Raw genomic sequence first — 126,280 nt, 5'->3', positions numbered from 1 at the left:
TTATTTCAGGTGAAAATATAGTAAGTGCAGTGTCTTAGTTCATGCTACCATTATAAAAAATTTACCATAGACTGGGTGGCTTGGATATAAAATATTTATTCTCACAGTTTTGGAGGCAGTCAGTCCAAAATCAAACTGCCAGCAGACTGAAGTCTGGTGAGAGCCCACTTTCTGGTTTGCAGACTGATACCTTCTCATTGTATCCTCACATGGCACAAAGCAAAGAGAGAGGAAGCAACTCTCTCCTGTCTCTCTTATAAGAGCACTAATTGCATCACAAGGACTCCACCCTCATGACCTAATTACCTCTCAGAGGCTCTGTCTTCAAATACCATCACATTAGGGATGAGGGTTTCAACATATTAATTTGGCAGGTCGGGTACAGGCAAGCTTTCAGTCCATAGCAGGCAGAGAGAGGAAACATTCTCTCCTGACATAAGGCCGAGGTAAGAAGAAATATCAGTTTCTTATTTAGAGGGGTATGAAATCATCCTTGTGGTGGTGAGTTGTTTGACTTCCATTAGTTGAGAAAAAATTAACCAGACAGTAAAAATCCCTCTTCTGTGACCAGAACCAGATCTTCTATACACAGAACCAGAGTTTATCCTATCCCAACCACTGCTACCCCTAACTAAGCCAACCTCTCATGGAACCATTCCAGTTACTGAGATCAAAGTTTTCTTTTTTAAGCCAAGTTCTCTATATAGAGCTATATGGAAGAGGAAGCCACACTAAACTCTGATAAGCAACACTGCAACATTTCTTAAACACGGGGAAAAACAACAACTGGAGTTTGTTTATTCTATGGAAAGAAATTGCAAATCCTGGAAGTGTGCACAGGAAGGGTAGGGGCAACTTACGTACAGGGAGTTATGACTGCCAGAAGTGAGGAAGGAGAGTCAGAAAAGAAGAAATATTTTCATGAGCTACTTGTTTTGTTTCACCCCCAACTGGACGTACACTTCAATACAGTTTCATGCTAACCACCCAGATTTAGCATCAGATCCTAGAGGTTTAGGGCTCGTTGTTCCACAAGACTGTCTTTATAGACACCAGGCACAAGTTAGGTTTCCAGGCTACCCACACTTCTGACCAACTGGCTGCTAATTCAGAGATGCCCATGATAGCCCTCAGGTTCAATAATTCTTTAAAACAACTCATAGAACTCAGGAAAATGCTATATTTAATGACTACCATTTCATTTTAAAGGATACCCATAGGGCAAGCCCTGGATAAATTAATTGAATTTTTAAAAGAAAAAAGAAAGCAACAGGGCAATTCTCAACGAGTCCTGGGGATAAGGAAGATAGATTTCTGTCCAAAGAATCAGCTAGCAGTGCCCATTCCTATCTCCCAGCCTCTTCAAACTGCTGATGCCCTTACACAATAGACTCCCAGATATTTCTCCAGCAAGGATGGGTTTATTCAGCACCAGGAGAGATCTGCACATGGACCAGAGCCTTGTCTAACTCAGTGAAACTAAGCCATGCCATGTGGGGCCACACAAGACAGACGGGTCATGGTAGAGAGGTCTGACAGAATGTGGTCCACTGGAGAAGGCAATGGCAAATGACTTCCGTATTCTTGCCTTGAGAACCACATGAACAGTATGAAAAAGCAAAAATATATGACACTGAAAGATGAACTCCCCAGGTCGGTAGGTGCCCAATATGCTACTGGAAATCAGTGGAGAAATAACTCCAGAAAGAATGAAGGGATGGAGCCAAAGCAAAACAACACCCAGTTGTAATGTGACGGGTGATAGAAGCAATGTTCGATGCTGTAAAGAGCAATAGTGCATAGGAACATGTAATGTTAGGTCCTTGAATCAAAGCAAATTGGAAGTGGTCAAACAGGAGATGACAAGAGTGAACATAGACATTCTAGGAATCAGCCAACTAAGATGGACTGGAATGGGTGAATATAACTCAGACGACCATTATATCTACTATTGTGGGCAGGAACCCCTTAGAAGAAATGGAGTAGCCATCATAGTCAACAAAAGAGTCCAAAATGCAGTTCAGTTCAGTTCAGTTGCTCAGTTGTGTCCGACTCTCTGCGACCCCATGAATCACAGCACGCCAGGCCTCCCTATTCATCACCAACTCTCGGAGTTCACCCGGACTCATGTTTATCGAGTCAGTGATGCCATCCAACCATGTCATCCTCTGTAGTCCCCTTCTCCTCCTGCCCCCAATCCCTCCCAGCATTAGGATCTTTCCCAATGAGTCAACTCTTCACGTGAGGTGGCCAAAGTGTTGTGGTTTCAGCCTCAGCATCAGTCCTTCTAATGAACACCCAGAACTGGTCTCCTTTAGGATGGACTGGTTGGATCTCCTTGCAGTCCAAGAGACTCTCAAGAGTCTTCTCCAACACCACAGTTCAAAAACATCAGTGCTTCGGTGGTCAGCTTTCTTCACAGTCCAATTCTCACATCCATACATGACCACTGGGAAAACTATAGCCTTGACTAGATGGACCTTTGTTGGCCAAGTAATATCTCTGCTTTGCAATATTGCTATCTAGTTTGGTCATAACTTTCCTTCCAAGGAGTAAGCGTCTTTTAATTACATGGCTGCAATCACCATCTGCAGTGATTTTGGAGCCCAGAAAAATAAAGTCTGACACTGTTTCCATTGTTTCCCCATCTATTTGCCATGGGACAACTTGCCATTATCTTAGTTTTCTGAATGTTGAGCTTTAAGCAAACTTTTTCACTCTCCTCTTTCACTCTCATCAAGAGGCTTTTTAGTTCCTCTTCACTTTCTGCCATAGCAGTGGTGTCATCCGCATATCTGAAGTACTTGGATTCAATCTCAAAAACGACAGAATGATCTCTGTTTCCAAGGCAAACCATTCAATATCATGGTAATCCAAGTCTATGCCCCAACCAGTAATGCTGAAGAGCTGAAATTGAACAGTTCTATGAAGACCTACACAGAGAAGGCAATGGCACCCCACTCCAGTACTCTTGCCTGGAAAATCCCATGGTTGGAGGAGCCTGGTAGGCTGCAGTCCATGGGGTCGCACAGAGTCAGACATGACTGAAGCGACTTAGCAGCAGCAGCAGCAGCAGCATGAAGACCTACAAGACCTTCTAGAACTAACACCCAAAAAAGATGTCCTTTTCATTATATGGGACTGGAATGCAAAAGTAGAAAGTCAAGAAACACCTGGAGTAACAGGCAAATTTGGCCTTGGAGTACAGAATGAAGCAGGGCAAAGGCTAATAGAGTTCTTCCAAGAGAATGCACTGGTCATAAAAAACACCCTCTTCCAACAACACAAGAGAAGACTCTACACATGGACATCACCAGATGGTCAACACTGAAATCAGACTGATTATATTCTTTGCAGCCAAAGATGGAGAAGCTCTATACAGTCAGCAAAAACAAGACCAGGAGCTGACTGTGGCTCAGATCATGAACTCCTTATTGCCAAATTCAGACTTAAATTGGAGAAAGTGGAGAAAACCACTAGACCATTCAGGTATGACCTAAATCAAATCCCTTATGACTATACAGTGGAAGAGAGAAATAGATTAAGGGACTAGATCTGTAAGACAGAGTTCCTGATGAACTATGGACAGAGGTTCATGACATTGTACAGGAGACAGGGATCAAGACCATCCCCAAGAAAAAGAAATGCAAAAAAAGCAAAATGTCTGTCTGAGCAGGCCTTACAAATAGCTGTGAAAGAAGGGAAGCAAAAGGCAAAGGAGAAAAGGAAGGATATACCTATCTGAATGCAGAGTTCCAAAGAATTCAAGGAGAGATAAGAAAGCCTTCCTCAGTGATCAACGAAAAGAAATAGAGGAAAACAACAGAATGGGAAAAACTAGAGATCTCTTCAAGAAAATTAGAGATACCAAGGGAACATTTCATGCAAAGATGGGCTCTATAAAGGACAGAAATGGTATGGACCTAACAGAAGCAGAAGATATTAAGAGGAGGTGGCAAGAATACACAGAAGAACTGTACAAAAAAGATCTTCATGACCCAGGTAATCACAATGGTGTGATCACTCACCTAGAGCCAGACATCCTGGAATGTGAAGTCAAGTGGGCCTTATGAAATATCACTATGAACAAAGCTAGTGGAGGTGATGGAATTCCAGTGGAGCTATTTCAAATCCTGAAAGATGATGCTGTGAAAGTGCTGCACTCAATATGCCAGCAAATTTGGAAAACTCTCAGCGGCCACAGGACTGGAAAAGGTCAGTTTTCATTCCAATCCCAAAGAAAGGCAATGCCAAAGAATGCTCAGACTACCACACAATTGGACTCATCTCACACGCTAGTAAAGTAATGCTCAAAATTCTCCAAGCCAGGCTACAGCAATACGTGAACCATGAACTTCCAGATGTTCAAGCTGGTTTTAGAAAAGGCAGAGGAACCAGAGATCAAATTGCTAACATCCGCTGGATCATGGAAAAAGCAAGAGAGTTCCAGAAAAACATCTATTTCTGCTTTATTGACACTGCCAAAGCCTTTGACTGTGTGGATCACAATAAACTGTGGAAAATTCTGAAAGAGATGGGAATACCAGACCACCCGACCTGCCTCTTGAGAAATCTGTATGCAGGTCAGGAAGCAAGTTAGAACTGGACATGGAAAAACAGACTGGTTCCAAATAGGAAAAGGAGTACGTCAAGGCTGTATATTGTCCCCCTACTTATTTAACTTATATGCAGAGTACGTCATGAGAAATGCTGGGCTGAAGGAAGCACAAGCTGGAATCAAGATTGCCTGGAGAAATATCAATAACCTCAGATATTCAGACGACACCCTTATGGCAGAAAGTGAAGAAGAACTAAAGAGCCTCTTGATGAAAGTGAAAGAGGAGAGTGAAAAGTTGGCTTAAAACTCAACATTCAGAAAACGAAGATCATGGCATCCGGTCCCATCACTTCATGGCAAATAGATGGGGAAACAGTGGAAACAGTGTCAGACTATTTTTCTGGGCTCCACAATCACTGCAGATGTTGATTGCAGCCATGAAGTAAAAAACGCTTACTCCTTTTAAGGAAAGTTATGACCAACCTAGATAGCATATTAAAAAGCAGAGACATTACTTTGCCAACAAAAGTCTGTCTAGTCAGAGCTATGATTTTTCTAGTGGTCATTTATGGATATGAGCTGCTGCTGCTGCTAGTCGCTTCAGTTGTGTCCGACTCTGTGCGACCCCATAGACGGCAGCCCACCAGGCTCCCCCATCCCTGGGATTCTCCAGGCAAGAACACTGGAGTGAGTTGCCATTTCTGTCTCCAATGCATGAAAGTGAAACGTGAAAGTGAAGTCGCTTAGTCGTATCTGACTCTTAGGGACCCCGTGAACTGCAGCTTACCAGGCTCCTCCATCCATGGGATTTTCCAGGCAAGAGTACTGGAGTGGAGTGCCATAGTTGAACTATAAAGAAAGCTGAGTGCTGAAGAAGTGATGCTTTTGAGCTGTGATGCTGGAGAAGACTCTTGAGAGTCCCTTGGGCTGTAAGAAGATCCATCCAGTCCATTCTAAAGGAGATCAGTCCTGGGTGTTCACTGGAACGACTGATGTTGAAGCTGAAACTCCAATACTTTGGCCACATAATGTGAAGAGCTGACTCATTGGAAAAGACCCGGTTGCTGGAAAAGATTGAGAGCAGGAGGAGAAGGGGACGACAGAGGATGAGATGGTTGGATGGCATCACCGACTCAATGGACATGGGTTTGGGTGGACTCCGGGAGTTGGTGATGGACAGGGAGGCCTGGCATGTTGTGGTTCATGGTATTGCAAAGAGTCAGACATGACTGAGCGACTGAACTGAACTGAACTGAACTGAGGAGAGATTTGCAAACCAGGCATGCAACCTAGGTGAGACACATGCAAGTCCCCAAAGGGCGAGGAAAGGAGAATGCTTTTATAAAGAGGAAAATGTAGTTGGGAGGGGTGCAGTAAACCAAGAGTCCATGACCTTTCATTGGCTGAGTCCTTGCCAGAAAAGAAGAGGATTCTTTCTTCTTCCAGTTGGGCTCTACTACTGGGATGGGTGTGAGGGCTCCCACTACTCGTCTCCTAATTCTATTTAATTTAGATATCTTGATATCATTTTTCACCGGCTAACCCCCTCTGGCTTCTTGTAGGCCACTGCAAGACTGTGCCTTTGATCCACATGCACTCCTCATGTGTGACATTGTGGTTTTTCTACTATATTAGGTATTTTTGAAAGACTCCATGCTAACATGAGGGTCAGGCTTGTCCACTGTTGAGGTTTGCTCCAGTGTCTAAGTTGTAGAGGAAAGAAATAGCATGTAATTGTGACTCTTCCTCCTCTGCACAAAATATTCTTCTCTTAGATTAATTCAGTTTTTTTCCTTATCTTTTGTCTTTACTTGGCTTATAAATCTTTGCCTTCTAACTAGAAAGCAAAAATATTAATTTCATTAGTATAATAATAATTGCTGTATAATAATAAAAAGAAGGGGGGGGAGAGGAGAATAAGGAGGGATATGGGGAACAGAGAGAAGGAAGGAAAGTTTGTAAAACCACCCAGAAGTTCTTCTGAGTTCCGTTTCCTAATTAATTGTTCCTAGATTTAAGCAGGTGCCTATAAATAAATCAATAGAAAAACTGATGGTTTTAAGTCTTAGTAATCCTTTGTGACTAAAGAAACTTTTTCTTTAAAAAAAATTCAAATATTTTTACATATATTGCATGTGTGCTAAATCACTTCAGTCGTTTCTGAATCTTTGCGACCCCATAGACTGTAGCCCCGCCAAGCTCCTCTGTCCGTGTGATTCTCCAGGCAAGAATACTGGAGTGGATTGTCATGCCCTCTCCCAGGGGATGTTCCATAACCAGGGACTAAACTCTGGTCTCTTACGTGTTCTGCATTGGCACGTGGGCCCCTTTCCACTAGTGCCACCTGGGAAGCCCTTTACATATATTAGAGCAATAGAAAAAGGTCTGAGCCTACTACTAAGGAATTACTGAATTTTTCTAGATCAGGTTAATGGTAAAATAATACATGCTCAAATAGTAATCATAATTGACTGGCACTTTATCAAAAATATGTGGGGCTTATTTTTAAAGCAAAATAGAAATCATAATTATACCTAATGTTTCCATGACTGTATTTTACAGTTTATTATTCATAGCTACTGTGTATTAATGCATCAAATAACTACATAAAAGGGAACTAAAGCTCACATCTGTTTATTCTGATTTGCAATAATGATTTTAAAGAACTCTGGAAAGTCAATGAGTCAATGAATTAGCCTATAGGGAATTTCTCCTGTATAATTCCATATTATATAGGGAAGATTGTCTTCATCTGTTTATTCTCCTGGATGTTAACCTTCCAACAATTAATTACAAATTAATGGTATGTACATGAGCACAAGAGGAAAACGGCAGAACTGGGCAGTTTCCAAACAAGATATCTGACATTGCAATAAATGACAAACTAAAACATTGCCAAGAGTGAAACATTTGAAACTCAAGCAAAGCAAACTTGGTTTAGATCTGCAGCATTTGTATAATTTAAACTTACCTAGGAATTCATTTAAGAGAATTCATTTTCACTTAAGAATCAGTTTAGCTAAAGAGCTTAAACTTAGAAATAGCAGTCTGGACTGCAGTCACGTGTCACTTACTCTTTGATCCTGTGGAGGATCTGTCAAGATGCTAGAAGAGTCAGTTCTTTCATTTACAAAAGAATAAATTCAGTATTTTATTTTGGGGGGCTCCAAAATCACTGCAGATGGTGACTGCAGTCATGAAATTAAAAGATGCTTCCTCCTTGGAAGAAAAGTTATGACAAACCTAGATAGCATACTAAAAAGCAGAGACAGACAGTGGCTAAGATGGTGGAAGAATAGGATGGGGAAACCATTTTCTCCCCCACAAATTCATCGAAAGAACATTTGAACACCGAACAAATTCCATAAAACAACTTCTGAATGCTGGCAGAGGACATCAGGCACCCAAAAAGGCAGCCCATTGTCTTTGAAAGGAGGTAGGACAAAATATAAAAGATAAAAAGAGAGACAAAAAAGGTAGGGATGGAGATCCATCCCGGGAAGGGAGTCTTAAAGACAGAAGTTTCCAAATACCAGGAAACACTCACTCTGGTGGATCTGTGGCGAGCCTTGGAATCCCAGAGGGCAAAATAACCGGGAGGAAAAATAAATAAATAATTAAAACCCGCAGATTACGTGCCTAACAGCAACTCCCAGCGGAGTAGCAGCCCAGACGCTCACATCCCCCACTAGCAAGCCAGGGCTGGATGGGGAGGCAGGTCTGCATTGCCTAGGTAAAGGACTGGGCCTGAATGCCCCAAGGGCAATCTGAGGGAACTAGCTTGACATAGCAACCTAGATTGTGGGATAGCTATCCAGCGAAAAGCCCTAACCTAAGCTGACTCATTGGAAAAGACTCTGATGCTGGGAGGAATTGAGGGCAGGAGGAGAAGGGGACGACAGAGGATGAGATGGCTGGATGGCATCACTGACTCGATGGACATGAGTCTGAGTGAACTCCGGGAGTTGGTGATGGACAGGGAGGCCTGATGTGCTGCGATTCATGGGGTCGCAAAGGGTCGGACACAACTGAGTGACTGAACTGAACTGAACTGAATTAGAGACACCACCACGTGCAACCCCACATCCAAGGAGCGGTGGCTGCGCGGGCACAGGAAGGCCGAGAGGTCAGGAGGGGCAGCGGTGAGGAGATACCCCTCGTCCAAGGTAAGGAGCAGTGGCTGCGCTTTGCTGGAGCAGCCATGAAGAGATACCCCACGTCCAAGGTAAGAGAAACCCAAGTAAGATGGTACGTGTTGCAAGAGGGCATCAGAGGGCAGACACACTGAAACCATAGTCACAGAAAACTAGTCAATCTGATCACATGGACCGCAGCCTTGTCTAACTCAGTGAAACTAAGCCATGCCGAGTGGGGCCACCCAAGATGGGTGGGTCATGGTGGAGAGGTCTGACAGAATGTGGTCCACTGGAGAAAGGAATGGCAAACCACTTCAGTATTCTTGCCTTGAGAACAACATGAACAGCATGAAAAGGCAAAATGATAGGATACTGAAAGAGGAACTCCCCAGATCGGTAAGTGCCCAATATGCTACTGGAGATCAGTGGAGAAATAACTCCAGAAAGAATGAAGGGATGGAGCCAAAGCAAAAACAATACCTAGTTGTGGCTGTGACTGGTGATAGAAGCAAGATCCAATGCTGTAAAGAGCAATATTGCATAGGAACCTGGAATGTTAGGTCCATGAATCAAGGCAAATTGGAAGTGGTCAAACAGGAGATGGAAAGAGTTAACATTGACATTCTAAGAATCAGCAAACTAAAATGGACTGGAATGGGTTAATTTAACTGAGATGACCATTATACCTACTACTGTGGGCAGGAATCCCTTAGAAGAAATGGAGTAGCCATCATGGTCAACAAAAAAGTCCAAAATGCAGTACTTGGATGCAGTCTCAAAAATGACAGAATGATCTTTGTTCGTTTCCAAGGCAAACCATTCAATATCACAGTAATCCAAGACTATGCCCCAACCAGTAACGCTGAAGAAGCTGAAGTTGAATGGTTCTAAGAAGACTTACAAGACCTTCTAGAACTAACACCCAAAAAAGATGTCCTTTTCATTATATGGGACTGGAATGCAAAAGTAGGAAGTCAAGCAACACCTGGAGTAACAGGCAAATTTGGCCCTGGAATGCGGAATGAAGCACGGCAAAGGCTAATAGAGTTGTGCCAAGAGAACGCACTGGTCATAGCAAACACCCTCTTCCAACAACACAAGAGAAGACTCTATACATGGACATCACCAGATGGTCAACACCGAAATCAGATTGATTATATTCTTTGCACCCAAAGATGCAGAAGCTCTATACAGTCAGCAAAAACAAGACCAGGAGCTGACTGTGGCTCAGATAATGAATACCTTATCGCCAAATTCAGACTTAAATTGGAGAAAGTGGAGAAAACCACTAGACCATTCAAGTATGACCCAAATCAAATCCCTTATTATTATACAGTGGACGTGAGAAATAGATTTAAGGGGCTATATCTGATAGAGTGCCTGATGAACTATGGACGGAGGTTCGTGACATTGTACAGGAGACAGGGATCAAGATCATCCCCATGGAAAAGAAATGCAAAAAAGCAAAATGGCTGTCAGGGGAGGCCTTACAAATAGAAAAGAAGAAAAGTGAAAAGCAAAGGAGAAAAGGAAAGATATAAGTATCTGAATGCAGAGTTCCAAAGAGTAGCAAGAAGAGATAAGAAAGCCTTCCTCAGTGATCAATGCAAAGAAATAGAGGAAAACAACAGAATGGGAAAGACTAGAGATCTCTTCAAGAAAACTGGAGATACTGAGGGAACATTTCATGCACAGATGGGCTCGATAAAGGACAGAAATGGTATGGACCTAACAGAAACAGAAGGTATTAAGAAGAGTTGGCAAGAATACACAGAAGAACTGTACAAAAAAGATCTCACAACCAAGATAACCACAATGGTGTGATCACTCACTTAGAGCCAGACACCCTGGAATGTGAAGTCAAGTGGGCCTTAGAAAGCATGACTATGAACAAAGCTAGAGGAGGTGATGGAATTCCAGTTGAGCTATTTCAAATCCTGAAGGATGATGCTGTCAAAGTGCTGCACTCAACATGCCAGCAAATTTGGAAAACTCAGCAGTGGCCACAGGACTGGAAAAGGTCAGTTTTCATTCCAATCCCAAAGAAAGGCAATGCCAAAGAATGATCAAACTAGGGCACAATTGCACTCATCTCACACGCTAGTAAAGTAATGCTCAAAATTCTCCAAGCCAGTATTCAGCAATACGTGAACTGTGAACGTCCAGATGATCAAGATGGTTTTAGAAAAGGCAGAACCAGAGATCAAATTGCCAACATCTGCTGGATCATGGAAAAAGCAAGAGAGTTCCAAAAAACATCTATTTCTGCTTTATTGATATTGCCAAAGCCTTTGATGTGTGGATCACAATAAACTGTGGAAAATTCTGAAAGAGATGGGAATACTAGACCACCTGACCTGCCTCTTGAGAAACCTGTATGCAGGTCAGGAAGCAACAGTTAGAACTGGACATGGAACAACAGACTGGTTCCAAATAGGAAAAGGAGTTTGTCAAGGCTGTATATTGTCACCCTACTTATTTAACTTGTATGCAGAGTACATCATGAGAAACGCTGGACTGGAAGAAACACAAGCTGGAATCAAGACTGCCGGGATAAATATCAATAACCTCAGATATGCAGATGACACCACCCTTATAGCAGAAAGTGAAGAGGAACTCAAAAGCCTCTTGATGAAAGTGAGAGAAGAGTGAAAAAGTTGGCTTAAAGCTCAACATTCAGAAAACAAAGATCATGGCATCTGGTCCCATCACTTCATGGGAAATAGATGGGGAAACAGTAGAAACAATGTCAGACTTTATTTTGGGGGGCTCTGAAATCACTGCAGATGGTGATTTCAGCCATGAAATTAAAAGGCGCTTACTCCTTGGAAGGAAAGTTATGACCAACCTAGACAGCATATTGAAAAGCAGAGACATTACTTTGCCAACAAAGGTCCGTCTAGTCAAGGCTATGGTTTTTCCAGTAGTCATGTATGGATGTGAGAATTGGACTGTGAAGAAAGCTGAGCGCCGAAGAATTGATGCTTTTGAACTGTGGTGTAGGAGAAGACTCTTGAGAGTCCCTTGGACTGCAAGGAGATCCAACCAGTCCATTTTAAAGGAGATCAGTCCTGGATGTTCTTTGGAAATAATGATGCTGAAGCTGAAATTCCAGTACTTTGGCCACCTCATGCGAAGAGTTGACTCAATGGAAAAGAGTGATGCTGGGAGGGATTGGGGGCAGGAGGAGAAGGGGACGACAGAGGATGAGATGGCTGGATGGCATCACTGACTCGATGGACATGAGTTTGAGTGAACTCTGGGAGTTGGTGATGGACAGGGAGGCCTGGCGTGCTGCGATTCATGGGGTCGCAAAGAGTCGGACAGGACTGAGCGACTGAATTGAACTGAACTGAAGACACCACCAGGACCGCTAACAGAACAAAGGGCTGCAGACCGGCGCATCCCCCGCTGGAGACAGGCAAGCGAGGGCAGCCAGAGCCAGAAGGGGGCAATCTTGGCCCCAGAGAGGCATCCTATACCAAACTGCAAGCCGACTTCATTGCTAACCAAGAGTTCTTAGGATTCTAGATGATCGACATATGCCGGGAGGGTCGCAGCCAGAGATCAGCTTCCCACAAGAGAGTCATAGCACACCTGAGAAGGCACACCTGTTGTACTCCCAGAAAACCGAGCGGGTGAGACGGGTGAGGTGATAAGTCGCAGCCTTCAACTGGGGGCGACTGTGCTTGCCAAGCACCTGGTCACCTGAGCTGCTTGGACCTGGGACGGGCACAAAACACAGGCCCAACGAAGTCTGAGCCTTTGTGGAGTACCCAAAAACCTGAACCTGAGCAGCTTAGACCAGGGGAGTGCATACAACCCAGGGCCAGCATCACACAGTTCCCAGCTGAGCAACCTAGAGCCTGAACAGTGTAGACTGGGAAAGCACACACGCTGTGAGCGGGGGCAAACCCAGTGTGGCTGAATCACTGTGAGCACATGCCAGTGTTTGCTGTATTCCTCCCTCTCCACAGCACAACTGAACAAGTGAGCCTAAAAAAAAATGTGACCACCACCATCTCCCTTGTGTCAGGGCAGAAATTAGACACTGAGGAGACTAGCAAACAGAGAAGCTAAAATAAACAGAGGGAACTGCTTTGAAAGTGACAGGTGCAATAGACTAAAACCCTGTAGTTAGCACTGACTACTTAGGAAGGGGCCTATAGACCTTGAGAAGTACAAGCTGGACCAAGGAACTATCTGAAAATGAACTGACCCCACACTGTCCACAACAGCTCCAGAGAAAGCCTTAGATATATTTTTACTATTATCATTTTTTTAATTAAAAATTTTTTTAAAAAAATTTAAGTCCCCTATTACTTCTTTAATTTTCATTTTTTAACCTACTATTACCTTGGGGGGGGGGGAAGACCCTGTTTTTAAAGCAAACTTCATATATATATATATATATATGATAATTTTTGTGACTTTGTTTTAATATTGTATTTTTGAGAATCTAACCTCTACTCTAGGTTTTTAATCTTTGGTTTTTGGTATTTGTTATCAACTTTATATCTTTAAGAACCCAATCTTCAGTACCCATTTTTATTGGGAGCGAGATCACTGGCCTGATTGCTCTCTCCCCCTTTTGACTCTCCTTTGTCTCCACCAGGTCGCCTCTATCTCCCTCCTTCCCCTTTTCTTCTCTGCACAACTCTGTGAATCTCTTTGTGTGTTCCGGGCTGTGGAGAATACTTAGGGAACTGATTACTGGCTGGATCTGTCTCTCTCCTTTTGATTCCCCCTTATATCCTCCTGGCCACCTCTGTCTCCTTCCTCCCTCTTCTCTTCTCTATGTAACACCGTGAACATCTCTGAGGGATCCAGACTGTGGAGAGCACATAGGTAAGTGATTACTGGCTAGCTTGCTCTCTCCCCTTTTGATTCCCACTTTTCTTCTCCTCAGAGAAGGCAATGGCACCCCACTCCAGTACTCTTGCCTGAAAAATCCCATGGACAGAGGAACCTGGTGGGCTGCAGTCCATGGGGCTGCTAAGGGTCAGACACGACTGAGCAACTTCACTTTCACTTTTCACTTTAATGCATTGGAGAAGGAAATGGCAACCTACTCCAGTGTTCTTGCCTGGAGAATCCCAGGGACGGGGGAGCCTGGTGGGCTTCCGTCTATGGGGTCGCACAGAGTCGGACACTACTGAAGTGACTTAGCAATATGATCCAGCAATCCCACTGCTGGGCATACACACTGAGGAAACCAGAAGGAAAAGAGACACGTGTACCCCAATGTTCATCGCAGCACTGTTTATAATAGCCAGGACATGGAAGCAACCTAGATGTCCATCAGCAGACAAATGGGTAAGAAAGCTGTGGTGCATATACACAATGGAGTATTACTCGGCCATTAAAAAGAATACATTTGAATCAGTTCTAATGAGGTGGATGAAACTGGAGCCTATTATACAGAGTGAAGTAAGCCAGAAAGAAGAACACCAATACAGTATACTAACGCATATATATGGAATTTAGAAAGATGGCAACAATAACCCTGTACACGAGACAGCAAAAGAGACACTGATGAATAGAACAGTCTTTTGGACTCTGTGGGAGAGGGAGAGGGTGGGATGATTTAAGAGAATGGCATTGAATCATGTATAATATCATATATGAAACGAGTCTCCAATCCAGGGTCAATGCACAATACTGGACGCTTGGGGCTGGTGCACTGGGACGACCCAGAGGGATGGTATGGGGAGGGAGGAGGGAGGAGGGTTCAGGATGGGGAACACATGTATACCTGTGGCGGATTCATTTTGATATATAGCAAAACCAATACAATATTGTAAAGTTAAAAAATAAGATAGAATATATATTTTTTAAAAAGAAAATACTTGAGGAGAAAATAGTTGAAAACTTACCTAAAATGGGGAAGGAAATAATCACCCAAGTCCAAGAAACCCAGAGAGTCCCAAACAGGATAAACCCAAGGTGAAACACCCCAAGACACATATTAATCAAATTAACAAAGATCACACAAAGAACAAATATTAAAAGCAGCAAGGGAAAAACAAAAAATAATAATACACAAGGGGATTCCCATAAGGATAACAGCTGATCCTTCAATAGAAACTCTTCAGGCCAGAAGGGAATGGCAGGACATCTATAAAGTGATGAAAGAAAATAACCTACAGCCCAGATTACTGTACCCAGCAAGGATCTCATTCAAATATGAAGGAGAAATCAAAAGCTTTACAGACAAGTAAAAGTTGAGAGAATTCAGCACCACCAAACCAGCTCTCCAACAAATGCTAAAGGCTCTTCTCTAGACAGGAAACACAAAAAGGGTTTATAAACTTGAACCCCAAACAATAAAGTAAATGGCAATGGGATCATCAGTCAGTCAGTTCAGTTGCTCAGTTATGTCCGACTCTTTGCGACCCCATGAATTGCAGCACACCAGGCCTCCCTGTCCATCACCATCTCCCAGAGTTCACTCAAACTCACGTCCATTGAGTCGGTGATGCCATCCAGCCATCTCATCCTTTGTCGTCCCCTTTTCCTCCTGCCCCCAATCCCTCCCAGCATCAGAGTCTTTTCCAATGAGTTAACTGTTCGCATGAGGTGGCCAAAGTACTGGAGTTTCGTCCTTATTCCTTCCAAAGAACACCCAGGGCTGATCTCCTTTAGAACGGACTGGTTGGATCTCCTTGCAGTCCAAGGGACTCTCAAGAGTCTTCTCCAACACCACAGTTCAAAAGCATCAATTCTTCGGTGATCAGCTTTCGTCACAGTCCAACTCTCACATCCAAAAATGACCACTGGAAAAACCATAGCCTTGACTAGACGGACCTTTGTTGGTAAAGTAATGTCTCTGCTTTTGAATATGCTATCTAGGTTGGTCATAACTTTCCTTCCAAGAAGTAAGCGTCTTTTAATTTCATGGCTAAAATCACCATCTGCAGTGATTTCGGAGCCCAAAAAAACAAAGTCTGACACTGTTTCTATTGTTTCCCCATCTATTTTCCATGAAGTGATGGGACCAGATTCCATGATCTTCGTTTTCTGAATGTTGAGCTTAAAGCCAAATTTTTCACTCTCCTCTCTCACTTTCATCAAGAGGCTTTTTTAGTTCCTCTTCACTTTCTGCCATAAGGGTGGTGTCATTTGCATATCTGAGGTTATTGATATTTCTCCAGGCAATCTTGATTCCAGTTGGTGCTTCTTCCAGCCCAGCTTTTCTCATGATGTACACTGCATATAAGTTAAATAAGCAGGGGGACAATAGACAGCCTTGACGTACTCCTTTTCCTATTTGGAACCAGTCTGTTGTTCCATGTCCAGTTCTAACTGTTGCTTCCTGACCTGCATATAGGTTTCTCAAGAGGCAGGTCAGATGGTCTGGTATTCCCATGTCTTGAAGAATTTTCCACAGTTTATTGTGATCCACACAGTCAAAGGCTTTGGCATAGTCAATAAAGCAGAAATAGATGTTTTTCTGGAACTCTCTTGCTTTTTCCATGATCCAGCGGATGTTGGCAAGTTGATCTCTGGTTCCTCTGCCTTTTCTAAAACCAGCTTGAACATCTGGAAGTTCACGGTTCACGTATTGCTGAATCCTGGCTTGGAGAATTTTGAGCATTACTTTACTAGCATGTGAGACGAGTGCAATTGTGCAGTAGTTTGAGTATTGTTTGGCATTGCCTTTCTTTGGGATTTGAATGAAAATTACGTTAAATGTAAATGGGTTGAATGCTTCAACCAAAAAATAAATACTGGCTGAATGGATACAAAAACAAGACCCCTATATATGTTGTCTACAAGAGACCCACCTCAAAACAAGGGACACATACAGACTGAAAGTGAAGGGCTGGAAAAAGTTACGCCACGCAAATAGAGACCAAAAGAAAGCAAGAGTAGCAATACTCATATCAGATAAAATAGACTTTAAAACAAAGACTGTGAAAAGAGACAAAGATGGACACTACATGATGATCAAAGGATCAATCCAAGAAGACATAACAATTTTAAATATATATGTACCCAACATAGGAGCACTGCAATATGTAAGACAAATACTAACAAGTATGAACGGGGAAATTGACAATAACACAATAATAGTGGGAGACTTTAATACCCCACTCACACCTATGGATAGATCAACTGAATAGAAAATTAACAAGGAAACACAAACTTTAAATGATACAATAGACCAGTTAGACCTAATTGATATCTATAGGACATTTCACCCCAAAACAATGAATTTCGCCTTTTTCTCAAGTGAACACGGAACCTTCTCCAGCATAGATCACATCCTGGGCCATAAATCTAGCCTTGGTAAATTCAAAAAAGTTGAAATCATTCCAAGCATCTTTTCTGACCACAGTGCAGTAAGACTAGATATCAACTACAGGAGAAAAACAATTAAAAATTCCAACATATGGAAGCTGAACAACATGCTGCTGAATAACCAAGAAATCACAGAAGAAATCAAAAAATAAATTAAAATATGCATAGAAATGACTGAAAATGAAAACACAACAACCCAAAACCTATGGGACACTGTAAAAGCAGTGCTAAGGGGAAGGTTCATGGCAATACAGGCTTACCTCAAGAAACAAGAAAAAAGTCAAATAAATAACCTAACACTACACCTAAAGCAATGAGAAAAGGAAGAAATGAAGAACCCCAGGGTTAGTAGAAGGAAAGAAATCTTTAAAATTAGGGCAGAAATAAATGCAAAAGAAACAAAAGAGACCATAGCAAAAATCAACAAAGCCAAAAGCTGGTTCTTTGAAAGGATAAATAAAATTGACAAACCATTAGCCAGACTCATCAAGAAACAAAGGGATAAAAATGAAATAAACAAAATTAGAAATGAAAATGGAGAGATCACAACAGGCAACACGGAAATACAAAGGATCATAAGAGACTATTATCAGCAACTATATGCCAATAAAATGGACAGCTTGGAAAAAATGGACAAATTCTTAGAAAAGTACAGCTTCCCAAAACTGAACCAGGAAGAAATAGAAAATCTTAATAGACCCATCACAAGCACAGAAATTGAAACTGTAATCAGAAATCTTCCAACAAGCAAAAGCCCAGGACCAGACAGCTTCACAGCTGAAATCTACCAAAAATTTAGAGAAGCACTAACACCTATCCTACTCAAACTCTTCCAGAAAATTGCAGAGGAAGGTAAACCTCCATTCTATGAGGCCACCATCACCCTAATACCAAAACCTGACAAAGATGCCACAAAAAAAGAAAACTACAGGCCAATATCACTGATGAACATAGATGCAAAAATCCGTAACAAAATTCTAGCAAACAGAATCCAACAACATATTAAAAAGATCATACATCATGACTAAGTGGGCTTTATCCCAGGGATGCAAGAATTCTTCAATATCTGCAAAGCAATCAGTGTAATACACCACATCAACAAATTGAAAAATAAAAACCATATGATTATCTCAACAGATGCAGTAAAAGCCTTTGACAAAATTCAACATCCATTTATGATTTAAAAAAAAAAAAAAAAAACCCTCCAGAAAGCAGGAATAGAAGGAACATACCTCAACATAATAAAAGCTATATATGACAAACCCACAGCAAACATTATTCTGAATGGTGGGAAAATTGAAAGCATTTCCCCTAAAGTCAGGAACAAGACCAGGGTGCCCACTTTCACCACTACTATTCAACATAGTTTCGGAAGTTTTGGCCACAGCAATCAGAGCAGAAAAAGAAATAAAAGGAATCCAGATTGGAAAAGAAGTAAAACTCTGTTTGCTGATGACATGATCCTCTACATAGAAAACCCTAAAAGACTCCACCAGAAAACTACTAGAGCTAATCAATGAATATAGTAAAGTTGCAGGATATAAAATCAACACACAGAAATCCCTTGCATTCCTATACACTAACAATGATAAAATAGAAAGAGAAATTAAGGAAACAATTCCATTCACCATTGCAATGAAAAGAATAAAATACTTAGGAATATATCTACCTAAATAAACAAAAGACCTATATACAGAAAACCATAAAACAGTGGTGAAAGAAATCAAAGAGGATACAAATAGATGGAGAAATATACCTTGTTCATGGATCAGATAGATCAATATAGAGAAAATGAGTATACTACCGAAAACAATCTATAGATTCAATGCAATCCCTATCAAGCTACCAACGGTATTTTTCAGAGAACTAGAACAAATAATTTCACAATTTGTATGGAAATACAAAAAACCTCGAATAGCCAGCCAAAGCAATCTTAAGAAAGAAGAATGGAACTGGAGGAATCAACTTGTCTGACTTCAGGCTCTACTACAAAGCCACAGTCATCAAGACAGTATGGTACCGGCATAAAGACAGAAATATAGATCAATGGAACAAAATAGAAAGCCCAGAGATAAATCCACACACCTATGGACACCTTATCTTTGACAAAGGAGGCAAGAATATACAATGGAGAAAAGACAATCTCTTTAACAGTGGTGCTAGGAAAACTGGTCAACCACTTGTAAAAGAAGGAAACTAGATCACTTTCTAACATCATATACAAAAATAAACTCAAAATGGATTAAAGATCTAAACGTAAGACCAGAAACTATAAAACTCCTAGAGGAAAACATAGGAAAAACACACTCTGACATAAACCACAGCAGGATCCTCTATGACCCACATCCCAGAATATTGGAAATAAAAGCAAAAATAAGCCAATGGGACCTAATTAAACTTAAAAGCTTCTGCACAACAAAGGAAACTATAAGCAAGGTGAAAAGACAGCCTTCAGAATGGGACAAAATAATAGCAAATGAAGCAATGGACAAATAATTAATCTCAAAAATATACAAGCAACTCCTACAGCTCAATTCCAGAAAAATAAACGACCCAATCAAAAAATGGGCCAAAGAACTAAATAGACATTTCTCCAAAGAAGACATACAGATGGCTAACAAACACATGAAAAGATGCTCAACATCACTCATTATCAGAGAAATGCAAATCAAAAACCACAATGAGGTACCATCTCATGCCAGTCAGAATGGCTGCGATCCAAAAGTCTACAAGCAATAAATGCTGGAGAGGGTGTGGAGAAAAGGGAACCCTCTTCCACTGTTGGTGGGAATGCAAACTAGTACAGCCACTACGGAAAACAGTTTGGAGATTCCTTAAAAAAATGGAAATAGAACTGCCTTATGATCCAGCAATCCCACTGCTGGGCATACACACTGAGGAAACCAGAAGGGAAAGAGACACGTGTACCCCAATGTTCATCGCAGCACTGTTTATAATAGTCAGGACATGGAAGCAACCTAGATGTCCGTCAGCAAATGAATGGATAAGAAAGCTGTGGTACATATACACAATGGACTATTACTCAGCCATTAAAATGAATACATTTGAATCAGTTCTAATGAGGTGGACGAAACTGGAGCCTATTATACAGAGTGAAGTAAGCCAGAAAGAAAAATACCAATACAGTATACTAACGCATATATATGAAATTTAGAAAGATGGTAACGATAACCCTGTATGCGAGACAGCAAAAGAGACACAGATGTATAGAACAGTCTTTTGGACTCTGTGGGAGAAGGCAAGGGTGGGATGGTTTGGGAGAATGGCATTGAAACATGTATATTATCATATGTGAAATGGATCACCAGTCCAGTTTCGATGCATGATACAGGGTGCTCAGGCTGGTGCACTGGGATGACCCAGAGGGATGGGATGGGGAGGCAGGTGGGAGGGGGGTTTAGGATGGGGAATACATGTACACCTGTGGCGGATTCATGTCAATGTATGGCAAAACCAATACAATACTGTAAAGTAAAAAAATAATAAATTTTTTAAAAAAGAGCCCCCCTCCCCCCCAAAAAGCAGAAACATTACTTTGGCAACAAAGGTCCGTCTAGTTAAAGCTATGGTTTTTCCAGTAGTCATGTACGGATGTGAGAGTTGGACTCTGAAGAAAGCTGAGCACAGAAGAAATGATGCTTTTGAACTGTGGTGTTGAAAAAGACTCTTGAGAGTCCCTTGGACAGCAAGGAGATCCAACCAGTCCATCCTAAAGGAAATCAGTCCTGAATATTCATTGGAAGCACTGATGCTAAAGCTGAAACTCCCAATACTTTGACCACCTGATGTGAAGAACTGACTCATTGGAAAAGACCCTGGCGCTGGGAAAGCTTGAAGGCAAGAGGAGATGGGAACGACAGAGGGTGAGATGGTTGGATGGCATCATCGACTCAATGAACATGAGTTTGAGTAAACTCTGGGCGTTGGTGATGGAAAGGAGGCCTGGCGTTCTGCAGTCCATGGGGTCGCATAGAGTCGGACACGATTGAGCGACTGAACTCTAATTCAGTCCGTAAGAAGGCTTTCACCACATTTCTCCAATATCTTTCAAGTCCTTGGTTGAAGTAACTAGGTGTTATAAAATGTTGAGCCCAACTTCGCAGTGTCCCTTCGGCTTCCCTGCTGTCCCAAACCCCCTGCCTCTGCGCATTTGACAATCGCCAGAGAGCTCTAACAGTCCAAGCTCTTTCACACTCACGTAGCCAAAACTTAGGCACAACAGCCGGGAGCCGAGAGGCGGGGCCGGGAGGCGGGACTAACAGGACCAGGCCGAGACGAACAAAGCGGAACTGGGTCACGTCATTTCCGTCTGCGGCGTTAGGGAAGGCACCCGCGGAGCCCCATCCGGCGGCGATAGGCAGGTGAAGGGAAAAGGGTATCCCGTCCGCCACAGCCGATACTGCTTCCCTTTGGCTTGCGTGTGTGACGACTGGGTCTGAGGCTCCTCTCGTTCAGTGTGCTGAACGCCCCAGGTCCTTGCGGTCCGCGCCCCATCCAGCCCCCTTAATGACGTTTCCTTTCCCCGAGACCCATTGGGCGTCCAGCCTTTCGCGTACTATCTTGCCCAGGATTAACCCCTTGCCCTGCGTTTTCTCTACCCGCCGGTGGTGAACTGGCGTCGCTGTGGTTGACAAGAACTAACTGCCCATTCCTCGTGCTCTGGGCCCCGCTCCTTGCGCAGAGATACTGTCTCATCCACCTTCAGGCCTTGGTGGGAAGTACTTGTTAACCTACCTTACGTTGTTTCCTAGAATTTTTTCCTGTTCGATCCGTGAAATGGTTTTCCGTCTTTAAATCGTTTTTAACGACGAGGCTATCACTTGTCTTAACTCTTCTGCTCTTTATATAAAAGGCCACAGGAAAAAAGGAAAAGCGAAATTACAAAACTGATAAGGATCACGAAGCACATTTGTTTATTCAATGAAACAGTAGGAAAACAAAACGGGAAGTATAGGTTCTGATCTCAGCAAGTTTGAATACTGTTTTCAAACTTTTAAATGAGTAAATGGAACTTAGACTTCAAAGATTTACCTTGTAAGGTTTTTGTCTTGAGCCTAAATAGATCAGCGGAACCATGATCTACTATAATAGAAATTTGTGATTCAGTTCAGTTCAGTTCAGTCGCTCAGTCGTGTCCGACTCTTTGAGACCCCATGAATCGCAGCACGCCTGCCTGTCCATCACCAACTCCCGGAGTTCACTGAGACTCACGTCCATCGAGTCAGTGATGCCATCCAGCCATCTCATCCTCTGTCCTCCCCTTCTCCTCCTGCCCCCAATCCCTCCAGCATCAGAGTCTTTTCCAGTGAGTCAAGTCTTCGCGTGAGGTGGCCAAAGTTACTGGAGTTTCAGATTTAGCATCATTCCTCCCAAAGAAATCCCAGGGCTGATCTTCTTCACTCAGAATTTGCAAGTGGAACCTGGATATAGCAAAACCATCATGACTTGAACAGTGGCTTGATAGTACTTGTTAGTATATAACAACTTGTTAGTACTATATATTTCTGAGGTATTTTCACATTGATTAATTTATTTGGCACTTCATAATAAACATATATATTGTTTTTTATCTGAGGCCAGCAATTGCCCCTACCTCCTTTTCTTCTCTGGACCTTGTCCTTTTAAACATACAAAAGACTTTACCTTTCATACAAAACAATATCTTAATGTGCCTTATTGTCTCCCATATATTAAAAAAACTCTTGAATTCAGCCTTTACTGCCTTCTAGCTAAATACTCCTATCTCTGTTCCCTTTCAGCACTCAAAGAATTGTTTGAATATTCTCTTTCTCAACTTTCCCACTTCCTTAACACATCTCAAGCTTTCTTACTTGCTATTCCAATAAGCAACTTTATTTGACCAAATCTAATTCTTTATTCTCAATTTATTTGACCCTCCCCAGTTGAGCACTTTTTGTTCTTGAACTGTAACTTTATTATTCCTCAATAATGCAACTGATTTCTGAATCAGATAATAATTGTAAATACTGTAAGATATTTCATCATTGTTTTGTGGTATTCATAGTGTAATGGTGACATACAGAATTAGTCTGCATTAACATTTTCAGCTTTACTCTAGACAACCAACAACAGCAACAAAAAACAATAAATCAAGCCCTAATTTGTAGTGTTTGTCATCGCCTATAATGTAAATCCTCCCACACTGGTCAGTTTCAAGCTACCAACATGCCTCAGGAATTGGAAAGATATGTCCTGCAGTGCACCATAATATAGTTCCCACCATGGAGGTGCTAGTAGATAATCTGCAGAGACCTGTAGGTCTCAACCTTGGATGATTTTGCTTCCCAGGGGAAATTTGGCAATGTCTGGAGATATTTTCAGTTGTCACACCTGTGCTACTGCATCTGGTGAGTAGAGGGCAGGGATTCTGCTAAACAACCTACATGCACAGAACAATCTTTACAACAAAAAGCCCAGCCCAGAGCATCTCTGGGTCACTGTTGAGGAACCGTGAAATAAAAATAATAACTACAAGGAAACAAATATTAGTAAAATATAGTGTAAGAGAGGAAAAATTTTTTTCTGTACTTTCTTAGGTTTTGGTGCTTGGAGCCTGCAAATTAAACTGACAAAAGGCAGATTAACAGGAGAAAGTGATACAAGTTTACTTGATGTTAATATTTTAATCTTACATACATGGAAAGGAAGTGAAACCCAAAGAGGTGCTTAGCCTTGGGAGCTTGTATACTGTTTTAACAAAAGGTAATAAACTTGTGAAGTGACAAAATAAAGCCAAAGAAATTTGGGCTTCTATAGGTGATAAATTACCTTATATATTGTAAGGTTAGTACATGGGAAAGCTCATGGAGGTTAAGGGTTACTTAAGTAAGATTTGTTTGTACAGATGCATCTCAGTGCCAGTGATAATGATTATTTTGGCTCCAGGGATAATGGTTATTTTCCTCCATTGATAATGATATGGGAAAGAAGATGGGAGCACCTTCACACAGGGAAATACATGTCCTCCTTTTAGGTACATATAGGGAGAATAGAGAGCTTGTCCTACATCGGCTATTTCTCAGCTGCCATAAGTTTAAAATAATGCTTTATGCCAAAGTAGTGCTGACTAAAAAGCACAACTTGAGAGTTGCAAGTTAAGTTTTATTTGGGACAAAATGAGGACTAGGCTATAGCCCAGGAGACAGCATTTCAGATATCTCTGAGAAACTGCTCCAAAGAGGTAGGAGGTCAGTATATATATGATTTTGATGAAGGAGCGATTCATGCAATTAAGCACTTATTTTTGCTGAAGATTTCTGCTAGTCAGGAGGAGTAGAAGTCACCAGGAAGGAATTTAGTGTTTTTCTAGATATGAGATGTAAGAATTGGGCTCATAAAATCAAGTCCTGAAAATATCTAACTATCTGAACGCCTATTCTGCCCGTTATTTCCAGAGCAGAGTGTCTCATTTCTGTTCTTGACCCTGAACTCTCTACAGGGGGGTGTTGAAGGTCAGTAGCTGCAGCAGCACATGATTTAATCCTTGTAGAGGTAGATGGCAAGTGCCAGTTTGCCACTTCAAATTTATGACGTTGACAGGGGCCCATCATGGTCATAAATTTGACCATGCTTTGGGAGGCATTTCATAACCATTTCTTCCCAAGGTGCTCATTCCTAGGTCTGGTGAAGACTTTACTAATAGGCCACTCATGTGCTTTTATTGGATTAGATCTTATTAACAATAATTAAAGATCTTTGGACCACCTATCTTCTAATATATTATGGTCCAGGAAAAAATTCCCTCTTACTGCATCTTCCCATATCTAGAGTATGCTATTAAAATCATTGATTGGATACAAAATTATGTATTTGACCAACTGCTTCAAGTCACCTAGTCATCATTATTTTTGTCAGAGGCTGTCACATTTGGTAATACAAGAAATGCTTGTAAAATAAGCAAATTACAAACAATATAGCTATTAGCATTAATAGAGTTATAAGTAAATATTTAAGCGAAGAACTTCCCACACCAAACCAGTTTTTGAAGAGGTTATCAAGATTATGGAGTTGGTCACTTAAGGCAGAAATCTGGTTTTTCATATGGTTCACTAATTATATAGTGAAGCATATAATCATCAGGTATGAAAACACAGCATTCAGTCTCAATTATGGCACAAGTACCCTCCCTGAGATGCAGTAAGGATCTAAAGGGCAATGTGGTTTTGTAGCACCACTTTTCTCATCATAGACACCTCAGAATTCAATAGGCTAATAGCCTGGTTACTATCATTTAAAGCCGGTGGAGTGAATCTTAAGGCTTTGATATGGCCCATTACATTCCCCAGTCCTTTTGAAGGCACAAAAATAGCTGCTAAATGGTTATTCTAGTGGAAGATCTCTTGGCCCATCAGACTCATATAAATGATAGATATCTAAATTGTTACATATGACCTTGAGTCCATGGGAATCCCAGGATGCATCTTCCTATCCATCCTGGTGGAAGCCAAATCATAAATTAGTACCACAAATTCAGAGTTCCATTAAGTGCAGCCCAGTGAACCTCTGGTCATCTAACCCAGTTAGGTCCATACCAATCACTGTCTCTAAGGGTAATAATATATAGTATTGTTTATAAGGCACCCAGCCTAATTTCCTGATGTCACAAGGTTTATCATCTTTTTAAAAATATACATATATATATATTATTGAAGTATAGTTGACTTACAATGTTTCAGGTGCACAGCATGGTGATTCAGTTATACAAATACACATACATTATTTTTGAAATTATTTTCCATCATAGGTTATTATAAGATATTGACTATAGTTCACTATGCTATATAGTAAACCTTTGTTGCTTATTGCATATATATTTTTTAATAAGAAATATAGCATTCTATTCATATTAAGTCAAACAAGTGGAATCAAAATGTCATATTTTTTTTAGTTAGGCAAAAATTCATAAGTTTTCTAAAATATATGTATTATACATATGTATACAAAAGCTTCTCTACTGTGTTTGATAAATTCTTGAGAAAGAACATTAAAAAAAAAGAAGAGATAGAGAAGTTGGAGAACATAAACTAAATGAAATGGGAGTACTGAATATGAAATAGAAAGAGTGAAACTAACTAGATAAAAGTAAAAGATCCTATAGTCCAGTTGTTTCTAAATATGACTGCTCATTAAAAACATCTGGAGCTCTGGAGAAAAAAGGCAATACCTGAGCATTTGTATTTTTCAAAAAGTTTCAAGATAATTCTGGTATGCATCTGGATTTCAAGAAGTGATCACGTTTTTCTATTCAATCTTTTTTTTTTTAATTTTATTTTATTTTTAAACTTTACATAACTGTATTAGTTTTGCCAAATATCAAAATGAATCCGCCACAGATATACATGTGTTCCCCATCCTGAGCCCTCCTCCCTCCTCCCTCCCCATTCCATCCCTCTGGGTCGTCCCAGTGCACCAGCCCCAAGCATCCAGTATCGTGCATCGAACCTGGACTGGCAACTCATTTCATACATGATATTTTACATGTTTCAATGCCATTCTCCCAAATCTTCCCACCCTCTCCCTCTCCCACAGAGTCCATAAGACTGTTCTATACATCAGTGTCCCTTTTGCTGTCTCGTACACAGGGTTATTGTTACCATCTTTCTAAATTCCATATATATGCGTTAGTATACTGTATTGGTGTTTTTCTTTCTGGCTTACTTCACTCTATTCAATCTTAATTTGGTGATATAGAGTTCCATTTTTCCATTGACCAATCATGATACAATGGTATTAAGTAAGTAATAGTTACATAATCACAAGAGTACAAGATGTTTATCAGTTTTCACAATCAATAGCCAGACAAAAAAGATAATTACAATTGCAAGCCATATTGGGAACATGATTAACCTAACAATATAAAATAATTGCATACAGTTTGAGGGGAGCAAGCAGAGTGATGTGGTAAGTGGAAGTGCATATATGCACGTTTTCATCTGCCCAGCCAGTCTATGTCTTTTGGTTGGTACATTGAATTAATTTATATTATGATAATTGTCAATATTTTCTTATTTATTTTGGGTTTATTTTGTGTAGGTCTTTTCCTTTTCTTCTGTTTCATGCCTAGAGAGTTCCTGTAGCATTTGTTGTAAAGCTGGTGTGGTAGTGCTGAATTCTCTTCAATTTTTGCTTGTCTGGAAAGCTTTTGATTTCTTCATCAAATCTGAAGGAGAGTCTTGCTGGGTAGCATATTCTTGGTTGTAGGTTCTTCCCTTTCATCACTTTTAATAGATCATGCCATGCCCTTCTGGCTTGTAGAGTTTCTTTTGAGAAATCAGCTGATAGCCTGATGGGAGTTCCCTTGTATGCTGTCATTTTTCCCTTGTTGCTTTTAATATTTTATCTCTTGTCTTTAGTTTTTGTCAGTTTGATTACTATCTGTCTTGGTGTGTTCCTCCTTCGATTTATCCTTCCTGGGACTCTGTGCTTCCTGAACTTGGTTGACTATTTCCTTTGCCATGTTTAGGAAGTTTTCAGCTATTATTTCTTCAAATGTTTTCTCAGGTGCTTCCTCTCTTCTTCTTCTGGGACCCTTATAATGTGAATGTTAATGTTGTCCCAGAGGTCTCTTAGGCTGTCTTCATTTCTTTTCACTCTTTTCTATATTCTGTTCTGTGGCATTGATTTCCACCATTCTGTCCTCCAGGTCATTTTATCCATTCTTCTGTCTCAGCTATTCTGCTGTTGCTTCCTTCTAGTGTATTATCCATCTCTGTTTGTTCTTTATTTCTTCTAGGTCTTTGGTAAACATTTCTTGTGTCTTCTCAATCTTTGCCTCCATTCTTTTCCTGAGATCGTGGATGATGTTCACGATCATTATTCCAAATTCTTTTTCTGGAAGGTTACCTATCTCCATTTAGTTGTTTTTACGGGATTTTATCTTGTTCCTTCATCTGGGGCATAACTGTCTGCTTTTTCATCATGATTAACTTTCTGTAATATGATTTTTGTTTTAGCTACTATAAGACTGTGCTTCTTGTTTGTTCTGTCTGCCCTCTGATGGATGAGGCTAAAAGCTTTAGGCAATGGCAACTGACTCCAGTACTCTTGCCTGGAAAATCCCATGGACAGAGGACCCTGGTGGGCCGCAGTCCATGGGGTCGGTAAGACTTGGACATGACTGAGCGACTTCACTTTCACTTTTCACTTTTATGCACTGGAGAAGGAAATGGCAACCCACTCCAGTGTTCTTGCCTGGAGAATCCCAGGGACGGGGGAGCCTGGTGGGCTGCCATCTATGGGCTGCCATCTAGTGTCGCACAGAGTTGGACACTACTGAAGCTACATAGCAGCAAGCTTCTTGATGGGAGGGACTGGTGATGGGAAAAACTGGGTCTTGTTCTGGTGGGCAGGGCCTTGCTCAGTAAAGCTTTAATCCAATTATCTGCTGAGGGGTGGGGTTGCACTCCCTTCTTTATAGTTGTTTGGCCAGAGGCCCTGGGGTCGGTGGGCTCTATGATGGAATTAATGGTGAACTCCAAGAGGGTTTACCCTGATGAACTATGGAATGAGGTTTGTGACATTGTACAGGAGACAGGGATCAAGACCATCCCCATGGAAAAGAAATGCAAAAAAGCACAATGGCTGTCTGAGGAGGCCTTACAAATAGCTGTGAAAAGAAGAGAAGTGAAAAGCAAAGGAGAAAAGAAAAGATATAAGCATCTGAATGCAGAGTTCCAAAGAATAGCAAGAAGAGATAAGAAAGCCTTCTTCAGCGATCAGTGCAAAGAAATAGAGGAAAACAACAGAATGGGAAAGACTAGAGATCTCTTCAAGAAAATTAGAGCTACCAAGGGAACATTTCATGCAAAGATGGGCTTGATAAAGGACAGAAATGGTATGGACCTAACAGAAGCAGAAGATATTAAGAAGAGGTGGCAAGAATACACAGAAGAACGGTACAAAAAAGATCTTCATGTCCCAGATAATCACGATGGTGTGATCACTGACCTAGAGCCAGACATTCTGGAATGTGAAGTCAAGTGGGCCTTAGAAAGCATCACTATGAGCAAAGCTAGTGGAGGTGATGGAATTCCCGTTGAACTATTTCAAGTTCTGAAAGATGATGCTGTGAAAGTCCTGCACTCAATATGCCAGCAAATTTGGAAAACTCAGCAATGGCCACAGGACTGGAAAAGGTCAGTTTTCATTCCAATCCCAAAGAAAGGCAATGCCAAAGAATGTTCAAACTACCGCACAATTGCACTCATCTCCCACGCTAGTAAAGTAACGCTCAAAATTCTCCAAGCCAGGCTTCAGCAATATGTGAACCATGAAATTCCTGATGTTCAAGCTGGTTTTAGAAAAGGCAGAGGAACCAAAGATCAAATTGCCAACATCCGCTGGATCATGGAAAAAGCAAGAGAGTTCCAGAAAAACATCTATTTCTGCTTTATTGACACTGCCAAGGCCTTTGACTGTGTGGATCACAATAAACTGTGGAAAATTCTGAAAGAGATGGGAATACCAGACCACCTGACCTGCCTCTTGAGAAATCTGTATGCAGGTCAGGAAGCAAGTTAGAACTGGACGTGGAACAACAGACTGGTTCCAAATAGGAAAAGGTGTATGTCAAGGCTGTATATTGTCACCCTGCTTATTTAACTTATATACAGAGTACATCATGAGAAACTCTGGACTGGAAGAAGCACAAGCTGGAATCAAGATTGCCTGGAGAAATATCAATAACCTCAGATATGCAGATGACACCATCCTTATGGCAGAAAGTAAAGAGGAACTAAAGAGCCTCTTGATGAAAGTGAAAGAGGAGAATGAAAAAGTTGGCTTAAAGCTCAACATTCAGAAAACAAAGATCATGGCATCCAGTCCCATCACTTAATGGGAAATAGATGGGGAAACAGTGTCAGACTTTATTTTTTCGAGCTCCAAAATTACTGCAGATGGTGACTTCAGCCATGAAATTAAAAGATGCTTACTCCTTGGAAGGAAAGTTGTGTCCAACCTAGATAGCATATTCAAAAGCAGAGACATTACTTTGCCAACAAAGTCCGTCTAGTCAAGGCTATGGTTTTTCCTGTGGTCATGTATGGATGTGAGAGTTGGACTGTGAAGAAGGCTGAGCACCAAAGAATTGATGCTTTTGCACTGTGGTGTTGGAGAAAGACTCTTGAGAGTCACTTGGCCTGCAAGGAGATCCAACCAGTCCATTCTGAAGGAGATCAACCCTGGGATTTCTTTGGAGGGAATGATGCTGAAGCTGAAACTCCAGTACTTTGGCCACCTCATGTGAAGAGTTGACTCATAGGAAAAGACTCTGATGCTGGGAGGGATTGGGGGCAGAAGGAGAAGGGGACGACAGAGGATGAGACGGCTGGATGGCATCACTGACTCAATGGACGTGAGTCTGAGTGAACTCCAGGAGTTGGTGATGGACAGGGAGGCCTGGCGTGCTGTGATTCATGGGGTCACAAAGAGTCAGACAAGACTGAGCGACTGAACTGAACTGAACTGAACCAAGAGGGTTTACACCAAGGGGACCCTTCCAGTGCCCCTGTCCCTGCACTGATCCCCTGCAGACCATGCCTTCACAGGAGGCCCTCCAACACTAGAAGGTAGTTTTGCTTCGGTCTCCTGTGGGGTCACTGCTCTCTTCTGGGTCTTGATGCATGCCGAATTTTGTTTGTGATCTCCAAGGCTTGAGTCTGTATTTCCCCCAGACCTCTGGCAGTCCTATAATCAAATCCCACTGACCCTCATGGCCAGATTCCCTGGGGATTCCCAGTCCCTTTGTCAGATCTCCGGGCAGGGAAGCCTGATGTGGGCTTCAGAACCTTCACAATAGTGCAAGAACTTATTTGGTATTATTATTCTCCAGTTTTTGGGTTATTATTCACCCACCTGGTGGCTATGGGATTTGATTTTATTGTGCTTGTGCCCATCCTACTGTCTCACTGTGGCTTCTTCTTTATCTTCAGATGTGGGTATCTTTTTTTGGTGGCATCCAGCATCCTCCTGTCAGTGGTTTTTCTTCAGCTAGCTGCAGTTTTGGTGCTCTCACAAGAGGAGATAAGTGCACGTCCTTCTATTCTGTTATCTGAACCAGAAGCCTCAAGGCTGATCATCTTTAACATAATACATAGAGGAGCTTTTTTACTTAAATGACCATAAATTAACCACATAAATCCATCCCATAATTGTGGGAGGTTTCCTTCTAATAAACAGGAGGTTACAATTTTTGATTGAGACTTAGCTTATTGTTCTGATTGAGCTTGAGTGACCCTAAAAGAAAATTTGTATGTATGGCCAGGATCAGAGCAGGTATTATTAATTGGCCAGATGAGAGGATCCCAGAGTAGCCTGAATACAACTGAACTTTCTTTCTTCTAATATAAATTTCCTGAAAGCCATCCAGTCAGAGCCTTGGAGTGGAGAAATCTTCACCAAGGTAATCCGGAAGTACTTAGACACAGGTAATTATCCACATAACCAATAATTGGATTGATTTTTAAAACTGCTATAGGATGGTGTCAATGATAGAAAAACATTTGATTTATATACAAAGGTCCAAGAAGTCATGAAAACATTATAAATGATCATATGAATCATGTCCAGTATCTTAGATAACCTGTCTATCTCTGATGTTGCCTTCTCTTCCTGATGTGAGTGTAGTTTCTTCTCTCTTTGAGCATTATTTTAGGTGAGTTTGAGGTCAGCAGACCTCTCCATACAGTCCAGTGCAAGGGTCCCTTTTAAGTGGGAAATATGAATCCAATTCCCTTTAGTTTTGCTGCACATGAGTTAGTTAAGTATACCTGGTGAGGGCCTTTCCATCTGGGTTGTAGAGAGTCCTTTAAATGATGTTTTTTCCAATATAAATAATCCCCTTGTTGCAGGCTTGGGGCATCTGATTTTCATCCAAAGATAGATTAATGAGATAGTTTCAAAACAAACTTCAGCTCAGTCGTGTCCGACTCTTTGCAACCCCATGGACCGCAGCATGCCAGGCCTCCCTGTCCATCACTAACCCCTGGAGTTTACCCAAACTCATGTCCATTGAGTTGGTGATGCCATCCAACCATCTCATCTTCTTTCGTCCTCTTCTCCTCCCACCTTCAATCTTTCCCAGCACCAGGGTCTTTTCAAATGAGTCAGCTCTTTGCATCGGGTGGCCAAAGTACTGGAGTTTCACCTTTAACATCAGTCCTTCCAATGAATTTTCAGGACTGATCTCCTTTAGGATTAACTGATTGGATCTCCTTGCAGTCCAAGGGACTCTCAAGAGTCTTCTCCAACACCACAGTGCAAAAGCATCAGTTCTTTGGCACTCAGCTTTCTTTATAGTCCAACTCTCACATCCATACATGACTACTGGAAAAACCATAGCCTTGACTAGATGGACTTTTGTTGGCAAAGTAATGTCTTTGCTTTTTAATATGCTGTCTAGGTTGGTCATAACTTTCCTTCCAGGAGTAAGCATCTTTTAATTTCATGGCTGTAGTCACCATCTGCAGTGATTTTGGAGCCCAAAACAATAAAGTCTGCCACTGTTTGCACTGTTTCCCCATATATTTGCCGTGAAGTGATGGGACCAGATGCCATGATCTTAGTTTTCTGAATGTTGAGCTTTAAGCCAACTTTTTCACTCTCCTCTTTCTGCCATAAGGGTGGTGTCATCTGCATATCTGAGGTTATTGATATTTCTCCTGACAATCTTGATTCCAGCTTGTGCTTCATCCAGCCCAGCATTTCTCATGATGTACTCTGCATATAAGTTAAATAAGCAGGGTGACAATATGCAGCCTTGATGTACTCCTTTTCCTGTTTGGAACCAGTCTGTTGTTCCATGTCCAGTTCTAACTGTTGCTTCCTGACCTGCATACAGATTTCTCCAGAGGCAAGTCAGGTAGTCTGGTATCCCATCTCTTAATTCTGCTTATAAAGTTACAATTTACCAAAATTACTGTAAGTCATAATTAGTTGGAGGGGAAGGTTTCCTTATACATGGAAAACACGGATTTAAACTAGTAATTTTTCAGATAAAAAGCCATAAATATTATAACAATATTCACCAGTTCATTCAGTCTCATGTAACTAACCTTTTTTTAAAAGAGTTTTATGAAGCTATTGGGTTTCCCATTAGAATTCTTTAGTTTCTTACCCAGTTCAACATTATAGTCTGGAGGTCAGAAACTTACATTTATCCAAAATTTCTTCCTATAAATCTTGAAGAGGTAGCATTTCCCAAAGGCCTAAGAATAAAACCATAACTGTCTATAATGACAAAAGACTTAAGTAGGCATGTTTAAAATCTGATTACAATGCAGTTGACAAAGAAACTTGGTTACTGCTGTGACACACAACAGTTTGGGATAATAACTAGAATTATTATTGCTAACATTTTGTAAGAACATGTCATATCTTTAGGAATTCTATATAATTTCTGGTATATCTGTATTACTAATAGTAAGCATTTTTAACCTGAGAAGATTTATCATTCATTCGACAAAATTTCTCATTCAATTTACACACCAATTATACCTAATTAGTTTAATCTCTCTCTCTGGTATGTTTCAGGGGCCCTTTAAAGTATCCCAAAGTTAGCTAAAGGTTAAAAGTACCTCATTAGAATTTGATTTAGAAAATTTTGTCAAAAAATACCAAAAGGGCTTAGAACACTCATAGGATGCAGTAGTCACTGTGATATAATAGTTATTCACTTAGCCAAAGTAATAATAAAATATTTCAAAGGCAAATACAGAATAGATCACTTAAAAGGTAAAGAACTTAAAATTTATTTTTTTTAATTTTATTTTATTTTTAAACTTTACATAACTGTATTAGTTTTGCCAAATATCAAAATGAATCCGCCACAGGTATACATGTGTTCCCCATCCTGAACCCTCCTCCCTCCTCCCTCCCCATTCCATCCCTCTGGGTCGTCCCAGTGCACCAGCCCCAAGCATCCAGTATCGTGCATCAAACCTGGACTGGCAACTCGTTTCATACATGATATTTTACATGTTTCAATGCCATTCTCCCAAATCTTCCCACCCTCTCCCTCTCCAACAGAGTCCATAAGACTGTTCTATACATCAGTGTCCCTTTTGCTATCTCGTACACAGGGTTATTGTTACCATCTTTCTAAATTCCATATATATGTGTTAGTATACTGTATTGGTGTTTTTCTTTCTGGCTTACTTCACTCTGTATAATAGGCTCCAGTTTCATCCACCTCATTAGAACTGATTCAAATGTATTCTTTTTAATGGCTGAATAATACTCCGTTGTGTATATGTACCACAGCTTTCTTATCCATTCATCTGCTGATGGACATCTACCTAAAGAAACTAAAGACCTATATATAGAAAACTATAAAACACTGGTGAAAGAAATCAAAGAGGACACTAACAGATGGAGAAATATACCATGTTCATGGATTGGAAGAATCAATATAGTGAAAATGAGTATACTACCCAAAGCAATCTATAGATTCAATGCAATCCCTATAAGCTACCAACAGCATTCTTCACAGAGCTAGAACAAATAATTTCACAATTTGTATGGAAATACAAAAAACCTCGAATAGCCAAAGCGATCTTGAGAAAGAAGAATGGAACTGGAGGAATCAACCTACCTGACTTCAGGCTCTACTACAAAGCCACAGTTATCAAGACAGTATGGTACTGGCACAAAGACAGAAATATAGATCAATGGAACAAAATAGAAAGCCCAGAGATAAATCCACGCACATATGGACACCTTATCTTTGACAAAGGAGGCAAGAATATACAATGGATTAAAGACAATCTCTTTAACAAGTGGTGCTGGGAAAACTGGTCAACCACTTGTAAAAGAATGAAACTAGAACACTTTCTAACACCATACACAAAAATAAACTCAAAATGGATTAAAGATCTAAACGTAAGACCAGAAACTATAAACCTCCTAGAGGAGAACATAGGCAAAACCCTCTCTGACATACATCACAGCAGGATCCTCTATGACCCACCTCCCAGAATATTGGAAATAAAAGCAAAAATAAACAAATGGGACCTAATTAACCTTAAAAGCTTCTGCACATCAAAGGAAACTATTAGCAAGGTGAAAAGACAGCCTTCAGAATGGGAGAAGATAATAGCAAATGAAGCAACTGACAAACAACTAATCTCGAGAATATACAAGCAACTCCTACAGCTCAACTCCAGAAAAATAAATGACCCAATCAAAAAATGGGCCAAAGATTAAAATTTATTATCAAAGGAAGTTCAACATCTTAAGAAAACTTGTCAGAGAGAAAAGCCCAATTCAGATTTTGCACCAGCCTACTTTTAAATTCATTTACTCAAATTTATTTTTAACTTAGTCAAAAAAATAAAAATAAAAAAATAAACTTAGTCAATCCTGACCATGCATAAAACTCTTTTCTTGGGGTCAACTTTCCATAAATCTTTCACCACTTTCTGTACCATCACTTTATTTTATTCCCTCCAGAAACAGCCACCTATAAGTCAGCCCTACGTCCTTTTCCCTTAATAAAATGCAACTCCTTTCCTCATACCTCCTTTACTAAAATCGTACACGCTACTTTTCTTAAGCATCCATGAAACATAAATCCAAATAATTTCTTGAAAAATGTGCTTTCTTATATAAAATGTCTCAATGTGGCACCAAACATTTATTAATAGTTCTAAACCTTTTGTTTCTCTGTAAAAGGAAACCATTTGACAATTAATGTTTCAGTATCTTGTTTGTGAATGACCTAGCTATTCAATAAACCTCCATCACTTAATTTAGCACAACTCTAGAATTTCAAGTTATCAGAATCTAGAGAGAATATTTTAGATATACATTCCTGAAGCATAATTATTCTTAATACAGTTTATCTAAAAGCTCTTATCCCCTTTACATTTTCTTTCCTTAAACATTTCTTCACATCAAGTCACTTTCCTTGCTAACAGATTTCTAAAAGATACAACAAGATTTTGTTTAGCTTATATTAAATATAGACACAATGGAAGTATTGTACTTAATGCTGATGACTCTAAACACATGTCTATATTAATTAGATCAACAAACTTAAACATTAATACCAGGTATTAATTTAATTTTGAATACTTTACAGTTCACATGAACTATAAGTTAATTCTAGCCAGTTACCTTCTGTATTTTTATTTTTAAAAAAATTTTTATAAGTACGGCTTTCCTGGTGGTGCAGATGGTAAAGAATCTGCCTGAAATGTCAGAGATTCAGGTTCAATCCCTTAATCAGGAAGACTCCTTGGAGAAGGAAATGACAACCCATTCCAATATTCTTGCCTGGAGAATTCCATGGACATAGGAGCTTGGTAGGCTAGAGTCCATGGGGTCACAAAAAGTTGGACATGACTGAGCGACTAATACTTTCACATAAGGGTTTAATTTCTTTTAATCCAATTAAGTAGAGCTTACTTACAAGTTAAATTTGATTATAACCATGCAAAGTAAGAACAAAAATAGCGCATGCATAAACGTACTATCCGGAGAAGGCAATGGCACCCCGCTCCAGTACTCTTGCCTGGAAAATCCCATGGACAGAGGAGCCTGGTGGGCCACAGTCCATGGGGTCGGGAAGAGTCAGACACGACTGAGTGACTTCACTTTCACTTTTCACTTTTATGCACTGGAGAAGGAAACGGCAACCCACTCCAGTGTTCTTGCCTGGAGAATCCCAGGGACGGGGGAGCCTGGTGGGCTGCCGTCTATGGGGTCACACAGAGTCGGACATGACTGAAGCGACTTAGCAGCAGCAAACGTACTATCAGAGAGAATGGAAGATCTCATAGCTTCATTTTCTAAACCTAGTCATGAATCAGATATCACAATATAAAACTTACTAGTTGTAAAAACAGTTGGAATAAGTTAAATTTTAAAGAGTTTTTTCCACTCCTTTTTTTAGTCTTAGGAATCAGAGATGAGCTAAATGAGTGATCCTGAGAGCTCTGGTCTCAAGGCACAGGTAGAGAAAATCAGGTTCTCCTCATAGAATTTATTCCCTCAGGATCAGAATTCTGAAGAGATGTATTGTTTCCTCCAAGCTAGCTTTCTCTGCTTGTTGGGGATTAAACAGAGATTGGTTAACCTTTGACTGGTGCTCTATACTTAATTGGCACAATTGAAGGTTCATAATTTTCATAGATATCTCCTTCACATGCTAGCAAGGTAATGCTCAAAATCCTTCAAGCTAGGCTTCAACAGTACATGAACTGAGAACTTACAGATGTATAAGCCGAATTTAGAAAAGGCAGAGGAACCAGAGATCAAATTGCCAACATCCACTGGATCATAGAAAAAGCAAGAGAATTACAGAAAAAAATCTACTTTATTGACTATGCTAAAGTCTTTGACTGCATGGATCACAACAAACTGTAGAAAACTCTAAAAGAGATGGGAATATGACCTTACTTGCCTTCTGAGAAACCTGTATGCAGGTTAAGAAGCAACAGTTAGAACCAGACATGGAACAACAGACTGGCTCAAAATTGGAAAGGGAGTGCATCAAGGCTGTATATTGTCACCCAGCTTATTTAACATATATTCGGAGTACATCATGCAAAATGCTGGGCTGGATGAATCTCAAGCTGGAATCAAGATTGCTGGGAGAAAAATCCACAACTTCAGATATGCAGATGATACTACTCTAGTGACAGAAGGCAAAGAGGAACTAAAGAGCCTCTTGATGAAAGTGAAAGAGGAGAGTGAAAAACCTGGCTTAAAACTCAGCATTTAAAAAACTAAGATCATGGCATCTTGTTCCATCACTTCATGGCAAATAGATGGGGGGAAAATGGAAACAGTGACAGACTATTTTCTTGGGCTCCAAAATCACTGGAGACAGTGACTGCAGCCATGAAGTTAAAAAACTCTTGTTCCTTGGAAGAAAAGCTATGACAAACCTAGACAGTGTATTAAAAAGCAAAGGTCTGTATAGTCAAAGCTATGGTTTTTCCATTAGTCATGTATGGATGTGAGAGTTGGACCATAAAGAAGGCGGAGAGCCAAAGAATTGATGCTTTCAAGCTATGGTGCTGGAGAAGATTCTTGAGAGCCCCTTGGACAGCAAGGAGATCAAATCAGTCAATCCTCTAGGAAATCAACCCTGAAATATTCTTTAGAATGACTGATGCTGAAGCTTAAGCTCCAGTACTTAGGCCACCTGATGTGAAGAACTAACTCATTGGAAAAGACCCTGTGCTGGGAAAGATTGAAGGCAGGAGGAGAAGGGGATGAATTGAGGATGATGGATGATATCACTGATTCAATGGACAGAGTTTGAGCAAACTCTGGGAGGTAGTGAAGGACAGGGAAGCCTGGCATGCTGCAGTCTGTGGGGTTGCAAAGAGTCAGACACGACTGAGCGACTGAACAACAATGGTTTTGAAAAGTTGGTCAGCCAGTATAGCAAGTGCATTTGTGTGTAACTTGGACCAATCTGGCTTGTGGCTTTTGACTAGAGTAGCCAAATCCTCATCTAAACATTCTAAAAAGGCAAAGTTAAGCAAAGGATTATTTTGGAGGTTAGGAATAATTCAGGTGTCAAGTCAGAATGTTGCTTGAAAGTTTCTTTCAAACTTTTCATAATAGTCCATAATTGATTCATTCTATCTTTGCTTGCAACTGTTGAATCTCCGTCCAGTGTATGATTTTTGGAAAATGCTCTGGCATAAGTTCAAACAATTTCTGAGCTAATGCCTTGCATTCATTGTGAGCCTATGGTTCAGAATCCAAGAAATGATGTTTTAATTCTGCTTTATTCATTCCCTTGCTTTGCTTTTAGAAACTAACAGCTGTATTATTAATATAGATTTGAAAACCTGGGCTTTTGGTTCAGATGGTTAACTCAGATTCCTTAGCAAAACCCAATGGGGGGAAAAAACCAACAATGGATCATGACTTAGATTTGGAGATTCCTTAGCTAAGAATCTTAAGTTCTGTTTGGGTCTGGGATGTGTACATAACCACCAAGGATGGTTCACCTCTCCCTGTAATACATTTCTTCTTAAAGGGAGCTATAATCACTTCTGATTTCTTTTCCCCTTATTGGGGAAGAGGGAGAAGTAGAAGGCAGAGGAGTTGGAAGAGAAAGAGATAGCATCTGTGCCAGGCAATCCAGATAGAAGAGGACACATGGGAAAAGCAGAGGGAGAGACAGAGTCAGAGTACTATAGCAGATTTTTTTTTAGTTCTGATACAGTTTCAAACAATTAATTGTTGGTTTCCTGCAAAGAAGTTATGCTATCATTTCCTCTTGTAGAAGCTTCTAAATCTCTTTTAGAAGCTTCTAGATACCACTCAAAGTAATCATTCCATTCAGTTGTTTGATCTTAGAGCTGGCCTTTTTTCTAGCTGTGTGTGCAAAATATAAATTCTGGAATATCAGAAAAACTCCAATGTGGTCATTTTAGGTTGAGATCTCCTTTAATTTCCCCAATTAAGTAGACACTTGGCAAGTGTGAGCTTTTGTTTTGTGCATAAACCTGGCTGGTATGTTAGTCAGAGACTGGCTTTCTGATGCCCCTTGTTTCAGTGTTTGAGAGGCTCTATTTCCCATCTTAAATATGTCAGGGGTACAATTTACTAGTGAAGTCATGTAGTGGGCCAGTGTGCTGCTTGTGAGCTTAACTCTCTTGATGTCAGCCGAGAGTTGTCTCAACCCTCTTACAAGTTCCAATTTCTCCCTTTGGTGGTCCAAGACCACGTCAGGTGCTCAGATCACTGAATGGCCAATTTTTATTCATGACCCCTGGATGAACAAGTGTTCTAATTAGTGAGTGGGTTTCCCTGTGGGACCACTCCGTGGTGTGAAAACTCTGCACCCACCACTCCTGTAAATTTCTCAGTAGCCCGAGAAATCCATAACTGACCGAGAGGAGACTTGTCCCTTTTCTTCAGAGCAAAACCCTTATGTAGTATCTTCACTTTTATCCTGCCAATTCTATTAAAGCAACTTAATTGAGGAATTGTGTCAGATCAGCCTCTTACCTAACCACTCAACACAGACCCCTGTCTCCTATAATTGCAAACCCTGGTATCTTTTAACCACCCCTCCCAGTATCTTTCACCTGAGTGGCTATTTCCCTGGTATCTTTCAACCAGGCCACCTGAGTATCTTTCAGCTGAAGGGGTGGCAGGGGGCAGTTACATGCTATTCACAGCCAGATAAAGCTCAGGATATCCAATATGGGAGATCCAAGAACCAGGAGACACTTAGTTAAATTTACCTGGACTCTCCGAGGAGGCAGATAAGTGAAAGGGCCCTTTCCTGGAAGCAAGGCTCTGTTTTTTTGTAGAGTTCAGGTGAAATAGAGAAATCCACTCTGGGTCCCTTCATAGTCACCATAACTGCTGACCGAAAAAGTGCACAGTATGAAAGGTGTGAGTTAAGTTTTATTTGGGGCAAAATGAAGACTATAACCCAGAAGACAGCATTTCAGATAGCTCTGAGGAGCTGCTCCAAATAGGTAAGGGAGAAGTCAGTATATATATATATATCATTTTTGTGAAGAGGGAGTGCATGCAATCAAGTGCATATTTTTGCAGAAGATTTCTGCTAATTAGGAGGAGCAGAAGTCACCATGAAGGAATTTAGTGCTTTTCTAGATATGAGAAGATGTAAGAATTGGGCTCATAAAGTCAGCTCCTGAAAATATCTATCTGAAGACCTATTCTGCCAGTTTTTCCAGATCAGAGAGTGCCTCATTTCTGCTCTCTACCCTGAACTCCCTTAAAGAGGTGTTGAAGGTCAGCAGCTGTATAAGCACGTGATTTAATCCTTGTAGAGGTCGATGGCAAGTGCCAATGGCAAGTGGCAATTTGTAGTTGACAGTAGCATATTTTGGGGTGATATATTCTGATCCCCTTCAATAGGAAGGTAAATAGTTAAGTGATGAGTTTTGAGTGTATATTACCTTTATTTTATTTGATTGTAAGTTTAAGTGATTTAATTTTAAAATAATGACTGTGTATAAAAACTAGCTCACAAAATTCTCAAAAATTTAAAATTTGACTCTACTGAAACAAGTCAGCTCTAGTACATTGCCAAACCATGCCAGCCAATTTTCCATATGATGATAGTGTGGCTCCTGCCTATTTCTTTTACTTCTCACTCTTCTGCCTCTTCTCTGAACTCCAAGGGCACTGTTTTCTCTTTTTCTACCACTTGAACACACCAAGCTCCTTATCTAAAGACATTTTTATCTTTTGTTCCCTGTGTCTGGAACCCTCTTCTACCATTTTCCCATGGTTCCCTCTTTGCATAATAAAAAAGTAGGGTTTCCTAATTAGAGAGGCCGTCCTTGACTGTTTGTATTAAAATATCCCTTGGTCATTCTTTATCCCTACTCTGTTTTATCGTTGTTGCACATGCACTTCTTTTGGTTTTTATCTCCATATTTTAAATAGCATGTTATTCTACTTTTTATATATTACTTTAATGTATATTTATTAAAATAAATCTTTATTTTATTTTTTCCATTTTTAAAATTAATTTGTATTAGAATATGGTTGATTAACAATGTTACCTTAGTTTCTGCTGTACAGCAAAGTGAGTCAGTTATACATATATTCACTCTTTTAGATTCTTTTATCCTATAGGTCACAAAGTACTGAGTAGAGTTCCCTGTGCTATATTTTAATAGTTCTTATTAGTTATGTATTTTATATATAGTAGTGTGTATATGTCAATCTTGATTTCTTTTAGATGTGGCTGTTTTCTGATAGCCTCTTACAATATAAAATGAGAAATTAGCTCTCTTACACCAACCATATGTACATACACACACTGGTCTTCTATGCTCATCTTCCTAATTAAAAAAAAAATCATGTCATAACACTAAGTAGATTTCAAGATTTTAATTGCATTCAATATAAGGAGGAGTTATTACAAAGTACACTAAACCTTGAACAATGTGAGATTAAGGGTGCTGACTCCTCATGCACTTGAACATCCAGATATAACTTTTGACTCTCAAAACTTAACTACAGCAGCCTTACTGTAACATAAACAGATGATTAACACATATTTTGTATATTATATGCCTTATATACTATATTATTATAATAAAGTAAGCTAGAGAAAAGAATGTTGTTAAAATCACAAGGAAGAGAAAATACATTTACAGTACTGTGCTTTATTTTTTGCCTTGGAAACGAACAGAGATCATTCTGTCATTTTTGAGACTGCACCCAAGTACTGCATTTTGGACTCTTTGTTAACTATGAGGGCTACTCCATTTCTTCTAAGGGATTCTTGCCCACAATAGTAGATATACTGGTTTTCTGAATTAAATTCACTATGGTTTTTCTAGTAGTCATGTATGGATGTAAGTTGGACTATAAAGAAAGCTGAGCACTGAAGGATTGATGCTTTTAAACTGTGGTGTTGGAGAAGACTCTTGAGAGTCCCTTGGACTGCAAGGAAATCCAACCAAAGCAGATCAGTCCTGAATATTCACTGGAAGGACTGATGCTAAAGCTGAAGCTCCAATACTTTGGCCACCTGATGGGAAGAACTAACTCATTGGCAAAGACCCTGATGCTGGGAAAGATGGAAGGCAGGAGGAGAGGGTATGATAGAGGATGAGATGGTTGGATGGCATCACCAACTGGATGGAAATGAGTTTGAGCAAGCTCCAGGAGTTGGTGATGGACAGGGAGGTCTGGCGTTCTGCAGTCCATAGGTTCACAAAGAGTAGGACATGACTGAACGACTGAACTGAACTGAACTGATGGTGATACACTGATATTCAGTTTCTCCAATTACAGGAGAGTGAGGCACACCATTGTGGTTACTAGATTTTCACACAAAGACAACCACACACACAGCAGATAAGTTTATTAAGTATACAGCATGATCATTTGCTATTCATTAAGTGGAAATCAATCATAAAAATCTTTATCCTCATCATCTTCACATTGAATAGACTGAGGAAGGGGAGGGATTGTTATTTCCTTTCCCAGATTGGCAGGGGTGAAAGAGGTATAGGAGGTAAAGGGGGAGGTAGTAGAGGCAGGCATGCCCAGTGCAATTTTATGAAAGATGTCATAGTTTCTGCTTGACTTTTTACTTTTTCATTTCCCTAAAAGTGTTTCTACAGGGCTCCAGTCCTTCCACTGTTTAGTTTCAGTTCCTGTAGCATGGAAGATTCCATGTTGTAAAAGAAGTTGAAAGCAGTCTTGAATAGTAAGAACTCTTATGCTATAATAGATTGCCTAATGTCAATTTGTTTTCTGGCACTGCTTCTTCTATATTTTCTTTCTTATCATCTGGAACTGGTTCAGAAGCACTCACCTCCATCAAGTTGCCTTCTAATTCCTCTGATTTGGTGTCTGTTAGCCCTTGAATGTCTCCAGGTTCCATATCTTGAAACCCTTCACCCCCTACCTTTTTGCCACATCCACAATCCCATTCATGATCTCCTTGATTGTCTCTGTAATGAGTTCTATGAAGTCATGGACAGCATCTGGAAACTGTTTTCTCCAGCAGGGATTTATTGTTTCAGGCTTGATGGCTTTTTCATTGCTTTTTCTATAACCATGATGACAACTCTCATGGTGTAATTTTTCCAGACTTCCATGATGTTCTGTTTGGTTCTCTGCTAGAATATTGACAGTCCTTTTCATAGAGTATCATGTGCAATGAGATTTAAATGTCCTTATTGACACCCTGATCTGGAGACTGAATTAGAGATGTTGTGTCTTCACATCAGATAGACCACTTTGATGCACTCAGTGATGAACTCATAGAGTTCTGAGTAACCAGGGACATTGTTCAATATCAAAACAATTTTAAAAGACAGCCCTTTACTGGCAAGGTACTTCCTGACTTGAGTGACAAAGCATCGATGGAATCAATTCAGTAAAAGTGTCCTGGCTGTCCAAGTCTTCTTCTTGTACAACTAAAAGACTGACAGCTGGTATTTATCTTTTTCCTCTAAGTCTTAAGGGGTTAACATCTTTATAGTTAAGGGCAGTCCTGATCATAAATTCAGCTGCATTTGCACAAACAGTAGAGTTAGCCTATCCCTTCTTACCCTATGTCCTGGTGCTTACTTCTCTTCTTCATTACTAATAAGTATCCTTTGTGGCATTTTCCCCCCAGAATAGGGCACTCTTCTCTGCCCTGAGAACCAGTTGAGGCAGATAGCCTTTCCGTTTTCTTCAGTGGGCATTCGAACCTGTCTATCACCTCTTAGTTGGCAGAAGCTGCTGCTTCTATTATCTTTACATTTTTTAAAGCCAAACCTTTTTCTAAACTTATCAAACCATCCTTTGCTGGAATTAAAGTTTTTCAGCTTTAGATTCTTTTGCTTTATGTTTTCATGTAATGACTTCACTTTTCCTTGAATCACATTAGAGTCTTTAGGTATGACTTCTTATAGCAATCCTGCCCCCACAGAAAAGCTGCATTTTCAATTTATGACAAGAAGGCTTTTTGCACAAAGTGCAAGGTTTTCACACCTGATGTTAAAGCTGGAGTGAGAGCTTCACGAATTTCTTTCCCTTTTTTTTTTTTTTAACAATGGTCCTTGTTGTTGTTCAGTAGCTAACTCACGTCCGACTCGGTGACCCCATGGACTGCAGTATACCAGGTTTCCCTGTCCTTCACTATCTCCCGGAATTTGCTCAAACTCATGTCCATTGAATCGGTGATGCCATCCAACCATCTCATCCTCTGTTGCCCTCAATCTTTCCCAGCAGCAAGGTCTTTTTCAATGAGTCGGCTCTTTGCATCAGGTGGCCAAAGTATTAGAGCTCAGCCTCAGTCCTTCTAATGAATATTCAGGGTTGATTTCCTTTAGGATTGACTGGTTTGATCTCCTTGCTGTTCAAGGGATTCTCAAGAGTCTTTTCCAGCACTACAGTTTGAAAGCATCAATTTTTGGTGCTCAGCCTTCTTTATGGCCCAATTCTCACATCCATACATGAGTACTGGAAAAACCATAGTTTTGACCATATGGACTTTTGTCAGCAAAGTAATGTCTCTGCTTTTTAATACACTGTCTAGGTTTGTATGGCTTTCCTCCCAAGGAGCAAGTGTATTTTAATGTCATGACTGCAGTCACTGTCCACGGTGATTTTGGAGCCCAAGAAAGTAAAATCTGCCACTGTTTCCATTTTTTCCCATCTATTTGCCTTGAAGTCATGATATAGATGCCATGATCTTAGTTTTTTGAATGTTGCCTTTCAAGCCAGCTTTTTCACTCTCCTCTTTCACCTTCATCAAGAAGCTCTTTAGTTCCTCTTCACTTTCAGACATTAAGGTGGTATCAGCTGCATATCTGAAGTTGATAATATTTTTCCTGGCAATCTTGATTCCAGTTTGTGGTTCATACAGCTTGGCATTTCACATGGCGTACTCTGCATATAAGTTAAATAAGCAGGATGACAATATACAGCCTTGACATCTCAATTTAGAACCAGTCCGGTTTTCCATTTCCTGTTCTGACTTTGCTTCTAGACCTGCATACAGGTTTCTCAGGAGGCAGGTAAGGTGGTCTGGTATTCTCATCTCTTTAAGAATTCTCCACAATTTGTTGTGATCCACACAGGCAAAGGCTCTTAGCATACTCAATAAAGCAGAAGTAGAAGTTTTGCTGGAATTCTTTTGCTTTATCTTTGATACAATGGATGTTAGCAATTTGATCTCTGGTTCCTTTGCCTTTTCTAAATCCAGCTTGTACATCTGGAATATTTTGGTTTGTGTACTGTTGAGCCTAGCTTGAAGGATTTTGAGCATTACCTTGCTAGCATGAGAAATAAGCAAAATTGTGTAGTAGTTTGAACATTCTTTAGTGTTGCCTTTCTTTGGTATTGGAATGAAAACTGACCTGTTTCCATCCTGTGGCCACTGCTGAGTTTTCCAAATTTGCTGGCATGTTTGGAGACTGCAGCATTTTAACACCATCATCTTTTAGGATTTCAAATAGGACAGCTGGAATTCTATCACCTCTGCTAGCTTTGTTTGTAGTAATGAATCCTAAGGCCCACTTGACTTCATACTCCAGGATATCTGGCTCTAGGTGAGTGACCACACTATTGTGGTTTTCTGGGTCATTAAGACCTTTTTTTGTACAGTTCTTCTGTGTATTCTTGCCACCTCTTCTTAATCTCTTCTGCTTCTGTTAAGTCCTTGCCATTTCTGTCTTTTATTGTGCCAATCTTTGGATGAAATGTTCCCTTAATATCTCTGATTTTCTTGGAGAGATCTCTAGTCTTTCTCATTCTATTGCTTTCCTCTATTTCTTTGCATTGTACCCATAAGAAGGGGTTCTTATCTCTCCTTACTATTCTTTGAAACTCTGTAATCAGATGGGTGTATGTTTCCCTTTCTCCTTTGCCATTCACTTCTGTTCTCAGCTTTTTGTAAGGCCTCCTCAGATAACCATTTTGCCTTCTTGCATTCGTTTTTCTTTGAGATGGTTTTGATCACCGCCTCCTGTATTTCCAGTGTTATGAACCTCCATCCATAGTTCTTCAGGCACTCTATCATATTGAATCAATTGAACCTATTTGTCACTTCCACTGTATAATCATAAGGGATTTGAGTGGTGCTAGTGGAGAAGGCAATGGCACCCCACTCCAGTACTCTTGCCTGGAAAACCCCATGGGCGAAGGAGCCTGGTAGGCTGCAGTCCATGGGGTCACTAAGAGTCGGACATGACTAAGCGACTTCACTTTCACTTTTCACTTTCATGCATTAGAGAAGGAAATGGCAACCCACTCCAGTGTTCTTGCCTGGAGAATCCCAGAGACGGGGGAGCCTGGTAGGCTGCCATCTATGGGGTCACACAGAGTCAGACACGACTAAAGTGACTTAGCAGCAGCAGCAGCAGAGGTAACGGACCCACCTACCAACGTAGGAGATGTAAGAGATTCGGATTCAATCTTTGAGTCAGGAAGATCCCCTGGAGAAGGGCATGGCAACCCACTTCAATATTCTTGCCTGGAAAATCCCATGGACAGAGGAGCCTGGCGGCTACAGTCCATAGTATCACACAGAGTCAGACCAATTGAAGCAACTTGGCACGCATGCATACCTGAATGACATAGTGGTTTTCCCCACTTTCTTCAATTTAAGTCTGAATTTTGCAATAAGGAGCTCATGATCTGAGCCACAGTCACCTCCTGGTCTTGTTTTTGCCGACTGTATAGAGCTTCTTCATCTTCAGCTGCAAATAATGTAATCAGTCTGATTTCAGTATTGAGTATTTGGTGATGTCTATGTGTAAAGTCATCTCTTGTGTTGTTGGAAGAGGGTGTTTGTTATGACTAGTGTGTTCTCTTGGCAAAACTCTGTTAGCCTTTGCCCTGCTTCATTTTTTGCTCCAAGGCCAAACTTGCCTGTTACTCCAGTTATCTTTTGACTTCCTACTTTTGCACTTTAATTGCCTATGATGAAAAGGACATCTTTTTTGTGTGTGCTAGTTCTAAAAGGTCTTGTAGGTCTTCATAGAACCATTTGACTTCAGCTTCTTTGGCATTAGTGGTTGGGGCATAGACAGTTGTCCTTACACTGGGTTAATTTATCTTAAAATGGCTGGCCACTGCAGCTGCAGACCTCACTGTACAGTACATATTAAGCGATTCAACTCTTCTTGTAATGTCATGCATGCTGCTTCTTGGGAACACACACTTTCATTATCACTAGCAGCGTTTTGTATGGGTGTTATTCAGGGTTTACACTAAGCATGATGAAAAATACATGAGACCCATGAGAGATCACTTTTCATTGTGAGATGCAATTTACTGGAGAGATGGCAATTGCTCACATGGCGATGATTAGCACCACAGCATATTAAGCAGATACTCACAACACTTGAGCTCACTGCAGTAGCAACAGTAGGTGCCTATAAATCGATTACCATGGTAAAGTATGTTCTACAATTAATTTTATGCAGGTATGTGTAATATTGCATCTTTACAATTGTTTACAATTCTCTCAACTGCAAATGATACCATGATCAGTCTGTGTGTGCATAACTTTTCATAAATTTTAACTTTTTATAATAGATTCATGCGTATTTTATGGTAGCAAATTGATAAGATAAACTGGTATCTACATATATTTAATGCTGTCATGATAATACCTTTTTCATTGTTTTCTTATATTTCTAGGCCATGTAAACTTACCTGTAAGTTTTTTCAAATTGTTGTAAATCTCCAAAACTTTTCCCAATATATTTATTGAAAAAAAGTCTGCATATATATGGACCCACACAGTACAAACCATGTTATTCAAGGGTCAACTATAATTAAATGTCCAGAATAAGCCTTCTTTGGAGTCAGAAGCCAATAACCAATCATGTTACCTCCAAATTCATATTATTGTGGGTGGTTGGCATTATCATAGGGTATATAATTATGGAGTATTACTGTTGTATCATATATTTTTGGAGGATTAATATTAATATTCACAAAGTAATAGATTTATTCATAATTATTCCTGTTGAGTCATAGAGATAACTTAGTTTTTTGTTTTCTTTTGCTCCCTTTCAGGGTGACATTCAAAAAATTTAAGTCAGATCATGTTACTCCTCTAGTCTAACCCTTCAGTATCTTCCCTTCACAGTTACAATAAAATTCTAACATTTAGCTTGTACTGTGTAATCCCATTACCTCTCTGCTTTATTACCTACTACTCTTTTTTCTCTACAGTTGACTACAGTCACACTGTCATTCTTCCTGTTCCAATGCTCTATTTCATTGCCTTCACACTTGCTGTTCTATCTTCCTAAAACACTCTGTGTATGTAAATAGCTCACTCCACTTCATTCAAGTTTCTGCTTTAAACAACAATGAATTAATACAGAATTTGGGGGGCTTCTCAGTTGGTGCTAGTGGTAAAGAACCTGCCTGCCAAAGCAGGAGATGTAAGAGATGTGGGTTCAATCCCTGGGTCAGGAAGATCCCCTGGAGGAAGGCATGGTAACCCACTCCAGTATTCTTGCCTGGAGAATTCCATAGACAGAGGAGCCTGGCGGGCTATGGTCCATAGGGTTGCATAAAGCCAGAGACGACTTAAGTAACTTAGCATGCACACACATATGTAGAGTTTTTAGCCTCCTTTGTCATTTATTATATTATTCCCTCCAATAGGTATTTACTTAAAACTATTTTTAACTGGTGCATGATATTAATGAAAAATTAAAATCTGCCTCTAATCCCCAACATCCATCCTACTAATTCTCTAGACAAGAATAGTAAAGCAGCACTAAGAACAAGATTATTCAAAAGATTAAGATCCTTATGAGTGGTGTCTGATATATGTACAGAGGCATCTGTAGATGCCTCTAGATTGGTAGATTCCAATTTATATACTCCAGTTTCTAGAATGTTAAGCAAATGCTATTGATATTACATGAAATATATGTAACTAAACTAGCACCTGAATCTGATTCCAAGACCAAACTCCTGACCTTGATTCCAAGATCAATTTTCAGTGGTAAAGAAACTTTTGAAAATTTTATTTCCAATGTGTTGCAGACTATTGCTTTTGAAAATAAAATAAAAATGAATTACTCAAAAAAGAAAAACATAACACACCACAATAATGTCAAATGGCTATAAAAATCTTCAAAGTACTTGATTTCTGTCCCTGTTTCTTCTGGTAACATATAGCTCAGAGACTAGCATAGGCTTATGGACCACATTCAAAATATCATAGCTTTTAGGGATCTACCTACAGGAGATTCACTCAAATCCCTCATGCCCTCTCCCTCCCCCATCCTATTTCTGCTAACTTTTCAAGTTAAGCCTGCAGTGAATTGCTGTCCTGCTGGTAATGAACTAATTTTTTTAAATTTTTATTATTCCAGTAGTACATGTTCATTATAGAAGTAAATGAAAATAAACATATTTTAAATTCCTCCTTAATTCTATCACCACTATCAACATTCATATTCACATGTACATAGTTGTGCATATACATGTGTTTATGCTCAGTTGCACATTCCTGTCCAACTCTTTGCAACCCTATGGACTATAGCCCTCCAGGCTCCTTTGTCCCCAGAGTTTGCCAGGCAAGAAAACTGGAATGGGTTGCCATCTCCTATTCCAGAGAATCTTCCCAACCCAGGAATTGAACCCATGATGCTTGAATCTCCTTCATTGGCAGGCGGATTCTTTACCACTGTACCACCTACAGTTATCTATTTGAATAAGGCAGGGAGAAGCTAACATGCATAACTTTTACAGCTGTTTAATAAACTGATTTTTGAAAATTGACATCATAATATGAAACATTTTCCATGTCAATGTGTGCATTTACAGCATCATTTTGAATATTCTCATAGAATTCTATTGTTATGACAGCATCATAATTTGTTTAACCAACTTCCTATTCCGTTAACCAGAATATTATTTATTGATCAGCTATTCTTTGGCTACAGTTGAGAATGTTTTGAGGGAAATTATCCATTTTGCATGAATTAACAAAGGAAGCCAGACTTCCCTGTCTTTCACTGTTTCCTGGAGTTTGCTGAAACTCATGTCCACTGAATCAGTGATACCATCCAACGAACTCATCCTCAATTCATCCCCTTCTCCTGTCTTCAGTCTTTCCCAGTGTCAGGGTCTTTTCCAATGAGTCAGCTCTTAGCATCAGGTGGCCAAAATATTGGAGCTTCATCTTCAGCATCAGTCTTTCCAATGAATATTCAGGGTTTATTTCCTTTAGGATTGACGGTTTGATCTTGCTGTCCAAGGGATTTTCAAAAGTCTTCTTCAGCACCATAGTTTGAAAGCATCAGTTTTTCAGTGCTCAGCATCCTTTATGGTCAAATTCTCACATGACTACTGGAAAAACTATAGCTTTGACCATGTGGACTTTTGTTGGCAAAGTGATGTCTCTTCTTTTGAATATGCTATCTAGGTTTGTCATAGCTTTTCTTCCAAGGTTTCAGTTCAGTTCAGTCACTCAGTCGTGTCCGACTCTTTGCAACCCCATGAATCGCAGCACGCCAGGCCTCCCTGTCCATCACCAACTCCTGGAGTTTACCCAAACTCATGTCCATCGAGTCAGTTTAAGTGTCTTTAATTTTGTAGCTGCAGTCACTGTCCACAGTGATTCTGGAGCCCAAGAAAATAAAATTTGTCACTGTTTCCATTTATTTATGTCTTCTTTTATTTCATTCAGCAATGTTTTGTAGTTTTCAATGAACAAGACTTTAACTTCCTTGGTAGAGTTAATTCCTTAGTATAATATTTTATTCTCTTTGATGCAGTTGTAAATAACTATTTTTATAATTTCCTTTCCAGACTGTTCATTGTTAGTGTATATTAATAGAAATGCAACTGACTTTTGTGTGCTGACTTTGTATCCTACTACTTTGATGAATTTATTTAATAGAACCAGAGCATTTTTTTTGTGTGGAATCTTTAAGGTTTCATACATATAAGATGTTTTCTGTGAACAGATATAATTTTACTTCTTCCTTTCCAATTTGACATCTGTATTTCTCTATCTTGCCAAATTACTCTGGCTAGAACTATGAGTATAATGTTGAAAAAAAGTGGCAAAATTGGATATCCGTGCTTTATTCCTGGTTTCACAGTAGTTGCAGCCTTTCACCACTGAGTCTAATGTACACTCTGTATAATGTACACTGTGAAATTTTAATTTATGATTTTAATATGTTGAGCTGGTTTTCTTCTATTCCAAATTTATTGAGTATTATTATCATGAAAGGGTGTTGAATTTTATCAAATGCTTTTCTTATATCAATTGAGATAATTATGTAGGTTTTTTTCCTTCATTCTGTTAATGTTCTATATTGATTGATTTTTAACACAGTCTAAAAATCAATAACCTCAGATATGCAGATGACACCACCCTTATGGCAGAAAGTGAAGAGGAAATAAAAAGCCTCTTGATGAAAGTGAAAGTGGAGAGTGAAAAAGTTGGCTTAAAGCTCAACATTCAGAAAACGAAGATCATGGCATCCAGTCCCATCACTTCATGGGAAATAGATGGGGAAACAGTGAAAACAGTGTCAGACTTTATTTTTTTGGGCTCCAAAATCACTACAGATGGTGACGGCAGCCATGAAATTAAAAGGCACTTATTCCTTGGAAGGAAAGTTATGACCAACCTAGATAACATATTCAAAAGCAGAGACATTACTTTGCCAACAAAGGTCCAGCTAGTCAAGGCTATGGTTTTTCCAGTGGTCATGTATGGATGTGAGAGTTGGACTGTGAAGAAGACTGAGCGCCGAAGAATTGATGCTTTTGAACTGTGATGTTGGAGAAGACTCTCGAGAGTCCCTTGGACTGCAAGGAGATCCAACCAGTCCATTCTGAAGGAGATCAGCTCTGGTATTTCTTTGGAAGGAATGATGCTAAAGCTGAAACTCCAGTACTTTGGCCACCTGATGCGAAGAGTTGACTCATTGGAAAAGACTCTGTTGCTGGGAGGGATTGGGGGCAAGAGGAGAAGGGGACGACAGAGGATGAGATGGCTGGATGGCATCACTGACTTGATGGACGTGAGTCTGAGTGAACTCTGGGAGTTGGTGATGGACAGGGAGGCCTGGCATGCTGCGATTCATGGGGTCGCAAAGAGTCGGACAGGACTGAGCGACTGATCTGATCTGAATAGGAAAAATAGATAAATAAATGAAATCAATAAAACTTCAGTGGTAGCCTACAGGAAATACAATACTTACCATCTGAGGTGTGGTTAGATCAATACTAGTCGAGATCCTAAGATTATGCTTAGAGGTAGACACAGTCCCTACATCCCTAATGTTAATTCCAATCCAGATTGAGGTAGATGTTATAGGACTTCATCTTAAAACTTCCATTAAATGACCTTCTGGGCTTTCTGATTTGTATATTTTTCTACTAATTGGCCCCCTGGTTTGGAAAGATCCCCTGGAGAAGGGAAAGTCTACCCACTCCAGTATTCTGGCCTGGAGAATTTCAAGGACTTCATAGTCCATGGGTTTGCAAAGAATCAGACACAACTAAGCACAACTAATCAGACTTTCACACACACACACACACACACTCTACTAATTGAGGACTCAGATTACATCTTGTCATATGACAACTATCAGATGGGATAATCCATTGTTCTAAGTGAAAATGCATACATTTTTTTACAATTCACTTTATATAAACTAAAGAAAAAATGCCAAAAAGTGATTTAACTGTCTCTCCACCTCTGGAAGTTACCAGTCTGTTCTCTGTATCTATAAGCTTGGTTTTATTATTTACTTATTATTATCATTTTAGATTTCGTATATAAGAGAGATCATATAGTATTTGTCCTCCTCTGTCTGACTTATTTCACTTACCATAATGCTCTTGAGGTCTGTTCATCTTGTCACAAATAGCAAAATGTTCTTATTGTCTTATGGCTGAGTTATATTCCATTGTGTATATATTCCACATCTTCTTTATCCATTTATCCATCCATGGAATACTTAGGTTGTTTCCACATCTTGGCTATTGTAAATAATGCTGCAATGAACATGAGGTGTATATATCTTTTTGAGTTAGTGTTTTCCTTTTCTTCAGGCAAATGCTTAGAAGTAGAATTGCTGGATCATATGGTAGTTATATTTTTATTTTTTTGAGGAAACTTCATACTGTTTTCTATAGTGCCTGTACAAATTTACATTCTGCCAATAGTGCACAAAAGTTCCCTTTTCTCTACATCCTCACCAACACTTACTATTTCTAGTCTTTTTTATAATAGCCATTCTAAGAGGTATAAGGTGATATTTCATTGCTATTTTGATTTACATTTCCCTGATGATTAAGTATGTAGAGCATCTTTTTATGTACCTGTTGGCCATCTGTATTCTTCTGGGAGAATGTCTTTTCAGATCTTCTGCCCACTGGTAAATTGGATTGTTTGTTTGGTATTGAGTTATATGAGTTTTTAAACATAGTTTGGATATTAGCCCCTTATCAGATATATGACTTACAAATATTTTCTCCCATTCAGTACTTTACCTTTTCATTTTGTTGATGGTTCCTTTGCTCAGAAGCTTTTAGTTTAATATAGTCCCACTTGTTTATTTTTGCTTTTTTGTTGCTTTTGGTGTCATATTCAAAAATTGTTCCCAAAACCTATGTCAAGGATCTTACCACCTGTGTTTCCTTCCAGAGTTTTATGGTTTCAAATCTTATGTTCAAACTTTTAATCCATTTTGTTTGGTTTTCTTTTTAATGTATATCTTTCATTGAAGTATCATTGACTTGTAATGTTTTAGGTGCACAGCAAGGTGATGCAGTTTTACATATACACATATATTATTTTTATATTACTTTCCATTATAGGTTATTATATTGACTAGAGGTCTCTATACTATATAATAAACCTTTGTTGCTTGTTGCAAATCTATTTTTAATTAGAAATCTAGCATTCTATCCATACTAAGTCAAACAAGTTGAATCAAAGTCATGAATGTTTAACAAATATTCATCAGTTTTCTAACATATATATATATATATATATATATGTTTATATACAGAGCTCAATAAACTGTGGAAAATTCCAAAAGAAATGGGAATACCAGACCACCTGACCTGCCTCTTGAGAAATCTGTACGCAAGTATGCAGAAATCTGTATATAGGTCAGTTAGAACTGGACATGAAACAACAGACTGGTTCCAAATAGGAAAAGGAGTACGTCAAGGCTGTATATTGTCACCTGCCTATTTAGCTTATATGCAGAGTACATCATGAGAAATGCTGGGCTGGAAGAAGCACAAGCTGGAATCAAGATTGCTGGGAGAAATATCAATAACCTCAGATATGCAGATGACACCACCCTTATGGCAGAAAGTGAAGAAGAACTAAAGAGCCTCTTGATGAAAGTGAAAGAGGAGAGTGAAAAAGTTGGCTTAAAGCTCAACATTCAGAAAACTAAGATCATGGCATCCTGTCCCATCGCTCATGGCAAATAGATGGAGAAATAGTGGAAACAGTGGCTGACTCTACTTTTGGGGCTCTAAAATCACTGCAGATGGTGATTGCAGCCATGAAATTAAAAGACGCTTACTCCTTGGAAGGAAAGTTATGACCAACCTAAGACAGCATATTAAAAAGCAGAGACATTACTTTGCCAACAAAGGTCCATCTAGTCAAGGCTATAGTTTTTCCAGTAGTCATGTATGGATATGAGAGTTGGACTGTAAAGAAAGCTGAGCACTGAAGAATTGATGCTTTTGAACTGTGGTGTTGGAGAAGACTCTTGAGAGTCCCTTGGACTGCAAGGATATCCCACCAGTTCATCCTAACGATCAGTCCTGAGTGTTTATTGGAAGGACTGATGTTGAAGCTGAAACTCCAATCTTTTTGCCACCTGATGTGAAGAGCTGACTCATTTGAAAAGACCGTGATGCTGGGAAAGATTGAGGGCAGGAGGAGAAGGGGACGACAGAGGATGAGATGGTTGGATGGCATCACCGACTCAATGGATATGAGTTTGGGTAAACTCCAGGAGTTGGTGATAGACAGGGAGGCCTGGCGTGCTGCGCTCCATGGGGTCGCAAAGAGTCAGAAATGGCTAAGCGACGGAATTGAACTAATCTGAACAGTCTTTTTGTGAAAACTTAGGGTTTTCTTTGTATAATACCATATAGTATCATGTCATCTGTGTGAACTGACAGTTTTACTTCTCCCCCTCCAATTTGGATAACTTTTATTTTTTTTCTTAGCTAAATGCTCTGGCTAGGACTTCTAATACTATGTTGAATAATCAGAACTGATTATTCATCCTTTATGGGCATCCTTAAGGATTATGGGCATCCTTGTTTTATTCCTGATCTTTAATAAAATGCTTGTAGCATTTAACTATTGTGTATGATGTTAGCTGATTGTATGATGATTGTCATGTGTGACCTTTATAATGTTGAAATATGTTCCTCTCTATACTGGCTTTTAAAATCAGAGACATTACTTTGCCAACAAAGGTCTGTCTAGTCAAAGCTATGGTTTTTCCAGTAGTCACATATGGATGTGAGAGTTGGAATATAAAGAAAGCTGAGTGCCGAAGAATTGATGCTTTTGAACTATGGTGTTGGAGAAGACTCTTGAGAGTTCCTTGGACTGCAAGGAGATCCAACCAGCCCACCCTAAAGGCAATCAGTCCTGAATATTCATTGGAAGGATTGATGCTGAACCTAAACTCCAGTACTTTGGCCACCTGATGCGAAGAACGGACTCATTTGAAAAGACGCTGATGCTGGGAAAGATTGAAAATGGGAGAAGGAGATGACAGAGGATGAGATGGTTAGATGGCATCACCAAGTCAATGGACATGAGTTTAGGTAAACTCCAGGAGTTGGTGATGGACGTGAAGGCCTGGCATACTGCAGTCCATGGGGTTGCAAAGAGTCGGACACGACTGAGCGACTGAACTGAACTGATACTGGCTTTGTTGAGAACATTGATTGATATTTCTATTGTGAACTATCTTTGCATTCCAGGAATAGATCCAGTTTTTTCATTGTGACAGTAGTCATACTTTTAATGTGCTGCTATACTCTCTTTGCTAGTATTTTTGCATCAATATTCATAGGGATACTGGTCTATAGTTTTCTTTTCCTGTAGTGTCTTTATCTGACTTTGGTGTCAAGATAAAGCTGGCCTCCCAGACTGAGTTAGGCCTCCTTTTCAATATTTTGGAAAACCTTGAGAAGAATTGGTTCTTCTTTAAATGTTTCATAGAATTCACTAGTGAAGCCATCAGGTCCGGGGCTATTACTTGTCAGGAGATTTTTAATTACCTAGTAAAAAGATTAGTAGATGCAAAAAAAGCATTTTACAGAATTCACCATCCATTCAGGATAAAAGCTGTCTCCAAAGTGGGGATAGAGGGAACCTATCTCAACATAAAGAATATAATATTTGCAGCAAACCCACAGCTGGCATCAGACTCAATGGTTAAAATCTAAAAGACTTCCCACTAAATCCAGGAACCAGAAAAGGATGCCCACTCTTACCACTTATATTTAACATAGTGTTGAAAGGCCTTGGGGCTTCCCTGGTGGGCCTTATTCACAGAAATCAGATAAGAAAATGAAATAAAATGTAGAGAAGAGGTAAAACTGTCACTATTTGCAAATGACATAGAGAATCCTAAAATCTCCACCCAAAAGCTACTAGAATAATAAACAAATTTAGCAAGGTTGCAGGATATAAGAGAAGTATACAGAAATCTGTTATTTCTGAAATATCAGAAACTGAAAGGAAAAAAATCCATTTAAAATCACATCCCAAAAAAAAAAAAAATGTAAGAATAAACTTAAACCAAGGAGACCTATACTCTGACAGTCTCCACAGAAAGACCTATACTCTGAAAACTATACAACACTGATGAAGGAAACTGAAGATGATTCAAAGAAATGGAAAGATATACCATGGTATTATATTGGAAGAATTAATATTGTTAAAGTGGCCATACTACCCAAAGCAATATACAGATTTAATTCAATCCCTATCAATATACCCATGACATTTTTCATAGAACTATAATAATCCTAAAATTTATATACAGATGTTGAGAGCTCAAGATGATAGAGTAGGACATGAGCCACTCCCTTCTTATGAAAACACTAAAATCACAACTAACTGCTAAATAACCATCGGGTGGGAAAAAACTACTGGAACCTACTAAAAACGATACTCTACATTTAAAAAAAATAAATAAGCCACAACATGATGGTAGGACAGGCACGATCACAATAAAATCAAATCCCATACCCATTGGTGGACTACCCACAAGTTGGAAAACAATTGTACCAGAGAAGTTATCCCACAGGAGTGAAAGTGCTGAGCCCCACGTCTGGCTTCCCAGCCTGGGGATCCAGCAATGGGAGGAATCCCCAGAGAATCTGGCTTTGAAGGCTGGTGGGGTTAGATAATAGGACTTCCACAGAACTTCTGGGAAAAGAAATTCCACACTTAGAGGATACACACAAAGTCTCATGTGCACTGAAATACAGGGGGGAAAGTGACCCATAAGAATATTGACCTACCTGCTAAGATTGACCTAAGAATATTGACCTACCTTCTGCAGAGGTGGAGGGTAGCTGCGGCTCACTGCAGGGACAAAGACACTGGCAGTAGCAGTTTTCAGAAGTACCCATTGCCATGAGCCCTCCTTGAATGTGCCATTAGCCCCACCAAACAGCCTGTAGGCTCCAGTGCTGGGTCACCTAAAGCCAAACAACCAATAGAGCAGGAACACAGTCCCACCTATCAGCAGACAAGTGACTTAAACTCTTCCTGAGCATGGCCCTGCCAACCAAAGAGACAAGACCCAATTGCACCCACCACTGAGCAGGAACCATCCCATCCCATCAGGAAACCTGCACAAACCTGTTAGACAAGTGTATCCAACAGAGGCAGACAGTAGAAGCAAGAACTACAAACCTACAGACTGTGGAACAGAAATAACAATCACAGAAAGTTAGTCAAAGTAAGACAGCCGAGGAATATGTCCCAGATGAATGAATAAGATGACACTCCAGAAGAACAACTAAGTCAAGTGGAGATAGCCAACCTATCAGAAAAAGAATTCAGAATAATAATAGTGAGGATGATCCAAGATATTAGGGAAAGAATAGAGGCAAGGATCAAGAAGATGCAAGAAATGTTTAACAGAGGCCTAGAAGAACTGAAAGAAAGGAGCAGTGACCCCACAAGAGACTGACCCACACTTGCCTGTGAGTGTCCAGGAGTCTCCGGAGGAGGCGTGGGTTGCAGGTGGCCTGCTGTAGGGTCAGGAGCACTGAGTGTGGCAGTGTGTGCATGGGACCTTTTGAAGAAGGTCGCTATTATCTTCATTACCTCCACCATAGTTTGGTCTCAGGTCAAACAACAGGGAGAGAACACAGCCTAGCCCATGAACAGAAAATTGGATTAAATATTTACTGAGCATGGCCCTGCCCATCAGAACCAGACCCAGTTTCCCCCACAGTCAGTCTCTCCCTTCAGGAAGCTTCCATAGCCTCTTATCCTTATCCATCAGAGGGCAGACAGAATGAAAACCACAATCACAGAAAACTGATCACATGGACCACAGCTTTGTCTAACTCAATGAAACTATGAGCCATGCCATGTAGGGCCACCCAAGATGGACAGGTCATGGTGGAGAGTTCTGACAAAAATGTGGTCCACTGGAGAAAGGAATGGCAAACCACTTCAGTATTCTTGCCTTGAGACCCCATTAACAGTATAAAAAGACAAAAAGATATGACACTGAAAGATGAAATTCCCTGGTCGGTAGGTGCCCAATATGCTACTGGAGAAGAGTGGAGAAATAACTCCAGAAAGAATGAAGAGACAGAGCCAAAGCAAAAACAACGCCCAGTTGTGGATGGGACTGGTGATGGAAGTAAAGTCTGATGCTATAAAAAAGAATATTGCATAGGAACCTGGAATGTTAGGTCCATGAATCAAGGTAAATTGGAAGTAGCAAACAGGAGATGGCAAGAGTGAACATCGACATTTTAGGAATTAGTGAACTGAAATTGACTGGAATGGGTGAATTTAACTCAGATGACCTTTGTATCTACTACTGTGAGCAAGAATCCCTTAGAAGAAATGGAGTAGCCCTCATAGTCAACAAGAGTCTGAAATGCAGTATTTGGGTGCAATCTCAAAAACGACAGAATGATCTCTGTTCGTTTCCAAGGCAAACCATTCAATAACACAGTAATCCAAGTCTATGCCCCAACCACTAATGCTGAAGAAGCTGAAGTTGAACAATTCTATGAAGACATACAAGACCTTCTAGAACTAACACCAAAAACAGATGTCCTTTTCATCATGGGGGATTGGAATGCAAAAGTAGAAAGTTGAAAGATACCTGGAATAACAGGCAAGTTTGGCCTCAGTGTACAAAAGGCTAACAGAGTTTGGCCAAGAGAATGCACAGGTCATAGCAAACACCCTCTTCCAACAACACAGGAGATGACTTTACACATGGACTTCACCAGATGATCAATACCAAAATCAGATTGATTATATTCTTTGCAGCTAAAGATGGAGAAGCTCTGTACAATCAGCAAAGACAAGACCAGGAGCTGACTGTGGCTAAGATCATGAACTCCTTATTGCCAGATTCAGACTTACATTGAAGAAAGTAGGGAAAACCACTAGACCATTCAGGTATGACCTAAATCAAATACCTAACAGTTATACAGTGGAAGTGACAAATAGATTCAAGGGATTAGATCTGATAGAGTGCATGAAGAACTATGGGCAGAGGTCCATGACACTGTACAGGAGGCAGTGATCAAGATCATCCCCATGAAAAAGAAATGTGAATGTGCAAAATGGTTGTCTCAGGAAGCCTTACAAACTGCTGAAAAGAGAAGGTAAAGGCAAAGGATAAAGGAAAGATATACCCAGTTGAATGCAGAGTTCCAAAGAATAGCAAGGAGAGATAAGAAAGCCTTCCTCAGTGATCAATGTGAAGAAATAGAGGAAAACAATAGAATGGGAAAGACTAGAGATCTCTTCAAGAAAATTAGAGATACCAAGGGAACATTTCATACAAAGATGGGCACAATAAAGGACAGACACAGTATGGACCTAACAGAAGCAGATATTAAGAAGAGGTGGCAAGAATACACAGAAGAACTATACAAAAAAGATCTTCATGACCCAGATAACCATGATGGTGTGATCACCCACCTAGAGCCAGACATCCTGGAATGTGAAGTCAAGTGGGCCTTAGAAAGCGTGACTATGAACAAAGCTAGTGGAGATGATGGAATTCGAGTTGAGCTATTTCAAATCCTGAAAGATGACGCTGTGAAAGTGCTGCACTCAATATGCCAGCAAATTTGGAAAACTCATCAGTGGCCACAGGACAGGAAAAGGTCAGTTTTCATTCCAATCCCAAAGAAAGGCAATGCCCAAGAATGTTCAAACTACCACACAGTTGTACTCATCTCACATGCTAGCAAAGTGATGCTCAAACTTCTCCAAGCCAGGCTTCAAAAGTACATGAACCATGAACTTCCAAGATGTTCAAACTGGATTTAGAAAAGGCAGAGGAACCAGAGATCATATTGCCAACATCCATTGAATCATCAAAAAAGCAAGAAAGTTCCAGAAAAACATCTACTTCTGCCTTATTGACTACACCAAAGCCTTTGACTGTGTGGATCACAACAAATTGTGGAAAATTCTTCAAGAGACAGGAATACCAGACCACCTTACTTGCCTCATAAGAAATCGGTAAGAAGCAATAGTTAGAACCAGACATGGAACAATGGACTGTTTCCAAATTGGGGAAGGAGTACATCAAAGCTGTATATTGTCATCCTGCTTATTTAACTTATATACAGAGTACATTATGTGAAATGCCAGGCTGGATGAAGCACAAGCTGGAATCAAGATTGCCGGGAGAAATATCAGTAAACTCTATATGCAGATGACACCACCTATGGCAGAAAGCAAAGAAGAGCTAAAGAGCCTCTTGATGAAAGAGAAAGAGGAGAGTGAAAAAGCTGACTTAAAATTCAACATTCAGAAAACCAAGATCATGGCATCCGGTCTCATCACTCCATGGCAAATAGATGGGGAAACAATGGAAACAGTGACTTTATTTTCTTGGGTTCCAAATCACTGTAGGTGGTGACTGCAGCCATGAAATTAAAAATGCTTGCTCCTTGGAAGAAAAGCAATGATCAACCTAGGCAGTATATTAAAAAGCAGAGACATTACTTTGCCAACAAAGGTCCATCTAGTCAAAGCTATGGTTTTTCCAGTAGTCGTGTATGGATGTGAGAGCTGGACTATAAAGAAAGCTGAGTGCCAAAGAACTGATGCTTTTGAACTTTGGTGTTGGACTGTTGAGAGTCATGGACTTTTTCAAAATTCCTGAGATATGAAGATGATGCCACCCTTATGGCAGAAAGTCATGAAATTAAAAGACTCTTGATCTTTGGAAGAAAAGCCATAACCAACCTAGGCAGCATATTAAAAAGCAGAGACATTACTTTGTTGATGAAGGTCCATATAGTCAAAGCTATGATTTTTCCAGTTTCATGTATGGACCATAAAATAGGCTTAGCATTGAATAATTGATGCTTTTGAACTTGGTGTTGGAAAAGACTCTTGAAAGTCCTTTGGACTGCAAGGAGATCCAACCAGTCAATCCTAAAGGAAACCAGTACTGAATATTCATTGGAAGGACTGATGCTGAAGCTGAAACTCCAATATTTTGGCCACCTGAGGGGAAGAACTGACTCATTGGAAAAGATCCTGATGCTGAAAAAGATTGAAGGCAAGAGGAGAAGTGTCGACAGATGATGAGATGATTGGATGGCATCACCGACTCGATGGACATGAATTTGAGCAAGCTCTGGGAGTTGGTGATGGACAGGGAAGACTGGTGTGCTGCAATCTATGGCATCAAAAAAAGTTGGACAGGACTGAGCGACTGAACTGAACTGAGAAAGTTGGCATGAGGAAACCTACCTCAATACAGTGAAGGTCATATACAATAAACCTACAGCTAGCATCATAGTTAATGATGAAAAGCTGAAAGAGTTTCCTCTAAGGTCAGGAACAGTCCACTCTTGCCCCTTTATTCAGCATAGTTTTGGAAGTCCTAGCTATGGCAATCATAGAAGAAAAAGAAATAAAGGAAATGCAGATTGGAAAAGAAAAAGTTAAACTGTCACACATTGCATATGACATGATACGATATATAGAAAATCCTAAAGACACTATCAAAAACTATGAGAGCTCATCAGTGAATTTGGTAAAGTTACAGGTTACAAAATTAATACAAAAAATCTGTTGCATTGCTACACACTAGAGAAATGAAGCAAACAATCCCATTTACCATTGCAACAAAAAGAATAAAATGCCTAAGAATAAACCTACCTAAGGAGACAACAGCCCCTTACTCCAAAAACTGTGACACTGAAGAAAGAAATCGAAAATGACAAAATAAATGGAAAGATAAGCCATCCTCTTGGATTGGAAGAGTCAATATTGTCCAAATGACTATACTGCCCAAGGAAATTTAATGATTCATGGAATCCATATAAAATTATCAATGGCATTTTTCACAGAACTAGAACAAAAAAAATCTTAAAATTTGTATGAAGACACAAAAGACCCTGAATAGTGAAAGCAATATTGAGAAAGAAAAACAGAGCTGGAGGAATAAGGCTCCTTGACTCCAGACTCTACAATGCTATAGTCATCCAATCATTATGATACTGGCCAAAAATAGAAATAGAGATTAATGGAACAGGATAGAAAGTCTAGAAATAAGCCCACACACCTATGATCACTTAATCTTCAACAAAGGAGGCAAGACTATGCAATGAAGGAAAGATAGTCTCTGCAATAAATGGCCCTGGGAAAATCGGACAGTTATATGTAAAAAAAAAAATGAAATTAGAATATGCTCTAACACTATACACTAAATTCAAAATGGACTAAAAATCTAAATGTAAGACCAGACACTATAAAAGTCTTAGAGGAAAACCTAAACAGAACACTCTGAGATAATAGCAGCAAAATTTTTTTCTGTCTCCCAGTGTAATGAAAATAAAATAAAAAATAAATAGGACTAATTAAACTAAGAAGCTGTTGTACATCAAAGGAAATGATAAATAAAACAAAAAGGCAACCTATAGAATGGGAAAAAAATATTTGCTAATGATGTGACCAACAAGGGATTAGTCTCAAAATTTACAAATAGTTCATGGAGCTTAATATCAAAAAACAAACAATCCAAGCAAAAAATGGGCAGAAGACCTAAGTAGACATTTCTCCAAAGAATACATACCTATAGCCATGAAGCACATGAAAAGATGTTCAACATTACTAATGCACATCAAATGCACATCAAAACTACAATGATATATCACCTCACATCAGTCAGAACTGCTATCATTAAAAAACAAAAACAATAAACGTGGGAGAGGGTGTGGAATGAAGGGAACCCTCTTATACTATTGGTGGGAATGTATGGAAGTTTCTTCAAAACCTAAAAATAGAGCTAACATGATCCTGCAATCCCACTCCTGGGCATACATCCAGATAAAAACATATATCCAAAAGGATTAATGCACCTCAGTGTTTATAGCAGCACTCTTTACAATATCGAAGACATGAAAGCAACAGAAATGTTCTCTCAACAGGTGAATGGATAAAGAAGATGTGGTACATATATACAATGGACTATTAGTCATTCATAGGGTCACAAAAAGTCAGACACGACTGAGTGACTGAACTGAACTGAAAAAGAATGAAATAATGCCATTTGCAAGCAACATGGATGGACCTAGAGTGAAGTAGGTCATACTGAGTGAAGTAGGTCAGACAGAGAAAGACGAATATTGGATATTTTGCTTATATGTGGAATCTAAAAAAAAATGATACAAATGAACTTATTCACAAAACATAAACAGATTCATAAACTTAGAGAATGAACTTATGGTTACCAGAGGGGCAGGATGGTGGAGGAGGGTTAGGGAGTTTATTGACATGTACACATTACTATATTTTAAATGGATAACCAACAAGGACCTATTGTATAGCACCAAGAACTGTGATCAATATTTTATAACAATCTAAATGGGAAAAATATTTGAAAAGGAATAGATATATGTATATGTATAATTCAATCACATTGACTTACACCTAGAACTAACACAACATCATTAATCAACTATACTTCAAGATAAAATAAAAAGTTAAATTTTAAATGGAACCACAAAAGATCCTGAATTCTGAAAACAATCCTGAAAAAAAAGAATAAAGCTGAAGGCATAACCTCCAGACCTCAGATAATACCATACAGTCGTTGTAACAGTTTGGTAATGGCACAAAAACAGACATATTGATCAATGGAAAAGAATAGAGAGCCCAGAATTAAACCCACACATCTACCATCAATTAATTTACAACAAAGGAGGCAAGAATATACCATGAAGAAAAGACAGTCTCTTCAACACGTTATTTTGGAAAAACTGAACAGTCACATGTAAAATAATGACATTAGGACATTTCCTCACACCATATACAAAAACTCAAAATGGTTTAAAAACTAGATGTAAAACTTAAAATCATAAATTTCCTAGAAGAGAAGATAGGCAGAACACACTTAGATAAAAATTATAACAATATTTTCTTGGATCATTCTTCTATGGCAAAAGAAATAAAAGCAAAAAAACCCAAAAAACCCAAATAGGCCATAATTAAAGTTAAAAGCTTTTGCACAGCAAAAAAAAAACACATCAACAAAACTAAAAGACAACCTGCAGAATGGGAGAAAATATTTGCAAATGGCATAAACAATAGCAGTAATATTCAAAATAGGTAAATAACTCATACAACTCAATATCAAAAAACAAATAATCCAATTTAAAATATGGGCAGAAGACCTGAATAGACATTTAGAAGACAGACAGGTGGCTAACAGGCACATGAAAAAATGCTCAACATTGGTAATCATCAGAGAGATGCAAATCAAAATTATGAGATATTATCTCACATCTGTCAGGATCAGTTCAGTTCAGTCACTCAGTGGTGTCCGACTCTTTGCAACCCCATGAATCACAGCACGTCAGGCCTCCCTGTGCATCACCAACTCCCGGAGTTCACCCAAAAGTCATGTGCATCAAGTCGGTGATGCCATCCAGCCATCTCATCCTCTGTCATCCCCTTCTCCTCCTGCCCCCAATCCCTCCCAGCATCAGGGTCTTTTCCAATGAGTCCACTCTTTGCATGAGGTGGCCAAAGTATTGGAGTTTCAGCTTCAGCATCAGTCCTTCCAATGAACACATAGGACTGGTCTTTAGGATGTACTGGTTGGATCTCCTTGCAATCTAAGGGACTCTCAAGAGTCTTCTCCAACACCACAGTTCAAAAGCATCAATTCTTTGGCGCTCAGCTTTCTTCACAGTCCAACTCATGACCACTGGAAAAACCATAGCCTTGACTAGACAGATCTTTGTTGGCAAAGTCATGTCTCTGCTTTTCAATATTCCATCTAGGTTGGTCATAACTTTCCTTCCAAGGAGTAAGCGTCTTTTAATTTCATGGCTGCAATCACCATCTGCAGTGATTTTGGAGCCCAAAAATTGAAGTCTGACACTGTTTCCACTGTTTCCCCATCTATTTCCCATGAAGTGATGAGACCAGATGCCAGATATCATCAAAAAGTCTACAAGTAACAAATGTTTGTGAGGATGTGAAGAAAAGGGAACCCTCATACACTGTTGGTGGGAATATAAATTGGTGCAGCCAATGTAAAAAACAGTATGGAGGTTCCTCAAAAAACTAAAAATAGAACTATTATATGATTCAACAATTCCACTGCTGAGTTTCATTTTCAAAGAAAATGAAAACAATAATTCAAAAAGATGTATGCACCCCACTATTTTTAGAAGCATTATCTATAATTGCCATGATAGTTAATCAACCTACATGTCCATCAACAGATAAATGAATAAAGAAGATGTGGTATGCATATATATATATATATGTATATATATAGTAGAATATTACTTGGCTATCAAAAAGGACAAATTCTGCCATTTGCAGTGTGAATGGACCTAGAAATTATTATGCTTAGTGAAAAAGTCAGACAAAGACAAATACTCTATATTATCACTTATATGCTGAATCTAAAAACTAAAACAAATGATGTATATAACAAAACAGAAACACACCTACAGATACAGAGAACAAGCTAATGGTTACCAGGGAAAAGTGGGAAAAGGGAAGGAACAAAATAGGGGTAGGGGGTTAAGACATACAAATTACTATGCATAAAGTAGAAAAGCAACAAGGATATAATTTACAGCACAGGGAAATATAACCATTATTTTGTAACATTAAATGGAGTATAATCTTTAAAAATAATGAAAAAATATATAATATTGTAAATCAACTATACTTCAATAAAAAGCAAAATGGAACAGAGGCTATCAGTTAAAGGTGTCAATTTTAATGTTTATTTTAGTTATTTTGATGCCAAATATCATTTTCAGTATTTCCTTTGTACTTTCTATTTGAATTTCATGTAGTTCTAGTGACAGTTTCATGATGGAGTATATAAAGTAATTTAAAATATACTCCTTTGTTTATTTTATTTTAGGACTTTCACATGGCTTTGAAACAAGAATCAGAATTTGAAAGGAAAGACAGAGCTGCCAGAGTCATACAGAAGGCCTGGAAATGTTTTCTTGTGAGTTTCTTTCCTTTTTTGTGGCTTTATTGAGATATAATTGATATATAGTTCAACTGTTTATAAAATTCAATGGCTTTCAGTATTACTATATTAAAGAGTCATACACCAGCATTTGCTTGATAAGTAGACTTTTTTAAAGTTTGAAAAAGTTAACAGTAATTATCTTATTAGCCTCACAAATATTTACTGGGTTTCTGATCTAGGTCAGGTACTTTGATAATGGCCACTATAATGAAACCATCACTTATTTGGTTTTCACCTCTGAAAACTTTATTTCTTGACTCTGGAATCAGGTTTGCAAGCAAGTGTTAGGGATACATTCACTCATTAAATATTTATTGAGTACCTACTCTTCAGGACATAATGCATATCTGGATTGATGTAGTAGTTTCTTGCTGTGTTACAATATGCTCTATAGTTTTCTTATCCAATAAGGAATATTCCAAGTTGATTTACTGGATTAGGTGAGAGCCAAGAGGTAAAATGAATTCTCTTCTCTCTAGGATAGTATCAACACTCTGTAAAAGTGATGTGTCTGTTTCTAGCACACAAAAATAATTTCATAACAGTTAATGATGTCTTGAAAAATAGTTTCCATTATTTGGCTATGTTTCAGTTCAGTTCAGTCACTCAGTCGTGTCTGACACTTTGCGACCCCATGAGTTGCAGCACGCCAGGCCTCCCTGTCCATCACCAACTCCCGGAGTTCACTCAGACTCGCGTCCATCAAGTCAGTGATGCCATCCAGCCATCTCATCCTCTGTCGTCCCCTTCTCCTCCTGCCCTCAATCCCTCCCAGCATCAGAGTCTTTTCCAATGAGTCAACTCTTCACATGAGGTGGCCAAAGTACTGGAGTTTCAGCTTCAGCATCATTCCTTCCAAAGAAATCCCAGGGCTGATCTCCTTCAGAATGGACTGGTTGGATCTCCTTGCAGTCCAGGGGACTCTCAAGAGTCTTCTCCAACACCACACTTCAAAAGCATCAATTCTTGGGCGCTCAGCCTTCTTCACAGTCCAATTCTTACATCCATACATGACCGCAGGAAAAACCATAGGCTTGACTAGACGGACCTTTGTTGGCAAAGTAATGTCTCTGCTTTTGAATATGCTATCTAGGTTGGTCATAACTTTCCTTCCAAGGAGTAAGCGTCTTTTAATTTCATGGCTGCAGTCACCATCTGCAGTGATTTTGGAGCCCAAAAAAATAAAGTCTGACACTGTTTCCCCATCTATTTCCCACGAAGTGATGGGACCGGATGCCATGATCTTTGTTTTCTGAATGTTGAGCTTTAAGCCAACTTTTTCATTCTCCTCTTTCACTTTCATCAAGAGGCTTTTGAGTTCCTCTTCACTTTCTGCCATAAGGGTGGTGTCATCTGCATATCTGAGGTTATTGATATTTCTCCCGGCAATCTTGATTCCAGCTTGTGTTTCTTCCAGTCCAGAGTTTCTCATGATGTACTCTGCATATAAGTTAAATAAGCAGGGTGATAATATATAGCCTTGACTTACTCCTTTTCCTGTTTGGAACCAGTCTGTTGTTCCATGTCCAGTTCTAACTGTTGCTTCTTATGCTAGGGCATAACAATAGATTTCCAACACTAAAAAAATTTTTTTTTCTTTAAAATCTATTATTCCTTTGTTGGTATCTAACAGCATGCTTGTTGTCCAGGCCTAAGTTTTTCTGTCATTTTGTAACTTGTTCTCTTCCACATTCAAATCCAATCAGCCACATACCTTTGAACACTTATTACATTCCTGACACTGTGCTAGGCTCTTTAAAATACATGCTTGAATTTAAAGAGCTTCAGTATAAAAGTTGTATGTAAACAAGTGTGTGTGTGTGTGTGTGTGTGTGTGTGTGTTTTAATAAAATGGTAAACTGAGCACACATTTTCACTTTCTATCCCTCTAGAATCCAAATGAAGTGACAATATATTGAAAGTTCACCCATAACAGAGAGAAGGGAGTTCATGAGTAAATAAATTTTATCTTATGTCTGGAAAACCAAAAATAAATGGTAGTATCTTATTGGACATATCTATGTAGAATATTTACCTAGACATATTTAAAGAGGCACTAATAAGATAGCCTGTTTGTTGGATCCCTAGGATTTAGTAATTCTAAAGGGCTAAAAGGAAAATGGCTATAGACAATGAGGCTAATTGAAAGTCTGTACATGTAACAGTTATGCCAGTTGTCTCCAATGTCACTTCAAGACTAAAAGCTGCAGGCTGGTGGATATGTCTTATTAGTCAACTATCTGCTGGTAGATGGATATTAACTGTTGGGGATAAGAAGAAACAAACCCTGAGCAGCCTGAAGTGTTGGGAAGATGGTGTAGCAAGAGCCAAGAAAGAAAGATTTCTTTGGTTCCAGAAAATGTCCTGAAAAAGAAGAAGGATTATCAGGCCCTCAGAGTCACCCAGGCAAAGGAGGAGCTTTTGCAAAGGAAAGAGCAAAGGAAAGAAAAAGAGCTCAAATATAAGCAACTAGAATGGTTCCTTCATAATTCCTGGCATCAACTGCATGACAGAGTGTGGTTCTAAAGACTAGAAGCAAAACCTCACAGCTTGGAAGTGCCAGATAAACATTCCATGGTCTTTGTTGTATGCACTCAAAGGAATAATGGGGTGAATTTACTGGTGCAGAGGACCATTGCAAGACTTCATCTGAAGAATATTTTCAGTGGTATCTATGAAAGTAACCCCTCAAACCATGAAAAAACTTTGTGTAGTGGAAACTTATGTGACCTGTGCTGTGTGCTTAGTCACTCAGTTGTGCCCAACTTTATGACCCCATGGACTGTAGCCCACCTGGCTCCTCTGTCCATGGAGATTCTCCTGGCAAGAATACTGGAGTGAGTTGCCATGCCCTCCTCCAGGGGATCTTCCCAACCCAGGGATCAAACCTAGGTCTACCACATTGTAGGTGGTCTCTTTACCATCTGAGCCACCAGGGAAGCCCAGGTGACCTAGGGATTTCCAGGTCTGAAGCCTGTTCAGGAGCTCATCCTGAAACACAGACAAGCCAAGGTCAAGAATAAAGTCATCTCTCTGACACAGAGATTGAGGAGCACCTGGGGAAGTTTGGTGTCATTTGCTTGGAAGATCTCATTCATGAAACTGTCTTCCCAGGAAAGGATTTTCAGGTGATATCGGGGTTCCAGTGCCCTTACCAGCTCTCAGTGGCCTATCACAGTATGAGGTGGGCTCACCTGGCTATCGCGATGAATGCATCAATCAGTTTATCTGGCAGCTGAACTAAACCCAGAATATCTGAAAGCACAGGGCATTGGAAGACTGTGTTTTTGTTTTATGAATTTGTTACCCTTTATCTTCAAGGAAGATTATTTTCTGCTATATCTTCAGAAACTGGAGGTCACGGGTCAAGGAAAAAGATGATAATATTCACAGCAGGCACTTTTCATCCCACCTCAGTTCCAGGGAAAAGTTCCTGTGTGTTTTCTGTGATGACCACTGTCCATCACTGAAACCAGCAAAAGACTCTGTAGGGGAGGGAGTCTTGTCTTATCACATCTTCTATCCTGGGGTTTAATGTTGGTGAATTAATACCCAAGAATGAATACAAGATAGCAGTGGACCAAGCCCAGGGCCTTGTTTTCAAAAGAACTTGATGTACAGTTAGAAAGAAGTGCAGAAAAACAATGCTTGACTGTCTCTGCTGTGAGTCCATGTTCTAACTTCAGTGACAGCTTGGCAAGCTCTCAGATATGGCTGGCTCTAGGTGGTGTATCTGGTGGCTTCCTCATTCTTGTCTCCAACTGGCTTAGTGCTGTTCTAGATATCAGAATTTTAACCTACTCTTGGCTCTATGAGAAGGGATGGACCCTTTCCCTAGGAAAACATGCATATACTCCAGTTTTTTTCTTGGAAGTTTAGGGTATTTGTAGATCTTCTCAGAGACCCAGGCATCTTATGTGAAAAAGCCTTGCACTCTCAGACTCTAACCTTGCCAGTCTCTTACGTGCCACTTACCCAGACTCTGACCATGCCAGTTTCCTCTGGCTCCATGCACTGTGGAAGACCAAAGGTTACCAAAGTGGCTGTCTTCCCTTCAAGCCAAATGGGGTGTTTCCTGTTAAGAACATGATGGTAGTCCTATGCTTTCCCAGTGGCTCAGTGGTAAAGAATTTGTCTGCAATGCAGGAGACCCTGGTTCAATTCCTGGGTCAGGAAGATCTGCTGGAAAAGGGATAGGCTACCCATTCCAGTATTCTTGGGCTTCCCTGGTGACTCAGCTGGTAAAGAATCTGCCTGCAATATGGGAGACCTGGGTTTGATCCCTGGGTTAGGAAGATCCCCTGGAGAAGGGAAAGGCTACCCACTCAAGTATTCTGACTTGGAGAATTCCATGGACTATGTGGCCCATGGGATTGCAAAGAGTCATAAATGACTGAGTGACTTTCACTTTTCACTATGCCATTTATGACTGGGAAATGCCCAATACTTATTTCTTCTGGGGTTCAAGATGGAATTTTCTAGTTTCCCTGGTGATCAGTCCTCTTCTTAAAACCCAAATCAGAATCTGAAAAAGAATGGATACATGTATATGTATAACTGAACCACTTTGCTTTATACCTGAAACTAACACAACATTGTAAATCAAATACACCCCAATATAAAATAAAATTAAAAAAAAACAAAACAAGGGATTTCCCTGGCAGCCTAGTGGTTAAGACTCCCCACTTCCAATGCAGAGGTTGTGTGTGTGATCCCTGGTTGAGGAACTAAGATGCCACATGCCACAAGGCATAGTCAAAAGAAACAAATGCTGAAAGCTTATCTCTTTAAAAAATTTACATGAACCATCTGGGAAAGCTAGTTCTAGCATGAAATTGGTACTCTGTAGTAAAACCCTCTGAATTTTAGTATTTGAGAGATGCCTGGCTTAATAACTGGCTACCTGACTGTACTTTCTTTGAGAAAGTCTGGTGATTAACTTGTTCCACCCACTTCACAAATCTCCAAGGCACTCTTCTTATTCATGAGGATGAACAGTGGGAAAACAGTAGACTTACATAAAAGCACAGACTATTTATACTACCTCCCTAGAAAAATTGACACATACCTTCATTCTTCACTACTAATGGGCAATCACCTGGCATTTAAGGAAAACCAGTGATGTAGAAACAGACAAAGAAATAACAGAATCTGAAGGAAATAAAAATGGTAATCAATTTAGCTTAGATCAACATGTTGAATGGCTTTCAAAGGATTGTATCTGGAGATGAAATGGCATCCCATGCAACAGTTTGAGAAGCTGAATTTTAAAAGAGATTAGAAACTCTGAAAAAAGAACTAAGAAAGTGATGCTGCAAATATAAAGCAAATTAATATAGTCCTAATTCTCTATGGTTTTGCTTTGGCTACATAAAAAAGGCAAAAAAAAAAAAAAATCAATACCCAGTTGTGGATGTGACTGGTGATAGAAGCAAGGTCTGATGCTGTAAAGAGCAATATTGCATAGGAACCTGGAATCTTAGGTCCATGAATCAAGGCAAATTCAGTTCAGTTCAGTTGCTCAGTTGTGTCTTCTCTTTGCGACTCCATGAATTGCAGCACGCCAGGCCTCCCTGTCCATTACCAACTCCAGGAGTTTACCCAAACTCATGTCCATCGAGTTGGTGATGCCACCCAGCCATCTCATCCTCTGTCGTCCCCTTCTCCTCCTGCACCCAATCCCTCCCAGCATCAGAGTCTTTTCCAATGAGTCAATTCTTCGTATGAGGTAGCCAAAGTATTGGAGTTTCTGCTTCTGCATCAGTCCTTCCAATGAACACCCAGGACTGATCTCCTTTAAGATGGACTGGTTGGATCTCCTTGCAGTCCAAGGGACTCTCAAGAGTCTTCTCCAACACCACACTTCAAAAGCATCAATTCTTTGGTGCTCAGCTTTCTTCACAGTCAAACACTCACATCCATACATGACCACAGGAAAAACCATAGCCTTGACTAGACGGACCTTTGTTGACAAAGTAATGTTTCTGCTTTTTAATATGCTATCTAGGTTGGTCATAAATTTCCTGCCAAGGAGTAAGCGTCTTTTAATTTCATGGCTGCAATCACCATCTGCAGTGATTTTGCAGCCCCCCAAAATAAAGTCTGACACTGTTTCCACTTTTTCCCATCTATTTCCCATGAAGTGATGGGATCAGATGCCATGATCTTAGTTTTTTGAATGTTGAGTTTAGAGCTAACTGTTTTACTCTCCCCTTTCACTTTCATCAAGAGGCTCTTTATTTCATCTTCGCTTTCTGCCATAAGGGTGGTGTCATGTGCATATCTGAGATTATTGATCTTTCTCCTGGCAATCTTGATTCTAGCTTGTGCTTCTTCCAGCCCAGCGTTTCTCATGATGTACTCTGCATATAAGTTAAATAACCAGGGTGACAATATACAGCCTTGACGTACTCCTTTTCCTATTTGGAACCAGTCTTTTGTTCCATGTCCAGTTCTAACTGTTGCTTCCTGACCTGCATACAGGTTTCTCAAGAGGCAGGTCAGGTGGTCTGGTATTCCTATCTCTTTCAAAATTTTCCACAGTTCATTGTGATCCACACAGTCAAAAGCTTTGGCATAGGCAAATTGGAAGTGGTCAAACAGGAGATGGCAAGAGTGAACGTCGACATTCTAGGATTCAGCGAACTAAGATGGACTGGAATGGGTGAATTTAACTAAGATGACCATTATATCTACTATTCTGGGCAGGAATCCCTTTGAAGAAATGGAGTAGCCATCATGGTCAACAAAAGAGTCCAAAATGCAGTACTTGGATGCAATCTCAAAAATGACAGAATGATCTCTGTTCATTTCCAAGGCAAACCATTCAATATCACAGTAATCCAAGCCTATGCCCCAACCAGTAACCCTGAGGAAGCCGAAGTTGAACGGTTCTATGAAGACCTCAAGACCTTTTAGAAGTAATATCCAAAAAAGATGTCCTTTTCATTATAGGGGACTGGAATGCAAAAGTAGGTAGTCAGGAAACACCTGGAGTAACAGGCAAATTTGGCCTTGGAGTACAGAATGAAGCAGGGCAAAAGCTAACAGAGTTTTGTCAAGAGAATGCAGTGGTCATAGAAAACACCATCTTCCAACAACACAAGAGAAAACTCTACACATGCACATCACCAGATGGTCAACACCGAAATCAGATTGATTATATTCTTTGCAGCCAAAGATGGAGAAGCTCTGTATGTCAGCAAAAACAAGACTGGGAGCTGACTGTGGCTCAGATCATAATCTCCTTATTGCCAAATTCAGACTTAAATTGAAGAAAGTAGGGAAAACCACTAGACCATTCAGGTATGACCTAAATCAAATCCCTTATGATTATTCAGTGGAAGTGAGAAATAGATTTAAGCGACTAGATCTGAAAGAGTGCCTGATGAACTATGGGCGCAGATTTGTGACATTGTACAGGAGGCAGGGATTAAGATCATCCCATAGAAAAGAAATACAAAAAAGCAAAATGGCTGTCTGAGGAGGCCTTACAAATAGCTGTGACATGAAGAGAAGCGAAAAGAAAAGGAGAAAAGGAAAGATATAAGCATCTGAATGCAGAGTTCCAAAGAATAGCAAGGAGAGATAAGAAAGCCTTCCTCAGCGATCAATGCAAAGAAATAGAGGAAAACAACAGAATGGAAGAGAAGGCAATGGCACCCCACTCCAGTACTCTTGCTTGGAAAATCCCATGGACGGAGGAGCCTGTTAGGCTGCAATCCATGGGGTCGCTGAGGGTCGGACACGACTGAGCGACTTCACTTTCACTTTTCACTTTCATGCATTGGAGAAGGAAATGGCAGCCCACTCCAGTGTTCTTGCCTGGAGAATCCCAGGGATGGGGGAGCCTGGTGGGCTGCCGTCTATGGGGTTGCACAGAATCGGACACGACTGAAGTGACTTAGCATAGCATAGCATAGAGAACTCTTCAAGAAAATTAGAGATAACAAGGGAATATTTCATGCAAAGATGGGCTCGATAAAGGACAGAAATGGTATGGACCTAACAAAAGCAGAAGATATTAAGAAGAGGTGGCAAGAATACACAGAAGAACTGTACGAAAAAGATCTTCATGACCCCCATGATCACGATGGTGTGATCACTGACCCAGAGCCAGACATCCTGGAATGTGAAGTCAAGTGGGCCTTAGAAAGCATCACTACGAACAAAGCTAGTGGAGGTGATGGCATTCCAGTTGAGCTCTTTCAAATCCTGAAAGATGATGCTGTGAAAGTGCTGCACTGAATATGCCAGCAAATTTGGAAAACTCATCAGTGGCCACAGGACCGGAAAAGGTCAGTTTTCATTCCAGTGCCAAAGAAAGGCAATGCCAAAGAATGCTCAAACTACCACACAATTGCACTCATCAATGGCAATCCACTCCAGTACTCTTGCCTGGAAAATCCCATGGATGGAGGAGCCTGGTAGGCTGCAGTCCATGGGGTCACTAAGAGTTGGACACAACTGAGCGACTTCACTTTCACTTCTCACTGTCATGCATTGGAGAAGGAAATGGCAACCCACTCCAGTGTTCTTGCCTGGAGAATCCCAGGGACGAGGGAGCCTGGTGGGCTGCCGTCTCTGGGGTCGCACAGAGTCGGACATGACTGAAGCGATTTAGCAGCAGCAGCAGCACATGCTAGTAAAGTAACGCTCAATATTCTCCAAGCCAAGCTTCAGCAATACGTGAACCATGAACTTCCAGATGTTCAAGCTGGTTTTAGAAAAGGGAGAGGAACCTGAGATCAAATTGCCAACATCCGCTGGATCATGGAAAAAGCAAGAGAGTTCCAGAAAAACATCTATTACTGCTCTATTGACTATGCCAAAGCCTTTGTGTGGATCACAATAAACTGTGGAAAATTCCGAAAGAGGTGGGAATACCGGACCACCTGACCTGCCTCTTGAGAAACCTGTATGCACGTCAGGAAGCAACAGTTAGAAGTGGACATGGAAAAACAGACTGGTCCAAATAGGAAAAGGAGTCCGTCAAGGCTGTATATTGTCACCCTACTTATTTAACTTATATGCAGAGTACATCATGAGAAATGCTGGGCTGGAAGAAGCACAAGCTGGAATCAAGATTACCAGGAGAAAGATCAATAACCTCAGATATGCAGATGACACCACCCTTATGGCAGAAAGTGAAGAGGAACTCAAAAGCCTCTTGATGAAAGTGAAAGAGGAGAGTGAAAAAGTTGGCTTAAAGCTCAACATTCAGAAAACTAAGATCATGGCATCTGGTCCCATCACTTCATGGGAAATAGATGGGGAAAAAGTGGAGACAGTGTCAGACTTTATTTTTTTGGGCTCCAAAATCACTGCAGATGGTGATTGCAGCCATGTAATTAAAAGACGCTTACTTCTTGGAAGGAATTTTATGACCAACCTAGATAGCATATTAAAAAGTAGAAACATTACTTTGTCAATAAAGGTCTGTCTAGTCAAGGCTATGGTTTTTCCTGTGGTCATGTATGGATGTGAGAGTTGGATGGTGAAGAAAGCTGATCACCGAAGAATTGATGCTTTTGAAGTGTGGTGTTGGAGAAGACTCTTGAGAGTCCCTTGGGCTGCAAGGAGATCCAACAAATCCATCCTAAAGGAGATCAGTCCTGGGTGTTCATTGTAAGGACTGATGCTGAAGCTGAAACTCCAATACTTTGGCCACTTCATGCGAAGAGTTGACTCATTGGAAAAGACTCTGATGCTGGGAGGGATTGGGTGCAGGAAGAGAAGGGGACGACAGAGGATGAGATGGCTGGGTGGCATCACTGACTCGATGGACGTGGGTTTGGGTGGACTCCTGGAGTTGGTGATGGACAGGGAGGCCTGGTGTGCTGCAATTCATGGGGTTGCAAAGAATCGGACACGACTGAGCGACTGAACTGAACTGAACTGAACTGAACTGAATTCTCTATGTAAGGAGAATACACTTGATTTTGATTCTAGATACTTCTTGTGGCCCAGAAGGTGACTTCTTAATAAGGATTGCATAATTTAGCATATTATGTGGCCTTATAATTGAATAATTTGCCCAATCATAGTAATGTGAGTTCAGAATTTTTCTGTAATTTTAAATATCTTTATCAAAAGTAATATGTGTAATTCTTTACAATAAGCAAAATAATGTAGAACTTACAATAAAAAGCAAGTCTTTACCCCATCTCACTTCTTTCCACCATCCTACTCTAAAAGCAACCACTTTTAACTATGTTTTATTTTAGTTTTATGTTTCTAAATATTGTGCATATTACCTTTTACTTATCAGCTTTAGAAGTGAATTGTTGACTTTCTGCAAAGACAGTTAAGAATTTATCTTACTTATCCTCCAAACCCCTGCTTACCTCCCCTCTCAGTATCATAAGTCATTACTTAAAACCCTCTATTTCTTACCTTGTGTCTTTAAAGACTTTTGTTTCTTGTTCCATCATGGTACACAGGAGCACTTGACTCCTCATTATATATGATGAGGATATAAATATCCCTAAATTTTTCTTCACATTTCTTCCAATATTCCAATCCTCAAGTTACATCACCTCTATTTGTCATTATTCACTTGGAGGAGTTTTTCAAATTTCCTGAATACAAATCCTTTATTGATACAAAATATTTTCCAGGGTACCTCATTTCTCTTGTAAAGGTGTTTTTGATAAGATTTTAATTTTAATAAAATCCATTTTTTTCTCTCTATATATATATTTTATATATATAGTTGAAGTATATATATGAAGTATAGTTGACTTACAATGTTTCAGGTGCACAGCAAGGTGATTCAGTTATACAAATACACAGATTATTTTTGAAATTATTTTCCATCATAGGTTATTACAAGATATTGACTATGGTTGCCTAAGCTCTACAGTAAGTCTTTGTTGCTTGTTGCCTATCTGTTTTTTAATTAGAAATCTAGCCTTCTATTCATATTAAGTCAAATAAGTGGAATCAAGATGTCATAATTTTTTTAGTTGGGCAAGAATTTATAAGTTTTCTAAAATATATATATTGTACATACTTATACATATGTATAGAAAATTTTTTCTACTATTCTTGATGAAGGCTTGAGAAAGAACATAAAAAAAAAGAGATGCAGAAATTGGAGAATGTAAACTAAATGAAATGGGAGTACTGAATATGAAATAGAAAAAGTGAAACTAACTAGATAAAAGTAAAAGGTCATCATATAGTCCAGTTGTTTTTAAACATGGCTGCTGATTAGAAACATATCTGGAGCTCTGGAGAAAAAAGCAATACCTGAACATTTGTATTGTCAAAAAATTTCAAGATAATTCTGACATGCATCCGGATTTTAAAAAGTGGTTACAGATTTTTCTATTTAGATCCCACTTTTGGTGATACAGAGTTATATTATTTTTCTGTTGACCAAGCATGATACAATGGTATTAAATGACTAATAATTACATAATCACAAGAGTAAAAGATGTTTATTAATTTTCACAATCAATAGCCAGACAAAAAAGATAATTACAATTGTAAGCCATAATGGAAACATGATTAACTTAACCATATAAAATAATTACATACAATTTGAAGGGGTCAAGCAGAGTGATGTGGTAAGTGGTGCATATATGCATATGTTTTCATCAGCTCAGCCAGTCTGTGTCTTTTGGTTGGTGCATTAAACCATTTATATTGGAGGTAATTATCAATACATATAATCCTATTAACATTTTTTAAAATTTGTTTTCGTTTTACTTTGTGTAGATTTTTCCCTTCTCTTGTGTTTCTGGCCTAGAGAAGTTCCTTTAGCATTTGTAATAAAGCTGGTTTGGTGGTGCTGAATTCTCTTAACTTTTGCTTGTCTGGAAAGCTTTTGATTTCTCCATCAAATCTGAAGGACAGTCTTGCTGGGTAGAGCATTCCTGGTTGTTGGTTCTTCCCTTTCATCACTTTAAATATATCATGCCAATCCATTCTGGCTTGTAGAGTTCCTGTTGAGAAATCAGCTGATAGCCTGATGGGAGTTCCCTTTTATGTTATTTGTTGTTTTTCCCTTGTTGCGTTCAATATTTTATCTCTGTCTTTAATTTTTGTCAGTTTGATTATTATGTGTCTCAGTGTGTTCCTCCTTGGGTCTATCCTTTTTGGGACTCTGTGTGCTTCTGGGACTTGGTTGACTATTTCCTTTGCTATGTTCGGGAAGTTTTTAGCTATTACCTCTTCAAATATTTTCTCAGCTCCTTTCTCTCTCTCTTCTTCTTCTAGGACCACTGTAATGCAAATGTTGTTGCATTTAATGTTGTCCAAGGAGTCTCTTAGGCTGTCTTCATTTCTTTTTATTCTTTTTTCTATGTTCTGTTCTGTGGCAGTGATTTCCACCATTCTGTCCTCCAGGTCATTTATCCATTCTTCTTCTGTCTGTTAGTCTTGATATTGATTCCTTCTAGTGTGTTATTCATCTCTGTTTGTTTGTTCTTTATTTCTTCTAGGTCTTTGGTCAACATTTCTTGCAGCTTCTCAATTTTTGCCTCCATTCTTTTCCTGAGGTCCTGGATCATCCTCACTATCATTATTCAGAATTCTTTTTCTGGAAGGTTACATATCTCCACTTCATTTAGTTGTTTCTCTGGGATTTTATCTTGTCTGTGTGTCTGGGACATAACTTTCTGTTTTTTCATTGTGATTAGCTTTCCTTAATATGGTTTTTGTTTTAGCTGCTGAGAGACTGTGCTTATTCTGTCTGACCCCTGATGGGTGAAGCTGAGGTTTGTGTCAGCTTCTTGATGGGAGGGATTGGTGTTGGGAAAAATAGTCTGCTCTGGTTGGCAGGGCCTTGCTCAGTAAAGCTTTAACCCAATTATCTGCTGATGGGTGGGGTTGCACTCCCTTCCTGATAGTTGTTTGAACTGAGGCAAACCAGCCCTAGGGTCTGTAGGCTCTATTGTAAGGCTAATGGTGAACTCCAAGAGGGTTTACACCACGGGAGACCTTCCAATGCTCCCATCCCTGTGGAGAGCCCCTACCAACCCATGCCTCCACAGGAGGCCCTTCAACACAAGCAAATAGTTTGGTTCAGTCTCCTGTGGGGTCACTGCTCCTCTTCTCTAGGTCTTGGTGTGCACAAAATTTTGTTTGTGCCCTCCAGGATTGTAGTCTCTGTTTCCCCCAGTCTTCTGGAAGACCTATAATCAAATGCCACTAGCTCGCAAAGCCAGATTGCCTGGGGATTCCCAGTCCCCTTTGTCAGAATCTCCAGGCTGGGAAGCCTGATGTGGGGTTCAGAACCTTCACAATAGTGCAAGAACTTCTTTGGTATTATTGTTCTCCTGTCTGTGGGTCACCCACCTGGCAGGTATGGTATTTGATTTTATCGTGATTGCACCCCTCCTATTGTCTCTCCGTGACTTTTTTGTCTTTGGGTGTTGGGTATCTTTTTTTTTTTTTTTTTGGTGTGTTCCAGCATCCTTCTGTCAATGGTTGTTCAACAGCTTTGGTTTTCTCACTGGAGAAGATAAGCACACATCCTTTTTCTTTGCCATCTTAAATCAGAAGCCAAAATCCAGTTTATCACTTGTTATTTATGATTAGTGCTGTGTGTCCATTTAAAAAATGTTTATATAGAAAGTTCAGTTCAGTTCAGTCACTCAGTCGTGTCTGACTCTTTGCGACCCCGTCAACCGCAGCATGCCAGGCCTCCCTGTCCATCACCAACTCCCAGAGTCCACCCAAACCCATGTCCATTGAGTCGGTGATGCCATCCAACCATCTCATCCTCTGTCGTCCCCTTCTCCTCCTGCCCTCAATCTTTCCCAGCATCAGGGTCTTTTCAAATGAGTCAGTTCTTCACATCAGGTGGCCAAAGTATTGGAGTTTCAACATCTGTCCTTCCAATGAACACCTAGGACTGCTCTCCTTTAGGATGAACTGGTTGGATCTCCTTGCATTTTAATACCTTTTTTCTTTTCTATTAACTTTTTGGTTATTTTGATTGATTAAAAATGATCATAAATTATTTCCTATTCTTTCTATTGAGAGGTAAGTGACATTCTTTATTCTTCTTCAATTTAGGCTATTTTAGGCTTTACCACTAAAACAAATGAAATAGAATGTGGCATTCTGGGGCCTTTGAGTCTAGGTAACAAGAAGCAGTACAGTAAAAAAAAAAAGAGAAAGAAAAAAAAAAGGAAATTCTCCAGTGGTCCTGTGGTTAAGACTCCTAGCTTCCACTGCAGAGGGCCCAGATTTGATCCTTGCCCAGGGAACTAAGATCTTGCAAGCTACATGAGGCAGTCAAAAAAGAAGAAGAAGAAGATGATGAAGCATTGTGGTTTCCATGTCTGTGTCATAGAATGCTCATTCTGATTGAAACTGCTCATGGCAGTTTCAGGATACCACAGTCCTGAAACTGCCATGCCAGACTAGCCTAATGGAAAGGCTACCTATAGAGAATAGTGATGGGCCATCCGAGATTTATCACCTATTTCTTTCCACTTACAAGATACATAAATGAAAAAGCCATTTTCAATGTTCCATCCCCAGCAGATGTAACATAAAAAGAACCAAGAAACATGACAGATAGCTAGAATTGAGGCCTCTGACATAAGACCCAACTTGAGTCATATCAGCTAATCCCAGCTTTGCAATCCATCTCAGATGAAGTCTCAATCATTCTGGAAGTGAGAACCAGACATCCTTCCTTTGCTGCTGCTGCTGCTGCTGCTAAGTCGCTTCAGTCATGTCTGACTCTGTGCGACCCCATAGATGGAAGCCCACCAGGCTCCCCCATCCCTGGGATTCTCCAGGCAAGAACACTGGAGTGGGCTGCCATTTCCTTCTCCAATGTAAGAAAGTGAAAAGTGAAAGTGAAGTCGCTCAGTAGTGTCTGACTCTTAGCGACCCCATGGACTGCAGCCTACCAGGCTCCTCCGTCCATGGGATTTTCCAAGCAAAAGTACTGGAGTGGGGTGCCATCGCCATCTCCATCCTTACTATGGCCTACCACAATTTGCCACCCTTAATTTTGAGCATAATAAAATGGTGGTTCTTCAACATCAGAAAGTTTGGGGGTAGTTTGCTATGTAGCAATAGATTATCATAAAAGTTACATATTATTTTAATGGAGTGACTTAGAATTTACAATATGTATCCTTGACTAATTTCTACCTACATTAAGTTAGTAATTTTACCCTTTCCAGAACAATGCAAGAATATTAAAACAGGTTAGCTCCCTTTATCATCTTCCGCTTTTGTACTTTTTGTTGTCAAATATTTTTCACTTACGTTTTTGTTTTAAATATAAGAAGACATTATTTTTATTGCTTTAAACAATTAGTATTCACGTTTTATTGTAGTAAATATACATAACATAAAATTTACCATAACCATTTTTAGGTGTACAATTTAGTGACATGAATTACATTTACAATGTTACATAGCCATTACCATTATTTGTTTCTAGAACTTTTACATCACCTCAGACAGAACCTCCTGTAGCTACTGAACAATAACTCTCCATCCTCCCTGCCCACTAGGCCATGGTAACCTCTATTTTACTTTCTGTATCTATGAATTTGTCTGTTCTAGGTAATTTCTATATTTGTCCTTTTGTCTCTGGCTATTTCATTTAGTATAATGTTTTCAAGTTTCCATCTGCATATCTGAGGTTATTGATATTTCTCCTGGCAGTCTTGATTCCAGCTTGAGGTTTATCCAGCCCGGCATTTCGTATGCTGCAGAGTACATCAAAGAGTTTTATCTTTTAATGATTTTTATTCTTCTTCCTGCTGAGTCATACTCTGCACAAGATATCTTTAATATAAACACTAGGTAAAAGATTAAGCACTCATATTTATTTCCTACTGCTGCTAAAACAATTGCCAAAATCTCAGTAGCTTTAAACAACAAAAATTTAAAGATATTAGCAATACTGTGTTCTTTCTGTAGACTCTAGGGAAGAATTTGTTTTCTTTCCCTTTCCAGGCTTTAGAGACTGCCCGCATTCCTTGACTCATGGCCTCCTTCCATTTTCAAAGTCAACAAGAACTTACTAAATATGTCTCACATTACATCACTTTAATGCTTACTCTTTTGTTCCCTTTTTCATTTATACAGACCCTTTTTCCACTTGTAAGCCCCCCTCTACTTTTTTGGTGTGATGATTCACTGGCATGAGGAACTCAAAATGACCAGGTGACAGTATCAGTTTCCATTTTAATGGAAATTGTTGTTGTGTGCTTTGGTGGAAGCATTCCTCTGTGGTGGGTGTGTGTACTCAGTTGCTCTGTCATGTCCAACTCTGCAACCCCATGGACTGTAGCCTGCCAGGCTCTGCTGTCCAGGGAACTTTTCAGGCAAGAATACTAGAGCAGGTTGCCATTTCCTCCTCTAGGGGATCTTCCCAACTCAGGGATTGAACTCACATCTCTTGTGCCTCCTGAATTGTCAGGCAGCTTCTTTACCACTGTGCCACCTGGGAAGCCTCCTGTGGGTGCAAAGACCTCTATATCCACAGAACACAAAGGTACAAGGATGAGAAGTAAAATCTTCACTAGTGGATTATTAGAGACAGTATTGAAAAGGAGCTACTTTCATTTACACCCTTTAAATTTCAAACTCATAAACTCTGGTTGGCTATTAATTCAGAACATATTCTATAACATGAAGGACATCACTGTAGTCTGAAAAGTGTTGTCACTGAAACTATAACTGCAACTGAGTATCCAAAATGCCAGACCAACATTCTATCAGGCTAGGTGTTTTAGAGTAATGGGGAACAAGGTCAATCAGACAGTTCAGTCACTCAGTCATGTCTGACTCTTTGCAATGCCATGGCTTACCTGTCCATCACCAACTCCTGGAATTTGCTCAAACTCATGTCCATCCAGTTAGTGATGCCATCCAACCATCTCATCATCTGTCATCCCCTTCTCCTCCTGCCTTCAATCTTTCCCAGCATCAGAGTCTTTTCCAATGAGTCAGTCTTCACATCAGGTGGTCAAAGTATTGAAGCTTCAGCTTCAGCATCAGTCCTTCCAATGAATATTCAGGACTGAGTTCCTTTAGGATTGACTGGTTTGATCTCCTTTCAGTTCAAGGAACTCTCAGGAGTCTTCTCCAACACCACTGTTCAAAAGCATCAATTCGTCAGCACTCAGCCTTCTTCACAGTCCAACTCTCACATCCATATAAGACTACTGTAAAAAACATAGCTGTGACTAGATGGACCTTTGTTGGCAAAGTAATGTCTCTGCTTTTGAATATGCTGTCTAGGTTGGTCATAGCTTTTCTTCCAAGAAGCAAGCATCTTTTAATTTCACGGCTGCAGTCACCATCTGCAGTGATTTTGGAGCCCCCCCAAATAAAATCTGTCACTGTTTTTTCCCCATCTATTTCCCATGAAGTGATGGGACCAGATGCCATGATGTTAGTTTTTTGAATGTTGAGTTTAGAGCTAACTTTTTTACTCTCTACTTTCACTTTCATCACGAGGCTCTTTGTTTTTTCTTTGCTTTTTGCCATAAGGGTGGTGTCATCTGCATATCTGAGGTTATTGATATTTCTCCCAGCAATCTTGATTCCAGCTTGTTCTTCATCCAGCCCAGCATTTCACATGATTTACTCTGCATATAAGTTAAATAAGTAGGGTGAGTAGCCTTGACATACTCATTTCACAATTTGGAACAAGTCCGTTGTTCCATGCCCAGTTCTAACTGTTGTTTCTTGACCTGCATACAGATTTTTCAGGAGGCAGGTAAGGTCATCTGGTATTCCCATCTCTTGAAGAATTTTCCACAATTTGTTGTGATCCACACAGTCAAAGTCTTTGGCGTAGTCAATAAAGCAGAAATAGATGTTTTTCTGGAACTCTCTTGCTTTTTCTATGATCCAGTGGATGTTGACAATTTGATTGCTGGGTCCTCTGCCTTTTCTAAATCCAGCTTGAACATCTGGAAGTTCTCAATTCACGTACTGTTGAATCCTAGCTTGGAGAATTTTGAGCATTATTTTGTTAGTGTGAGAGATGAGTACAATTGTGCGGTAGTTTGAACAGTCTTTGACATTGCCTTTCTTTGGGATTGAAATGAAAACTGACTTTTCCAGTCCTGTGACCACTGCTGAGTTTTCCAAATTTGCTGGTGTATTGAGTGCAGCACTTTCACAGCATCATCTTTTAGGATTTGAAATAGCTCAACTGGAATTCCATCACCTCCACTAGCTTTGTTTGTAGTGATGCTTTCTAGGCCCACTTGACTTCACATTCCAGGATGTCTTGCTCTAGGTGAGTGATCACACCATCATGGTTATCTGGGTCATTAAGATATTTTTTGTATAGTTCTTCTGTATATTCTTGCTACCTGTTCTTAATATCTTCTGCTTCTGTTAGGTCCATACCATTTCTGTCCTTATTGTGCCCATCTTTGTATGAAATGTTCCCTTGGTATCTCTAGTTTTCATGAAAAGATCTCTAACCTTTCCCATCCTATTGTTTTCCTCTATTTCTTTGCACTGATTATTTAGGAAGGCTTTCTTATCTCTCCTTGCTGTTCTTTGAAACTCTGCATTCAGATGGGTATATCTTCCTTTTCTCCTTTGCCTTTTGCTTCTCTTCTTTTCTTAGCAATGTGTAAGGCCTCCTCAGACAACCATTTTGCCTTTTTGCCTTTCTTGTTCTTGGCGATGGTTTAGAATACTGCCTCCTGTACAGTGTCACCAACCTCTGCCCATAGTTCCTCAGGCATTTAGTCTGTCAGATCTAATCCCTTGAAAATATTTGTCACTTCTACTGCATAATCGTAAAGGATTTGATTTAGGTCATACCTGAATAGTCTAGTGGATTTCCTTGCTTTCTTCAATTTCAATCTGAATTTTGCAATCAGGAGTTCATGATCTGAGCCCCAGTCAGCTCCTAGTCTTGTTTTTGCTGACTATGTAGAGCTATCCAGGAGTATAAAGTATCAATTCCAGTGAGAATCAAGTGTTAGCCCTTCTGTAATGCAAGTGTTCCAACTAACTGATATCCCACAAGAAACCTGGTTAATTTCCTCAAGGAATGAGACTGTATCAGGGGATCAGTGTTGCTCTCTACTTTGACAAAGTGGACACTCAGCAGTCATAGTAGCCAGATATAGTGAGTAAAAATTCATGTTGTTTATCCCATGAATAACCTCCATTCCTGTTGGCATGGCCATTTTGTTCATGAGCCCATTGGACAAGAACAGTGGCTAGGGCAAAAAGACTGACTGAATGGGTCAACTTGCCCACTTGATTATTAATATTCTTCTTTGCTGAGATTGCTTTTTGTTGAGAATTGATATGGGATACGAATATCTTCACAGTTGGTACTCAAGTGTGAGGGCTCTTCCCTCTTCCCCAACAATTTTTCTAACCAAAAAACAATTTTCTTTCCAAATCCCTGACCATCCAGCCAAACCATCAGTTATTCTCCATCTATAGATCTGTATCACTGGCCATCTTTCCTTCCAGGCATAGTATACAATGGGTATGATGCTTGAAGTTCTGTCCCCTATAAGTATTTCTCTTCTGAGCCACTCTTGGATGAGGTTCCATACATATATGGAACTTCCTATGGGTCACACTTTGCACTAGACCTCCTGAGACCTGCTAGGTCCTGAATTTACCAATTGAGTTCTAATAATAAGTGATGCTGTGTAACTTCCACGACAAGGCCTTGCAATTTCTCTCTCTCTGTCTATATCTCTCATACTTTGAAACCTACACACTGCAGAGAAACTCTAACTGAAAGTGTATGTGGGGAGAGAAGCCAGGCCACCACAGATGTTCCAACAATCCAAGCTGAAGACCCAGATAGCGTGTGAGACCATATTAAATCACCCAACTCCAATCTGATCTAGCAAATGTCTAGGCCCAAATACATGACTCCACACAAAAATAGAAGTTCTCTTTCAACCCACAGAAAATGGTTTTTGCTTTAAGTCATTAAATTTGAGAGTGGTTTGATACAGTAATATACAAATTTAGAAAATACTGTTCAGATTTCAAACCATCATAAATTTTTCTTGATACTCAATTTGGGGTTTTACTTAAGAATATTACATCTTCCTTTCAGAAAGAATATTATTTGTGTTGATATGGGCTGCACTGTCTCCCACAGGCAATTGTGGTGGGACTTCATATTGTGATACTGGTTTTAAGGATTACTTCAACTTGGCTTTATTTGATTTGATTTAATATAAGCAAAGGAGCGGATGGGGAACATTTTAAGAGTTATTAAGGGTTTTGGGAGGAATAAGGTATGAGAGGAAAGTTACCAAAGATAGCTTTCCAGGATACAAGAATTGCTTGGAGTAGTTTGACTAAATTTGCATTAACATGAGAAGAAGATAAGGTTGGTAAAGCAGTGGAATTACTACAGGAATAAGGAGGCTTTTGTAATGATAATAATAGATAATATTTGTTGAATGCTCTTCTGTGCCAGAAGCTATTCTAAATGCTTTACAAATGTTAACTCATTTATTCCTAAACATAGCTGTATGAAACAGTACTGTCATTCCCATATTTTAGATGAGAAACTGAGCACGGAGGTTAAGCAGCTTGTTCAGGATCAAGTACTTACACAGCTAGTAAGTACTAACACTTGAGCCCAGACAATATCATGCCTTACTTAGTGTGCTTAACCACTAGGCTGTGTTTTGTCTTTCTCCTACATTACTCTGGACTATACAAAAGTGATACAACCAAAGTTTTGGACATTTTATTTACACTTCCTTGCAATAGAGTTACCAATTTAAGGGTAAACCCCTGTGAGAATAATACCAATATTACCTGTCTTGTGAAAGCAAACCGTGATTGGATAATATTTCTAAAATCTATTTCACAACAGTAAAATCTCTCTTATGATTTTCACTCATTTTTCCCTAATTAGGCAAAAAGCTAATTAGAGGTAGGAAACCCAGTTTCAACAGTAAAATCCTATTGTTTGAACCTTTAGAATGTCGCTGTATTCCAACACTTTAAACGTCTGATTAACATAAGAAGACAAGGGGAGCCACGTCAGATAGTGAGATATATTAATCCTAAAGAGGTAAGGACATTATATTTTTTTCATGATGTATAAATACCTTTATTTTTTATTCTTTTCAAGTGAAGTATAATTGCTTTACAATGTTGTATTAGTTTCTGTTGTACAACGAAGTGAATAAGCTTTGCTGCTGCTGCTGCTGCTGTGTCGCTTCAGTCGTGTCCGACTCTGTGCAACCCCATAGAGGGCAGCCCACCAGGCCTCCCGTCCCTGGGATTCTCCAGGCAAGAACACTGGAGTGGGTTGCCATTTCCTTCTCCAACGGATGAAAGTGAAAAGTGACAGTGAAGTCGCTCAGTCGTGTTCGACTCTAGCGATCCCATGGACTGCAGCCTACCAGGCTCCTCCGTCCATGGGATTTTCTAGGCAAAAGTACTGGAGTGGGGTGCCATTGCCTATACATATATCCCGGAGAAGGCGATGGCACCCCACTCCAGTACTCTTGCCTGGAGAATCCCATGGACGGAGGAGACTCGTGGGCTGCAGTCCATGGGGTAGCTAGGAGTCGGACACGACTGAGCGACTTCACTGTCACTTTTCACTTTCATCCATTGGAGAAGGAAATGGCAACCCACTCCAGTGTTCTTGCCTGGAGAATCCCAGGGACAGGGGGAGCCTGGTGGGCTGCCGTCTATGGGGTCGCACAGAGTCGGACACGACTGAAGCGACTTAGCAACAGCAGCAGCAGTATACATATATCCACTCCATCTTAGACCTTCCTCCCGCTCCACCCCCCAACCCCACCCATCTAGGTCATCACAGAGCACTGAGCTGAGCTCCTTGTGGAGTACAGCAGGTTCCCACTAACTATCAATTTTACACATGATAGTGTATATACATCAATCCTAATCTCTTAATTCATCCCACCCTCACATTCCCCCTGTGTCCACATATCTGTTCTCTACATCTGCATCTCTACCTTTGCCCTGAAACTGGGTTAATCTGTACATTTCTAGATTCCACATATATGCGTTAATATATTTGTTTTACTCTTTCTGACTTACTTCACTCTGTACGACAGACTCGAGTTCATTCACATCTCTACAAATGACTCAATTCTGTTTCTTTTTATGGCCGAGTAATATTCCACTGTTTATATGTAGCATATCTTCTTTATCTATTCATCTATCATTGGACATTTAGGTTTCCATGTCCTGGCTATTGTAAAAAGTGCTGCAGTGAACATGGGAGCACATGTGTCATTTTGAATTATAGTTTTCTCTGGGTATATGCCCTGTAGTGGGATTGTTAGGTCATATGATTGTTCTTTTTTAGCTCTTTAAAGTGGAGCTTTTTAAGTTTCCACACTGTTCTCCACAGTGGCTATATCAATTTACATTCCCATCAACAACTCCCTTTTCTCCACATCCTGTCCGGCATTTATTGTTTGTAGATTTTTTTGATGGTGGCCATTCTGACCAGTATAAAATGATACTTAATTTTACTTTTGATTTGCATTTCTCTAATAATTATCAGTGTTGAGCATCTTTTTATGTGCCTTTTGTCATCAGTTTCTCATCTTTGGAGACATGTCTGTTTAAGTTTTCCACCCATTTTTTTTGATTGGGTTTTTTTTTTTTTTATTGGGTTCCATCAGCTGTTTGTATATTTTGAAGATTTATCCTTCATTCATCGCTTTGTTTGCAAATATTTTCTCACATTCTGAGGATTGTCTTTTCATCTCATTTATGGTTTTCTTTGTGTTAAAAAGCTTTTAAGTCCCATTAAAAAAAATTTTTTTTTCCTAACTCAAGGAGGTGGGTCAAAAAAATCCTGCCTTTGCACTGTTGGGGGGAATGTAATACTTTGGCCACCTGATGTGAAGAGCTGACTCATTGGAAAAGACCCTGTTTCTGGGAAGGATTGAAGGCAGGAGGAGAATGGGACAACAAAGTGTGAGATGGTTGGATGGCATCACCGACTCAATGGACATGAGTTTGAGCAGGCTCTGGGAATTGGTGATAGACAGGAAAGCCTGGTGTGCTGCAGTCCATGGGGTTGCAAAGAGTTGGACACGACTGAGCAACTGAACTGAACTGAAATTGATACAACCACTATGGAGAACAGTATCAGTTCAGTCGCGCCGTTATGTCTGACTTTGCATCCCCATGAACCTCAGCATGCCAGGCCTCCCTGTCCATCACCAACTCCCGGAGTTTACCCAAACTCATGTCCATTGAGTTGGTGATGCCATCCAACCATCTCATCCTCTGTCGTCCCCTTCTCCTCCTGCATTCAATCTTTCCTGGCATCAGGGTCTTTTCAAATAAGTCAGCTCTTTGCATCAGGTGACCAAAATATTGGAGTTTCAGGAGAACAATATGGAGATTCCTTAAAAAACTAGGAATAAAACTACCATGGGTGTTTGAGTGCTCAGTCACTTCAGTCTTGTCCAACTCTTTGTGATCCTGTGGACTGTAGCCCTCTGGCCTCCTCTGTTCATGGGGATTCTCCAGGCAAGAATACTGGAGTGGTTTGCCATTTCCCCTTCCAGGGGATCTTTCTGACCCAGGAATCAAACCCACATCTCTTATGTCTCCTGCATTGGCAGGCAGTTTGTTTACCACTTATGCCACCTGGGAAGCCCTTAATAGTATCATATGACCCAACAATCCCACTACTGGGCAAATACCCTGAGAAAAGCATAATTGAAAATGATGCATGTACCCCAATATTAATTGCAGCATTATTACAATAGCTAGAACAGGGAAGCAGCCTGGATGTCCATGGACAGATAAATAGATAAAGAAGCTGTGGTATATACATACAATGGAATATTACTCAGCCATAAAAAGGAATGCATTTGAGTCAGTTCTAATGAGGTGGATGAACCTAGAGCCTATTATACAGATTGAAGTAAGTCAGAAAGAGAAAAACAAATATAGTATATGGACACATATATATGGAATTTAGAAAGATGGTACTGATGAACATATTTGTAGGGCAGCAATGGCCGGGAGAAATATCAATAACCTCAGATATGCAGATGACACCACCCTTATGGCAGAAAGTGAAAAGGAACTAAAAAGCCTCTTGATGAAAGTGAAAGAGGAGAGTGAAAAAGTTGGCTTAAAGCTCAACATTCAGAAAACGAAGATCATGGCATCTGGTCCCATCACTTCATGGGAAATAGATGGGGAAACAGTGTCAGACTTTATTTTTTGGGGCTCCAAAATCACTGCAGATGGGGATTGCAGCCATGAAATTAAAATATGCTTACTCCCTGGAAGAAAAGTTATGACCAACCTAGATAGCATATTCAAAAGCAGAGACATTACTTTGGCAACAAAAGTCAGTCTAGTCAAGGCTATGGTTTTTCCAGTGGTCATGTATGGATGTGAAAGTTGGACTGTGAAGAAAGCTGAGCACCGAAGAATTGATGCTTTTGAACTGTGGTGTTGGAGAAGACTCTTGAGAGTCCCTTGGACTGCAAGGAGATCCAACCAGTCCATTCTGAAGGAGATCAGCCCTGGGATTTCTTTGGAAGGAATGATGCTAAAGCTGAAACTCCAGTACTTTGGCCACCGCATGGGAAGAGTTGACTCATTGGAAAAGACTCTGATGCTGGGAGGGATTGGGGGCAGGAGGAAAAGGGGATGACAGAGGATGAGATAGATGGCTGGATGGCATCACGGACTCAATGGACATGAGTTTGAGTGAACTCCGGGAGATGGTGATGGACAGGGAGGCCTGGTGTGCTGCGATTCATGGGGTCGCAAAGAGTCGGACACGACTGAGTGACTGAACTGAACTGAACTAATGGCAGCACAGACATTGAGAACAGACTTGTAGACACAGGAGAGGGAACGAGAGGATGGGACAAATGGAGAGAGTAACATGGAAACATGCACTACCATATATAAAATAGATAGCCAGTGGGAATTTGCTGTATAACAGAGGGACTCAAACCAGGCCTCTGAAAACCTAGAGGGGTGGGTCAGATGGGGTGGGAGGTGGGAGGGAAGTTCAAGAGGGAGGGAACATAGGTATACCTATGGCTGATTCATGTTGATAAATGGCAGAAATCAACAAAATATTTTAAAGTAATAATCATTATCCTTCAATTAAAAATAAAAAATTAAAAGGTTAAATATATATATATTAAAAAAAAAAAAAAGACCTTGCTGTGGTTTATGTCACAGAGTGGTTTTCCTATTTTCCTCTTAAGAGTTTTATAGTATCTAGTCTTACATTTAGGTCTTTAATCCATTTTGAGTTTATTTTTGTGTATGGTGTTAGGTAGTGTTCTACTTTCATCCTTTTAAATGTTGCTGTCCAGTTTTTCCAACACCATGTATTGAAGAGGCTGTCTTTTCTTCATTGTATATCATTGCTTCCTTTGTTGTAGATTACGTGACCATATGTGTGCAGGTTTATCTGGGCTTTCTATTTTGGGCCACTGATCTATGTTTCTGTTTTTGTGCCTATACTATACAGTCTTGATTACTGTAGCTTTGTAATATAGTCTGAAGTCAGGGAGCCTGATTCCTCAAGTTCCATATTTCTTTCTCAAGATTGATTTGACTTTCAGGATCTTTTGTGTTTCCATAGAAAATGTAAAAATTTTTCTTCCAACTCTGTGAAGAATGCCATTGGTAATTTGATAGGGAATGCATTGAATCTGTAGCTTGCTTTGGGTAGTATAGTCATTTTCACAATATTGGTTTTACCAAACCAAGAACATATTATGTCTCTTCATCTGTTTGTGTATCTTTGATTTCTTTCATTTGTGTTTTATAGTTTTCTGAGCACAGGCCTTTTGCCTCTTTTGGTAGGTATTAGTTCATTTCAGTTCAGTCACTCAGTCGTGTCCAACTCTCTGTGACCCCATGGACTGCAGCATGCCCGGCTTCCCTGTCCATTACCAACTCCTAAAGCCTGCTCAAACTCATGGCCATCGAGTCAGTGATGCCATCCAACCATCTCATCCTCTGTCACCCCCTTCTCCTCCTGCCTTTAATCTTTTCCAGCATCAGGGTCTTTTCCAGTGAGTCAGTTCTTCGCATCAGATGGCCAAAATACTGGAGTTTCAGCTTCAGCGTCACTCCTTCCAATGAATATTCAGGACTAATTTCCTTTAGAATTGACTGGTTGGATCTCCTTCCAGTCCAGGGGACTCTCAAGAGTCTTCTCCAACACCACAGTTCAAAAGCATCAATTTTTTGGAGCTCAGCTTTCTTTATGGTCCAACTGATATCTGTGTATGACTACTAGAAAAACCACAGTTTTGACTAGACCTTTGTCGGCAAACCTAGCTATTTTATGCTTTTTGTTGCGATGGTAAATGGAATTATTTCGTTAATTTCTCTTTATGATCTTTTGTTGTTAGTATATAGGAATGCAAGAGATTTCTGTGTATTAATTTTGTAGCTTGCAACTTTACTGAATTCATTGATGAGCTCTAGTAGTTTTCCTCAGGCGTGGGGTAGCTCCTCCTGGCTGCCACCCCTGACCTCGGACATGGGGTAGCTCCTCTCGGCCATTCCTGCGCCGTTGCAGCCTGGCACTCTGGGCCGCTGCCCCTGACCCCGGACGTGGGGTAGCTCCTCTTGGCTACACTGGTGCGCTGTCACAGCCTGGACATGGAACAACAGACTGGTTCCAAACTGGAAAAGCAGCACGTCAAGGCTTTATATTGTCACCTTGCTTGTTTAACTTATATGCAGAGTACATCATGAAAAACGCTGGGCTGGAAGAAGCACAAGCTGGAATCAAGATTGCCAGGATAAATATCAATAACCTCAGATATGCAGATGACACCACCCTTATGGCAGAAAGTGAAAAGGAACTAAAAAGCCTCTTGATGAAAGTGAAAGAGGAGAGTGAAAAAGTTGGCTTGAAGTTCAACATTCAGGAAATGAAGATCATGGAATCTGGTCCCATCAGTTCATGGGAAATAGATGGGGAAACAGTGTCAGACTTTTTTTTTTGGACGCCAAAATCACTGCAGATGATGACTGCAGCCATGAAATTAAAAGATGCTTGCTCCTTGGAAGAAAAGTTATGACCAACCTAGATAGTATATTGAAAAGCAGAGACATTACTTTTCCAACAAAGGTCAGTCTAGTCAAAGCTATGGTTTTTCCAGTCGTCATGTATGGATGTGAGAGTTGGACTGTGAAGAAAGCTGAGCACTGAAGAATTGATGCTTTTGAACTGTGATGTTGGAGAAGACTCTCGAGAGTCCCTTGGACTGCAAGGAGATCCAACCAGTCCATTCTAAAGGAGATCAGCCCTAGGTGTTCTTTGGAAGGAATGATGCTAAAGCTGAAACTCCAGTACATTAGCCACCTCATGCGAAGAGTTGACTCGTTGGAAAAGACTCTGATGCTGGGAGGGATTGGGGGCAGGAGGAGAAGGGGACGACAAAGGATGAGATGGCTGGATAGCATCACCAACTCGATGGACATGAGTTTGAGTGAACGCCAGGTGTTGGTGATGGACAGGGAGGCCTGGCATGCTGTGAATCATGGGGTTGCAAAGAGTCGGACACGACTGAGTGACTGAACTGAACTGAGTAGTTTTCCAGAAGAAAGATGGCAGAGTAGAAGGATATGCGCTCATCTTCTCCTACAAGAACTCCAAAATTACAACTCGCTGCTGAACAACCATTGACAGAAAAATATAGGACACCACCATAAAAGGATACTCCACGTGCAAGGGCAAAGGAAAAGCCCCAGCAAGATGGTAGGAGGGGTGAAACCCCATTTAGAATCAAACCTCATACCTGCCAGAAACGCTTGGAGGGCTCAAACAAAACCTTATGTGCACCAGGACCCAGAGGTCCCATGGAGAATGAGTCAGACCTACCTTTGAGTGTTTGAGTGTCGCCTGTGGAGGTACAGGTCGGCAGTGGCCTGCCTCAGGGACAGGGGCACTGGCTGCAGAAGACTTGGGTCACGCAGTGTTACCCACCATGGGGCCTCTGAGCAGATGACCCACAATCTGCAGAACTATTACACCAACGAAATTTTCACACTGTTGAGAAAGTTGTAGGACCCACAACAGATTTCCCAACCTGGACATCTGGCAAAGGGACTGAGAACCTCCAGGGAATTTGACTTCAAAGGCCAATGGGATTTGATTACAGAACTTCCACAGGACTGGGGAAACCTACTCTGGGAGGGCACTAACAAAACCTAGTGTGCACTAGGAGAAAGGAGCAGTGTCCACACAAAAGACTGAGTCATACTTGCCTGTGAGTGTCCAGCAGTTTACAGTGGAGGCTGGGTCAACAGTTTGGCCTCAGGCCAAACAACAGGGAGGGAAAACAGCACCACCCATCAAGAGAAAATCAATAGAAAATTAGATTAAAGATTTACTGAGCATGGTCCCATCAGAACAAATTCCAGTTTTACCCACAGTCAGTCTCTCCCATCAGGAAGCTTCCATAAGCCTCTTACCATTATTCAGCAGAGGGCAGACAGAAGGAAAACCACAGTCACATAAAGTTAACCAAACTGATAACATGGACCACAGCCTTGTCTAACTCAATGAAATCATGAGCCATGCCATGTAGGGCCACCCAAGATGGATGGGTCATGATGGAGAGTTTGACAAAACGTGGTCCATGGAAGGAGAATGGGAATGGCAAACCACTTCAGTATTCTTGCCTTGAGAACCCAATTAATAGTATGAAAAGGCAAAAAGGTAGAACACTGAAAGATGAACTACCCAGGTTTGTAGGTGCCCAATATCTACTGGAGAAGAGTGGAGAAATAACTCTGGAAAGAATGAAGAGATGGAACCAAAGAGAAAACAACACCCAGTTGTGGATGTGACTGGTGATGGAAGTAAAGTCTGATGCTGTAAAGAAGAATATTGCATAGGAAGCTGGAATATTAGGTCCATGAATCAAGGCAATTTGGAAGTGGTCAAATAGGAGATGGCAAGAGTAAACATTGACATTTTAGGAATTAGTGAACTAAAATGGACTGGAATGGGTGAATTTAATTTAGATGACCATTACATCTACTACTGTGGTCAAGAATTCCTTAGAAGAAATGGAATAACCCTCATAGTCAACAAAAGAGTCCGAATTGCAGTACTTGGCTGCAATCTCAAAAAAGACAGAATGATCTCTGTTCATTTCCAAGGCAAACCATTCAGTATCACAGTAATCCAAGTCTATACCACTTGGATTCAGCAACCATGAATGCTGAAGAGGCTGAAGTTGAATGGTTCTATAATGACCTAGAAAACCTTCTACAACTAACACCAAAAAAAAAAAAAAAAAAAATGTCCTTTCATCATAGGGGACTGGAATGCAAACGTAGGAAGTCAAGAAACACCTGGAGTAACAGACAAGCTTGGCCTTGGAGTAAAAATGAAGCAGGGCAAAGGCTAATAAGAGTTTTGCTAAGAGAATGCACTGGTCATAGCAAACACCCTCTTCCAACAACACGAGATGACTCTACACATGGACATCACCAGATGGTCAATACTGAAATCAGATTGATTATATTCTTTGCAGCCAAAGATGGAGAAGCTCTATACAGTCAGCAAAAACAAGACCAGGAGCTGACTGTGGCTTGGATCATGAACTCCTTATTGCCAAATTCAGGCTTAAATTGCAGAAAGTAGGGAAAACCAATAGACTATTCAGGTATGACCTAAATCAAATCCCGTACGATTATACAGTGGAAGTGACAAATAGATTCAAGGGATTAGAGTTGATAGACAGATGCCTAAAAAACTATGGGCAGAGGTTCATGACATTGTATAGGAGGCAGTGATCAAAACCATCCCCAAGAAAAAGAAATGCAAAAAGGCAGAATGGTTTTCTGAGGAGGTCTTACAAATAGCTAAAAAAGAAGAGAAGCTAAAGGCAAAGGATAAAAGGAAAGATATGTCCATTTGAATGCAGAGTTCCAAAGAACAGCAAGGAGAGATTTAAAAAAAAAAAAAAAGCCTTCTTCAGTAATCATTAAAAAGAAAGAGGAAAACAATAGAATGGAAAAGACTAGGGATCTGTTCACGAAAATTAAAGATACCAAGGGAATATTTCATGCAAAGATGGGCACAATAAAGGACAGAAATGGTATGGACCTAACAGAAGCAGAAGATATTAAGAAGAGGTGGCAAGAATACATAGAAGAACTATGCAAAAAATACCTTCATGACCCAGATAACCACGATGGTGTGAATACCCACCTAGAGCCAGATGTCCAGTGAATCATGGAAAAAGCAAGAGAGTTCCAGAAAAACATCTATTTCTGTTTTATTGACTATGCCAAAGACTTTGACTGTATGGATTACAACAATCTGTGGAAAATTCTTCAAGAGATGGGAATACCAGACCACCTGATCTGCCTCCTGAGAAATCTGTATGCAGGTCAAGAAACAACAATTAGAACCAGGACTTGATCCAAATTGTGAAAGGAGTATGTCAAGGCTGTATATTGTCACGCTGCTTATTTAACTTATATGCAGAGTACATCATGCAAAATGCCAGGCTGGATGAAGCATATGCTGGAATCAAGATTGCCGGGAGAAATATCAATAACTGCAGATAGGCAGATGACACCACTCTTATGGCAGAAAGTGAAGAGGAACTAAAGAGCCTCTTGATGCAAGTGAAAGAGGAGAGTGAAAAAGCTGGCTCTAAACTCAACATTCAGAAAACTAAGATCATGGCATCTGGTCCCATCACTTCATGGCAAATAGATGGGGAAACATGGAAGCAGTGACAGATTTTATTTTTCTTGGCTCCAAAATCACTGCAGATGGTTAGTACGACCATGAAATTAAAAGACACTTGCTCCTTGGAAGAAAAGCTATGACTAACCTAAACAGCATATTAAAAAGCAGAGACATTACTTTGCCAAGAAAGGTTCATCTAGTCAAAGCTATGGTTTCCAGTAGTCTTGTATGGATGTGAGAGTTGGACCATGAAGAAAGCTGAGCACTGAAGAATTGATGCTTTTGAGCTGTGATGTTGGAGAAAACTCTTGAGAGTTCTTTGGACTGCAAGGAGATCCAACCAGTCAATGCCAAAGGAAATCAGTCCTGAATATTCATTGGAAGGACTGATGCTGAAGCTGAAGCTCCAATACTTTGGCCACCTGATGCGAAGACTGACTCATTGTAAAAGATCCTGATGCTGGGAAAGATGGAAGGCAAGAGGAGAAGGGGACAACAGAAGATGAGATTGGTTGGATGGCATCACCAACTGGATGGACATGAGTCTGAGCAAACTCCGGGAGTTGGTGATGGACAGGGAAGCTTGGTGTGCTGCTGTCCCTGGGGTCGTAAAGATTTGGATGTGACTGAGCAACTGAACTGAACTGAGCTGAGTAGTTTTCTGGTTGTATCTTTAGGATTTTCCAGGTGTCACATCATGTCATCTGCAACAGTGACAATTACTTCTTCTCCAATTTGGATTACTTTTATTTCTTTTCTTCTTCAATTGCCATGGTTAGGACTTCTAAAATTATTTCAAAAAAAAAGTTCAAGGGTCTATATCCTTTTCTTGTTCCTGATCCTAAAGGAAATGCTTTCAGTTTTCACCAGTTAGAATGTTGTTAGTTGTGGGTTTGTTGTATATTGCCTTTATTATATTGAGGTAGTTTCCCTCTATGCCCATTTTCTGGAGAATTTTTATGATAAATAGGTGTTGAAAGTGAAAGTGAAAGTGAAGTCGCTCAGTCATATCCGACTCTTTGCGATCCCATGGTCTGTAGCCTACCAGGATCCTTTGTACTCGGGATTTTACCAGGCAATAGTACTGGAGTGGATTGCCATTTCCTTCTCCAGGGGATCTTCCCAACCCAGGGATTGAACCCGGGTCTCCCACATTGTAGACAAATGTTTTACCATCTGAGCCACCAGGTCTTTGGTGTTAAATTTTGTCAAAAGTATCATCTGCATCTCTTGAGATTATCATATTGTTTTTAATCTTTACTTTTTAATATGGTATATTACATTGATTGATTTGCATATATTGAAGAATCATTACATCCCTTGGATAAATCCCACTTGGTCTTGGTATACTATGCTTTTAATATGCTGTGGGATTCTGCTTACTAGTATTATGTTGGGGATTTTTGCATCTATGTTAGTTAACATTATTGGCCTATAATTTTCCTTTTTTGTGATATGTTTGTCTGCTTTTGTTATGAGGGTGGTAGTGATAACAGCCTTATGGAATGAGTTTGGGAGTTTTTCTCTCTCTGTAGTTTTTTCGAAGACTTTGAGAAGGATAGGTGTTAGATTTTCTCTAAATGTTTGATAGAATTTTCCTGTGAAGCTATTTGGTCCTAGACTTTTGTTTGTTGGAAGAGTTTTAATTATAGTTTTAATTTCATTACTTGTGATTGGTCTGTTAATCTTTTCTAATTCTTCCTGGTTCAGTCTTTGAAAATTGTACCTTTCCAAGAATTTGTTCATTTCTTCCAGGCTGTCAATTTCATTGGCATATAGTTGTTTGTAGTAGTCTCTTATGATCCTTTGTATTTCTGCAAAGGATTCACTTGTAGTTTCTCCTTTTTCATTTCTAATTTTGTTGATTTGAGTCCTGTCCCTTTTTTTTTTTTGAAGAACTACCATTCTGATAGTGTCAGATATCTCACTGTGGATTTGACTTGCATTTCTCTAATGATTAGCAATGTTGAGCACCTTTTCTTTTACATCTAAAAGAGCTAGAAAAAAGAAAAACAAAACCCAAATTTAATAGAAGGAATGAAATCATGAAGATCAGAGCAGAAATTAGTGAAATAGAAACCAAAAATAAAAACAGGAAAGATTAATGAAACTAAGAGGTGGTACTTTGAAAAACACTAAACTGATGACACATTATCCAGACACATCGAGAGAAAAAGAGAGAGAGCTCTTTAAGGTCAGTGTTTTTTAACTGATCTTCTGTCTGAATGACCTGTCCATTCTTGAAAATGGAGTGTTAAAGTCCATTTCTCTCTTTATATCCATTAATGTTTTCTTTATATACTTAGGTGTTCCTGTATTGAGTGCATTTATATTTAAAATTGTTTTGTATTCTTTTTGGATGGATCCTTTTTATCATTATGCATTGTCCTTCTTTGTCTCTTGATGCAGTCTTTGTTTTAAGGTCTATTTAGTAAAGAGTTGGACACAGACTGAGCGACTGAACTGAACTGAACTGAGTCTGATACAAGTATTCCTACCTGACTTTCTTTTGATTTCCATTGCACAGAATACCTTTTTCCATCCCCTCTCTTTCAGTCTGGATGTGTCTCCAGATCTTAAGTAGATCTATTGTAGAGTCCTGTTTTGTACCCATTTTGTATCTGCCACCCTATGTCTTTTGATTGGAGCATTTAGTCCATTTGCATTTAAAGTAATTACTCATAAGTATGTTGTTAATTGGAGAAGGCAATGGCACCCCACTCCAGTACTGGAAAATCCCATGGACAGAGGAGCCTGGTAGGCTGCAGACCATGGGGTCATGAAAAGTTGGACACGACTGAGCGACTTCACTTTCACTTTTCCCTTTCATGCATTGGAGAAGGAAATGGCAACCCACTCCAGTGTTCTTGCCTGTAGAATCCCAGGGACGGGGGAGCCTGGTGGGCTGCCGTCTATGGGGTCGCACAGAGTCGGATAGGACTGAAGCGACTTAGTAGCAGCAGCAGCAGCATGTTGTTATTATCATTTGTTAATTATTTTCTGATTGTTTTTATATTTCTTTTTTGTTCCTTTCTTCTTTTGCTCTAATCCCTTGTGATTTAATTGCTATCTTTATGTTATTTTGGGTTCCTTTCTCCTTTTTTGTTTGTTTATCTATTATAAGGTTTTGGCTTGTGATTACCATGAGATGTGCATGTGTGTCTACACACACACACACACACACACACATAAATTTAAAGATCTCTTAAGTTTGAAAGCATTTTAACAACCCTGAATTTGTACTTGTTACTCCCTTATGTTTAATGTTTTTGATATATTTTACAGCTATTTTTTTTTACATCCCTTAACTCCTTATTGTTAATTTAGATATTTTGCCACTTTTGTCTTTTATCCTCCCTACTACCTAGTAGTAGTTGATCTACTACCTTTACTATGCATTTGTCTTTAAGAATTAGATTTTTCCTTTCATAATTTTTATATTTCTTTCATAGTTTTTATGTTTCTAGTTTTTCCTTAAAGGAGTCCTTCTAACGTTTATTGTAAAGTTGGTTTAGTGATGCCAAACCCCTTTAGCTTTTGCTTGCCTGTAAACCTCTGTATCTACTTCAAATTTGAATGATAGCATTGCCAGGTGGAGTAATCTTGGTTATAGATTTTTTTCCTTTTATCACTTTGAATATATTGTGCCACACCCTTCTGGCCTACAGAGTTTCTGCTGAACAGTCAGCTGGTAGTTTTATGGGCAATCCCTTTCATGTAACTAGTTATTTTTCCCTTCCTGCTTTTAAGGTTCCCTTTTATCCTTAATTTTTGCTATTTTAATTAAAGTGTGTCTTGTAGTGGACCTCTTAGAGTTTATCTTATTTTGGACTGTCCATGCTTCCTGAAACTTGATGTCTGTTTCTTTCCCCAGGTTAGGGAAATTTTTTACCTATTACTTTTTAAAATAAATTATCTGCCAATTTCTCTCCTTCATCTCCTTCTGGGATCCCTATAATGCAAATGTGAGTATGCTTCATGTTGTCCCAGAGGTCTCCTAAGCTATCCTTATTTAAATTTTTTTTCTGTTTTCTCTGTTCAGCTTGGGTGATTTCCACTACCTTGTCTTCCTTAAATGTTTGGTTGAATTCACCCATGAATTCATATAGGCATGGTGTTTTCCACTTTGAAAGGTTAATTATTGATTCAATATCTTTACTAGATATTGATCTATTCAGATTGTCTATTTCTCCTTATGTGAGTTTTGATAGGTTGTGTCTTTCAAGGAATTAATCCATTTAGTTTAGGTTATCAAATTTTGGGGCATAGAGTTGTTCATATTTGTTCATTATCCTTTTAGTGTCCATGGAATCAGTAGTAATGGCCCGTCTTTCATTTCTGATATCAGTATTTTGTATACTCTATCTCTCTCACTGCTGCTGTCCAGCATCACAGGACAGATGAGTATCATACAGTGTATCACTAACCTGGAAAAAGATCAAAGTTCAAAATTAGTAGTATGGTTTCTACTGCATGTGTATCACTTTTGCATCCATCATAAAGATGAAAAGTTGTAAGTCAAACCAATCATAAATCAGGGAACATGTGTGTGTGCATGTATTTAATTTTTTAGTTAGAAAATTATGCAAAACTAATGTTGTCTTTCAGGTTGAACAATTTAAGATAACATCTGTTTTCTCATCTAACTTAATATAATCAGGAGACAGGTTGGGGACCAAGATTTTTTTTCTCTATTTTCCATTTGGTGTGGGGCACTAAATTTTAGAAGACCAATTATATACAATTCTTACAAAATTTAAACATAGATTTTTGATTTAAAATCAAAAGCTAGCTAGGAAAGGTCAGCTGGTATTAAACTCAGATTCACTAGTCACATTTTTTTCTCTGAATCTACCTAGAGTGAAAGTGAAAGTTGCTCAATTGAGTCTGACTCTTTGTGACCCCATGGCCTGTACAGTCCATGGAATTCTCCAGGCCAGAATACTGGAATGGTAGCCTTTTCCTTCTCCAGGGGATCTTCCCAACCTAGAAGATAATATTTAATATGAAAATATATTTGAGGCGTTAAAAAAACACTTCTGTTTTATGACTATAAATCACCTGGCACTTAAACTTTTACATTACATAGAAAGGAAACAGTTTGGTATCATTTTCCCAGTTATCATGTAAATTGTTTTACTTATTGAGTATCTATAAAAAAATAAATTCTGATACTTTCTAATTTAAAATTAACTATTTGAGGCTTATTCACCTCATCTATTTCATAAGTAATCAATATTCAGTAGCTATTTAATATAATAGAGTGAGAAATTATGAACTGATATATATAGAATGTTGAAGACTAATTTTTTTTTATAGGCAGAACTTCTAGATGCTGCTGCTGGTATTAATGTACGATTCAGATTAGGTGGTGTAAGTATGAATACATTCTTATTTAGTAGTATTAAAGCACATTTATATGAAATTTAAAAGACGTAATTTTAAAAAACATAGACCATTTTCCTAATTAAATTGATACGGTTGTTTTAACTTTTCCATCTACAGGTTAAATTTCCACCTGAAATATACTATAAAATTTTCACTCACAGACATATTGAAGATCTGTGTGCTAATAGCCCTAGAGACTACACAAAACTTCCAGCAAAACGTACATCTCATATTAAAAGTGATGATCTTCAGGAAGAGGATTACAGTGGCTGGTACCGTCGTATAGAGAACAATGGCTGGAGGCCTGTTTGTGAGACAGTAAGAACAGATAAATATTAATAATTTTTTATGTTATATGCTTAGAAACCTATCTGTCCTTCTGAAAGTTAATTTTCAGATTTTTTTAAAATAATAAATTCTACTAATTTAACTGATAAAATTTGCTTAACTACTCTGGGGCAACTAGTATACTTCAAGATTCAGCAATATATCTTATTTTTTAATATATCTTTTTTTTTTAACATCTGCTTCTGCTTTTAATAAACAGCTTTGAGTCTAGACCATCTTTAGATACTCTCTGGCACTCAGCAATTACCCATCTTTATAATAAAGCAAATCTGAAGATGTTACTAACTGTAATTAATCCCTGGACAAGAAGTGGGTGTTCTTGAGAGTAATATCCCATTTTTTGTACAGAGCTTGTAACAGCAGACCCTAGTGGGAAATCACTTGGGTTTTCATGGTGTTGAAAAATATAACATGTATTTATATGAACTAAACAGAATGATTTAAAATATACATGGTTTCTAATGCATATATGTGATTTGAGAATTTTTCTATAGACATGTTTGTTTAATCTCCTTTTTGTGGAAATATTTTTTATCCAAGGATATTTGTTGACTTATATTTTAAAAGTTAACATTATCTGGTTGTATAGTTCTGGATGTTTGTTTATATGGCTCAAGTATCTTCATTCAAATCCCTCAATCTCTGATATACAAATTGTAGAATGTGGTATATTGGATATACTAAGTACGAAAAATGATCAAAGTGTGAATTCATTCATTCAGTCAACAAATTTTATTGCATACCAGTCAGATATATGGCATTTTACTAGATGCTTAATAAGCAATGGTAAATAAAAATATTGCTCCGCTGAAGTAGTTTGCCTTTTAATTAAGGAGAGAGTCAAGTAAACAGGATATTTCAGTACAGTGCTTTAATAGGCAAATTCAGAGTGTTGTGGGGGATAAACTCTCCTCTTTGTTATTTAATGTGTATGTGGTGAGAGAGGAGGAATGAACTGGAAATAAGAAAACAAGCAACCAGCTAGTATAAGCATCATATGGGGAAATCACGAAGTCTTAAGATACAATGGTGAGATTTCTGTATTCTTGGAGGGTGCCCATATTCCTTGAGGATTTGTTGTTATTGTTCAGTTGCTAAGTTGTGTCTAACTCTTTGTGACCCCATGAACTGCAACACACTAGGCTTCCCTGTCCTTCACTGTCTCCCTGAGTTTGCTCAAACTCATGCCCATTGAGTCAGTGATGCCACCTGACCATCTCATCCTCTGTCATTCTCTTCTCCTCTTGCCCTCAATCTTTCCCAGCATCAGGGTCTTTTCTTTTCCAGTGAGTTGGCTCTTCCCATCAGGTGGCCAAGGTACTGAGGATTAGAGTCTTCAAAAGTCAGTAGCACCTACTGGTCAGCTCTGTTCTTATGAGAAACTAAAACACTCCTAGAATATGTCTATTCACTTATTCATTCAACAAATACTTATTAAATACTACCTCAGTACACTAATTCTCTTTAGTTTTTCTATGGCATGTGTCTCTTAAGGCTCAATGTGCTATTCACTTAATTAGAAATATCTTAAAAGGGTCTATCCTCTCCTCTATTTCTACTTTGGTATATTCCTACTGAACACACAGAAGTTCTTGTTTATAGTCAGATAACCTCACAATCAGTAATTTAATATTTTGTGTATTCATTTTTCATTTCTCAATAGTTTTGGAGGCCTACTGAAAATGTGATGGTGGGAGACAAAAAGGAAAGTGAATTCCATTTCTCCAAACTGAAGAGAAGGCAAGATATGGAAAAGAAAAGAAAAATTAGAAAAATACAATGGATGCAGCAAATGTAGGTTGATGAAATACTTAGAATTATTAAAGAAGTATATATTTTCAAAAATTTCTATCACTAGTAAAAATAATTACATGTTATTTTAAAAATAAGATGAAAGATTATAGTTATTTTTTAAAAAACAATGAAAGCAAATATTTAATAAATGCTTGCTAGAGACTGTTAATATCTAAGATATAAGTGGAAAAAGACAAATTCTATTTGACCTCAAGGAAATCACAATCTTTTGCCACATGAGATGAAAATCAGCATTTACTTTTATATGTGAGATTAATATGACCTATTCACCAGGCATAGGCATTCCCTGGTGGCTCAGATGGTAAAGAGTCTGCCTGCAATGAGGGAGAACCAGGTTCAGTCCCTGGGTTAGGAAGATCCCCTGGAGAAGCAAATGGCAACCCACTCCAGTATTCTTCCAGAAAATCCTTGGACGGAGGAGCCTGGCAGGCTACAGTCCTTGGGGTCACAAATAGTTGGACACGACTGAAGTGACTTCGGTACCTTTTAGACTTACTCTATACCATTCTCAACCTTTTTTTGTCCCCTAAAGAAACTGACATGTAAGGATTACACTAAAAGGCATTCTGGACCTATCTAACAAATATTAAAAGCAAGTCTCAAAGGAATCAAATCATATCCAAGTTTACTTGACAGTATATAAGAACAGTGGAAAAGGGAATGGCAACCCACTCCAGTATTCTTGCCTGAGACATCCCACGGACAGAGGAGCTTGGTGGGCTACAGTCCGGGGAGATGCAGAGAGTCAAACATGACTGAGCAACTGAGCACACACCACATACATACAAGAACAAACTCCCCAGATATTTAAAGGAATAAAAAAAAAACTTGGGTACTCAAAATCACATAAATTAACAATGTCTACCATGTAGTAATCAATTGCCACACATTCAAAGAAGCAGGAAAATAGACCCCTGAGAAGAAAAAATAATATCAGCCAACTCAGCAAAACACCCATGGCTGATTCATGTCAAATGTAGGGCAAAAACCACTACAATATTGTAAAGTAACTAGCCTTCAAATAAAATAAATAAATTAATTTAAAAAAATAAAATAAAAAGGTAGGAACACTTTTCAGATACATAAAAGCTGAAGAAGAAAAGTGATTCTAAGTAAAAATCTAGAAACATACAGGAATGAAGAACACCAAAAATGGTAACTGTGTTAAGTAAATGTACAGAATTTTCTTCTTACTACTTAAACCTCTTTAAAAAGTAATTAACTAACTACTGAACTACACACTTGAAAATAGTCAAGATAAATAGTTAAGATGATAAATTTTATGTTGGTTATACCATAATTTTTTAAATGGTAGGTATTACATTTTTATTCAGTTATTAAATTATTATTTAAAATTGAAGAAAGTAGGGAAAACCACTAGACCATTCAGGTATGACCTAAATCAAATCCCTTATGATTATACAGTGGAAGTGAGAAACAGATTTAAGAGACTAGATCTGATAGATAGAGTGCCTGATGAACTATGGACTGAGTTTCATGACATTGTACAGGAGACAGGGATCAAGACCATCCCCATGGAAAAGAAATGCAAAAAAGCAAAATGGCTGTCTGGGGAGGCCTTACAAATAGCTGTGAAAAGAATAGAAGTGAAAACCAAAATAGAAAGGGAAAGATACAAGCATCTGAATGCAGAGTTCCAAAGAATAGCAAGAAGAGATAAGAAAGCCTTCTTCAGCGATCAATGCAAAGAAATAGAGGAAAACAACAGAATGGGAAAGACTAGAGATCTCTTCAAGAAAATTAGAGATACCAAGGGAACATTTCACGCAAAGATGGGCTCGATAAAGGACAGAAATGGTATGGACCTAACAGAAGCAGAAGATATTAAGAAGAGGTGGCAAGAATACACAGAAGAACTGTACAAAAAAGATCTTCACGACCCAGATAATCACGATGGTATGATCACTCACCTAGAGCCAGACATCCTGGAATGTGAAGTCAAGTGGACCATAGAAAGCATCACTACGAACAAAGCTAGTGGAGGTGATAGCATTCCAGTTGAGCTATTTCAAATCCTGAAAGATGATGCTGTGAAAGTGCTGCACTCAATATGCCAGGAAATTTGGAAAACTCAGCAGTCACCACAGGACTGGAAAAGATCAGTTTTCCTTCCAATCCCAAAGAAAGGCAATGCCAAAGAATGCTCAAACTACTGCACAATTGCACTCATCTCACACACTAGTAAAGTTATGCTAAAAATTCTCCAAGCCAGGCTTCAGCAATACATGAACTGTGAACTTCCTGATGTTCAAGCTGGTTTTAGAAAAGGCAGAGGAACCAGAGATCAAATTGCCAACATCTGCTGGATCATCGAAAAAGCAAGAGAGTTCCAGAAAAACATCTACTTCTGCCTTATTGACTATGTCAAAACCTTTGACTGTGTGGATCACAATAAACTGTGGAAAATTCTTCAAGACATGGGAATACCAGACCACCTCACCTGCCCCTTGAGAATGCAGGTCAGGAAGCAACAGTTAGAACTGGACATGGAACAACAGACTGGTTCCAAATAGGAAAAGGAGTACGTCAAGGCTGTATATTGTCACCCTGCTTGTTTAACTTATACACAAAGTACATGGTGAGAAACACTGGGCTGGAAGAAGCACAAGCTGGAATCACGATGGCCGGGAGAAATATCAATAACCTCAGATATGCAGATGACACCACACTTATGGCGGAAAGTGAAGAGAATCTAAAAAGCCTCCTGATGAAAGTGAAAGAGAAGAGTTAAAAAGTTGGCTTAAAGCTCAACATTCAGAAAACAAAGATCATGGCATCTGGTCCCATCACTTCATGGGAAATAGACGGGAAACCAGTGGAAACAGTGTCAGACTTTATCTTTTTGGGCTCCAAAATTACTGCAGATGGTGACTGCAGCCATGAAATTAAAAGACACTCCTTGGAAGGAAAGTTATTACCAACCTAGATAGCATATTCAAAAGCAGAGACATTACTTTGCCAACAAAGGTCTGTTTAGTCAAGGCTATGGAGAAGGCAGTGGCACCCCACTCTAGTACTCTTGCCTGGAAAATCCCATGGATGGAGGAGACTGGTAGGCTGCAGTCCATGGGGTCACGAAGAGTCAGATACGATGAGTGACTTCACTTTCACTTTTCACTTTCATGCATTGGAGAAAGAAATGGCAACCCACTCCAGTGTTCTTGCCTGGAGAATCCCCGGGACGGGGGAGCCTGGTGGGCTGCCGTCTCTGGGGTCACACAGAGTCGGACACGACTAAAGTGACTTAGCAGCAGTAACAGTCAAGGCTATGGTTTTTCCTGTGGTCATGTATGGATGTGAGAGTTGGACTGTGAAGAAAGCTGAGTGCCGAAGAATTGATGCTTTTGAACTGTGGTGTTGGAGAAGACTCTTGAGAGTCCCTTGGACTGCAAGGAGATCCAACCAGTCCATTCTAAAGGAGATCAGCCCTGGGTGTTCTTTGGAAGGAATGATGCTAAAGCTGAAACTCCAGTACTTTGGCCACCTCATGCGAAGAGTTGACTCATTGGAAAAGACTCTGATGCTGGGAGGGATTGGGGGCAGAAGGAAAAGGGGACGACAGAGGATGAGATGGCTGGATGGCATCACCAACTCGATGGACATGAGTTTGAGTGAACTCCGGGAGTTGGTGATGGACAGGGAGGCCTGGTGTGCTGCGATTCATGGGGTCGCAAAGAGTCAGACACGACTGAGTGACTGAACTGAACTGAACTGAACATTTTTATACTGCAAAGTAATGAGCTAATATTGATGTTGCCAATCAAGTTATACTTAAGTTCCTGATTCCACAATTATACTCCTTTTCTCTTATATTGAAAAACTTCATCAAACATTACATAATTACTGGACTTCCCTGGTGGTGTAGTGGATAAGAAATGCCTACCAATGCAAAAGACACAAGTTCAATCCCTGGTCCAGAAAGATTCCACATGCCATGGTGCAACTAAGCCCATGTGCCATAACTACTGAGCCTGCATTCTAGAGCATGCAGGTCACAACTGTTGAGCCTGTGAGCTGCAACTGCTAAAGCCTGTGTACCCAGAACCTGTGCTCCACAACAAGCAAAGCCACAGCAATGAGAAGCCCACACACTGCAACAAAGAGTAGCCCCTGCTGGCCACAACCAGAGAAAGTTTGCCTAAAGTGGGCAATAAATCCCATGGATGGAGGAGCCTGGTAGGCTGCAGTCCATGGGGTCACTAAGAGTCAGACATGACTGAGCGACTTCACTTTGACTTTTCACTTTCATGCATTGGAGAAGGAAATGGCAACCCATTCCAGTGTTCTTGCCTCGAGAATCCCAGGGACGGGGAAGCCTGGTGGGCTGCTGTCTATGGGGTCGCACAGAGTCGGACACGACTGAAGCGACTTAGCAGCAGCAGCAGCATAGAAGGTTGGAGTAACACAACCAACCAACTTGACATAATTGGCATTTATAGAGCACTGAACTCAACCAAAGAAAACAAATTCTTTTCAAGTGCACATGAAAAGCCTTCACCAAAATACACCATATTCTGGGCCATGAAATAAATACCTACAAATTTAAAAGAATTAAAATCACACAAAGGAAGTTTTCTAATCATGATGAAATTAAAAATAATTTAAAACAGAGTAAAATAACAGAAACATTTCTTGATTTCTGGAAAACCTCCAAATACTTGGATATTAAACAGCATATCTTCAAATAATCCATAAGTCAAAGAAGTCACAAAAGGAACTTGAAAATATTTTTGGTTTAACAAAAAATGAAAAGACAACATACTAAAATTGGGGGAATGCAGCTAAAGAAGTACTTACAGGAAAATTTATATCATTTTCTATGAGACTAGTGTTATCTGATAAAAAACTATTCAAGGTTTATGAGGGGGGAAAAACTACAAAAAATAACAAACCAGTATTCTCTCATGAACATGATAATAAGTAATATTATAAACAAATGGAGTTTATCCTTGGAATACAAGATTGGTTTGACATTTGGAAATCAATCAATGCAATTCACCAAATTTTCAGACTTAAAAAAGAAAACTGGATATGATGATCTCAAAAAGATGCAGAAAAAGTATTTACAAAAGTCTAGCTAACATTTATAATTAAAATTCTTGGCAAATTAAGAATAGATGAGAGCCTCCTCAACTTGATGAAGATCATCTATGAAAAGCCTGCAGCCGACATAATACTTAATGGTGAATGGCTGAATGCTTTCTCTCTAAGATCAGAAACAAAGATGCCTGCACTCACTACTTCTTCACAACATTGCACTGGACGTCCTCGTTAGTGCAATAAGGGTGGCAGGGTGGAGTGGTGGGAGAGACACTGAGATTGGAAAAGAAGAACTAAAATAATCTTTATTCACAGTTGACATGATCATCCGAGGTTAGTGATATTTCTCATGGCAGTCTTGATTCCAACTTATGCTTCATCCAGCCTGGCATTTCATATGATGTACTCTGCATATAACTTAAACAGGCAGAGTGACAATATATGGACTTGACGTATCCCTTTCCCAATTTGGAACCAGTCCGTTGTTCCATGTCCAGTTCTAACTTTTGCTTCCTAACATGCATACAAGTTTCTCAGGAAGCAGGTAAGGTGATCTGGCATTCCCAACTCTAACGATTTTCCACAGTTTGACTGTGATCCACACAGTCAAATGCTTTAGCATAGTCAATGAAGCAGAAGTAGATGTTTTTCTGGAATTTTCTCGCTTTTTCTATGATCCAATGGATGTTGGCAATTTGAAATACTGGGCTGGATGAAGCACTAGCTGGAATCAAGATTGCTGGGAGAAATATCAATGACCTCAGATATGCAGATGATACCACCCTTGTGGCTTAAAGTTAAGAAAAACTAAAGAGCCTCTTGAGGAAAGTGAAAGAGGAGAGTGAAAAAGCCGGCTTAAAACTCAACATTCAGAAAACTAAGATCATGGTATCTGGTCTCATCACTTCATGGCAAATAGATGGGGAAACAATGGAAACAGTGACAGATTTTATTTTTCTTGGGCTCCAAAATCACTGCAGGTGGTGACTGCAGCCATGAAATTAAAAGACGCTTGCTCCTTGGAAGAAACTCTATGACCAACCTAGACAGCATATTAAAAAGAAGAAGCACTGCTTTGCCAGCAAAGGTCATCTAGTCAACACTATGGTTTTTCCAGTAGTCGTATATGGATTTGAGAGTTGGAAGGTAAAGAAACCTGAGCACAAAAGAATTGATGCTTTTTGAACTGTGGTGTTGGAGAAGACTCTTGAGAGCCCCTTGGACTGCAAGGAGATCCAACCAGTCCATCCTAAAGGAAATCAGCCCTGAATATTCACTGGAAGGACTGATGCTGAGGCTGAAGCTCCAAATAATGTGGCCACATGATACAATGAACTGACTTATTGGAAAAGACCCTGATGCTTGGAAAGATTGAAAGCAGGAGAAGGGGATTACAGAGGGTGAGATGGTTGGATGGCATCACCGACTCAATGGACATGAGTCTGAGCAAGCTTGGGGAGTTGGTGGTGGACAGGGAAGCCTGGAGTGCTGCCGTTCATGGGGTCACAAAGAGACACAACTGAATGCCTTAACTAAATTGATATGACCATCTAAATACAGAATTCGAAGGAATCTATTAAAAAGCTACTGGAACTAACAGGTGAATTTATCAAGGTTGTAAGATACAGAAACCAATTGTATTGCAGCAAACAATTAGAAATCAAAATTAAAAATTTACAGTGGCATCAGCAAATATGAAATACCTAGGCATAAATTGAAGGAAAAATCTATATGACCTGTACACTGAAAAGTAATAAACACTGTTCATAAAACTTAAAGACTTAAAGAGCTATAAGATATTCATGGATCAGAAGACTCAATATTGTTAAGATCAGTCTCTGCAAATTGATGTTTATAGTCAATGTAATCATAATCAAAAATTCCAGCTGGTTGTGTGTATGTGTGTTTGTGGAACTTGACAAGTAGACTTGAAAACTTTCATGTAAATGCAAAGGAACTAGAATAATCAAAATAATTTTGGAAAAAAATTGGAGAACTTACATTACCTGATTTTAAGACTTATTATAAAACTACTATAATCAAGATGTGGTGGTACTGGCATTAAGATAGACATGCAGATCAATGGAACAGAATAGAGAGTTGAGAAATAGACCCAAACACATGTTGTTGAGTTTCAATACATATACCAAGGCAATTTTATTGGTAAAGGATATTCTTTTCAACAAATTGGATACTCAAATGCAGAGAAATAAATCTTGATCTTTATCTCACATTGTTGTTGTTTAGTCGCTAAATTGTGTCCAACTCTTTGCAACCCCATGGACAGAGGATCCCATATATCCTCTGTTCATGGGATTTCCCAGGCAAGGCTGCTGGAGTGGGTTGCCATTTCCTTCTCCAGGGGATCTTCCCTACCAAGGGATCGAACTTGCATCTCCTGCCTGGCAGGTGGATTATTTACTACTGTACCACCTGGAGCCCTCTCGTCATATATAACTTAATTTGAAAAATATCATAGATCTAAATATAAGAATGAACTCTATAGTGCATACAACTCAATATCCAAAGAACAAACAATCCAATCACAAAATGAGAAGATCTATATAGGCATTTCTCCAAAGCCATACAGAGGGCCAATGGGCACATGAAAATATGTTCAACATTGCTAATTATTAGAGAAATGCAAATCAAAACCACAGTGAGGTATCATTTCACACATATCAGGATGGCAATCATCAAAAAGTCTACAAATAGTCAATACTGGAGAGAGTGTGTTGAAAAGGGAATCCTCCTAACACTGTTAGTGGGAATGTAAATTGGTGCTGCTACTATGGTAAACAGTAAGAAGGTTCCCTAAAAAACTAAAAATAGAGCTACCATATGATCCAGCAATCCCATTATTCCTGACCATGTATGCAGCAAAGACAGAAATGCTAAATTGAAAGAATATGTGTACCCCAGTGATCATAGCACCACTATTTACAATAGCCAAGACATGGAAGCAACCCAAGCCCCCATCAATAGATGATTGGTTTAAGAAGATGTGGTATACATTTATATGTGTGTGTGTGGGCTCAGTCCCTCAGTTGTGTCCTACACTTTGTGACCCCGTGGACTGTAGACTGCCAGGCTCTTCTGTCCATGAAATTTTTCAGGCAAGAATACTGGAGTGGGTTGCCATTTCCTACTCCAGTGGATCTTCCCAACCCAAGGATTGAACCCATGTCTCTTGCGTCTCCTGCACTGACAGATTCTTTACCACTGTGCCACTGATTTTTATGGTATATGTACGTATACTATATATATGTGTATACATATATATATATATATATATAAAATGGAATATTAGCCATAAGAAAGAACAAAATAATGCTATTTGCAGTAACATGGATAGACCTGAAGAATATCATACTGAGTGAAGTAAGTCAGATAAAGAAAAGGCAAATATTACATGATATCACTTATATGTGGAATCTAATAATAACACAAATGAAACTACATACAAAACAGAATCAGACTCACAGACATAGAAAACAATCTTACAATTACCAAAGGAGAAAATGTGGGGAGGGATAACTTAGGATAATGGGATTAACAGCTACAAACTATTCATATAGATACAATCAGTTCAGTTCAGTCGCTCAGTCGTATCCGACTCTTTGCGACCCAATGAATTGCAGCATGCCAGGCCTCCCTGTCCATCACCAACTCCCGGAGTTCCCCCAAACTCATGTGCATCGAGTTCGGTGATGCCATCCAGCCATCTCATCCTCTGTCATCCCCTTCTCCTCCTGCCCCCAATCCCTCCCAGCATCAGGGTCTTTTCCAATGAGTCGACTCTTTGCATGAGGTGGCCAAAGTATTGGAGTTTCAGCCCCAGCATCCAATACTATATATTAAATAGATAAGTAACAAGAATTTACTGTATAACATAGGGGAGCATATTCAATATCTTATAATAATCTATAATGCAAAATAATCTGAAAAGTATGTATTTTTCTGAAGAAAAAAAAAAAAGCACTTTATGAGACCTTAAAAAAGTGAGCGTTAACACCAAGTAAGTACTTATCCAAAAGTAAGCAAACAAGGAAACCTTAGTGTCTATGGTTCTAGCAAAGATTTCGTAAGTAGGACACAGAAGGCATGAATTAGAAAAGAGTGTTAAATTGCATTTCATCAATGTTAAAAGCTTTTGCTCTGCTAAAGACATTTTTGCAAAAATATAAATGCAAGTCACAGACAGGAAGAGAACATTTGCAAAATATGTACATGATAAAAGTCTTGTAACTAGATTCTGTAAAAAAAACTCAAAATTTAGTGATAAGAAGACAACCTAATTTTAAAATGGGCAAATGATCTGAACACTCTACCAATGAATATGCAGATAGAAAGTAAGTACAGGTGACTAATGACAATCATCATTAGTCATTAGGAAAGTGCAAACCAAAACTGTAGTGAGAAAACATTATACAACCACTAGAATGGCTAAAATATTCTGTCCTAGCAATTTTTGGCATGGATACAGAGCAAATACAAATTAGTACACCTATTTTGGATAACAGTTTGACAGTTTTTTTTTTAATTTTACAAGTTAAACACACATCTACCATTTCATCCAACTATTCTACTCAGTTATTTACCCACTAGAGCATATGTCTACAGAAAGATGGTAATACGAGTTCATAGCAGCTTTATTTGTAATAGCCCCAAACCAGAAACAACCCATCAACCCAAATGTCAATGGATAAACAAATTATGATGTATCTACACAAAGGAATACTACTTGGCAGTACAAGGAATGAACTATTCATACATAAAAACATGGATGAGTTTCAAAATGGTGATGCTGAATGAAAGCAATCAGTTGAGAAAGAGTACATAAATGATTTCATTTATATCAAATTATAGAAGGAAATGGCAACCCACTCCAGTGTTCTTGCCTGGAGAATCCCAGGGACGGGGGAGCCTGGTGGGCTGCCATCTCTGGGGTCGCACAGAGTTGGACACGACTGAAGTGACTTAGCAGCAGTAGCAGCATAGAAAATACAAACAAATCTAGAATGGCACAAAGCAGATCAGTAGTTATCTGGAGATAAGGGTTGGGGAAAGGGGGCAGGAAGGATACCAAGTACCTCAAGAACTTTGGGGGTGATGGATATATTCATTTCTTTTATTATAGTGATGGATTCACAAGTACATACTTTTCAAAACTCTTCAAATTGTAGAGCTTAAACACAATTTATTATTTATCACTTATGCTCAATAAGCTGTAAAAAATGTTTAAAGAACATGTTCAGGCAATCTGAAGATCTCCATGGAGTACTCCTTCATCTCCTGTGGTTGCAGGGTGAGCTGGAGGCAATCCAGGTGTTATTGAAAGGGTCACAAACAGTGCTTGCCATGTAACGAAAAAACTAAACAGGTCTTGTGCACTAAGCTAAGGGCATTATTGGAGAGGTGGAACCATGAGACCTCAGTTCAGTTCAGTTCAGTCGCTCAGCCGTGTCTGACTCTTTGCGATCCCATGAATTGCAGCACGCCAGGCCCCCCTGTCTATCACCAACTCCCAGAGTTCATTCAACTCATGTCCATCGAGTCGGTGATGCCATCCAGCCATCTCATCCTTTGTCATCCCCTTCTCCTCCTGCCCCCAATCCCTCCCAGCATCAGAGTCTTTTCCAAAGAGTCAACTCTTCGCGTGAGGTGGCCAAAGTATTGGAGTTCCAGCTTTAGCATCATTCCTTCCAAAGAACACCCAGGACTGATCTCCTTTAGAATGGACTGGTTGGATCTCCTTGCAGTCCAAGGGACTCTCAAAAGTCTTCTCCAACACCACAGTTCAAAAGCATCAATTCTTCAGCACTCAGCTTTCTTCTCACATCCATACATGACCACTGGAAAAACAATATCCTTGACTAGACGGACCTTTGTTGGCAAAGTAACGTCTCTGCTTTTGAATATGCTATCTAGGTTGGTCATAACTTTCCTTCCAAGGAGTAAGCGTATTTTAATTTCATGGCTGCAGTCACCATCTGCAGTGATTTTGGAGCCCCCCAAAATAAACTCTGACACTGTTTCCAGTGTTTCCCCATCTATTTCCCATGAAGTGATGGGACCAGATGCCATGATCTTTGTTTTCAGAATGTTGAGCTTTAAGCCAACTTTTTAACTCTCCTCTTATTTGGGCAGACATAGATAAGGCTTAAGAAGCTTAAGCCTTCACACTCTCCTGTTGGTGAAGGAAACTCTTCCTCCGTGTTTTGAGGGAACAAGCCCTTTTCTGCATAAAGGCCTTTCAATGACTGTACCTGGCTCAGTTGCCTCACACACTTGTGCTGATTCTCCTTAGGATTCCCCCAGAACCATTTTCTCATTGCCTCCAGCCCACAATGAGACTTATATCTCAGGACAGTACAGAGAGGTACAAGATCGACTCCAAGAGGAGCTAACTTATTTATTAACCAAAAGAGTTCTGAGGATTTACCAATCTGTGTTGACAGGAGCTCAGAAGGATGTGTGAAAGCGGATTCTATGGTGTTCAAGAGTTGATTGGGCTGAACTTATTGATATGACCACACTCACTTGAGATTAGCGATTTAATGTGTTGGCTTGAGTATCCAGAAATGGTGTTCAGGAAATTCCCTGGCTGTCCAGTGGTTAGGATTCCACACTTTAACCTCAGGGGGCACAGGTTTGATCCTTGGTTGGGGAACTAAGATTCCACAAACCATGTGGTGCAGCCAAAACAAACAAACACATTAAAAAAAAAATAACCAGAAATAGTGTTTACATTAGCCTAACAAAGCCTGAACTCAGTCAAAGCTCTACCGTTACAAAATGCCTGAACTTCTCTAGTACTCTGTAGAAAAGGACTTCTAAAAGAGGCTTGGGTAAAGCATATGTTTGTTCCTTTTATGTGCAATCTGTTCAACCACCCACTAGCTGTAACCCAGGGGGTCCCAGAGGAAATGCTTTTCATCAAATCATTAAGAAATGAGGGGAGCAACAGAATTCTTAATGAACTTGTGGTGGCCATATACAGTGTAGGTGACAGTGGGGAAAGTTCCCATGGAATTGGTTCCTTTAGTTCACTGGGAATAATGGAACTTTGAAGTGGTAGAAGTGACATAAATTGCAGCTAAGCTTCCTTCAGATGTGGTTTCTTTAATGGAACAAATCAACACTGTCCCTGGCATATGTTAGGCTGCTGTTGACTTAGTAAGTGTGTTCTTTCCCATCTGATCAGTAAGCAAAGAGAGGAGTTTGCATTTAAATGGAAAGAACAGTGTGTCTTTACATCTTACTCTCAGAGCTCTGTCAGCTCTCTTGCTCTTATCCCCAGGAACATGCTACCTCAGTGCTCAAAGAACATCATGCCTGTCCTTTACACTGGTGACCTTATACTAAGTGACCATGGTGAGGAGAAACTAACTCCCTAGAATAGGGGTCCCCATCCCCCGGGCCATGGATTGCCAGTGGTCCCCAGCCTGTTAGGAACCGGGTCCCACAGCAGGAGGTGAGTGGAGGGCGAGCTCCTGTCAGAGCAGTGGCGGCATTAAATTCTCAGAGGAGCACGAACCCTCTTGTGAACTGCACACGCAAGGGATCTAGGCTGCACACTACTTAAGAGACTCTAATGCCTGATCATCTGAGGAAGAGCTGAGGTGGTGCCAAAAAGTCTGGGGACCGCTGCCCTGGATGACTTAATAGGACAAATACACACTACAGGGTGGGAGATAAACTTGGCCAAAAGTTAAGGGTCTGCCACGTAGCTGAAGCTTACAGACATTTTGGGATATCCTTTCTAAAGAAAGAGACAAGATGCTATACCTTGCACCATCCACCTTGAAGACAAACACTCTCTGGATTTGGGAGATAAAATACGTCACATTTGGGCATGCTGCTCCAACCCATATACTAGATAACTAATAAGGCTAGCAGGCACCATTGAGACATGGTGTAAGAAAGAACACAGTAGCAGGTTCATAATGTGGGGCAAGCTGCCCTACCCCTTGGGCTTCATAGCCCAGCAGTCCCAACAGTGTTGGAAATATCTCTGTGAAAGACTGTGTAGGGTCTCTAAAGCATCGTAATGGGAGGATCATAGCACAGACTTCTAGGGTTTAGGAGTAAGGTAGTGCCTTTCTCTGTCAAAAACTACTTGAAAAATTGTTCTGGACTAGCTACTGGGCCCTAGTAGAGACTGGAAGCTTGTCAGAAGGATACCAAATGCTATGTTTAAGAACCGACGTGGATTTTATCTAATCCACTGAACTGTGAAACAGAGTATACAGCATCATTTCAGTATAAAGTAGATCCAGTATATATGAGAATGGGTCTGAAAGGTCCAGAAGCCCAAAGGAAGATATATAAGTAGGTGGCTCAGACTTCTTCAACGCCTACTTATGCTACATTGGCTCCTCTTCATCGCCATACTTTTGGCTTCACTGGGAGTCAGTTGTGACATGTTACCAGAGGGAGAGTGTATTTGGTCTAATTCACTATGAATCTGCACAGGATGTTAGGAACATCCAAAAATAGACAGCCACTAGATTACAATCCCTCAGTTAGCCCAGAATGTGGTCAAAGGATATTCACCCAATGAGCACAACTGAAGGAAGCTACTCTTCATATATGAGTAGGGGGTAGAATCTTATTGACTATGAGCAGTAACTAAAAGTTTCTCAGTTGATTGGGGCCTTGAAAATAATTAAGTTGGAAAACAGTGATTAGGTCTAATTAGGTCTGCAGAGACAGATGCTAAGAATGGGCACTGAATATATTGATGTCCTTGTGAATGTCCTCCAAAGGGCCTAGATGAGGCAGGGGTTTTGGTGGACTCCAGGAGTTGGTGATGGACAGGGAGGCCTGGTGTGCTGTGGTTCATGGAGTTGCAAACAGTCGGACACAACTGAGCGACTGACCTGAACTGAACTACAAACAAAACGAGTGGAGGTGATGGAATTCCAGCTGAGCTATTTCAAGTCCTAAAACATGATGCTGTTAAAGTGCTACACTCAATATGCCAGCAAATTTGGAAGACTCAGCAATGGCCTCAGGACTGAAAAAGTTCAGTTTTCATTCCATTCCAAAAGAAAGGCAATGCCAAAGAATGTTCAAAGTACCATATAATTGCGCTCATTTCACATGCTAGCAAGCTAGTGCTCAAAATCCTTCAAGCTAGGCTTCAGAATTCTGTACATGAACCAAGAACTTCCAGGTGTACTAGCTGGATTTACAAAAGGCAGAGAAATCAGAGAGCAAATTGCCAACATCTATTGGATTATAGAAAAAACAAGGGAATTCCAGAAAAACATCTGCTTCATTGATTACACTAAAGCCTTTTACTGTGTGGATCACAACAAAGTGGAAAATTCTTAAAAGAGCTAGGAATACCAGACCACCTTACCTGTTTCCTGAGAAACCTGTATGCAAAACAAGAAACAGCAGTTAGAACCTGACATGGAACAATGTACTGATTAAAAATTGAAAAAGCAATATGTACGTCAAAGCTGTATATTGTTACTCTGCTTATTTAACTTCTGTGCAGAGTACATGATGCAAAATGCCAGGCTGGATGAATCACAAGTTGTATCAAGATTGCCAGGAGAAATATCAGCAATCTCAGATATGCAGATGATATCACTCTAATGGCAGAAAGCAAAGAGGGACTAAACAGCCTCTTGATGAGAGTGAAAGAGAATGAAAAAGGTGGCTTAAAACTCAACATTCAAAAACTAAGATCACGGCATCTGGTCCCATCACTTCATGGTAAATAAATGGGAAAAAGTGGAAACAGTGGCAGATTTTATTTTCTTGTGCTCCAAAATCATGGCAGATGGTGACTGCAGTCATGAAATTTAAAAATGCTTGCTCTTTGGAAGAAAAGCTATGACCAACCTAGACAGCATATTAAAAAGCAGAGACATTACTTTGCCAACAAAGTCAGTATAGCCAAAACTATGGTTTTTCCAGTAGTCATATAGGAATGTGACAGTTGGACCTTAAAGAAGGCTGAGCACTAAAGAATTGATGCTTTTGAATTGTGGTGCTGGAGAAGACTCTTGAGAGTCCTTTGGACTACAAGGAGATCAAGCCAGTTGATCCTAAAGGAAATCAATCCTGAATATTCATTGGAAGAACTGATGCTGAAGCTCCAATGCCTTGGCCAGCTAATGCAAAGAGCCAGCTCATTGGAAAAGACACTGTTGCTGGGAAAGATTGAGGACAAGAGGAGAAGGGGGCAGAAGAGGATGAGATGGTTGGATGGCATCATTTGCTCAATGGACATGAGTCTAATCAAACTCCTGGAGATAGTGAAGGACAGGGAAATCTGGCATACTGCTGTTCGTGGGGTTGCAAAGAGTCAGACATAACTTAGCGACTGAACAACAGAAACAACTCAATGACTGCTCAAATTGTTCAGGCTACAGGGATGGAAGCTATACCTAGACTCATCAGATCAGATCAGATCAGATCAGTCGCTCAGTCATGTCCAACTCTTTGTGACCCCATGAATCGAAGCACGCCAGGCCTCCCTGTCCATCACCAACTCCCGGAGTTCACTCAGACTCACGTCCATCGAGTCAGTGATGCCATCCAGCGATCTCATCCTCTGTCTTCCCCTTCTCCTCCTGCCCCCAATCCCTCCCAGCATCAGAATCTCTTCCAATGAGTCAATTCTTCGCGTGAGGTGGCCAAAGTACTGGAGTTTCAGCTTTAGCATCAGTCCTTCCAAAGAAATCCCAGGGCTGATCTCCTTCAGAATGGACTGGTTGGATCTCTTTGCAGTCCAAGGGACTCTCAAGAGTCTTCTCCAACACCACAGTTCAAAAGCATCAATTCTTCGGCACTCAGCCTTCTTCACAGTCCAACTCTCACATCCATACATGACCACAGGAAGAACCATAGCCTTGACTAGACAAACCTTTGTTGGCAAAGTAATGTCTCTGCTTTTGAATATGCTATCTAGGTTGGTCATAACTTTCCTTCCAAGGAGTAATCTTTTCTTCACTAAGGCCATTCTGGCTATATAGTCACAGCTGACTGTACAGCAAAAGTTATAGCTTTGCCCTCCATAATGGGATCTGCTGGCTACCCAGTGGTGGTCTAATTATACTGGGCCCTTCCCATAATACAGGAGGAATCCTTCTGTCTTCAGAATGATAAACATTCATGTATAACATTCATGTATATATAAACATAACATGTGTTATATTTTATTTCTCTGCTCCATCACTCTGTCAGCAATACCATTTATTACGTTATGCCTATCCATCATCATTTTATTCCATACAACACTATCTACAACCAGGCGACCCATGTACAGCAAAGGAACTGTGGTCATGGGCTCAGAACAACAAACTACACTCATCATTACCTAGAAACAGCTGACTTTGACAGAATGGCAGTAAGACTTGCTGACATTCAGCTATAGCACCAGCTAGGAGCCATCTAGTAATAAGCTAATACACATGAATAATAATTTCCTATTTTATTTATTCTTTTTTTTGTTTATTTATTCTCAAAACAGTCCTCATCCATAACTGAGCTCTGTATTTCTAATTAGATGGTCGTTTCCATCTCAAAATCAACAAGTCCAAAGCTCAGTTTCTTATGTTTCCCATCATAAAAGGGGATTCTTTTCAGTATTCTCCCTGGCCTCAGCTTATGACACTATCATTTACTTAGTCATCCAAGCCAGAAATGCGGATGTTGCCCTACATTTCTTACCTTTCATAAACTCCTGTACGTAACCCCTCATTAGGTCTTATTAATTGTGCTTCCAAAGTATCTCCCGAATCTGGCACTTCTCCCACTGCCAACTGCAGCATTTCATCATCCTCAACTCTACTCTACCTGGCAAGTCCTTCTAGTTGGTCTCTTTGTCCCTAATAGCTCCTCTGTTTGTGTGTTGTTTAGTTGCTTCAGTCGTGTCCAACTCTTTGCGACCCCATGGACTGTAGCCCGCTGGGCTCCTCTCTATATAAATCTTGAGGTGATATTTCTAAAACTGATTAAATCACTTCTTACCTGAAACCTATTTGGGGCTTCTCATCACTTACATCCCACGTGATATTCCTTATCCCTGCTGCTGCTGCTGCTGCTGCTAAGTCACTTCAGTCGTGTCCGACTCTGTGTGACCCCATAGATGGAAGCCCACCAGGCTCCCCCGTCCCTGGGATTCTCCAGGCAAGAACACTGGAGTGGGTTGCCATTTTTTCTCCAATGCATGAAAGTGAAAAGTGAAAAGTGAAAGTGAAGTCGCTCAGTCGTGTCCGACTCCTAGCAACCCCATGGACTGCAGCCTACCAGGCTCCTCCGTCTATGGGATTTTCCAGGCAAGAGTACTGGAGTGGGGTGCCATTGCCTTCTCCAAATCCCTAGGTTGATCTTTTCTGGCTCAGCAACCTGGCAACAAGATCTTCATCTTTTGATATTTGGCTCAAATATCTCCTTCTGAAGTTTCACCTGACTTACCTAGACCTGGTTCAGCACTTCCTCTTGCAGTGCCCCACAGATCTTTTATATACTCAGTTGTAATGATTTTGTGATTCTCTATTTGTCTGCCATCTCCACTAGATTTTTAGCCCCTAAAGAACAGAAATTCTGTTCTATTAACTTAGTTACTGGACCTCAGACCCACTAGATGCTTAATGAATATATGTTGCTTGCTCGCTGAGTGAATGAATGCATTAATCCTTATATCTGAGTGTTGTTTCTTTTTTTTAGGGTTGCAAGGGATGAATGAGAAATTTTTCTTTGTGTGCTTTGGTCACTTATTGTATTTAAATACTTATATTTGGCTGTTGCTGATAATCAATAGTTGACAAAATCTTGATTTTTTTTTTTTTTAACCTCTGTCTTACTAAAAGAACTTTGATCTTCACATCAGGTCCTTTCCTGTGTACCTACAGATCTTAGGTCTCCTCGACCTCATTTCCAGTTTCAACCTTGGTTATTACTAGGTCTTTGCATTTAAATTTCTCTCCCTGTCATGATATTTAGACAAAGTTTAATTAAAAAATTTAAACATGAAATTTTTTAGTTTAGAAAGGAGGACATTTTAAGGGAATATATTGCAATATCACTTATAAAGTCAAATTTTATATTTTTTGTTTTCTTTTAAAACACCACCCTATAAAACAAGTTATGATTATTATAAAGCAGTCTTTATTTCTGATCACTATTATATTTGCAATTCTGTTTGTACTGGCTAGCTTGTTTTTATGATTGCTATAGCCCACCTAATAGTGACTAATATTTAAAGAGTTCAAAACAGAATTTTATTATTGGCATAAATTTCTTAATTCTCTGTAAAACAAAGTATGAGAGCAAAAATAGATATCTGAATTGTCTATTATATTTTTAAAAAGGAATATTATCCAGGTTTCCAGATCTGATCTTAAGTGTTTGTATATTTGGAAAGGTAAAACATGGAGTAATTGATAAAAAATACATTCACCCCCAGTCTTCCAGCATTTTTTAATTTCTAAATGTATTTTTGTTATGGCATGAGAATTAGTTAATAAATCTGGGCTAGTGGATACCATCATTCATTCATTCATTTAAAATATGTGCTTATTTGTTCAGGGAATAGAGGATAGAGTAGAAGATTGCAAGTTTTATGAAGGAATTTCACCTCTGTACACGATGCTTTGCAAACAGTTGGCACTCAATATTTATTAAATGAATAACTGAACAAAGACCTATAGAAAAATTGTGAAATCATAGTTTATTATAACTTGTACTCTTACTAAACAATATAAATCAAGAGGTATGTTCCTGCTTCTATAAAATACATTAGTTCTTAAAAAATAAAATAAAATACATTAGTTCTTGTGGATTATTGGGGCTTCCCTGGTGGCTCAGAATGTAAAGCATCTGCCTTCAGTGTAGGAGACCCAGGTTTGATTCCTGGGTCGGGAAGATCCCCTGGAGAAGGAAATGGCAACCCATTCCAGTACTCTTGCCTGGAAAATCCCATGGATGGAGGAGCCTGCTAGGCTACGTCCACGGGGTCCGCAAAGAGTTGGACATGACTGAGGGACTTCACTTTCTTTCTTTCTTTCTCATGAATTATTATGCATTTAAAGTCTGACAAAGTGGAAACTTCCTGAGTGCAGGGGCGTATCTTGTCATTGTCTTATCTCTTGCCACAGGATTATGTAAGCTTTCTTTTATTGAAAGCTTACTATGTGCTAGTCATTGTCCTAAATGTTTTACAGGGATTTACACTTCTAAACCTCTCAAGAAAGATAGGAGGAAGTAGTGGGGTTTTTTTTGAAGTACAGTTGATTTACAATACTGTATTAGTTTCAAGTGTACAACATAGTGATTCAATATTTTTAAAGATTATACTCCACTTAATATTATTATAAAACACTGGCTATATTTTCTTGTGCTGTACAATATATCTACCCTTGTTGCTTATCTGTTTTGTACATGGTAGTATGAACTCCTTCCCCCTTCTCTCTCACCAGTGGTAACCTGCTAGTTTGTTCTCTACATCTGTGGGTCTGTTTTTGTTTTATTACATATATTTAATTTGTTTTAGTTTTTAGATTAGCCATGTGACTTTGTAAAAGTTACTCTTCCGGGGTTTATTGCATTGCCTGTGAAACAAATGGGATAGTTATTTGGTCTCTAAGATCCTTTGACTCTGTAATTCTATACTTACTGAGAGGTAATTTTGAAATGAGGCTTCTCTAGTTAGTGTGGTTGATTAAGCTGCTTTGTTTTTTCCCAGATGATCCCATCACATACAACTTGGCTTAATTGTATTTAAATTAAATAGGATGAAAACTTTCTTTACAATGTAAATAGTTTGACAGCAATAATGTATATTAACTGCATCCACTTGCAGTCACCTAATTCAAAGGATTTACATCACTCTTCCTTTCCTATATGTAGGTACTATGCAGGAAACCTGGAGGCTAAGTCAACAAATTACGAAACTGTAGGTTTAATTCAAACAGCAACAAAAGGCCTATTAAGAACTATTGAAGATGGTGGAATAGATTCTGTGATGGAATGGGAAGTGGATGAAGTGCTGAACTGGACAAACACACTCAACTTTGATGAGTAAATATATGTTGCTATTCTTGGGGAGCAAGGGCATGCATCAGGCGTCAGGGCAGTCAATATTTCTCTAATATTTCTCACTTGGATCTTGGGGGCCACTAACATACTCTTAAAAACTCCTTGCATATTTATTATCTGTATAGAAAGAAAAGAAGAGGAAATGAGAGAGAAATATAAAAAGGGATGATCTGAAAGTAGAAAAAAGAAAAATAGATTTAGGTGTTCTTTATTATCAGACTTTATTCTTATGACTTAGTTTAACTCTGTTTTACTTTTACTTTGGGATACAGAAACCAAGCTAAGAACATGAAACTAATAATATAAAGAATTTCCTTAATCTGTATTCCCTAATCTTCCTGTGTGAGACATTAAAGAGTTATTTTTTAGTGACATATTTTGGCCCTTGAAAAACATTTTTAGGATTTTTTTTGTGTGATGGAAATTAAAAAATACTTCATGTAGCCATTAGGGCAAAGCAAATCAAAATGATAACTATAATTAAAAAGACATGGTAATCAGTATTAGCAAGAATTTGGAGAAATTGAGGTCCTTATATACTCTTTGTAGGAATGTACAATGGTGTAGCCATTTTGGAAAACAATCGGGAAGTTCCTCAAATGGTTCAAACTTGAGTTGCCATATAATCCAGCATTTCTACTCCTTAGTATATACACAAGAGAAATGAAAACACATGCCCATAAAAACTTTACATGAA

General features: G+C 39.6%; 1 protein-coding gene across 1 annotated transcript; it reads left to right on the top strand.

The window, feature by feature from the left end:
• Positions 1 to 31,398: 31,398 nt before the first annotated feature.
• Positions 31,399 to 125,830, top strand: C15H11orf65 (chromosome 15 C11orf65 homolog). Its single transcript, XM_055547407.1, has 7 exons — positions 31,399 to 31,466; positions 67,131 to 67,220; positions 88,177 to 88,269; positions 103,228 to 103,281; positions 103,414 to 103,614; positions 105,308 to 105,438; positions 125,395 to 125,830. Exons 2-7 carry the CDS (start codon positions 67,140 to 67,142, stop codon positions 125,567 to 125,569), a joined length of 735 nt encoding a protein of 244 aa, XP_055403382.1. The 5' UTR covers positions 31,399 to 31,466; positions 67,131 to 67,139; the 3' UTR covers positions 125,570 to 125,830.
• The last annotated feature ends 450 nt before the right edge of the window (positions 125,831 to 126,280 follow it).

Source organism: Bubalus kerabau, chromosome 15 (assembly GCF_029407905.1).
Source record: "Bubalus kerabau isolate K-KA32 ecotype Philippines breed swamp buffalo chromosome 15, PCC_UOA_SB_1v2, whole genome shotgun sequence".
Taxonomy (NCBI): Eukaryota; Metazoa; Chordata; class Mammalia; order Artiodactyla; family Bovidae; genus Bubalus; species Bubalus kerabau.
This window is presented reverse-complemented; position numbering and strand designations above follow the sequence as displayed.

What these genes read in the sequence shown, in the direction of transcription:
- C15H11orf65 (XM_055547407.1), top strand. Translation starts at nt 67,140, where the DNA reads ATGGCTTTGAAACAAGAATCAGAATTTGAAAGGAAAGACAGAGCTGCC. An exon ending in AGGCCTGGAAATGTTTTCTT is followed by an intron (nt 67,221 to 88,176) that starts GTGAGTTTCTTT and finishes TTGAACCTTTAG; the next exon opens with AATGTCGCTGTATTCCAACA. An exon ending in GGAGGCCTGTTTGTGAGACA is followed by an intron (nt 103,615 to 105,307) that starts GTAAGAACAGAT and finishes ATTTCTCAATAG; the next exon opens with TTTTGGAGGCCTACTGAAAA.